Source organism: Biomphalaria glabrata, chromosome 1, assembly GCF_947242115.1.
Source record: "Biomphalaria glabrata chromosome 1, xgBioGlab47.1, whole genome shotgun sequence".
NCBI lineage: Eukaryota > Metazoa > Mollusca > Gastropoda > Planorbidae > Biomphalaria > Biomphalaria glabrata.
This window is the reverse complement of record NC_074711.1, coordinates 76,517,195-76,660,321: the sequence shown is the minus strand read 5'-3', so window position 1 is coordinate 76,660,321 and position 143,127 is coordinate 76,517,195. Positions and strand designations below refer to the sequence as shown.

Here is a 143,127-nt window from a genome sequence, read left to right as displayed (position 1 = left end):
ATTTTCAAATCTAATGTAAATATCAAACCTCAAAGTTTAGAATTTGTATGTTTTCTTTCATTAAGAAAAGAACAGAATGTATTTAGAAATCGTGCCAGAAAATATCGGTCTTCATTGTTGTTTATTTTTCTAGTTTATTTTTTTTCTTCTTCGGAATTATTCCAGCCATTTTTAGTGATCTTTTATTCCTTTGGGTCACACGTTAATATCGTGGGTAAATCTATTTATAGACAGCAAGGGAGAACATCCACGCTGTAGTCAGAGGCAGACTCAAAGTGTGATTGGCGCGAAACCTTATACCTGTCATCACTGTCTTGTATTTAAAAACCTCAAGAGCAGGCGGAATTTTAAATATTGATCGTGTGGTACATGTTTGTGGAAGGATTTGAAAAGAACAGGTTATCACAGGATCATTTTACTGCCAGGATGGATGCACACTGGCATTTATTAATCACAGATTCTTTGATGGCCGAGTGGTAAAGTGCTAGATACCACAATGAAGAGTTTGGGGCTCGAATCCCACCTCTATTGGGTACCTGACATCAATTATGGAAAATAAAAGCGGTTGTCGTTGAGATCCCTCGTTAACCATTGGTCAAAAGGACTGACAACCTTCGCCTTTAATTACCAAGCTCTGTAAACTGACTTCTTAAAAATACTTATATTTCTTAAACCAAATATCTAAAAAGTATCAAAGCCATATAAGAAATGACAAACAAATTGAGAATATGTTCATTAAAAAAAAATTGGACCGTTTCATTATTCTGTTGACCATCTTAAGTCATTGTCGCTTTCAAGGGCATTTTTCGTGCACAAACAAAACAATGTGAGCGTCTCTAGAATACATCTCCAAATCAAGTCAATAGTCTATGTCGGAGAAATTACGATGCGCAGGTCCACTAATCCGTTTTCGAAATACCCGTCCAGTGTCCAGTTTTCACCCAATTCTCATGAAGTGTTTGCAAGCTGTTAGGATGAACTGTAATAAAGACAATGAGTTTGCCTACCTGATATCAAAGCCACAAATCTCACGAATGAAGTGTCGAAGAAGTCCAGCGTTGAGCACCAGGATGTCCGCCACCGACAGAGCAATGAGGTAGACTGTGGCCTGGGATGACCGCATGTCCCGTCTGCTCCAGACGACGATGGTCATGATGTTGCCGACAGTGCCAAGTGTGAGCAGTATGGGAGACAGGACCTGATGAGAGAATGGACACATGTGAGCATAGAACAAACCCTTGAATTTGTGCATTCAATGTTTCAAGGCTGGCGAATTAAATGATGTCACATTAAGAATCAATATCATAGTATACATAAGGTTACCATGACTTTTTCTTTGTATATTAAAAAACATTTGATATTATATATAATCTATAAATATAATTAACTAACGTCCACACTTACTAAAATAAAACATCTTTCTAATGTCTCTTATATCTTCTTAGTTTGTAGGTCTAAAATTCTTATGAAAAAAACAACTTATCATTGAGATGTTTTGTATTTATTGATATATTGGAAGATATTCAGAAATGAAAGTAACGAAAGTCTTAGAAAGTATTTGTCATTAAGTTATTATTAATTGAGTACAATGTAAAGAGTATGTATGTTCCTTTTTAGAAATGTACACCGTGTTGACCAATCTGGATGAAACTTGTCGTCAATGTCCCATAAATCTCTGCGGAGGCTGTAGTAACCCTCCCCTTCCGCCACCATGGACCAAGCCATGATGTATCTCTACTAAAATAATATATATACATTTTTTTTCTACAGGTTAACAATTGGTTGCCTCATAACACTGGCTCCTTATCTAAATATCTAACTTTTAACATCGGAAATAAGATCGATTATTACCTCTGATATGATTTTTATATTGTTTACTGAACAATGTCTTATTCCTTAATTGATAACGTAATATGAGTTATGTGAATCAGAGGCAACTAACTTACCGCCCACATATAGAATCCGATATAAAACTCCACCGAGTTGCCCATGATATTCACGCTGTTGCCCATCTCTTGTCGCACATAGAGGCAATCCGCAGGGAAACTGTATTTACAGTTAACACTTGTAGGATCATCCTGTTCTGTGTTGCCCCTTGTTACCTCCCTCACTCGGAGATAAAAGATTTGCGGTACTGTCACTTGACTGACTTGTGCAATCTCACTCAATGCTTCTTACAAAGAGTGGATGCCGCGGCTGCTGGTGCCACACTTGGTGCCTATTGATTCCGTTGTTGTAAAAACTGCACTGGTTTGACTAGCACGTGCTATCGTTGGCCGATATATCAGATTCTCTGTGTGTGTGTGTGTGTGTGACGTGAGCAAACGTGCAAGTTACTCTTCAAAATAAAAATACAAATTTAATGATAAACATTAATTGGGTGCACGAGCGTTATCTCTGTCAGTGTTAATTGTAGGAAATCAAATGCATCTGCATAGGAAATGGTATGAGTGTGTGTGTGTATGTGTGTGTGTAAATTACATTTAAAATAGAAAATAGTTTTTCAGGAGTAAGGAAACGGAACAATTATAATCGTTTCTATTTCATTGACACTATAACAAAATGTTGACAATGCAGTCAGGATGAGTTGTACATGGCCAGGTATTTGGGGAGTTTGTTAAACAAATAAAAAGAAGGAAATACATTTATAGTGACAATGTGTTGAAAGAAAAATATTTTTTTGTTCGGAGGAAACTCTCCCCCCCCCCCCCCCCCCACGTACTCTAAGACGTCACCACTTCTGCTCAAATGAGCGCGCGCTAGCATTTTTTTTTTAAGTTTGTTTTTTTTGTTTGGCCGGGCGGCTGGCACGCCACTGACTCAGCACATAAACTTAGAGTGACTGACAGAGGTAAATGTTTTGACACTTGACATTAATGTGGCAGGTAGTGAGTGTGTCAATGACACAATGAAGTATCCTGTCACTTGACCGTGGCTCACAGTGAGGCAAACAGACACAAACATTCGATAAAAAGATCTACATTCATCTTCGTCATTTGAAGTATAGATCTACATTCATCTTCGTCATTTGAAGTATAGATCCAGATTCATCTTCGTCATTTGAAGTATAGATCCAGATTCATCTTCGTCATTTGAAGTATAGATCCAGATTCATCTTAGTTATTTGAAGTATTCGAGATCCACATTCATCAGCTCAGTAATTTGAAGTATTCTAGATCCAGATTTAGCGCAGTAATTTGAAGTATTCTAGATCCAGATTTAGCGCAGTAATTTGAAGTATTCTAGATCCAGATTTAGCGCAGTAATTTGAAGTATTCTAGATCCAGATTCAGGTAAGTAATTTGAAGTATTCTAGATCCAGATTCAGAAAAGTAATTTCAAGTGTTCTAGATCTAGATTTAGCTCTGTAATTTGAAGTATTCTAGATCCAGATTCAGGTAAGTAATTTGAAGTATTCTAGATCCAGATTTAGCTCAGTAATTTGAAGTATTCTAGATCCAGATTTAGCTCAGTAATTTGAAGTAGCCTATTCTAGATCCAGATTTAGCTCAGTAATTTGAAGTATTCTAGATCCATATTTTTCTCAGTAATTTGAAGTATTCTAGATCCAGATTTAGCTCAGTAATTTTGAAGTATTCAAGATCCAGATTCAGGTAAGTAATTTGAAGTATTCTAGATCCAGATTCAGGTAAGTAATTTGAAGTATTCTAGATCCAGATTTAGCTCAGTAATTTGAAGTATTCTAGATCCAGATTTAGCTCAGTAATTTGAAGTATTCTAGATCCAGATTTAGCTCAATATTTGAAGTATTCTAGATCCAGATTTAGCGCAGTAATTTGAAGTATTCTAGATCCAGATTTAGCGCAGTAATTTGAAGTATTCTAGATCCAGATTTAGCTCAGTAATTTGAAGTATTCTAGCTCCAGATTTTGCTCAGTAATTTGAAGTAGGCCTATTCTAGATCCAGATTTAGCTCAGCAATTTAAAGTATTCTAGATCCAGATTTATCCTAAGCATTTGAAGTATTCTAGATCCAGATTCATCTTAGTCATTTGAAGATGTAGGCCTATAGAGGAGGTAGTGTCTTTGTTAAAATAATTATTTTATCTCGTGTATTAGCTATTGATCGTTGATCATCTGCCATGTATGTTGTATAAAATCTAATAGAACATATTTGTCTGCAGAATTGTCTGATGAATAAAGTTTATGTTGAACAAGATTTATTTATTAGATTTATTCAGCAACAGATAAAACTGAAGAGAAATTATGGAGATGAGTTTAAGAAAACATAGACCATGTGGAATGAAAGAAAACATAGACCATGTGGAATGAAAGAAAACATAGACAGTACATTGCAACAGACCAGATTAAAAAACAACAACAGTACTACTTTCAGATTCTAGTGACAAAGGAATCTTTAGGACTAAATGTGGGAAGGCAACAATGGGAGAATACTGGGAACCGAAAAATACTAAAAAAAAATAAAATACTCTTGTTTGACAATCAAATTTCAGGCACTCCTTCAGATTCTACCAATTATATAGTTGACTCTGTACAGTGAACCTTTGTTGCCCTATAAGTAATCTCCTAGCAGAATCAGTGTAATATTATCGATTCAATATTTACATTAAAAATAAACTAGAGACTAGCAAATATTTATTTAAATCACTATTTTATCCGTTGCTACTTTTTCATTTACTCATAAATTTAACATTACACACTATTCATAATAAAACAAAAAAGGTGAAGGTTGGACATGGTTTCACTGTGTCGTCTGGCTTGCTATTAATGAACTACGAAACTATTTAGTTAATCAAATGTTATGTGACGACGCATATAATTTACTTCGGTAGTAATCAGTAAAAAAAAAAGTCTTAGAGATAGCCTATTTCTTTGTTTGGCTGAAAAAAAAAATCAAAGGGAGGTAAGAAGAAATACACCGTAAGTTATTTTTTTCTAACTCAGTTATCTCCTTTCCATGTACAACACCGATCATTAGATTGGTTGGAATGATACAATTTTACATCAATGAAAAACGTGAACACAAAAAGTGTGAATTATTTATATTATATTCAAATATCAGGTGACCGAGCCTCGCTCGGATGAATAATTTGTTATGGAAGGATATATACCCGAAATCATTTTGAGAATATTTTTGTACCAGGTGGCCGAACCTCGCTCGGTTAAATAATTTCGGAAGGTTATATACCCGATGTCATTTTGGGAATATTCTTGTATTTACGAAAATGAACGATCGGATAAAGACTACTTATCTGAAGAGTTGTTTTAGTGTTCTGTTAGTTCTAATTGTAGGCCTAATTGAACATGTCGATTAAATTTAAAGTCTTTTAAGTCCTCCTACAGTCTAGACAAACTACAGCTCAAGTCCGTCTTAAAGTTTTGCAATCCATCTTTTGCGTAAAACTATTGTAGGCTTACTATTATTGGCTTGGAAGAAGTCTTTGCAGTGTAACTTCTCTACGTTATAGGGTAAAACATGCACTTAGTGACAAAGTAAAATGGCTCATTTTTTCTTATTAGACTTAAATCATTGCATTAGTTTTTTAAAGAAACGTTTCCGTAGGGCATCTCTGTTACGCCGAATAATATGCTCGTTACCCATACGGGATACCTGCCCTGCACAGCCTGACTGTCGGACTATAAGAAGTTCATACCGGCTTTTGCCATCCATCCATCCCAGTGGTGCTATGACCTGCTTTTACACATCCCTCCATTCAGATCTCTCCTGGGCTTTCCGTCAACACGCACTAACTCCAAGCTTTTTACCGAGGTTTATAGTTAAATCAAAAGAGGCTGCAGCGTAAGCAAACTCGTTGACCGCTCGCTAGATATCATGTTTAGTGTGAGCTAGTAAGGCGTAGAGAAGCTGTGTTATGACCATTTCCTTTGTTTTGGTACAGGACAGTAGACACCGAAGCATGAACACATGGTAATAATTCACCAGCAAAATAATAATAATAATAAGGCTTGTCTTAGAGTCCGAAAATTAATGAGGATTGCAGCTGTGACCTACATATCTTGCCACATCCAAGGCAAGCATAACCATTGTCCGCGGTGCTCGATTAAGATTTTCTTTTAGCGTCTGCGTCTGTCCACGGCAGCAAATTTTCTTTTGGTCTCAAATGTGTATCCGCGGCCTTTGTATAGAGGGAATTCTTTAAGTCCGAAAGTTACGCTGGACAGAGCAGTATCCTGTATGGGAGACGAATCTCAGACGAACACATGCCAAAGGCAGTCTTTTTTGGTGAGCTAAAAAGTGGGCGACGTAACACCGAGACGCTTAAAACACCAGCTTATGGCGCAAACTTGACTTAGCTGACATAGAAGAGAGCATATGGTTGCATGCAACCTCAGAACGAGACAGCTGGAGGTCAGCAGCAAAATAAACAACAAAGTAAAAGGTATCTACACCGCTCTACACAATTAAAGTGTAAACAACTTATTAAGCACTTAAAACACAATAACTAATCATACATCGGCACATTTATTTCATTACTTTTCTTTCATAGTTCTATAATAAATCAATCTACAGTAACATGGTGCGCAAATGTTTAATAAGGTCTATTGATTCTTTAAAACTTGTTCTTGTTTGCAAAGAAATATTTTAGCGTACTGCGGTAAGCCTAGTGACGTAAGCAGCGTTTTTCCCGTTTACGTCATGGAAAATTTTCATTCATAAAACATTCTAGCCAAACTTAATTTTTCGATAATGAGGCATTTTCAAACCGATATAACGGTCGACCTCGAGTTTTCCCGGTGTGGCCAATGAGTTGAGAATTTTTTTCTCCTTATTATGCATGTAACAACACTTGTGCCAGATGTAACAACATGCACGATGTTACGATGTGTTGTTATGCCGGGGATTTTACTTGAATTCAATAGTTGCAAAAAATGACGATCTAGAATTACAATTAACAATTCTTTGATAAAACAAAACTCTGGAACTTTATTAAATACAACGTAAGTACAGTTTATGTACAAATTACAAATCAATGAGCATATTACAAAGGCTTTTCAAACAGAGCTCTTAGAAACGTGACTGACTACAAAGGCATCATTTTATCGACTGACCTTTCCTTCTTACTACCGCCAATTCTCTGGCGCTAACTCTTTTCAAAAATGTCTTTGTTTAAATTCAAATCAACCAATAGATTTCAAACATACTAATTACGTCCCTTGGGTAAATCCTGACTTGAATTTCAAGTGTCTAAATTTGAGGATTAAATCCCGAGACTCATGTCGAGGGCTTATATTACTTTCAAAAGTGAAATGTACAAACAATTCTATAATGTAATCTGTGACATATTACCCCCCTCTCCATTTAGCATTTGTATGGTAATAGAAATGCGTATAATACACAAAAAATTGTTATGATACTACAACTCATTTGGTTAGTACTAATGTGGAAATGTGTACATGAAAAAATATATTGCATATGAACAATTGACATAGAAAAAATAATTGTGATAGTACATGACAATCTTCTGAATAATAATACTCAATGTGATATAAATCTCAACATGTGTGAAGCAATGAAAAATTCCAATTGTCTGTCATGTATCTGTACTACTATAATAGGATATATGCAATAATATTCGACCTGAAATAAAATACCTGAAATAAAATGCTCATGATTTAAAATTAAAATGACTAATGCATGTCACATGCAAAGATGCTGAAACATAATAAACAAAGTATCTTGAATGAGTGACTTTCGTCAGTGGGTTGCTTGGTGCTGAAATAAATACAACATCTGATATAGAACTCCTGTGGAAAAAATTAAGTACAACTGAATACTGTTCTTCCTTGACGAGTATGAATGATAATGGATCAAGTGACACTAAATATGGTATAGTACATATATAAAATGTAAGTGTGAAGTTCAGAACCCTTCTGAGTTGCCGACATGGATGTGCATGTGCGTTTTCTAAACTTGAAGAAAAGGTCTTTCAGTTCATGAAGCTGTTGTCTCCATGTCATAATGATCTCACAGATAATGTCTGATTGAACCGCGTTTGAGTTTGGTGAAAATAAGAACTGTCCGAAACCAAAACTCAATTTTCTGGTTGATGAACTTTGACGCTGTAGAACAATGGTAGCAGAATGCTTTGCATTAGAATGTTCAATAGAGCAATGACTGAACATGTCTGAGTTCAATCGGTCAATACAGCAATGTTGAAGAAGTTCATTTGTTCCATTCTGAAGAAAAGTTGCCCCTTGAGTAGAAGGAGGATGAAACTTGGTGTTGTCAATGTTGTTGCTTTCTGGGTTTCTATCAAATTGCAGTACTGGAAATGTCTCAGAAACACTGGTAAGGAAATCTGCACGGTCTGTAAACACTTTAATGTTCTTCACTGTTTGTAGTGCTATGTCATTCAGAGTGATGACCTTGGGAATGTCAATTTGATTTGCTGCTGCTATGTCATCCAGAGTGATGACCTTGGGAATGTCAAATTGATTTGATGCTGCTAATGAAACATCTATCTCAGGAATGGGTGTTGATGATGTTTCTTCTTCTTCCTCAGGAATAGTTGCTAAGCTTGTAAAATGTTCAACTTCTGCTTTGATGTCTTCATTATCTGTTTCATGGTAATGTTCAAACATATGAACATGAAATACTTTGGTAACCTTGTTGACATTGATTTCATAAAGCAGGTTGGAAATCTTTCTGGTGATGGTAAATGGACCTTGCCATTTGTAGAATAGCTTGTTACTCCAATCTGGTAACAGTAAATTGACTTGATCTCCTTGAGCAAAATATCTTGATTTCATGTGTTCATGTAATATCCTTTGACTTTCAATGTTCTTGGTTGTAATGGCTTCTTGAGTTGACTCACATTCTTTCAAATGAGGAATACTTGTATGAGTGTTAGAGTCAAGTTGAAAAGTTTTTCTTTTGTCTGGTATAGCCAAAGTTGATTGAATATAAGTATCTGCTTCTGGTTCATGAGACTTGTCTTGATTGTAGCAGAAATGTTCAATGCATATCATAGTATTTGATGCAGATGCAGTCTTATTCAAGTCTTGATGTATGAAGTCATCATCAGTGGTTAGGGATGGGAAAGTACTTGGTAGGGACGGGCTTGTAGTGGGTAGGGATGGACATGTAGTAGGCAGTGATGTCCCTGTAGATTTACTTGAGTCATGATGCATAGATTCATTGTTGTCAATTCTGGCTTTGTAGTCGTCTTTGTTCTTTGTTTTAGTTATGTTGCTTTTCTTTTGAGTTTGTTTCTTCTCACAATAATCATATTGACAATGTGAACAATTATTAATGTATTTCTTGACATCTTTGGTCAAGCTAGGCCAATAATATTCTTTGGCAATTCTCTTCTTAGTACTTGTTACACTCATATGTATGGTGTCATAAAACTCATGCTTGGCTTTGATTATTTGTTTTCTGTACTTCTGTGGTACATATATTTGTTCAATTACATTGTACTTGCGGAAAATAATCTTCTTGAGAAATCCATCTTCGAGATATGCTGTACGCTTTCTTAATTGAGCTTTCTGGTATATTCTTGTTAATGTTGCATCATTCTTTTGTTCAGCTTTGAATTCGGTATTTTTCAATTCTAATAATTCTCGTTTTAGTTCTTCTTGCCGTCTTCTGTCGTTTTCTCTGTCGAACTCAGCTAATTTATTATCAAACCATCTTTCTCGTTCATGTGAAGGAATGTTGAGTTTTTCTGCTAAAGCTATGGCTTCACCTATTATGTCTGTTGTTGAAGTCATGTTACAATGTACTTTTGCTTGATATTCTTTTTCTTCCTGTCGATGAACCCATTCTTCTGGTTTAGGTACTTGTTTTTCTTTAGCTATGTCAAATAATTCTAACCATCTTTGTGTTCTTGTCTTTGGAGACATGTTGAAAAATATACCAACTTGGAGTGTAGAATTATAGTAATGTTTTGAATATAACAAATCAATGTTAGTTATGCCGTAACTGGCTATGAAGTATAACTTTGTTTTACAGTAGAAGTACTACTGCAGTCGTTGTGTTCTAGAGCTGGAAGCCATATTTAATTTTTTTTGTTAGTTTCTTGTATTGGAGCAAAATGTTCAATATCTGGATTTTGGCTTTATCTCAGATATAATAATAATATAGATCTAGTGACAAAGTTCTTGAAGCCTCAATTTGCTAATAAATTCTTGACAGTAGACTTGTAGTTACTGGAGTCGTATGATTGATATATAGATCTAGATCTATTGAGCCGATGTACTTTTTACTGGTTTAACAGTTGGTTAAATCTGGTCTTCTGTTTACTTTGTGCTAGACAAATGATTATTTACTGGTCTTCTTTATAATGCCAGTTATTTGATTTACTGGTCTTTTATATTGCCAGTTATTTGCTTTACTGGTCTTTTATATTGCCAGTTATTTGCTTTACTGGTCTTTTATATTGCCAGTTATTTGCTTTACTGGTCTTTTTCCTTTTGCCAATTACATATAATAATAGATTTCGTGAGTTAGATGTAACTCTAACGAAAATCTTTATAAAAGAATTATCGATAACCAACTGACCTGTTAAACACAGAAATTCTGTCCTCCGTTAAATAAGAATGAAGTTCCTTTGAAGAGTTTTAGAAATTGGTCCTAGATCTTGAATAAATTTCGTTAAAAGTTGTCCATGAACTTTTGTTAGTCGGAGAGTGCCATATGTGACAACACTTGTGCCAGATGTAACAACATGCACGATGTTACGATGTGTTGTTATGCCGGGGATTTTACTTGAATTCAATAGTTGCAAAAAATGACGATCTAGAATTACAATTAACAATTCTTTGATAAAACAAAACTCTGGAACTTTATTAAATACAACGTAAGTACAGTTTATGTACAAATTACAAATCAATGAGCATATTACAAAGGCTTTTCAAACAGAGCTCTTAGAAACGTGACTGACTACAAAGGCATCATTTTATCGACTGACCTTTCCTTCTTACTACCGCCAATTCTCTGGCGCTAACTCTTTTCAAAAATGTCTTTGTTTAAATTCAAATCAACCAATAGATTTCAAACATACTAATTACGTCCCTTGGGTAAATCCTGACTTGAATTTCAAGTGTCTAAATTTGAGGATTAAATCCCGAGACTCATGTCGAGGGCTTATATTACTTTCAAAAGTGAAATGTACAAACAATTCTATAATGTAATCTGTGACAATGCACATACCGTGAAATTTTAAAGAAAATCGTTAGAGCCATTTTCGAAATAAAATTTATATATATATATATATATATATATATATATATATATATAAATACTAGACATATGTTACCCGCGACCCGCGGGTCTTTATTTGCGCATTACTGTCGATATAGTCACTGAGAGTGTTTTGTAAACAATTAAACGAAATAATAATGTAATAAGTAAAGCGAATGTGTCAATGTTAAAATAGCTAATAGGCTTAAATCCATTTTTTTTTAAATTAAAACATTTGCTTTTGAATAATCTAGTGGATTGGATTTAGATGTATGTTAAACGTAGCTAATGATCCTTTCACGTTATTTCTCTTTCGCTACGAAAATAAAATTAGTTTTGCGAAAATGGTTTACCCGAAGTCGATACATTCTTATCTATTAAAAACGAAAAGAGCGATAGCTTTGTTAAATAAATGGGATTATAAAGTGAACAATTAAACGAAATAATTTTTAGTACGCGATTCATGAATGAATATAGATCTAGGCCTATCTCAACTCGGCTTCGCAGCTTTCCTAAACGAATGTAACTTTAGAAAACCAATTTTGAATGTTTATTTGATCAAAATATGAAATGAATGGACTTTAATTAATATATTTATGTGTTAAAGTATTAAACTATCTGTGCGAAGAGAAGTTTTATCATCTTAGAGTTGGATTAGAGTTTTAGATCTAGGGATGGGATTATAAAGTAAACAATTAAACGAAATAATTTTTAGTACGCGATTCATGAATGAATATAGATCTAGGCCTATCTCAACTCGGCTTCGCAGCTTTCGTAAACGAATGTAGCTTTACTTAGAAAACCAAATTTGAATGTTTATTTGATCAAAATATGAAATGAATGGACTTTAATTAATATGTTTATGTGTTAAAGTATAAAACTATCTGTGCGAAGAGAAGTTTTATCATCTTAGAGTTGAATTAGAGTTTTAGATCTAGGGATGGGATTATAAAGTAAACAATTAAACGAATTAATTTTTAGTACGCGATTCATTACGGTATTGTCTAATGAAAGAATGTTCGTCAGGAAATCTGTAATCACAGATATAAGGAGCTAATTAATGTAAAAAATGCTTTTGAAACACAAAATTGAAGATTAATTTTATTATATAATGAAATCAATGGATCTTCTTTTGTATTTTTATGTGTCAAAGTAAAAAACTATCTGCGCAAAGTGTATTTCTTAAAATTAGATCTAGGTCTAAATCCTTTCTATCTTTTCTTATGTCAACATTGTAGACATGGCCTAGATCCATAAAATACTATAGCTGTAATAGAGTCGGACAACTTTATTTTTTTTGAGGGTCTTACATTTGTTTTAGGGCTACAATACATTCACTAAGGTCTAAGTTGGTACCCAAGGAACATTCCTGCCTAGTTTTATCAAGATTGGTCAAGCGGTTTTGATGTCTATAAGTAACATACATACATACATACCCCTCACATTCTACTTTATAATATAGATATACTAGACATATGTTACCCGCGACCCGCGGGTCTTTATTTGCGCATTACTGTTGATATAGTCACTGAGAGTGTTTGTAAACAATTAAACGAAATAATAATGTAATAATTAAAGCGAATGTGTCAATGTAAAAATAGTGTGAATGAAGCTATCAAATCAAAATAGCTAATAGGCTTAATTAAATCCATTTTTTTTTTCAAATTAAAACATTTGCTTGAAGGCCTACATATATTTGATTAAAATTTGAGATGAATGAAACTGTAAAGCGCCGAAAAAAAGTTCACGCATGCGCAGCACAGAACTCTAAATTAGTATAAAGTAGATCTTGAGGTAGACGTAGATCTAAATCTACAACACTAATTTAGAGTTCTGTGCTGCGCATGCTTGAACTTTTTTTCATGAATGAATATAGGCCTATCTCAACACGGCTACGCAGCTTTAGCGAACAGCGAACGAATGTATTAGAAATGCTTTAGAAAAACAAATTTGAATGTTAATTTGATTAAAATATCAAATGAATGGACAATAATTAGTATGTTTATGTGTTAAAGCATAAAACTATCTTTGCGAAAAGAAGTTTTATCATCTTAGAGTTCAGTAAGAGTTTTAGACCTAGGCCTAGGAATAGACTCAGACCTCAGAAGAGAGATGTGTTAATGTGTAACCATTTGGTAATGTCTAATGAAAGAATGTTCGCCAGGAAATCTGTAGATATCAGGAACTAATTTATGTAAAAAATGCTTTTGGATAATCTAGTGGATTGGATTTAGATGTATGTTAAACGTAGCTAATGATCCTTTCACGTTATTTCTCTTTCGCTAAGAAAATAAAATTAGGTTTGCGAAAATGGTTTACCCGAAGTCTATACATTCTTATCTATTAAAAACGAAAAGAGCGATAGCTTTGTTCAATAAATGGGATTATAAAGTGAACAATTAAACGAAATAATTTTTAGTACGCGATTCATGAATGAATATAGATCTAGGCCTTTAACTCGGCTTCGCAGCTTTCGTAAACGAATGTAGCTTTAGAAAACCAAATTTGAATGTTTATTTGATCAAAATATGAAATGAATGGACTTTAATTAATATGTTTATGTGTTAAAGTATAAAACTATCTGTGCGAAGAGAAGTTTTATCATCTTAGAGTTGAATCAGAGTTTTAGATCTAGGGATGGGATTATAAAGTAAACAATTAAACGAATTAATTTTTAGTACGCGATTCATTACGGTATTGTCTAATGAAAGAATGTTCGTCAGGAAATCTGTAATCACAGATATAAGGAACTAATTAATGTAAAAAATGCTTTTGAAACACAAAATTGAAGATTAATTTTATTATATAATGAAATCAATGGATCTTCTTTTGTATTTTCATGTGTCAAAGTAAAAAACTATCTGCGCAAAGTGTATTTCTTAAAATTAGATCTAGGTCTAAATCCTTTCTATCTTTTCTTATGTCAACATTGTAGACATGGCCTAGATCCATAAAATACTATAGCTGTAATAGAGTCGGACAACTTTATTTTTTTTGAGGGTCTTACATTTGTTTTAGGGCTACAATACATTCACTAAGGTCTAAGTTGGTACCCAAGGAACATTCCTGCCTAGTTTTATCAAGATTGGTCAAGCGGTTTTGATGTCTATAAGTAACATACATACATACATACCCCTCACATTCTACTTTATAATATAGATACATACATACAAGGATTGCTCGCTTAAGAGTATAGGAATATCAGGTGACCGAGCCTCGCTCGGATGAATAATTTGTTAAGGAAGGATATATACCCGAAGTCATTTTGAGAATATTTTTGTACCAGGTGGCCGAACCTCGCTCTGTTAAATAATTTCGGAAGGTTATATACCCGAAGTCAGTTTGGGAATATTCTTGTAATTACGAAAATGAACGATCGGATAAAGACTACTAATCTGAAGAGTTGTTTTAGTGTTCTGTTAGTTCTAATTGTAGGCCTAATTGTACATGTCGATTAAATTTAAAGTCTTTTAAGTCCTCCTACAGTCTAGACAAACTACAGTTCACGTCCGTCTTATAGTTTTACAATCCATCTTTTGGGTAAAACTATTGTAGGCTTACTATTATTGGCTTGGAAGAAAGCCTTTGCAGTGTAACTTCTCTACGTTATAGGGTAAAACATGCATTTAGTGACCAAGTAAAATGGCGCATTTTTTCTTATTAGACTTAAATCATGGCATTAGTTTTCTAAAGAAACGTTTCCGTGGGGCACCTCTGTTACGCCAAACAATATGCTCGTTACCCATACGGGATACGTGCCCTGCCCAGCCTGACTGTCGGACTATAAGAAGTTCATACTGGCTTTTGCCATCCATCCATCCTAGTGGTGCTATGGCCTGCTTTTACACATCCATCCATTCAGATTTCTCCTGGCCCTAACTCCAAGCTTTTTACCGAGGTTTATAGTTAAATCAAAAGAGGCTGCAGTGTACGCAAACTCGTTGACCGCTAGATGGATATCATGTTTAGTGTGAGCAAGTAAGGCGTAGAGAAGCTGTGTTATGACCATTTCCTTTGTTTTGGTACAGGAGAGGTAGACACTGAAGCATGAACACATGGTAATAATTCACCAGCAAAATAATAATAATAATAAGGCTTGTCTTAGAGTCCGAAAATTAATGAGGATTGCAGCTGTGACATACATATCTTGCCACATCCAGGGCAAGCATAACCATTGTCCGCGATGCTCGATTAAGATTTTCTTTTAGCGTCTGCGTCTGTCATCGGCAGCAAATTTTCTTTTGGTCTCAAATGTGTATCCGCGGCCTTTGTATAGAGGGAATTCTTTAAGTCCGACAGTTACGCTGGACAGAGCAGTATCCTGTAAGGGAGACGAATCTCAGACGAACGCATGCCAAAGGCAGTCTTTTTTTGGTGAGCTAAAAAGTGGTCGACGTAACACCGAAACCCTTAAAAGACCAGCTTATAGCGCAAACTTGACTTAGCTGACATAGAAGAGAGCACATGGTTGCATGCAACCTCAGAACGAGACAGCTGGAGGTCAACAGCAAAATAAACAACAAAGTAAAAGGTATCTACACCGCTCTACACAATTAAAGTGTAAACAATTTATTAAGCACTTAAAACACAATAACTAATCATAAATCGGCACATTTAATTTCATTACTTTTCTTTCATTGTTCTATAATAAATCAATCTACAGTAAGATGGTGCGCAAATATTTAATTAGGTCTATTGATCCTTTAGAACTCGTTATTGTTTGCAAAGAAATATTTTAGTATACTGCGGTAAGCCTAGTGACGTAAGCAGCGTTTTTCCCGTTTACGTCATGGAAAATTTTCATTCATAAAACATTCTAGCCAAAATTAATTTTTCGATAATGAGGCATTTTCAAACCGATATAACGGTCGACCTCGAGTTTTCCCGATATGGCCAATGAGTTGAGAATTTTTTTCTCACTATTATGCACATACCATGAACTTTTAAAGAAAATCGTTAGAGCCGTTTTAGAAATAAAATTTATATATATATATATATAAATATAAATATATATACATACATACATACATACAAGAATTGCTCGCTTAAGAGTATAGGATATGATATCAGGTGACCGAGCCTCGCTCGGATGAATAATTTGTGAAGGAAGGATATATACCCGAAGTCATTTTGGGAATATTGTTGTAATTACGAAAATGAACGATCGGGTAAAGACTCAATCCGAAGAGTAGCTTTTTCGTTCTGTCAGTTCTCAATGTAATAGTACATGGCGATTTGAATAGAAAGTCCCCCCAACAGTAGGCCTATAGAAAACCACAGCTCACGTCTTAACGTTTTACATTGCTTCTTTCGCGTAAAACTATTGGGCTACGAAAATGAACGATCGGATAAAGACTACTAATCTGAAGAGTTGCTTTAGTGTTCTGTTAGTTCTAAATGTAATTGCACATGGCGATTAAATATAAAGTCTCTTAAGTCCTCCTATAGTCTAGACCAACCACAGCTCACATCCGTCTTATAGTTTTACAATCCATCTTTTGCGTATAACTATTGTAGGCCTACTATTATTGGCTTGGAAGAAAGTCTTTGCAGTGTTACTTCTCAGATGGTTACGTTCAGACATTTAATTATGGAATTACTATACATTCATTATGGCTTTAGTACGAAACATCAAGTGACGCAAATCTCTACGTTATAGGGTAAAATAGGCACTTTGTGACAAAGTAAAATGGCAAATTTTTTCTTAATAGACTTAAATCATTGCATTAGTTTTCTAAAGAAACGTTTCCTCGGGGCACCTCTGTTACGCCGAAAAATATGTTCGTCCCCCATACGGGATACGTGCCCTGCCCAGCCTGACTGTGGGACTATAAGAAGTTCGCAAGTAAGGCGCAGAGAAGCTGTGTTATAACCATTTCCTTTGTTTTGGTACAGGACAGTAGACACCGAAGCATGAACACATGGTAATAATTCACCAGCAAAATAATAATAATAATAAGGCTTGTCTTCGAGGCCGAAAATTAATGAGGATTGCAGCTGTGACCTACATATTTTGCCACATGGCAAGCATAACCATTGTCCGCGGTGATCGATTAAGATTTTCTTTTAGCGTCTGCGTCTGTCCTCGGCAGCAGATTTTATTTTGGTCTCAAATGTGTATACGCGTCCTTTGTATAGATGGAATTCTTTAAGTCCGACAGTTACGCTGGACAGAGCAGTATCCTGTATGGGAGACGAATCTCAGACGAACGTATGCCAAAGGCAGTCTTTTTTGGTGAGCTAAAAAGTGGTCGACGTAACACCGAAACCCTTAAAAGACCAGTTTAGGCGCCAACTTGCCTTAGCTGACATAGAAGATAGCACAGAACGAGACAGCTGGAGGTCACCAGCAAAATAAACAACAATGTAAAAGGTATCTACACCACTCTACGCAATTAAAGAGTAAACAATTTATTAAGCTCTTAAAACACAATAACTAATCATACATAGGCACATTTAATTTCATTACTTTTCTTTCATAGTTCTATAATAAATCAATCTACAGTAAGATGGTGCGCAAATGTTTAATTAGGTCTAATGGTTCTTTAAAACTTGTTCTTGTTTGCAAAGAAATATTTTAGTGTACTGCGGTAAGCCTAGTGACGTAAGCAGCGTTTTTCCCGTTTACGTCATGGAAAATTTTCATTCATAAAACATTCTAGCCAAAATTAATTTTTCGATAATGAGGCATTTTCAAACCGATATAACGGTCGACCTCGAGTTTTCCCGATATGGCCAATGAGTTGAGAATTTTTTTCTCACTATTATGCACATACCTTGAAATTTTAAAGAAAATCGTTAGAGCCGTTTTTGAAATAAAATATATATATATATATATATATATATCCTATACTCTTAAGCGAGCAATTCTTGTATGTATGTATGTATGTATGTATATATATGTCACAGATTACATTATAGAATTGTTTGTACATTTCACTTTTGAAAGTAATATAAGCCCTCGACATGAGTCTCGGGATTTAATCCTCAAATTTAGACACTTGACGTTCAAGTCAGGATTTACCCAAGGGACGTAATTAGTATGTTTGAAATCTATTGGTTGATTTGAATTTAAACAAAGACATTTTTGAAAAGAGTTAGCGCCAGAGAATTGGCGGTAGTAAGAAAGAAAAGTGAGTCGATAAAATAATGTTCTTGTAGCTAGTCACGTTTCTAAGAGCTCTGATCTAAAGCCTTTGTAATATGCTCATTGATTTGTAATTTGTACATAAACTGTACTTACGTTGTAGTTCAAATAAAGTTCCAGAGTTTTGTTTTATCAAAGAATCGTCAATTGTGATTCTAGATCGTCATTTTTGTTAACTATTGAATTCAAGTAAAATCCCCGGCATAACAACACATCGTAACATCGTGCATGTTGTTACATCTGGCACAAGTGTTGTGACATATGGCACTCTCCGACGAATAAAAGTTCACGGACAACTTTTAACGAAATTTATTCAAGATCTAGGACCAATTTCTAAAACTCTTCAAAGGAACTTCATTCTTATTTAACGGAGGACAGAATTTCTGTGTTTAACAGGTCAGTTGGTTATCGATAATTCTTTTATAAAGATTTTCGTTAGAGTTACGTCTAACTCACGAAATCCATTATTATATGTAATTGGCAAAAGGAATAAGACCAATATACATAATAACTGGCAATATAAAAGACCAGTAAAGCAAATAACTGGCATTATAAAAAAGACCAGTAAATCAAATAACTGGCATTGTATAAAAGACCAGTAAAGCAAATAACTGGCATTATAAAAAAGACCAGTAAAGCAAATAACTGGCAATAAAAAAGACCAGTAAAGTAAATAACTTTCATTATAAAGAAGACCAGATTTAACCAACTGTTAAACCAGTAAAAAGTACATCGGCTCAATAGATCTATATATCAATCATACGACTCCAGTAACTACAAGTTTACTGTCAAGAATTTATTAGCAAATTGAGGCTTCAAGAACTTTGTCACTAGATCTAGTCTATATTATTATTATATCTGAGATAAAGCCAAAATCCAGATATCGAACATTTTCCTCCAATACAAGAAACTAACAAAAAAATTAAATACGGCTTCCAGCTCTAGAACACAACGACTCCAGTAGTACTTCTACTGTAAAACAAAGTTATACTTCATAGCCAGTTACGGCATAACTAACATTGATTAGTTATATTCAAAACGTTACTATATTTCTACATTCCAAGTTGGTATATTTTTCAACATGTCTCCAAAGACAAGAACACAAAGATGGTTAGAATTATTTGACATAGCTTTAGCAGAAAAACTCAACATTCCTTCACATGAACGAGAAAGATGGTTTGATAATAAATTAGCTGAGTTCGACAGAGAAGATGACAAAAGACGGCAAGAAGAATTAAAACGAGAATTATTAGAATTGAAAAATACCGAATTCAAAGCTGAACAAAAGAATGATGCAACATTAACAAGAATATACCAGAAAGTTCAATTAGGAAAGCGTACAGCATATCTCGAAGATGGATTTCTCAAGAAGTATACTTTCCACAAGTACAATGTCATTGAACAAATATATGTACCAAAGAAGTACAGAAAACAAGTTATTAAAGCAAAGCATGAATTTTATGACACCATACATATGAGTGTAACAAGTACCAAGAAGAGAATTGCCAAAGAATATTATTGGCCTAGCTTGACCAAAGATGTCAAGAAATACATTAATAATTGTTCACATTGTCAACATGATTATTGTGAAAAGAAACAAACTCAAAAGAAAAGCAACATAACTAAAACAAAGAACAAAGAAGACTACAAAGCCAGAATTGACAACAATGAATCTATGCATAATGACTCAAGTAAATCTACAGGGACATCACTGCCTACTACATGTCCATCCCTACCCACTACATGTCCATCCCTACCTGACAATATAAGCCCATCCCTGCCAAGTACTTTCCCATCCCTAACCATTGAAGATGACTTCATACATCAAGACTTGAATAAGACTACATCTGCATCAAATACTATGATATGCATTGAACATTTTTGCTACAATCAAGACAAGTCTCATGAACCAGAAGCAGATACTTATATTCAATCAACTTTGGCTATACCAGACAAAAGAAAAACTATGCAACTTGACTCTAACACTCATACAAGTATTCCTCATCTGAAAGAATGTGAGTCAACTCAAGAAGCCATTACAACCAAGAACATTGAAAGTCAAAGAATATTACATGAACACATGAAATCAAGATATTTTGCTCAAGAAGATCAAATCGTTTTACTGTTACCAGATTGGAGTAACAAGCTATTCTACAAATGGCAAGGTCCATTTACCATCACCAGAAAGATTTCCAACCTGCTTTATGAAATCAATGTCAACAAGGTTACCAGAGTATTTCATGTTCATATGTTTCAACATTACCATGAAACAGATAACGAAGACATCAAAGCAGAAGTTGATAATTTTACAAGCTTATCAACTATTCCTGAGGAAGAAGAAACATCATCAACACCCATTCCTGAGATAGATGTTTCATTACCAGCATCAAATCAAATTGACATTCCCAAGGTCATCACTCTGAATGACATAACACTACAAACAGTGAAGAGCATTAAAGTGTTTCCAGACCATGCAGATTTCTTTACCAGTGTTTCTGAAACATTTCCAGTACTGCACTTTGAAAGAAACTCAGAAAGCATCAACATTGACAACACCAAGTTTCATCCTCCGTCCACTCAAAGGGCAACTTTTCTTCAGAAAGGAACAAATGAACTTCTTCAACATTGCTGTATTGACCGATTGAACTCAGACATGTTCAGTCATTGCTCTATTGAACATTCTAATGCAAAGCATTCTGCTACCATTGTTCTACAGCGTCAAAGCTCATCAACCAGAAAATTGAGTTTTGGTTTCGGACAGTTCTTATTTTCACCAAACTCAAACGCGGTTCAATCAGACATTATCTGTGGGATCATTATGACGTGGAGTCAACAGCTTCATAAACTGAAAGACCTTTTCTTCAAGTTTAGAAAACGCACATGCACATCCATGTCGGCAATTCAGAAGGGTTCCGAACTTTACATTTCTACTCTACATATGTACTATAGCATATTTAGTGCCACTTGTTCCATTATCATTCATACTCGTCAAGGAAGAACAGTATTCAGTTGTACTTAATCAATTAATTTGTCTACTCATTTTTTTCCACAGGAGTTCTATATCAGATGTTGTATTTATTTCAGCACCAAGCAACCCACTGAGGAAGGTCACTCATTCAAGATACTTTTTTAATTATGTTTCAGCATCTTTGCATATGACATGCATTAGTCATTTTAATTTTAAATCAGGTATTTTATTTCAGGTCGAATATTATTGCATATATCCTATTATAATAGTACAGATACATGACAGACAATTGGAATTTTTCATTGCTTCACACATGTCAAGATTTATTTCACATTGAGTATTATTATTCATACAGATACATGACAGACAATTGGAATTTTTCATTGCTTCACACATGTTAAGATTTATTTCACATTGAGTATTATTATTCAGAAGATTGATCACATTGAGTATTATTTTCTCAGAAGATTGTCATGTACTATCACAATTATTTTTCTATGTCAATTTTTCATATGCAATATATTTTTTCCCATGTACACATTTTCACAAATGAGTTATAATGTCATATTTTAATTTCATCATGAAGCTTCATAACCTATTCAATTCAAGATTTAATTTATCCAAGTATTATGCTTTGTACAATTTTTGATATTGTTCATGACAAGCATTGTCTCATTTTCATAACCACTTGAATAGCGGAACAGGTGTTCAAAGTCATCAATAATTTTATTCACTGCATTTACATATTTTTTTATCTCCAAGTTGACTTTATTTTGTCATATGTTACCTCAACCATTTTTCTTTAATTTCATGTATGGTATTTTGTGTATATTTAAATATTTTAATACATATGAGCATTTCTATTACCATACAAATGCTAAATGGAGAGGGGGGTAATATGTCACAGATTACATTATAGAATTGTTTGTACATTTCACTTTTGAAAGTAATATAAGCCCTCGACATGAGTCTCGGGATTTAATCCTCAAATTTAGACACTTGACGTTCAAGTCAGGATTTACCCAAGGGACGTAATTAGTATGTTTGAAATCTATTGGTTGATTTGAATTTAAACAAAGACATTTTTGAAAAGAGTTAGCGCCAGAGAATTGGCGGTAGTAAGAAAGAAAAGTGAGTCGATAAAATAATGTTCTTGTAGCTAGTCACGTTTCTAAGAGCTCTGATCTAAAGCCTTTGTAATATGCTCATTGATTTGTAATTTGTACATAAACTGTACTTACGTTGTAGTTCAAATAAAGTTCCAGAGTTTTGTTTTATCAAAGAATCGTCAATTGTGATTCTAGATCGTCATTTTTGTTAACTATTGAATTCAAGTAAAATCCCCGGCATAACAACACATCGTAACATCGTGCATGTTGTTACATCTGGCACAAGTGTTGTTACAATATATTTATATTTATATATATATATAAATTTTATTTCGAAAACGGCTCTAACGATTTTCTTTAAAATTTCAAGGTATGTGCATATTAGTGAGAAAAAAATTCTCAACTCATTGGCCGCATCGGGAAAACTCGAGGTCGACCGTTATATCAGTTTGAAAATGCCTCATTATCGAAAAATTAATTTTGGCTAGAATGTTTTATGAATGAAAATTTTCCATGACGTAAACGGGAAAAACGCTGTTTACGTCACTAGGCTTACCGCAGTATACTAAAATATGTCTTTGCAAACAATAACGAGTTTTAAAGGATCAATAGACCTAATTAAACATTTGCGCACCATCTTACTGTAGATTGATTTATTATAGAACTATGAAGGAAAAGTAATGAAATTAAATGTGCCGATATATGATTAGTTATTGTGTTTTAAGTGCTTAATAAGTTGTTTACACTTTAATTGTGTAGAGCGGTGTAGATACCTTTTACTTTGTTGTTTATTTTGCTGGTGACCTCCAGCTGTCTCGTTCTGAGGTTGCATGCAACCATGTGCTCTCTTCTATGTCAGCTAAGTCAAGTTTGCGCCATAAGCTGGTCTTTTAAGGGTTTCGGTGTTACGTCGACCACTTTTTAGCTCACCAAAAAAAGACTGCCTTTGGCATGCGTTCGTCTGAGATTCGTCTCCCATACAGGATACTGCTCTGTCCAGCGTAACTGTCGGACTTTAAGAATTTCCTCTATACAAAGGCCGCGGATACACATTTGAGACCAAAAGAAAATTTGCTGCCGATGACAGACGCAGACGCTAAAAGAAAATCTTAATCGAGCATCGCGGACAATGGTTATGCTTGCCCTGGATGTGGCAAGATATGTAGGTCACAGCTGCAATCCTCATTAATTTTCGGACTCTAAGACAAGCCTTATTATTAATTTTCGGACTCTAAGACAAGCCTTATTATTATTATTATTTTGCTGGTGAATTATTACCATGTGTTCATGCTTCAGTGTCTACCTCTCCTGTACCAAAACAAAGGAAATGGTCATAACACAGCTTCTCTACGGCTTACTTGCTCACACTAAACATGATATCCATCTAGCGGTCAACGAGTTTGCGTACACTGCAGCCTCTTTTGATTTAACTATAAACCTCGGTAAAAAGCTTGGAGTTAGGGCCAGGAGAGATCTGAATGGATGGATGCAGGCCATAGCACCACTAGGATGGATGGATGGCAAAAGCCGGTATGAACTTCCTATAGTCCGACAGTCAGGCTGGGCAGGGCACGTAACCCGTATGGGTAACGAGCATATTGTTTGGCGTAACAGAGGTGCCCCACGGAAACGTTTCTTTAGAAAACTAATGCCATGATTTAAGTCTAATAAGAACAAATGCGCCATTTTACTTTGTCACTAAGTGCATGTTTTACCCTATAACGTAGAGAAGTTACACTGCAAAGACTTTCTTCCAAGCCAATAATAGTAAGCCTACAATAGTTTTACACAAAAGATGGATTGTAAAACTATAAGACGGACGTGAGCTGTAGTTTGTCTAGACTATAGGAGGACTTAAAAGACTTTAAATTTAATCGACATGTACAATTAGGCCTACAATTAGAACTAACAGAACACTAAAACAACTCTTCAGATTAGTAGTCTTTATCCGATCGTTCATTTTCGTAATTACAAGAATATTCCCAAACTGACTTCGGGTATATAACCTTCCGAAATTATTTAACAGAGCGAGGTTCGGCCACCTGGTACAAAAATATTCTCAAAATGACTTCGGGTATATATCCTTCCTTAACAAATTATTCATCCGAGCGAGGCTCGGTCACCTGATATTAAATATATATACATACATACAAGAATTGCTCGTTTAAGAGTATAGGATAGACATAAATAAATATAGACTGGCCGAAGGAAGTAACTTCATGTAACTTGAAAACATGTATATCTATTGTATTCGGATTACCGAATTATGAAGAATTGCATGATCTTCATTCTTAGAGATTAAACAAAACTACACTGCCTCCTTATTTACAATATATATAGGTGTGTAGCTGAAATAGATATGAATACTTAACTTTTATACTGCTCATAGATGCTGTATAGTAAAGTACACACATTTGCAAGTCACAAATTTTCGTTTCATAAAACTCTTTAATCGGCCAGTCTATATTTATTTATGTCTATGATTATATTATATAGCCCATACACTTATTATATTATGGCAAGCAGGAGAATTTATTAATTGTAATGGATCTGTAGTAGGGCTATGACAAGCAAATAAATTGTACAAAAGAGTAATGCAAATATCGAATCACAATAAACGAACCATTAACCTATTGTTTTCCAAGAAGTAATATACTCTTGCTTATGTCTATCTATACCAATTTCAAATATTTGATAAGGCATGATGATAAGTCTATACCTCAGTTGACGCATCAGCTTCTGGGAGAGATAGGAACTGCTGTGATTGTTTCACCATTCCTACCAAAGCCAATGTCCAGGTTACCTTATCCATTTATGAGAAGGAGATGGTAAACCATAGTCGCTCAGCGACTGTAGGAAGCCACTGTACAACTGAGGTATCTAAGTTAAGTTATAATTTTAGCAAACAAAAAGATCATTTACTACAGGCACTTGCTAATTGTTCACAGGACAATGTATTAGAGACAATATAAGCTCATTCTACACACTCGTCACTTTCAAAGTTTAACTTCAAGTGATAGAATTCTACTGAACTTTTATAGGTGTAAGTATGAAAACGTTGTTTTATAAATATCACAATGTTAGCCTCAATCTAGGTTGAATACTGAAGATTATACGTATTAAAATGTATAGAGACAATAGTGCGATGATATTTCTTGACAGTTCCTACAACTAGCCTGCACTTTCTTTCAACTCTTTGGGAATTGGCGGAAGGAAAAATTTAAAAAAAAAAAATAAATTTGAAAAATGGATGGAAATTTCAAAACGGCACTAACGATTTTCCTAGAAATTTTAAAGTTTATGTATATTTTTGGGGAAAAAAACTAGCTGAAAACTCTAGTATGGCCATTATAATTTTTCAGAAATAGTTTCTCATTTTGTCTGGTCGTTTCAGGCATTCTTATCTTATCTTATATAATACAGACGTTACTTCAAAAAAGAAGATGATTACGTCCTACGCGTCATGCATTTAGTCATGCATATTAACCAATGACTTAAATTCTGCCAAGTCACTGGTTTTCCTGGCTAGCTCAGGCAACCCATTCCATGCTCTAATAGCACTAGGGAAAAAGAAGCATTTGTACAAATTTGTCCTAGCATATGGCAATAAGAATGTGTCTTTATCTTTGTGTCTTTATGAGTATTCTATTAAATTTTGTTTTTGTATTTGAAGATCTGGTTCAGTGTTATGTATAATTGCTACTTTACTTTTAAGTCTTCTATCCTGAAGGCTTTCTAAATTTAGTGATTTTACTAAAGGTGTTACTCTAGTCAAATGTGAATATTCGTTTGTTATGAATCTCACTGCTCTATTTTGTGTCTGTTCCAGTTTTTTAATGTTTTCTTGAGTTGAAGGGTCCCAAACAGAGGATGCATATTCTATCATTGGCCTAACCAAGGTTAAATAACATTTTGTTTTATGTTCTTATTTGATTTATAGAAATGTCTTTTAATAAACCCTAATGCTTTGTTTGATTTTTTGATAGTTTCATCAATATAGCGATTCCATGACAGTTTTTCATTTATTATAACACCTAGGTATTTTGCTTTTTTAGTCTGTGTTGCTGATTTACAATGAATAAGAAAAGTGGAATTAATTAATTAATTTTTTTTGTCACTCTTAATAACTGACAGTTTTCTGGGTGGAAAGACATGCTCCAATTTGATTCCCATTTCTGTAATTCATCTAATTCTCTTTGTAAAATTTCTGTATCTTGTGTTGTTTTTATTGTTCTATATATTATGCAATCGTCTGCAAATAATCAGACTTTTGTTCCTGAAGTAATGCAATTTGGTAAATCATTTATGTAAATTAAAAATAGTAGTGGACCTAAGACTGTTGAGGTACACCTGAGTTTACTGTTATTGGTGTTGATTAAAAGCCATTTATTATTACAGTTTGTTCTCTCCTTATCAGAAAATCTTTAATCCACTGATGCAGTGGACCATCAATGCCAAAATATTTTAATTTTTTAAGCAAACTATGGTGGTGAAGTTTGATTTCGCACTTTCCCAGTAACATATATAAATATAATACTACCTTTGAAATACACATTTACATTTTTTTTAATAACCCAAAGTACGCTCCGATCGAGTGAGGAAACCCAGATGATCTTGTTTGACCTCTGAATCACTTTCCCTGTTACCCCAGTACGCCACTCTATCACGCCCCTCCCCACACCCCACCTATTTTCTTTCACCTACAATTGCCAGAATATGTAGATTAGTAAATATCACGTGGCCTTATACAGGGCTTACTACCTGTTTAGTCCAAATCACGGTGTTATTTAGGTATCGACTGCACTGTGTTCTGTAGCTGGAAATATTACACTTTCCAATAGACCAATGCTTATGTTGTTGTTGCTGATGCTGCTGTGTTCTTCTGTACTTGACATTCACTATTTATCCTTCATTGCTGATGTTGATGTTGTTGTTGCTGATGTTGTTGCAGATGTTGTTGTTGCTGATGTTGCTGTGTTCTTCTGTATTTGACATTCACTATTTGTCCTTCATTGCTGATGTTGATGTTGCTGATGTTGATGTTGCAGATGTTGCTGTTGCAGATGTTGTTGTTGCTGATGCTGCTGTGTTCTTCTGTATTTGACATTCACTGTTTGTCCTTCACTTGTTCTGGTCATCTCTACGACTCTAGAGCGCTGAGTAAGAAGTGAAGTAGAAGAGAGTTGGGCAAACAAAAACACAATTGAACACGTTTAAGAATCTGTTTAATCAAGTTCTATGAGTAGAATGGTATTTGTTAAATACAACCTAACATTCTTCTTGAGCTCTATTGTAACAACTGTAACTCTTTACTTCTTTTAAAACAATTTACGATCAGTTTTGTTTCCATGCAAACTCTCTCTTTTCTCTTTTCCGCTCTTTCTCTTTCTTTCTGTAGATAAATTTGTTTTCCTCCCCCAGACAGTAGGAGATCAAGCTACTCCTAATGTCATGTAATAGTAACATTGACTTGAGAGTGAAAGCAAAACTAGTAAAACAGTTTCTGAAATATAATCTGTACTTAGGTGTAGAGTCCAAACCTTAAGGTTTATATTGCCTGAAGTGGTAATGGGTATACGCTATCCACTACCTATATAATGCTTCCAGTTAGTCCCTGACAACCTGTCCAACTCCTGGCTTTCACATATGGCTCAGATACGGGACGGGCGGAACTGTAATCGATGAAAACGGGACCAAGGTGAGCAACATGAGCCTAAGCCCTAATGCTTCAGGCAGGAAGGGCTCGTTAGCCTGGCTACCCACCAAGGAGAAGAAAACGTTTGAATCCAAATCACAGCTCTACCCAAAAATCACCATCTTTAATAAAGACTGCTGATGTTGTTGCTGTTGTTGTAGTTGTTGGTGATGTTGTACTGTTGCTGATGTTGTTGCTGACGTTCTTGTTGTTGCTAATGTTGTTGTTGTAGCTGCTGATGCTGTTGTTGTTGCTAATGTTGCTGATTCTGTTGTTGCTGATGCTGTTGTTGTTGTTGCTAATTTTGTTGTTGCTGATGCTGTTGCTGCTGATGTTGTTGTTGCTGATGCTGTTGTTGCTAGTGTTGTTGTTGCTGCTGATGATGTTGTTGTTGCTAATTTTGTTGCTGATGTTTTTGTTACTGATGTTTTTGTTGTTGCTAATGTTGTTGTTGTTGATGTTGATGTTGTTGCTAATGTTGTTGCTGTTGCTATTGTTGTTGTTGTTGCTGATGCTGTTGTTGCTGCTGATGTTGTTGTTGATGTTGTTATTGCTGATATTTGTTGTTGTTGCTAATGTTGTTGTTGCTGATGTTGTTGCAGATACTGCTGTCTTTGCAGATGCTGCTGTTGTTGCAGATGCTGTTGTTTCTGCTGCTGCTGTGTTCTTCTGTATTTGACATTCACTGTTTGTCCTTCTCTTGTTCTGGTCATCTCTACGACTTTAGAGCGTTGAGTAAGAGTGAAGTAGAAGAGAGTTGGGCAAGCTGATCTGTTGAAATAACAAAGAAGAAAATGGAGGGCTAAAACAACGCTTATAAAGGGGAAGTAACAATTTCAATGCTAACATGTACAAGTTATTGAGGTTAATATACATTGGATTATTTCCCTTAAAAAGCTGGTCGTAAACTTGTAAGGTATGCTGATGTATGCAAACGCGACATGAAGCTCTTCAAAACACAAACAGGTGGGTAAAAGTGTCACTGGACAGATCTACATGGAGAGCGAGCATAAAGGAAGGGTCCTGGATTGCAGATGCCATACACAACAGGAGTAGAAAGAAGGGTGAAAGTACAACGGCGCCTGGTGATAACATATGCCCAACATGTGACTGCAGCTGTGAATGAAGGATAGACCTCTTTAGTCCCACAAGAAGTTGCAAAGGGAAAAGATTGTTCCAAGAGAGTAAAATGCCACAGAATATCCTTAAATGACAGGCCCGTCTTTCCATCGCTTTCTCTGACCGTTCTTTTTTCTTTTTCCTGGTACTGTTCCATGCAGAAGGGTCTTTGCTAGTCCTAAGTATCTCGTGATATGGTGATACAGGAGTGTAAGATGATTTTCTTGGACAGTGAACAGAAGGTCATTGTAAGGCATAATAACCATTGTGATACTGTTTTGATATTCCTCATTTGTGACTTTGTAGCTGACCAACTCTCTCTCTCTCTCTCTCTCTATATATATATATATATATAAATATATATATTTATATGTAGGTGTCTTTGTAGCTGACTAGCTGTATATATAGATGTAGGTGTCTTTGTAGCGGACTAGTATATATGTAGATGTGGATATAATAGAATAGATGTATGGCCAACATGGGTATTAAACTATAGTAATAATTTAATGTCTTGACAATCGCTTTATGGACGGTCCATATTTAGACAAAGCTAGTATTTTAAACATATTTGTTGAAACCTTAAGAAGCTATGTTTTATACTTTAACTCTGGACTTCAAAACAAGGCTTATGGTAGAAATATGTTGCTATGTCGATGTATGGTTCCTTTTAATGATGCGGTCATGCGGTGTATTAACTTAACTGCGTGGTATCAGAAATGAATGTTCCCATTGTAAAGAGCTTATAATCTTGAGGTCAATAGACTTGAACCTTGAGACCAATGTAAACACACTAATACAATGAGTAACACACTTAGAGTGTAGCCATGCACATCGGCCCAAATAAAGCATTACATTGTAGGCAAAAAAATTGTGGGAAGGGGAGATGTGAGTGTTTCAGGCTGGAGAAGGTTGATGACATTTCGCTACAAACAAAATTATTTCACACGATTTTTCATAATATAATGGAAGTTGTCAGTTACATACACAATTATATTCTTCACAAAGAAATGAAATAAAATAGATTTCAACCCAAAAAAATATGTTTCATTGAATAATTGTCTGCGAGGCAACCAATGCCGAAGAGCAGCGAAGAGAAACACGCTAACAGAAACACGCTAACAGAAACAAGCTAATAGAAACACGCTAATAGAAACACGCTAATAGAAACACGCTAATAGAAACACGCTAACAGAAACACGCTAACAGAAACACGCTAACAGAAACACGCTAATAGAAACAAGCTAATAGAAACACGCAGAAATTTGTTGAACAATTATTCAATAAAAATTGGAAACTGTGTCTTATTGTGAACTATGTGCCCTACTGAAATTGTGTGTTCTACTGAAATTGTGTATCCTGCTGAAATTGTGTGTTCTACTGAAATTGTGTATCCTGCTGAAATTGTGTGTCCTGCTGAAATTTGTGTCCTACTGAAATTGTGGATCATACTGAAATTTGAATCTTAATGAAATTGTATGTCCTACTGAAATTGTATGTCCTACTGAAAGTGCGTGTCCAACTGAAATTGTGTATCCTGCTGAAATGGTGTGTCCTACTGAAATTGTGTATCCTGCTGAAATGGTGTGTCCTGCTGAAATGGTGTATCCTACTGAAATTTCTGTTCTACTGAAATTGTAAGTGCTACTGAAATTGTGTATACTTTTGAAATTGTCGGCCCACTGAAAATGGATGTCCTACTGAAACTGTATAAAACTGATATGTCCTACTGAGAGTGTGTTTCCTTCTGAAGTTTATTTCCTTTTGTAATTATATGTCCTACTGAAATTATGAGTCCGGCTGACATTGCGTACTTTACTGGAATTGAAAATGCTACTAAAACTGAAAGTTATGCTGGAAATTGTTCTGTTCGAAAGATAGTGATATAATTGAAAAGATTCCCGCTCAATTCTCCAGAAAGATGTCTACAAGCCATGGGTTGGTAAACTGATATTTAAATTGTGCGTGAAATTATAGATTTTGACATTGTCTCCATTGAGTCCTACGCAAACTATGGTCGACATACTTTGGGTAGGAGTAGATTTGTCTACAATAGTCTACATGCTTTGTCTTCCAAGCAAACAGGGGATCAACCAAGACCTGGCCCGTCAGGTATTTTCTCATTTCATGATCAAGCCAACTTACCCTTGTCATTGCATCAGCAGAAGATAGCTTAAATATTGGCTCTAACTCAGGGATTCTCAACCTGTGGGTCGCGACCCCTTTGGGGGTCGATTGACGATTTGCCAGGGGTCGCCTAAGACCATCGAAAAAAATGAATTGTTATTGTCCATTCTTTTATTGCTGTGTGTGTGTGTGTGTGTGTGCGGGGGGGGGGGTCGCGGCAGAGTGGGGGATTGTAAAAAGGGGTCGCCGAGCCTAAAAGGTTGAGAACCGCTTCTCTAACTAGAAGCTGCTGATTACGATAGAGATGCTCCGACGGACTAGATAAGCAATGACAAAAAAATGTAAGTTATATTTTGAGTAAAGAAAATATGAATAGTGATAGATAACTAAAATGTGAAATACTGCACTCATCACTAAGCTTTGGATTGGAGACAATTTCTTAGTATTAAATGTATGACTCATTTTATATATGCTGCCTTCTACTGCTCAATGAATAAAGAGTTCAAGGTAGATAATGCAGACATGCAAGGGGGAGATTACACTAGATTTTGTTGCACTTTAATTAAATTGGCGATCAATAACTCCCAACGCAAGGAAAGATCCTGTCTTATCTTTGACCTGATCTAACAGCCTTAGCTTCGAATCACAGAGCTCAACACTGTGACTAGATAAAGCACATTGGCGTGTTGCGCAAACATTCTTAGACTGATAGGAAAACCACACACAAACACACACACACACACAATATACACAAACACACTTACGTAGAAGTCGAAACCAACACGTTTGGTAGAGACTTACTATCTACTATTTAAAAACAATTTCAAAGTATCAGTCGTTAGTTACAGACATGAACAGGGCCGGCCCTAAGAATTGCGAAGCCCTATGCGAAACGGATTGCGCGGGCCCAGTCTGTGTAGGGATAAGGATATTAAGTGAAAATTAAGTTATTGTGCTTGAAAATAAATTTGTCTTTGCATTTTATTCATTCATTACTACGTACAAAGTCACGATCAAATTAAAAATATATCGCTTTTGATTTTGATCTATACTTATATACCAGTGACTCCTATAGTAAATAAAGTAAAGGATTAAAATATTCGCTCTATTATTACATTTCTATTAAATGAAAGCTGATAATGCTTTTTTTTTATATCGCGTGTAGAATTGGCGTTTTCTATATTGAATGACACCCCCAAACGACAATTTGGTCTATTTTTCTGGAGATTTTCAGGAGTATTCAAGAGATATCAAGAAAACAGGGAAAATCAGGAGGCCGCGGGAACGCTGTTATAAATTATAATGGTTAATTTAATAATTTACACCTAGAATTAGCACGGGACCTATGAAAGTGAGGGGATACGTTAGAAACCTCCCCCCCCCCCCCATTTCTCTCAAACCGCCAACAATTCGGGGAGGTCATTAAAACAAATTAAGCTCATTGTTTTCGCTTTGTTTTACATTAACACGGACCCTAGCAAGCTTTGGCTAGTAGAGACTGCATTCATTGTACACAATGTACACGTACACCAGAGTGTGGCTAGTAGAGACTGCATTCATTGTACACAATGTACACGGACGCCATGGTGTGGCTAGTAGAGACTGCATTCATTGTACACAATGTACACGGACGCCATGGTGTGGCTAGTAGAGACTGCATTCATTGTACACAATGTACACGGACGCCATGGTGTGGCTAGTAGAGACCAGCCAGTAACGTAGCGACCATGGCGCAATGAACCCACGACTATAGTGCCCCATAGCCTGTGAAGTAGACACCAAAGGCGCAAAGAGATTTATTGCACTTGGGCCGATGACTAACGAACAATTAGGGCCCACATCAGTTCTAAGGGATGACATCAGAAGTAGGAAAAAAATTAATAAATTTGACTTTTGTAAAAGCTGATTTGTAAAAAAAAGCTCCTTCTGATATCTTGAATGTTATACCAAACCTTATATATTAACTTTAAATTTAACCCGTGTTTTTTAGCTCGAGTCTATGTGCCAGCGGTTTGAATTGCTTTGATGTGAGGAACTGCTTTCTTCAGGTTTTACTAACATATCGGGAGAAATACAACACCACCAACTCACAGTGTGATTAGGTCCAGCCAGCTGGCTAGATACCATAACAATAAACCAGATGGATCCCCCATGTTTCTAGTCTCATCTGGTCTAGATGGTAGTGCCAAACACTATTGTCCAGAGATGCAATACTTCAAAGAAGCCTACCTAAAAGATATATTAAGTCTGTGTTCAATACCAGAGTTGTCTTTTTTTTTTTAAAATTTATAGACAACTACATTTTATCATCACGTTTTCCAAACACTGTCCCAGCATGCATCTGATTTCTCACTCTGACTGTGACAGTTTGTTCAGAAGAGCGGTCATTCTCGAAGTTTTGGTAAAAACAACTATTTTAGAAGTCATATGACACTGCGCAAGATAGCTTCACTTGATGTTCTTTCTATTGAGCGAGACGTCACTTCAATCAAAGAGATTTGTCCCATTACAAATTAAAAGTAATTTATTTATATCTGTTATACCAGAATCTTGTCTATGTGCCATACGTACTCGGTAGAACTTGATGATATCGGAAAATGTAACCAAATGACTACTCAAAATTGGTTGAAAACGTTTTGCATAAATTGATAGAGACAAGAGCTAGGTTTCACAGAGGGTCACTCTCTCTCTCTCGCTCTGTCTCTAGAAATAAAGAATGGCGACAGAAAAAAAGAGAGAAAGGGAGACAGAATAGAATAGAGACAGACAGAACGAGAGATAGAGAGTGAACAAATAAAATGTAATGTTTAGGACTAAGTTCAAGCCAAATACAAATAGTCTACTGCGAGACACCAACACGTGCATTATCGATCTGCATTGATCTGCTGAGTGACTAGGACGTAGCCAGATCATTGGTACTCACCTTCCCCTCGAACACATCATACATACTCTGCAGATGGAGGCAATACTTATGTCTAATTTGAGGGGGGAGGGTAATAGAGGACGGGCGCCTATGGTAAATGCTTGGTAAATAGTTTGGGTAAGGGTTCAAATACGTCTCCCCCTCCCCCTTTCAATCTCTGCTTTTATTCCGATCCTCCTTGGTATAGAAAATCTCTCTCTAGCACGCTACATGTTCTCTCCCCACGCCACGCCATGTCTTCGATTAGCCCGCAACGTCTAGGCGCATGGATTGGAGACGAACACGAACATCTCTTTCCTCAGTTTCCACTTTTTTTTTTTCGGCAGGAGCGGAGGGAAGTGCCGGACTCTCGAGTCCAGAACGTTAAGTTAGTCAGCTGATGTCGTCTGCTTTAAAAAAAAATGAATGATCTATCCCATTCCGCGATGTCAGGTTATGTGCGGACGTCTTTCTTCAGTTCTTGCACGGCACCTCCTGTTATTAACGGCACTTCAGTCTGCGTTCACACGAGGCGCCTCCACATCTAGATGACTAGATGATTTGTGCTTCAAGGACAACATCGATACTGTCTTGCACGTATCGGCATTAGAAGATAATTGCAAGTATTTTCTTCGGATGCGTTTATTTTGAGAAACATTTATTCTTTTTTTTTCTTTTCTGGAGATCACCCGAAGGTCGACGTGACACTAGTGCTGGGTGTTTTTTTCCACCCCCCTTCACTGTGCTATAGACACAAAGTGGGCTGGGATTCGACAGTGAATAGCTATCAGGTCAACGTCCGTGTCACATACGAAATGAATTTCTAAGGCACAAGGTGGTGTTTCAATTCAGCTCAAATGGATTTCGTGAACTTTGGTTTTTATTCAATAGGGAACAGACCGTTTTAGTTATTGATAAGTAGACGTATAAGGTGAATCTCTCACTCTCTCTCACATGTGCATCATTGCAGTACACAACATAAACTTTTATCTTGTGTTCCCTCTTTATTTGTCTTTTTTTTTTCTTTCCGTACTCCTCGTTCTCTTCACCTATCCTCCTCTCTCTTTTATCTCACTATCATTAAATACATAGCACTATGATCATGACCATCCATTTTGACAACTAGATATCTACCTAGTGACTCAATACTTTCATGCCAACCAATGAACCGACATTACTGTAAAGCTTTGATCTACATACTTTCTTGCCTATATGTAAGTTTGTATGGCTCTTTCTGTCTCGAGAGACAATAGATGCGATCAGACGCACTGCTGGCCTAGCAGGACCAAAGCTTTCTCTTAAGAACGTGCACTCACTCACTCACACACGCACACACATATATATACACACACACACAGTGAGTGCATTTCTCTTCTTCCTTTCTTTTTTTTTTACATCTACTTTCTATTTCTCTATCTCTGACATGAACTATATAAAAAGTGTCTGATTCTACTTAATGTGCTGTCATCAATTCACCATCACCGTGGACAGACTCACTGTCTTGAGCTGAGCTCCACTCTCGGCAGCATCTTCCCTGGAGGAAACATATATATATATATATATATTTTTTTTTTTTTACAAGTCTTCAGTTCTGGGACTGACGATGCTCTTGACAGGAGGAGTTCTCTAGGACATGGCTAACAGCAGGGACAGGCACGGGGCCAAGGAGAACCTCCTGGAGATGGGAGGCAACAACGGGGTCCACAGAGAGAACGAGAACATGCGGCTGGAAAGGAAAAAGATGGAGACTGTGATTCTGAATGATGACCGTAGCCCCAGTGACCACGGGGAGGGTCTTGAGGAGCCCCTAGAAGAGAACAGCGATGATTCGGATAGTGTAGCGGAGTCACATGTTTCTCACAACATCGACCCGAACTCGTAAGTAGTGGCTAGTTTAGTTGATGTTGTAGTGGCTATTTTTTAATTGATGTGGATATGTTGTTGTTAATATGTTGTAGTGGCTATGTTGTAGTTGATATGTTGTAGTTGACATGTTGTAGTTGATATGCTTACAGAATACTGCCTATTAAGTTAACAATTGAGATGCTCAGGGTTTTAAGTCTTTAAAAGGAATGCTCGTGTGTGTGTGTGTGATTTCATTGTGATACACTAACCTCAGCATTGAATATATAATTACATAAGCAACAAATATACACACAGGGGTGCTGAATCTAGATTTATATGCAGTGTATGCACTGTAAGGATAACTGACAATCTTTGTTTTGCTTCAGACATTTTTTTGTTTACTAATACTATAGACGTTTTTTTTTTTTTTCTATCAGCTATTCTGACCCAGCTAAGTGTTTTGTTTTCTAACTGGCTTTTCAGACCCGAGCTGAGTTCATTGTACAAGAAATTATTAAATCCCACGGACACACAAATCTCCCTCTAAAAACCACACACACACACACACAAGCAAACACATCTTATGACTAACCCTTTTAATGAGACAAACATCTCTCTAACACTAACCCTTACTCTAACCCTAGTCCTAACTGTAACCCAAAAGTTCAACCCGATGCTGAATCAAATGACGAGAAATAAAGCTTGTCAAGACTTTTAATTATACCCGACAGTGGCGACCGAGAGTGTTGTGTGGCCAACTCAGTGACCTTTAAAATGTTTTCCACTGATGACATTGTTTTGGGCTTTACGTCACACTCACATCCTTAAGTAAACAACAACAACAAAATAATTTGAACATAATAATACGTAAAAAAGATAACTACTTGAACTGCTTGGCAATGAGCTTATGGCCCTATATTGCTCGGCAATGGTTTTATCGGTCTGATATTTGCTAGGCAATGAGTTTAGGGACTCAATATTGCTAGGAAATGAGTTTAGGGGCTCAATATTGCTAGGAAATGAGTTTAGGGGCTCAATATTGCTAGGAAATGAGTTTAGGGACTCAATATTGCTAGGCAATGAGTTTAGGGACTCAATATTGCTAGCCAATGAGTTTAGGGACTCAATATTGCTAGGCAATGAGTTTATGAACCCTAACTTTCTTTTTCTTAAGTCTTTCAAGAAAAAAAAAAGTGCCTTATTTATTGACGTAGTCAATTTATCTCATGTTATGATCACTCCCCCCCCCCCCCCCTTTCTCCCGAGCCCTCTCACCAAACTGATAGTGACTGACTCTTATCTGCGCTTCCACCCCCCCCCCCCCAATAGTAAATAGATGTATATCAGTTGAGTCTAACTTGTACGATGATATCAGATTAAAACAGCAACAACAGAAGGCTAACAGTCTTCTCAATTATTTGGCCTAGAGAACTGTAGCTATTGGGCTGGGTTATCATATCGACACGATTTATATTTTATATATATTTCCCGGCATGCAACACAGCCCCCCCCCCCACTACATACACTTTCTACACTGGCTGAATCACTGAGTGTTTTAATTTCCGCTTGATTCCATTACCGCTAATGTCTGTAGTGCTTAAATCTGGGGCTTGAGTGTCATCTTTTCCTGTGTTCTGGAGTAACGAGGCTATCTTTCTGTTCAATCTAACAATCAACGCAACAACAATAAACGGAACGCCAGTTTTCAATTGCAGAGTTTTACCCAACAAGCCAAATAGTTCTCATCAATTGAAACTTTTAAAAGTGTTTCTAAGTCAATGCCCGCATTATCTGTGGTTCACTGTAATCAGATGCAGGAGCCCCAGGGACAGGCCCTAAGACACGATGATTAGCGGAACAACTTGATACCATAAGTACATAAGAAAACATAGTGACTTGGCTGGATACAACGGGGAGAGATCTAAAGGGCAAGGAGGAACACTAATATCGGAGAGGGACCGTGGGGATTGAATTTTTTTTTAATGGAGGCCCTATATTGTCATAAGTAACACAAAGAATATACATTAACTCTTTTTCTCCGTAATTATTTACCACATTCTGGTGGAATCAACTCTGGTACCGTCAGTTAGGAGAGAAAGAGTTAATAGTTATTAATTTCGAAATTTGAAAGTAATTGACCCTATCATAGCAACAGCCCAGATGCCTATCCGCATTTGCACGCACGCACGTAACAGCAAAACTCGAAAGCTTATCATAGTCCAAGGAACATTTTACTGTTTGACTCATCACGTGACTCATGCATCTGATAAGCTCCTTGTCCATCCCTTTCTCTCGCATGCACGCCACTGTCTACTGACCATCACAACTCCAATAGTGACTCATCACAATTACAGATCATCTTTCTTGACATTTGTTTAGAAGCAGTAATGTTTGTTTATACATGACTCTAAGTGTCAATGATTTTTTTTTTTTACAAAGCTTATATCAACTCTGTCTGTCTGTCTGGTAAAAAGTTTGTACTCGTTATTTCTCCCACACCCAATTTCAGATCAAGTTGAAATTTCGCACAATTATTTCTTTTACTTGACAATACAAGAATCAATTTAAAAAAATAACCAATTACTTAATTAACTATTACTAATTAATTATTTTGCTTGGTATCTCAAACAAGGGAAAGAAATTGTACTTGACTAAAATGATGGTATAAGCTGAATTATACAATTATACACAACAATTACTTACACAGAACAAAATTTCTTTTGGTGATTTGTACAGATAACTTTATATATAAGACTCAAAAGTAAAGTAGCAATTATACATAAAACACTGAACCATAATCTTCAAATACAAAAACAAAATTTAATAAAATACTCGTAAAAACACAATGATAAAGACACATTCCTCGTTCCATATGCTAGAACAAATTTGTACAAATACTCCTTCTTCCCTAGTGCTATTAGAGCATGGAATGGGTTGCCTGAGCTAGCTAGGAAAACCAGTGACTTGGCAGAATTTCGGTTAATATGCATGACTGAATGCATGACGCGTAGGACGTAGTTATCTTCTTTTTTGAAGTAACGTCTGTATTATATAAGATAAGATAAGATTTACTTCCCTTTATAGGTCTAGAGTATTAGTTAACAAATCACGAAAAATAGGACGAGGCTATAGAAGCAATACATAGGTGTTCATAGGTTCTCCTCTAGCAGAGTGGTTAACGTGTTGGCATGAGAATGCTTGAGTCATGAGTTTAAATTCAGGTTGTTCTCATTTTTTTAAATTTTTATATATATTTTTTTTATTGTTAGTCTAGATCTATTACAAATGTAATGACATGACTGATCCAAACTAATTGATACAACTCACTTAACATGAGCTTTTTTTGTGTTTTTTTTAAAGTATTTTTTTTTATAGCTGTTCCTGTTTACGTGTTGATATCAAACCGTGTGCTTTATAGTCGAAAAAAAAACATAACAAATAAAACTTCTTTGAAATTTCAAACTTATAACGTTTAGTTGTTATCAACTCATTCCATCTGTCTGTCTGTCTGGTACAACTTTTGGACACGTTATTTCTCACCTTCCCAATCTTGGCTCAAGTTAAAATTGTGCACAATTATTCATTGTCATAACAAAACACGAATCACTCCAAAAGTTAATAAATCAATTGATTAATAAAAGGTAATTAATTAATTTTGTTTTGACACAGAAAAGGGAGATACATTTTACAGTATTGATATATATATATGTATATTTGTGTGTGTGTGTGTGTGTGTGTGTAAAACTGCAGTTCTTTCCCTTGTTTAAACTTTGTTTTTTTAAAGTATTTTTTTGTAAATATTTTGCTAGTTATACTTTTATATACCAGTGGTGCTCAACATTTCAATGAGTCTTGAAGAGCCGCTTCACGGACTGAATATGACCCGCAGGCGGTAGTTCGTTACCGTCTTGATTGTTAAAGCCGCGTTTTGAAGTCCGAAAGTTCTGACCTTTGACAGTGAATATTATGGGAGATAACATGGAAACAGAAGGAACTCTTTTATTCAGTGAAATAATAAAAGATAGGTAGAAAAGATCTTTAGCAAAGATTCTAACAAATAAAAATGTTTTGTCAATATGCCCCCCCCCCCCCCCACACCTACCTTCAAAATGGATGGAACTAGACTTAGTATTTCTGAACGTCGTCTGAATTAGGCCTGCAAAATCATGTCTCTGACCATGTCACATTTGCTGCCCTACTGATGACCATCGACCTAAGAGATTCCAGTGGCTCCTTCATTTTATAAAGCTTCTGGTCGAACAGTTGTTCTCGAGGGGTCACCTGAGTCCACAGTGTAGGCAACAGTGGACCCGAGCCTTGGTTAATTAGTTGAAACAAAACGCTATTCCAGAAAGTTTGCCTTCTACTTCCAGTAAGATTTCTATTTCTACTTTTCCGAATCTACAATTTCAAGTGACTTTGGAGCCTATTGTTGCTAGGCAACAACATTTTCTGAGCGTCTAGCTCCCCCCCCCCCTACTTTTTCCTTTACCGAAAGAGTGTGTGTATGTGTGTGCGTGTGCGTGTGTGTTCTGTCTACTGCCAATTCCCACTTGACACCCTTCGTTGAGCAGTTTCATTGACGCCTTGATTAGGGTATCAGAGTGGCTCAAACGCAACATTGCCGGGGAGCCGTTTGGGAATTTGCACCGACTGGGACACAGTATGACCAGCACAAGTGGCGGTCATTTAAAGGTGACTCGCCATCGTGTAGGTTTTGATTGCATTGGGGCAAAAAATGTGGGGCCAATTTTGGTGCAAACTAATTAACGTCAGTCTTACACAGAAGTTGACTCCCTGCCTAGAAATGACAAAGTGATCGAATGTACAGATATTCTATTAACTATCGGTAACAATCATGCTTATTGCTTATAGATTTTTTTTAAACAGCTGAGGTCCTATTGTTGAAGTATTGCCAGAACCTCTCCACACAATGGGCCCAACGATTATACCCTGCATTGATTTTTTGAATGATACGCACCATAAATCATTAATAACATTAAAACCTAACTGTGTAAGAATGCTAAATTGGTATTGACCTTCATATACTGTTACAGATTTCTTTCATAAAACCTTTTTTTTCCCTCCAAAATTAATAGCATTAAATCTCCATAGGTGTGGCCAATTAATAACAATTATGTTAACATACACGTTTCTTATTAGCATTTTAAGCACATATATTGTAGTATTGTATATCGTTATGTCAGTAACGTGCAATGTCCTCTTCACAAAAAAAAAATAATTTAGGTCTGGGGTGGGGGGAGATGAAGTAAAACACACCTGTTTCAAATTCCTACATGTGGCTAGCACAACGATTTACTGCCCTTGCTTTTCCAACTAAGTTAGTTACTATGTGAGTTGCTGAACTTCGAGGAGTCTTAAAAATCAGGAAAATAAAAATGTTCAAAAAACTTTTCTGGGTTTCGAGTTCGAGACTCTTGGTTACAGAAGCCAAGCGCTTTACCACTCAGCCACCATGCTCCATTTTTGTTTACTGTTCACAAAATACTTACAATTATTTTTTTTTTTTAAATTTAGATCATTATACTTTCTCTTTAAAGATCCGCGGCGAGTAGATGTGCAGCTGTGTCTAAAAAAAAAAGAGTAAACTTCCCCTTTCAGACCTTACAATCTATAAGGCAGATAATGTTCAGGTCGTCTGTTTCTTGGGGCAAAGGTTAACGAGTAGGGTGTCACGAGGCCAGCACAACTAAAGTCTGGTACTAGTTAAAGTTAAGTGAACTCTGGGATGCCCTAAAAATCCGAAAAATCAAAATCTCAGTATTTACCGAGATTCGAACCCAGGACCCCAGGTTCGGAAGCCAATAGCTTAACCACTCAGCACAACGACCTATTGTCTTTTCCTTTACGAAACAAATGTCTGGTACCAAGAAAGATACGAGCAAGGCCAGCCTTAGATAACAGGAGGCCCTAGGCAAAATGGCCCTAAGTGAAATAGAAAAATAAAAAATATACAGCAAAAAAAAAAATGTAATTTATTAAAAACCTAGCCACTCCAACAACAACACTGAGAACAAATTTTGCTATTTCTTCTCTAAAAAAAAAAAAAAATGATCAAAAGTGATGTGCGAAGCCCCCACCAATCGGAGGCCATAGGCGGCTGCCCTGGAGAAGGTTGAATTCAAGGATGTCCTAAATCTCTCTTTCAAAATCAAAATCCTAGCCATCACATGTGTTGAACCAAAATACTTCCTGAATCAAAAGCCATTTGCATTGATGCTCAAAAAAAAAAAAATACACCACCTTGATGGTAACAGTGTAACTCTGTTGCATCATTAAGAGCTAGCTCCCTGAATCTGAATCATACATTCTAATTAAAGCAAACGTCTTAACTAGTTAAAACATCCGATAAAATCATCACATGGTCCATAAAAAAAGGTTTAAGGAGAGAAAAAAACAACAATACGTTTAGTAGTTATAATAATAATAATCTTTATTGTCCGTATGGAAATTTGTCTTACAATTTGTGCATTACACCAAACAAAAAACATTATAACTATAAGAAACCAAAATGTATATTCACACCAGACTCACTCATAATTTACATGTGACAAAGTTTATTTCAGATTGTTCCTATTTATTTCTTTATTTCTAGGATCTTGTTAGCTTTTTTATAGATGTTTGTCTCAAACAGCTGCCCAAATGGGGTTTGTTTTTTTGCCAATGATTTTACCAGCAGCATTTAGGATTCTATAAAGTTTATTTTTATTTTTAATGCTCAGATTGCCATACCAGGCAGTGATATTGAAACATAAAATATTGCAGATGTGAGCGTGATAAAACATAGCCAAGGCCTTTTCGCTAACATTAAACAAGGACAGTTTTTTTAGTAATCGTAATCTTTGCTGCCCTTTTTTGCTGATATAATCAGTATTTGCCGTAAAATTTAATTTTATTGTCTAGGATAGTACCAAGGTATTTAAAGGTTTGCTCAATTTCAATAGTCTCTCCAGCTACAGAAACAATATCATTTTCCTTCTTGTCCCTACGAAAATCGATTATCATTTCTTTGTTTTTTTTTACATTTAATAATAAAAAATTATCTTTACAGTATTTTTCAATGTGTTCTATTTCTCTGAAATACTCATTTACGTCTGAGCTCTCTGAGAGCAGGGCAAGAAGGAGTTAGACACTCCTTTTGGAAGACAACATTTTAAAAGAATCTATAATGAATTGAAATGAAAACACAGACATGTGTCAAGAAAAACATTTTAGACAATTAATTAAAAGGTGATAAATGATTCGTTGGCATGCAAAGACTCGCAGGCCAATGGAGGAAAGACGCTTTATTCTAATTAACATGTTTAGTGGCGCTGTTAAGTATGGCTTTAAGTAAAATAACTTCATTCTCATTAACTCTCTTTTCCCTGGAATGAATTAATGAATGTATTACCTGGAGCTAACACATTGAATGAATTAATGAACATATTACCTGGAGTTAAAACATTGAGCGTGAGATGGTAACATTAGTTCTGGTAAAATAAACGGTCAGTTTTCAAAGTCTGGATTTATTTTAAAGTTTTATTTCTTACTGAAGATTCCACATTTGCTCGTTTGTACAGATCTTTGAACACTTGCAATATATTTGATTGGTTAGGTAAAGCTTAACACCGGACATTAATGTCATCGACTTATTTCAAACATATTAGTTGAATTGAAAATAGGTGGTCAAATCAAACATACATTTTTTAAAATAATGTAGTGAAAAAGTGACCGAGTGGTTAAGGCTTTTTACGCATTTTGACGAGTTTCAAATGGGTAGTTCAACCATATTGGTCATTGTGCTGGCCACATGATACCCTCGTTAGCCATCAGCCATGGAAACAGTTGACCTTGACATCCTCTGCAAAGTCTGAAAAGGATACTTCTTTTTACTAGTTCAACAACTTAGATTGATAGAAAAGGATGATAATGTATACACATTAAATTTCAACGACTGATCTTTGCATTCTGGATTTTAATGTCATTTTGTATGAGTCTTCTTCATCGGATTCTTTTCTCATCTAATCAAATGTTTAGTTTTCAAATTCCATGTACAAACGTCAAGTCGTATGGTTAGTAAAATATAATTTTAAAGAATGAACGATTTCTTTAGTGTCAGCGTTTAGCAGTTTAAAAACTTGGTCATGTTTTATTTTTTTTTAGAAACTTAGCATGGACTGTACTGCATGAGACATGCATTGAAACCATGTGCATTTAATTATTTATAAATGAGAGGAAAGTGAAACGTTTCTATCTTTTTTTTTGAATGATCTAATAAAGGGTTTCGAAGATTCTTATTAGGAACCAAGAAAAGGTTCTAGGCTTCATTGAATGTATCATCATAATATTTGAATGGACTTTCAGGTCTACAATTTTGTCAGTTTTATTTTAGAATTGGCGAAGTGGTATAGCGCTTGGCTTCCTACCGATATGCCTTAAGCTCGAATCCATTAGAAGACTGGGATTTTGAGTTTTGGAATATTTTGGGGAATAACACAGAATGTACCTATTCAGCAGGTACTTAATATCTGTTGGGGAAAAAAGGCTATTGGTGGCTGTCCTGTCCCCCATAGATTGTAAGTTCTAGATTACTATCACTTTACTTTACCTTTTTAAAAATAATTGAGTTCTGAAATTGAAAAGAGATTATTTATTAAATTTGAATGAAGTGTTAAGCTTGAGAGAAAAAAAAAAAGAAAGAAAGAAATTACATTTCTTCTCTAGTATACAGTCTGAAGTCCTTCACTGATAAGTAATGTCCCTTGTTCTGTTGACTCTCCATTTACTGTTGAATAAGAAGTTACGAACGTATAAGTTGAGCTTATGATAAGATACATGGGTCATAACCCCCCCCCCCCCCCCCCATACACACACTTCTTGAATGAGTTTCACACAGCAAAGTCTAGGTACGAACGTTTGAGCGCTGGCATTTGTAACATGGTCAAATAATATTGTATGATTTAAAGTGGAGATGTTATTATAAAACATTTATTACGAGATAGAATTATAGTTTTCTTTTTTATGTATGTATGTATGTATGTATGTATGTATTGTATGTATGTATGTATGTATGTATGTATGTATGTATTTATGTAAATATGTATGTAACTATCTGTCTGTCTGTCTGTCTGTCTGTCTATCTATCTATCTATCTATCTATCTATCTATCTATCTATCTATCTATCTATCTATCTATCTATCTATCTATCTATCTATTTATCTATCTATCTATCTATCTATCTATCTATCTATCTATCTATCTATCTATCTGTCTATCTATCTATCTAACCTTTCTTTCTTTCTTTCTCTCTCTCTCACTTTTTGTATCTTAAAAAATATAACAGAAACTAAAGATTCAATACTTAGAAAGTGTTGGCAATGTCGTAAATATTGTTTTGACTCCAGCGCGGCCATCCTAACCATAGCAACAGACATCCGATTTCACTTAATAATATTGCTCGTTTATATGTGTGTGTCTGTGTGTGTGTGTGTGTGTGAATGTTTATTAATTTATTTTTTTAAAACTTCTCTTCAAAATCACTGGACACTGATACACAAGATTATATTACCTGGTCACAACAATGGGCTGCAGTTTTAGTGTCGTCCACAGCGATACCCAATACCACTGAATAGAACTTTAATTTGTAGATGGAACTTTCTTAAATCTAAAGCACTATTCCACTCTCAGCCTAGGACGCACTTACAAGCCGCTAGCCGTGAGTGTTGACTGGACCACCATTCATCACGTAATTGGATTTTGTTGTCAGATAGCTGAATATTCGAACGCTATGTCTAGCATGATCGTATCAATTATTAATGAAATGAAGCTTAATCAGTACACTGTTTTGCATGGAGCTCATAAAGAATAAAATTGAAGCTATTCTTTGCAGAAGTGTGATAAATATGAACCTTGTACGTTGATATGATAAGATTCTTATAAGCCAACATTCTATTTTTTCGTGCAATAAAAACATACGTTTATGGATAAAAACACGTTTATGGATAAAAAAGGGCAAACTTAAGGAAGTTCAGAAGTTGAAAACGATGTAGGCCATTAGGAAGTCGGATGTCTGAGATAAGAACGCAACCCAGGGCCGTATTTATCTAAAAGCTTGGGGCCCTGAATAAATATATATTTATATTTACATATCTGAACTTATAAAGGATCCCAAAAGTGCCTCATATCCCAAGTAGCTTAGGGCTTTGAAAAGTCAAAATAAGGCACTGACGTGGCGGTTAGACTAACAGACATACATTCAGCACAAACACAACAGCAGCGTTTTTTTCTCTACGAAGGCCTAAAAAACAACAAGCACGTCTTCTTTTCTAAACGTAAATGTGATTTTAAAAACTTATACTGAATTAACAAGTTTAACACAAACATTCGTCATCGAATACTTCTGCTTATTCGTCCTCGTTCTCTTATTTTCTGATCTGATCTCGTTCATTAGTTCAATTAGCCATATCGATTGCTGCATGCTGAACATTATCTGCAGTTATTCATAGTTTTTCTGCTTCTTCAGAGGCTGGAAGAGGCGACCGGGGAACTTTTTTTTTTCACAGGTTTTAGAACCGCCGTTGTTAGGCAATAACTTGGGTTTGGGGGCTGTGTTACATATTCTGTCAGATGTCACCTCGCGTAGAGATATTTGTGGCGTCTTTCTGTTGCACTTTATGGTTGCTTTCTCCTCGCAATAGCTCTTCCGCTGATGTTTCTCGCCCCTTGGTTTGATGTATTCTTCCGCGTAAACATATCGAGATTTTTCATTTAAAATCAACCGAAGAAAAAAAAAATCAATACAAATTAAGACAAAACGAAGAGATAGACGGGAAAACTGAATTTTCACCTGAAAATCAAAATATCTACAAAGTAAAATTGAGTAATTATTTAATTTGAGTATCTCTTCGAGAGGAGTGCAGTATTTCACGTTGCTACGCACCCCCCCCCCCACCCCATCTGCGACCTCCATTTCTAGCCTATATTTTTAAAATCTTAATTATGTAGATGAGTTAAATATGCAGAAGAGATTGACGCCAAGTGACAAGTTCATTAATTATCTAACGTCATTTCCCACGAAGATCTCTTGTCATATCTCGTGTCAAACAGTGTGTTTCTCATTCTTTCTATCTTTCTATCTTCTCTCTCTCTCTTTTCGATCGCTCCTCCTGGGCCGAATGGAACCATTGCGTGGCTCTTAGGATGTTGTATTGGGGTCAGCCTCGATAGGAGATCGATATTGGCCAGGGACGAGTCGTGTTGGCTGAGAATGTAATAGAGAGCTTGCCTGTTGGCCGGTTTTTTCAGTTTTTCCAATAGCTGCCGCTGATGCGCACAGAGAAACTGGGAGAGAGAGAGAGAGAGAGAGAGGATCGATGCACTGAAATCAAGGCAGCGGTGTGTATGGACTATTTTAATGTCTACTTACGACAACAAGATGTGTCAGCAGACGTTAAGGTTTCACCGACACTAGGCGGTCCAAACAGTGGCGTAGCTAGGGGTTGGCGGATGGGAAACTCTTCCACCAGACCTTTCTCTGGGAAAGTGGCATACTAGCAACTGTTTGTCTTTGTCTGTAGGATATTATAAAAGAAATGTTTGGGACAGACGGCTTGGTAAGCTCACTAAGTTTCTACTCAATAAAAAAGAAAAAATGAAAAAGAAAAGAAAAAAGAAGAAATGAAGAAATAATAATGAAAATTTGACTAGTAGTAATTGGAGTGACTGGGGATTTTCAGGATTAACTAAACATGCCAAGGACGCCTTTCCCAACTAAGTTCTAAAAAATGACATAGAAACGAAGCACTTAGAAATTTTGATTCCACAGTGCTTAAAAAGTGCATAAAAATTATCATTTAACTTAAAAAAAACAACAAAGCTAGCTATATCTAGTTTTATTCCGCCATAGATATCTAATTGCAAGAAAAGTTAAATGTAAAGTGAATCAATTCGTAGATGAAGATTTAAGGTCTCGGATAATATACTTGAGGGAAGGCAAACAATGACGCTATTTCAAGGCATCCATTTTGAAACGAATATCGATTCGCTCTAAGTTTAATTCCTAGATTTCTTCAAGAAAATAAAATTTAAAAAAATCACATTAGATAAAAAAGAAAATTGGCTTTAGTGGTTATCTTTCCAATCGATAAGTCGGGCTAACTCCATTAGTTTGTACTTTTTAATGGTAAGCTTTTTTTATTTTTTTAATCGGCACCTCAATGTCTAATGTATACCTTCTTTACGCTTGGCATCACTCTCCTTCGTTTGGCCGCCCTACTGGAGAGTATAAGAAAATCACGATGCCACATAGATCTATAAAGGCTACGAAGTCCTGTGAACTTTTTTTCAAACAAATTCATCAACAGAAATCAGCTATTACAAGGATGAACTAGAAAATGATGTCTTGCTGTGGTAGAGATACATTGACCTACATACAAACATGCATCTGGGTTAATGGAACTAATTTATCACCAACACGTGCAAAGCAAATGTTGCACGTGCCAGCCTCGTTTGAATCAATATATAATATATCTTCCTTTTTTTTACTCTAATGTTACACCTGGTTGTACGTATGATGAAAATGAAAGATTATTTTTGATAAAGTTTCGCCAATTGTCACAAAAGAGGTGATAACTATTTTGACATTTTTGGGAGGTATGAGTTTCTATCTGAGGGATATTTAACTCAGTACTTAAGTTTTATAGTCTGCATCAACAATGCCCAACCTTTTTTTGTGGCTCAGCTAATTAGTATACTTTTAAGTATTTGTTTTTTACCAGTTGTCCCAGTGTCTTATGTTTCAAAAGCACAACAAAAACATTTTCTGGTAGTAAACATTTTCATCCATGAGGCCAATCCATATATAGCAAGTCTTTTGGGTGTCTCCAGCATGGGCGTAGCCAGGGGGGGGTTCTTGGGGTTCAAACCCCCCCCGAAATGAAATCCCCCCCTTGGGGGGGGGGGAGTCGGAATTTAGTGACTATTTTTTGCTTTGATTTTGTTTATTTTAGGTGAGATTTTAATACTAAACCATCACTTGCCCTAGCACAACCAAAAGGGTTTTGAGTTTAAAACCCCCTACCAGGGGGGGTTCAAGTTTAAAAACCCCTACCAGGGGGGTTCGAGTTTAAAAACCCCTACCAGGGGGGTTCGAGTTTAAAACCCCTACCAGAGCGGTTCGAGTTAAAACCCCTACTAGGGGTTTTGAGTTTAAAACCCCCTACCAGGGGTTTTGAGTTTTAAACCCCCTACCTGGGGTTTTTGCAGTTAACTCCCCCTCTTCTATAAAACAAAACAAAAAAAAATGCAAACGAAAATCCCCTAATTCCAAGAGCACAGTTAAGGAAGATTTTGATTTTAAAACCCCGTCTAAAATTTACGATCAACCCCCTCTTTAATATAAAAAAAAGCTAATTACGCACTCAAAATGTTATGAGCTTAGCTAAATGGGTTTTGACTCAGTTTTGAGTTTAAACCCCACTTCAGTGGGGTTTGAAGGTAAAAAATACCTCTTTTTAATAATAAAAAAAAAGCAAATTATACACTAAAAATGTGAAGAGTGTAGTCTATGGGGTTTTGAGTTTAAACTCCCCTCCAGTGGAGTTTGAAGCTAAAAAGTACCTCTTCAATATAAATAAAAGAAAATTACTCACTCTATAATCTATGAGCGTAGTCAAAGGGGTTTAGAGTTTAAACCCCCCCCCCCCCCCGTCATCTTCAGTGTAAGAAAAAAAGCAAATTACGCACTCAAAATGCTATGAGCGTTGTCGAAAGGGGTTTTGAGTTTAAACCCCTATTCAGAGGGGTTTGATGCTAAAAATACATCTTCAATATAAAAAAAAAAGCAAATTACACACTAAAATTATTTGAGCGTAGCCAAGCCAATCGGGGGTTTTGAGTTTCTTCTACAGATGGCTTTTTTTTTAAAGTTTAAAACCCCTCCAGATGGCTTTGAGTCTAAAACCCCCTACAGAGCATTTTGAGGTGGAAAACCCCCAACAGAAGATTTTGACGATAAAACTTCTCTTTTCAATATAAAATCTAAATGCAAACTACAGTCACTTAATTCCAAGAGCGTATTCAAGAGAGGTTACACATTTTTACCAGTGGCAGGGCTCCATTAATAAACTGCAGTGAATAGTCATCTACCGAAATCGAAAAACACTAAATATAGCTCAACAAAGATGGCTAAGACAGATTTCAGGAGTCAGTTATAGAGATCGGATCTAAATCAAGGAAATCCTATGCCGAACTGGGAGTCGACCCCTTAGTAAGATTGTGAGAGAACGACGCATGAAGTTTGCGGGACATGTTCTCCGACAAAATGAATTACGCATAAGAAGAGTTGCAATGATATCCTAGTACAACTTGTCGCCACTCATTCATGGGGGTCCTCATGGTAGATGGGAAGAGGCTTCAGACATTACCAGTGAAAGATTTTTATGGAAACTGCTTGACGTCAAATGCTCCGAACGGCGTGGGAGGGTCTAAGTCAGTAAGAATAGCACATTAGGTTTTTAAAATAAAACTTTTTAATAGCATTAAAATGGACTGTAGATACCTCAGAATATGCATTTTGTTGGCTTTCAATACCAGAAATAGTGCTTGTCGGCGGGGTTTCGCCCCGCGCTGGGGAGCTCCTGGCGCTCCCCCAGACCCTCTTGCTAGTAATGGCGAGGAGTCCACAATTTTATGGAAACAGCTTGATGGCAAATGCGCCGAACGACGAGGGAGGGTCTAAGTCAGTAAGAATAGCACATTAGGTTTTTGAAATAAAACTTTTTAATAGCAGGAAAATGCACTGTAGATACCTCAGAATATGCATTTTGTTGGTTTTCAATATCAGAAATAGTGCTTGGCGGCGGGGCTTTGCCCCGCGCTGGGGGAGCTCCTAGCGTTCCCCAAGACCCCTTTGCTAATAATGTCGGGGAATCTACAATTTTTTCACTAACTCATGAAAGAACCTATTCTAGGGCACAATAAACGTCTTCCGAAAGAAAGAAGGATCAGAATGTTATAAAGATTATGTACACACACACACACATAAATACATATAATTTTTTTTTCGCGGAAGGGGGGGAGGGGGTTCGGGGGGGGGAGAGAAAAAAAATCCCCCCCCAAAACCCCCCCCGAAAAAAAATCCTGGCTACGCCCATGGTCTCCAGTGTACAGAGTACAAAAGTATTGATAAGCGAAGTAGTTTATAAACCATAGTGTCCTTTTTGTTCATTTTATCAGCACTGTAGAAACGAGTTTGTAAGCCTTTTCCCTTGTAGATTGTTGTTGCTATGGTAATTGATTGACCAATTTATACTACCCTGACCTTTGACTTATATCGAGCAACTGATCATTAGACTAATCGATAAGAAATCAACTTCAGAGCTCAATTAACGACCGGATTAATTATTTAAAAGCAGCTGAGAAATGCTGCTGCCTCGGCCACATTAACAACTCAAGCAAGACAATCGTGTTTAGTCTATTACCTTCAGTTCAATCTAGCAGAAGGCAGGAGATCCGTTTCTAAAAAGAGGCACTGGATAGGTCCTCATGGAGAGCAAGCATGAAGGAAGGGTCCTGTGTTGCAGATGGCACACTCACCAGAAGTAGAAAGATGCCCAAACTGTGACCTCAGCTGTGTATCAAGAATATGTTTCTTTAGTCACACGAGAAGTTGGAGGAGAACGAGAAGTCTCTCGAGATGTTAAATGCCACAGACAGAGATCTCAGTGTGTTCTGCAACTCCGTGATCTCGTTGTGTCTATATTATGTCTACATTGTGTCTCAAATGTGTCTACTTTTGATCTCATTGTGACTACATTGTGTCTATATTGCGTCTCATAGTGTCTTCATTGTGTCTATAAGTGTCAACTTTGTGTTGACATTGTGTAGACATCGTGTCTAATATGTGTCTCATTGTCCTGTATTGTGTCTTTTTGTGTCTACATTGTGCCTCGTGTATCTGTACTGTGCCATCCTAATCATGTGAGAGCAGGTCGGGTTAAAGACCTCCGTGTAGCTCGTTACACAGATGTAGGGCTAGTTTTTCTAAACTTTTTTCAGCTGGAGATTGAAACAAAAACAGTTCGCTCCCATAGAAACGCGTCTCATTTGTAAAAGTCATAGATATTGTGTGTGTGAGTGTGTGTAAAATGTGAGGTTGGCAACATAGTGACCACTGTGCTTATTGATTTGATAACAGCAGACGAGATGTTCAAATGGATGTAAAGTCAGTTACGAATCCAATGTTTAGATTAGGTTTAACCAAATGGCTTGTTTTCATTTGGAGCTTGAATAAAAAAATTAAAATCATGAAACTCTACGAAAAGGTCAGAGCAAGGTCGCAATGTAAAAATAAAGTCAGAGCAAGGTCATATCAAGGTCAGAAAAAGACCCTGAAGCAAGCGTGGTAAGACATGATTAACAAGCTCATAATCACTGACCTAAATAGCCTTCTTCCGTATGGTGGTCATATAATTGGTACTAGCATGACAACGTCCATCCGACATCTAGTTAAACATTCGGGTTCTAGATCTATGTGTCAGAATGTAGGCCTACATTCGGGTTCTAGATCTATGTGTCAGTATGTAGGCCTACATTCGGGTTCTAGATCTATGTGTCAGAATGTAGGCCTACATTCGGGTTCTAGATCTATGTGTCAGAATGTAGGCCTACATTCGGGTTCTAGATCTATGTGTCAGAATGTAGGCCTACATTCGGGTTCTAGATCTATGTGTCAGAATGTAGGCCTACATTCGGGTTCTAGATCTATGTGTCAGAATGTAGGCCTACATTCGGGTTCTAGATCTATGTGTCAGTATGTAGGCCTACATTCGGGTTCTAGATCTATGTGTCAGAATGTAGGCCTACATTCGGGTTCTAGATCTATGTGTCAGAATGTAGGCCTACATTCGGGTTCTAGATCTATGTGTCAGTATGTAGGCCTACATTCGGGTTCTAGATCTATGTGTCAGAATGTAGGCCTACATTCGGGTTCTAGATCTATGTGTCAGAATGTAGGCCTACATTTATGCTCAGTACTGACACTTTTTAAAAAATGTTCCTTATAAATAATAGTTTACTGAAGCTAGTAATCTTCACTCTTTCAATGGAACACACATCGGAACGTACATATGAACATGAAAAGGAACTTACATAGGAACTAGCATAATATCCAAGTATGCAAGAACATACACAAGAACATTCAAAGAAACTTGAACATAATCAATTTCTTTTTACAAAGCTTATATCAACTCTGTCTGTCTGGGTAGAATCTTGCACACGTAATTTCTCCCACTTCCCGTTCTTGCATCAAGTTGAAACTTTGCACAAATATTCATTGTCGATGACAACTCACGGATCAATGGAAATAACCAATTAGTTAATAAATTAGTGGTAATTTATTGGGTTTTGTAAAAAGAGGAGATAACTCTTGCAGTAGTGAGACAAATGTTAGTAATTGTGCTTTTCTTTCCCTTTGGTAGCCGTTTGTTCAACCATAGTACTCCAGATTCCGCCTTCTTCACATAAAAAATACATTGATCCTAACAACTTAATAGAAAGAATAGATTACTTTACATTCATAATTTATTTAGATATATTTAGAATTTATTTAGAATTTAGGAAAGATGTATTTTTACTTGTAAGAACCACGTATAAAATACTATGTACTGTTGTTATTATTGCAATGTCAAAAAAACGCAAACTTAAACTATATGGCCATATCACGAAGTCCTCAGGGCTTTGAAGGGGTAGGCGACGTTTTGTCTTAGTCCGTTTTGGTGCGTGACGTTCTGAAGATCAGTTCTGAAACAGAATACTTTTTATACTAAACATTTTGTTTCCACTCTGCTATACTTGAATCTACATTCTCTTCATCCACCCCCACCCCCATTTGAAAAGTCTTTAACAATTTCAGGAATGCATATTGTGAACATTAGATGTTTGCCTGGTCGTGTGATATGTGCTCGGGACTGTCGTCTCGATGGTCATGGGTTCGAATCCTGCCGACCGCAATCCGCCGCCGTTTTGTGGACGGATTAGGCTAGGAACCAGGGAAAATAATAAGAGACAGACAGAGAAAGAGTTTGGAAGACAACATCAAAGAATGGACGAGCCTTTAATGGCGAGAGACTTTGGTCAAGGCTAAAGACAGAGAGGAATGGAAAAAGACGGTCGACAGATCATGTGTGGTCCCCCAACTGTACAGCAGACTAAGAGATAGGGGAAGGTGAAGAAAATAGTTGTTCATTTGAACCAAGTTTAAAATGAGCATTTCGAGATTTATTCAGTTTTCTGTATCGAGCTATTTAATACGAGTACACAGGTTGGTTGGATTAGCTGTTTAGAGTGACAGTATAACACGGGCCCTATTGGCCCTCTTTAGAGTCTGCTTGATACACATCAACATTTTAGTTTCACATTTTTTTTCGGACACAGAATACGGATTTAAGATGACTCATACTCGCTTTATTCATTTTTAAAATCAATCATACAAATCATATTAATGAGACTCTTTTCAAGAACTAGATAAAAATGTATTGAACAGCCACAGGGTGCGCTTTTTTCCCCTCTGTCTCTCGCACCATCTCCATCAATGACATTAGAGCCCCCTGCAGATGATTCCTTTTCAATTATTTAATTAAGGACTCGGCCATATTGTTTACCTTTTTTTTTTCAACTCATAAAATACTGTAGAACAAAACAATCGATAACTTCTATCTTGGCCGGCTTTACAACAATGCTGGCTGTGCAGTCTCCCAGGGCTTCCCCCTTATAGTAGGGGGAGGGGCTCTTCACAAACTTAAACATATAAAGTTGAAAAAATATGCATATTATTTATAGAAGAAATATTTGATTAAATTTACATGTCATCTATTTTTTTTCTTCACGACCTTTTAGATATTTGTATACTAGAGATTGTATTTTTATTGGCGTTTTCGAAAGGAGGTAGGGGCCTACACAAAACCCATAACTCATGCACCGGCTCCACTTATTAAATCCGGCCATGCTTCTATAGTTTATAAATGTCATTTACATTCTGAGAAGAAATGAAACGATTGTGGGAATTTTTTGGTGGGAGTCAGCATTGAGTTGAAATAGTGACCAAGATATTGATAATGTTCATGAGAGAATGGGATGGGTTGCCTGAATCAGCCAGGAAAACAAATGACTTAGCAGAGTTTAAGTCATTGATTAACATGCATGATTGACACATGAAATGCGTAGGAAGCAATTATCATCTTTTTTTGAAGTAACGTCCAGGGGCGGACTGGGTATCAAAATCGGCCCGGGCATTACCATATAAACCGGCCCACAAATGGCATGTCATATATTTTCGGGGAGGGGGGTTACCCCACTCCGCAATTTATATATATTTATATTTTTAGTGTGTGTATATGTAATTAGTGTGAATATATGTAATTAACCTTCATTACGTTCTGATCTTTCATTCTTTCAAAGTTTTTTTTCTACCCTAGAATACTCTCTTCCTATAATTAGTGGAAAGACAGTACACACCGCCAAAGGACAGCTAGGAAGTCCGGGGGAGCGCTGAAAGACCCCCAGTAGGGTCCAGGGCGAAGCATTATTTCCGTTATTTTAAGTTTTAAAAATGCATATTCTGAGGTATCTACAGTGCAACTAGCCTGCTACTCTTCCGCTAAAAAAATTCAAAAACCAAATCTGCTATTCACTGGAGTCTGCGACTGGTAGAAAATGGTAAAATGCTTCAGTTTTCGTATTGGAGGGAAACCACAAAACCCCCTTTGGCTACGCTCTTGAAATTTGGTGACTGTAGTTTGCTTAAGTTGGCTGCACTGGGGCAGTAAGTAAAGTTTCCCTTTCAGACAAAGAGGTCTGAGGCAAGTGATGGGTTGAACACATTCCTTCCTGGCTACGCCCATTTGTTATATTATAGGTGTAAGCCTAATTCTCTACAAAATATATAAAGTTTGATAACGCATCGAAAACTGGATGTAAGCATTTGTAGGATTACAGAATGTACTCTATTTATACATGTATGTAGTCCTCATAGACGATGACAAGCTGCATGCCGTAAACGAATTCTGCTATCTGGAATCCACAATTCAAGATGACCTGTCTCTAGAAGAGGAGATAAAAAAAAACATATGGACAGCGAAAGAACATCGGCTTCAGCTCTGAAAGTAAAACGTACAATACGAAAAATGGCCAGCTCCTCTACCACCGAAGCAAAAGCCACCTTAACCTGCGATATTTGTGGACGGGAGTGTCTCTCCAACATAGGGCTCCACTGGAAAAGAGTGAGATGAACCATAGTCGTTCTTCGACTGAAGGAGGCCAATGAGTCTAAAAACTATAAACAATAAAATAGCAGCCTAATGAGTTTGAAGCTTTTTGGTATTACTTATATATTACAGACATTTTTCAAAAATAAGATAATTACCTCCCATGGATTTCACATGTCAATCCAGTCATGCATGTTGATCTGTGACTTAGAAGGTCCATGCTGACCAGCAAAATGATTAGGCCTAGGCCAAACACAACTTCGAAGACATCAAAGCAGTCCATGCCACTCGCGCATAGCAGAAAGTACGATCCAACGTTTTGCAAATGATAATACAAACAGTGTATAGTGTATTTTTTTGTGTTCATATTCTTGTTCAATTTCAAACAAAATTAATTGTAATAATAATAAAAAAAGAACAAGAAAACGTGTTTGGGCCTTTGTGTCCGCTGCTGTCACTTTTTTAAAAGTTGTCTGCATTTGGTACCGGCCCACCGGGCATTTGCCCGTTTGCCCATATAGCCAGTCCGCCCCTGGTAACGTCTGTAAGATAAGATAAGATAATAATAGAAACAACTAGGGATAGCATTCAATAACAATAAGCCATGTCTCTGAGCTCTCTAGAGCTTGTAGGCAGAAAAGTGAGTCTGAAATGAGGATCACATTGGCCGGTACCGCAGTTCCATATGCTAGGATAGATTTGTACAAATGCTCCTTTTCCCTAATGCTATTGGAGCCCGACAGGAAAACCAATGACTTGGCAGAATTTAAGTTATTGGTTAACATGCATGATTAGATGCATGACGCGCACAACGTAATCATCTTCTTTTTTTGAAGTAACGTCTGTATTTTATAAGATAAGATAAGATTTGTTGCTCTCTGTTCTCTAAAGCGCTTCTGATTCTTTCCATTTCTGCAACATAGTTGCTTCCGCCATGCGCATGGCCCTACCAGTTCGTCGTTTTCAGTTGCACTTGGGAAGCTGACTACCGCTCCATAGCACGAAGTTATTCTGCATTGGTCTTCTCACTGCCAATAACAGCAGTGAACATGGGTCTCTAAACAGACATCTAATAAACACATTTATACGATTAATACGAGCTATCAACATTGACCAAATCATCATTCACTTCTTAGAATGCAGCTGCTGATATGAGTCATACGGCATTAGCTCTCATCTGCTGTTAGGGTTATACAACGGCGTCACGTGAAAACTGATTAATTAGGCTCGTTGGTCAGGCATCTCACCATAAAATCGATTCATTGATCGCCCTTAAGGCTAAGATCAAAGTGTAGTCTTAATAGTCTTGCGTCAGTTAGTGACAACTAGCATTTCTTAAAGAACTATTTCATGAGATATAACTCTTCAACGTACAAGAAAAATATACCCCCCCCCCCAAAAAAAAAGGCAAAGCTTATATAAAGGAAAGAACTGCACATTTACAGCTACATATCTCAATAATGTACGAATTATTTCTCCTTTTCTATACCAAACAAAGGTAATAAGGTGGTTCATTTCTATATATTCATATACATTTTATTAGGGACAATAAATAATTGTGCAAAGTTTCAACTTGATCCGACAAAGGGACGTGTACGGAATTAGTATCAGACAGACAGACAGAAAGACAGACAGACAGAGTGAGTGTATATAAGCTTTGTAATAAATCAATAAGAGTTATTCTCGCGAGGTCAGCAGTGACATCAGACATGGACGAAGTGGACTCTACTCATGGTTAGAACAGAGAGGCTAAACAAAATCTACTTTATTTCAATGACATTTCTCGTAGTCCAGCAGTCCCCAGGGCCACAATTATCACATTTATTCTGCATTGAGGTAGAAAATAAAAAGTGTAACTCTAACCGTTTTGAGTCGTCGTTTTGTTTTGTACTCGTTCACCTCTAATGTTAGTTCAGCTCTAATGTTACATTCACCTCTAATGTTACGTTCACCTCTAATGTTACATTCACCTCTAATGTTACGTTCACCTCTAATGTTACATTCACCTCTAATGTTAGTTCAGCTCTAATGTTACGTTCACCTCTAATGTTACGTTCACCTCTAATGTTACATTCACGTCTAATGTTACATTCACCTCTAATGTTACATTCACCTCTAATGTTACTGTACAGAGAACAAACTATTTTCTCGCCATCATGAGATAACGCATGTCGATTGAAACAAATTGCTTTAGGATGATTTACACATAGATCTAAATGTATTTACAAAGGGAAACTCTACGCCATATCACAAAAATACGTTATTAAGATAAACTAATTGCCTCTAACCTTGAATTCATCAATTATCAACAGTGCTAGATTTAACTCTTTTTATCTCCGTCATTATTTTTCCACGTTGTGACAGAATTGTTCATTTTGGAACATGTGAACATTCTACCCAGTTAATATTAAACTTCAATAACATTTTTGTTTGTCATCAGGAAATATTACTTTGGTATAGAATTTTAGGAAAATGCATTTTTTTTTGTATACCACAAATTAGAGTTTATAAAACCAAAAATTAATTTAATTTAATGGGATCAAATCAACGATGGTATCGTTAGTTAGGAGAGAAACAGTACAGATCTGTATGACGTGGCAATGAGCTATTGGTTTAAATGCCCACGGGTTGTGACGTTGCAGGTCAGTGTTAAGGCCCTCTATAACGAATGGTCTCGGTCTTCACTTGGATCTTTATGGGAATAAACTTAGCAAAAAGTCGATTTAACTGAAAAATATGATATTAATAAAGATCTTGTGGTTTTACTGCCAAAGATATTTCACCAAAATACATTTTAATACTAGTTTTTAAAGTTAATATCTCTTGATGTTTTTTTTACTTCGTAAAACTGTGTCTCTGTCACATGGGGCCACAGAAATGTAAACAGGAAGTTTTTTTGTGTTTTTTTAAATACACTTTTGCTTCTAGTAGCTTCGAGTTTCTATACAGAATATTAATAATGTAAGGAGAGATAATTAGAAGTATAATCTAATCTAATCTACAGCACCAACACTCTCGCCTTGTACACTTGGCATACACTGCTTATTATGACTACTTCGTGTTCAGAATTGTATTTCAAATTTAAATTTCTCCAGGAGAATGCCAGCAGTGTAAGAACCAGATATGTCTATCTTGACTTGCCAGACAGGCCTTGTGTTCTTTGCAACATTGGACACAGCAAACACTGGCTTGCCAGATTGTGACATATTTAAGGCCAAATAAATAAATGAAACACTACAGAGAGGCCAAGTAAGTTCTGAAGATTATAGGGTGGAACTCGCCGTATTGATCTCTTTTCTACACCCACTTCTCATAAGTCCATACTTTGTCTCGCAGAGACGTGGACATTCTTATTTTAATCTCGGTGGCTAAGCATAGCCTAGCCAAATGTTTTGGAGTTAAATTCCAAGCGAGTTTTGTAAAGATTCAGTTCCTGACCATTAGTTTGAGCCCCTGTGAGCTACTGAGACGAATGGAATAACGCAAAGATTCTCTTTGAACAAGAACCCTCATTGTATCAGTTTTGAGTGACCGTGTTATTTTTTTATCCGTGTAATTCCAGCATTAAAGGAAGAAATGAGAATGGTTAATATCTTTAAATGTAACCGTGGATTAAGCAACATTAAGTTTAGATCTACATAGGCCCTGAAGCAACATTAAGTATAAACCTACATAGGCCCTGAAGCAACATTAAGTCTAGACCTACATAGGCCCTGAAGCAACATTAAGTATAAACCTACATAGGCCCTGAAGCAACATTAAGTCTAGATCTACGAAGGCAGTAAAGTTTTTCAGATCCAGATTTCATGAAAACAAAATGGTCATTCCATTGCTAGTAGCGAAAACAAGAGACTGACATGCTTCTTCAACTGGTCGATTTTTGCCTTATGTTGCGTAACTTTCCAATTTAGACCTATTTGCCATAGGTGTATTCGTAATGTGGTTGATTATAGCCGAACATTGCTCGTTTCAGTTACTTACATAATATTAACAATAAGGACCAACGTTTAAGCTGAGAAATACTCTAATATTTTTGTTCTTCCGATGCTTACAATAGTTTTCTAACTTAAAACGAATGCACATGTAGTTCAACTTGTTCATTGCCTTATATCACACACACACACAAGTATATAGTTCAACTTGTTCATTGCCTTATATCACACACACACACACACACATATGTAGTTCAACTTGTTCATTACATTAAAACTTATGTATATAGAACATGTCAGTTGTTTTTCTAACCATTCAAGAACATTTGGTGGTGTGTGATATGTTCCATACTTGAAAAATAGAAAGCCTACATACAAGCGAAGAAAACGTGTTGGCTAGTTAGGCGAATGAAACACTTCTAAACAAATCAAAATGTCAGACCTATGGCATTGGGGTTAGAAGTGTCATCATTTCTGTTCACTACTACCCCAGCTCACACAAACACTGCATTTTGTCAAACAGAGCTGCCGTTCCGACCACCTGACCTAATGTATCCACAAGTTAATGTCTCCAGATAACGGAAGTCACGAGTAGAGCCAGCACATCACCATGGCAATCAGAGATAACAATTTACTGCTGCAAGATGGGAATGGGGTGAATGGAAAAGCACTGCCAACTACAAGCTCAATTGTGTTTTCTTTTTCTCCCCTTAGTCTTAAGATACTACATCTAAAGTATTCTAAAGAGTGTTTTTTGTTTAAATTTGTGTGTGAAGTTATCACTGAAACAGCTCGGGCAGACGACATTTTTTCAGTAGCAGACGACCAAATTCTTTTACAGTTTTCTTTTATTCTTTTTGATGAATAAAGTGTTTATAATTAATAATTTATACTAATAGAGACTTTTTAGTATTTTATATTAGCAATGATATTACGAACTTCACTTTATCGTTACAAGAAATACATAGTTTAGCATTTAATAATGATTTAATATCAAAAGTAAAATGTTATTTGCATTTTTTTTAGAAGTTTAACATAAACTGGATATATTTTTAAAATACTTTTATTGAATCGATACATCCATTTTTGGTTAGAATAGGCAATTTATTAAAAAAAGGAAAAAGAAGTGCCATAATTGGTTTCTTGAATATCTTACAACAGCATCACACACCGGCTTCTCCCCTTGATTTGTTTATTCAGACTACAGATCTATTCGCTGCTGTTAGTTGACTACAGATCTATTCTCTGCTGCTAGTTGACTACAAGTCTATTCTCTGCTGTTAGTTGACTACAAGTCTATTCTCTGCTGCTAGTTGACTACAGATCTATTCGCTGCTGTTAGTTGACTACAGATCTATTCTCTGCTGCTAGTTGACTACAAGTCTATTCTCTGCTGTTAGTTGACTACAAGTCTATTCTCTGCAGTTAGTTGACTACAGATCTATTCTCTGCTGTTAGTTGACTACAAGTCTATTCTCTGCTGCTAGTTCACTACAGATCTATTTTCTGCTGCTAGTTGACTACAGATCTATTTTCTGCAGTTAGTTGACTACAGATCTATTCTCTGCAGTTAGTTGACTACAGATCTATTCTCTGCAGTTAGTTGACTACAAGTCTATTCTCTGCTGCTAGTTGACTACAGATCTATTCTCTGCAGTTAGTTGACTACAAGTCTATTCTCTGCTGTTAGTTGACTACAGATCTATTCTCTGCAGTTAGTTGACTACAAGTCTATTCTCTGCTGCTAGTTGACTACAAGTCTATCCTCTGCTGCTAGTTCACTACAGATCTATTTTCTTCAGTTAGTTGACTACAGATCTATTCTCTGCAGTTAGTTGACTACAGATCTATTCTCTGCAGTTAGTTGACTACAAGTCTATTCTCTGCTGCTAGTTGACTACAGATCTATTCTCTGCAGTTAGTTGACTACAAGTCTATTCTCTGCTGCTAGTTGACTACAGATCTATTTTCTGCAGTTAGTTGACTACAAGTCTATTCTCTGCTGCTAGTTGACTACAGATCTATTTTCTGCAGTTAGTTGACTACAAGTCTATTCTCTGCTGCTAGTTGACTACAGATCTATTCTCTGCAGTTAGTTGACTACAAGTCTATTCTCTGCTGCTAGTTGACTACAGATCTATTTTCTGCAGTTAGTTGACTACAAGTCTATTCTCTGCTGCTAGTTGACTACAGATCTATTCTCTGCAGTTAGTTGACTACAAGTCTATTCTCTGCTGCTAGTTGACTACAGATCTATTTTCTGCAGTTAGTTGACTACAAGTCTATTCTCTGCTGCTAGTTGACTACAGATCTATTCTCTGCAGTTAGTTGACTACAAGTCTATTCTCTGCTGCTAGTTGACTACAGATCTATTTTCTGCAGTTAGTTGACTACAAGTCTATTCTCTGCTGCTAGTTGACTACAGATCTATTCTCTGCAGTTAGTTGACTACAAGTCTATTCTCTGCTGCTAGTTGACTACAGATCTATTTTCTGCAGTTAGTTGACTACAAGTCTATTCTCTGCTGCTAGTTCACTACAGATCTATTTTCTGCAGTTAGTTGACTACAGATCTATTCTCTGCAGTTAGTTGACTACAAGTCTATTCTCTGCTGCTAGTTGACTACAGATCTATTCTCTGCAGTTAGTTGACTACAAGTCTATTCTCTGCTGCTAGTTGACTACAAGTCTATTCTCTGCTGCTAGTTGACTACAAGTCTATTCTCTGCTGCTAGTTCACTACAGATCTATTTTCTGCAGTTAGTTGACTACAGATCTATTCTCTGCAGTTAGTTGACTACAAGTCTATTCTCTGCTGCTAGTTGACTACAAGTCTATTCTCTGCTGCTAGTTCACTACAGATCTATTTTCTTCAGTTAGTTGACTACAAGTCTATTCTCTGCAGTTAGTTGACTACAGATCTATTCTCTGCAGTTAGTTGACTACAAGTCTATTCTCTGCTGTTAGTTGACTACAAGTCTATTCTCTGCTGCTAGTTGACTACAAGTCTATTCTCTGCTGCTAGTTCACTACAGATCTATTTTCTTCAGTTAGTTGACTACAAGTCTATTCTCTGCAGTTAGTTGACTACAAGTCTATTCTCTGCTGCTAGTTGACTACAAGTCTATTCTCTGCTGCTAGTTCACTACAGATCTATTTTCTTCAGTTAGTTGACTACAAGTCTATTCTCTGCTGCTAGTTCACTACAGATCTATTTTCTGCAGTTAGTTGACTACAGATCTATTCTCTGCAGTTAGTTGACTACAAGTCTATTCTCTGCTGCTAGTTGACTACAAGTCTATTCTCTGCAGTTAGTTGACTACAAGTCTATTCTCTGCTGCTAGTTGACTACAGATCTATTTTCTGCAGTTAGTTGACTACAGATCTATTCTCTGCAGTTAGTTGACTACAAGTCTATTCTCTGCTGCTAGTTGACTACAGATCTATTCTCTGCAGTTAGTTGACTACAAGTCTATTCTCTGCTGCTAGTTGACTACAGATCTATTCTCTGCTGCTAGTTGACTACAGATCTATTCTCTGCTGCTAGTTGACTACAGATCTATTCTCTGCTGCTAGTTGACTACAGATCTATTCTCTGCTGCTAGTTGACTACAGATCTATTCTCTGCAGTTAGTTGACTACAAGTCTATTCTCTGCTGTTAGTTGACTACAAGTCTATTCTCTGCTGCTAGTTGACTACAGATCTATTCTCTGCTGCTAGTTCACTACAGATCTATTTTCTGCAGTTAGTTGACTACAGATCTATTCTCTGCAGTTAGTTGACTACAAGTCTATTCTCTGCTGCTAGTTGACTACAGATCTATTCTCTGCAGTTAGTTGACTACAAGTCTATTCTCTGCTGCTAGTTGACTACAGATCTATTCTCTGCAGTTAGTTGACTACAAGTCTATTCTCTGCTGCTAGTTGACTACAGATCTATTCTCTGCAGTTAGTTGACTACAAGTCTATTCTCTGCAGTTAGTTGACTACAGATCTATTCTCTGCAGTTAGTTGACTAAAAGTCTATTCTCTGCAGTTAGTTGACTACAGATCTATTCTCTGCAGTTAGTTGACTAAAAGTCTATTCTCTGCAGTTAGTTGACTACAGATCTATTCTCTGCAATTAGTTGACTAAAAGTCTATTCTCTGCAGTTAGTTGACTACAGATCTATTCTCTGCAGTTAGTTGACTAAAAGTCTATTCTCTGCAGTTAGTTGACTACAGATCTATTCTCTGCAGTTAGTTGACTACAGATCTATTCTCTGCAGTTAGTTGACTACAAGTCTATTTACAACTCTGTCTGTGCTAGAGAGTGGTCATAAAACTGTCTGGGATCCAATTGCTGGACGGGCCACACTTTTGGCTGACGGTTTCCAATTTCTGCCGTGAATGAAACTTAGGAGTTCTCTCCAGTCCGTCCAGATGGCGGGAATGCCAAAACACGCGCCGGTCATCGTCTGCGGACATATTTTCTCAATTAGACTATCAACTTGTTGGCTAAACTTGAGGTCAAGTCAGTAGAAACATGAACCTTTTAGGAAAGGGGACAATTCGGTAGCCTTCTATAGTCGAAGTAATTTACAGCGAAATGCTTTAGCCAAAACAGATTTCTACATTCGGCCAAGAAGATTTTCGTTTCACTTGCTTTATATCGATACAAAAACAAATTCTCAAAGAGATCAAAGTAATGTTTCGGAAAATGATTGCAAGTGGATCTAACAACTGTAGCAGGAGAAGTCTAGTCAACAGTAATACTGTAGGAGCCAGCATAGCTCAGTTAAGATACATTGAAACTCGCTTTGAAGCAATCCATTTTTTTTAATATTTATATTAACTCACTCCGTCTGTCTGTCGGAATTATTTTTTCACGTATTTTCTTCAACTTTCCATTCCCGGATCAAGTCTCGTATCTTTGCCCAATTATTCAGTGTAAATGACAACACATGAATCATTAATAAAAACATTGGCCGAGACCATTCGTTATAGAAGGCCCTAACACTGACCTGTAACGTCACAACCTGTGGGCTGTTTAGACCAAAAGCTCGTTGCCACGCCGTACAAGACTTGTTGTGTCATTGCAGGTGATCTGGTAGACAAAATAAAGCACCTCATTACTAGAAATACTTAGTAGAGGAGTCTACTGAATATCTAGTCCATCGGAAATAAAATGATATTAACCGACAAGACAGGAAAGTGGATCTCAAGTGGATCTCAAGTGGATCTTAAGTGGATCTCAAGTGGATCTCAAGTGGATCTCAATCGACCAGATCGACTTTTATTGACAAACATGGAGATTTTAAATAATCGGTGACATGACTCTATCACTATCTCACGTTGACATGACAGTACCACTATCTCACGCTGACATGACAGTACCACTATCTCACGTTGACATGACAGTACCACTATCTCACGTTGACATGACAGTATCACTATCTTACGTTGACATGACAGTACCACTATCTCACGTTGACATGACAGTACCACTATCTCACGTTGACATGACAGTACCACTATCTCACGTTGACATGACAGTATCACTATCTCACGTTGACATGACAGTATCACTATCTTACGTTGACATGACAGTACCACTATCTCACGTTGACATGACAGTACCACTATCTCACGTTGACATGACAGTACCACTATCTCACGTTGAAATGACAGTACCACTATCTCACGTTGACATGAGAGTATCACTATCTCACGTTTACATGACAGTACCACTATCTCACGTTTACATGACCGCATCACTATATTACGTTGACATGACCGCATCACTATCTCACGTTGACATGACAGTACCACTATCTCACGTTTACATGACCGCATCACTATATTACGTTGACATGACCGCATCACTATCTCACGTTGACATGACAGTACCACTATCTCATGATGACACAACAGTACCACTATCTCACGTTGACATGACAGTACCACTATCTCACTTTGACATGACAGTATCACTATCTTACGTTGACATGACAGTACCACTATCTCACGTTGAAATGACAGTACCACTATCTCACGTTGACATGACAGTATCACTATCTCACGTTGACATGACAGTACCACTATCTCACGCTGACATGACAGTACCACTATCTCACGTTGACATGACAGTACCACTATCTCACGTTGACATGACAGTATCACTATCTTACGTTGACATGACAGTACCACTATCTCACGTTGACATGACAGTACCACTATCTCACGTTGACATGACAGTACCACTATCTCACGTTGAAATGACAGTACCACTATCTCACGTTGACATGAGAGTATCACTATCTCACGTTTACATGACAGTACCACTATCTCACGTTTACATGACCGCATCACTATATTACGTTGACATGACCGCATCACTATCTCACGTTGACATGACAGTACCACTATCTCACGTTTACATGACCGCATCACTATATTACGTTGACATGACCGCATCACTATCTCACGTTGACATGACAGTACCACTATCTCATGATGACACAACAGTACCACTATCTCACGTTGACATGACAGTACCACTATCTCACTTTGACATGAAAGTATCACTATCTTACGTTGACATGACAGTACCACTATCTCACGTTGAAATGACAGTACCACTATCTCACGTTGACATGACAGTACCACTATCTCACGTTGACATGACAGTACCACTATCTCACGTTGACACGACAGTATCACTATATCACTTTGAAATGACAGTACCACTATCTCACGTTGACATGAGAGTATCACTATCTCACGTTGACATGACAGTACCACTATCTCACGTTTACATGACCGCATCACTATATTACGTTGACATGACAGTATCACTATCTCACGTTGACATGACAATATCACTATATCACTTTGACATGACAGTATCACTATCTCACGTTGACATGACAGTATCACTATCTCACCTTGACATGACAGTATCACTATCTCACGTTGACATGACCGCATCACTATATTACGTTGACATGACAGTATCACTCTCACAAAATCGACTGGAGAGGAATAAGAACAAGAGATGAAAACTTAGAAATGAATTTAATATGGACGTTAATGGAAAGGACATCATACTTGGTCGTGAGATCAGTCGAAACAGCTGTGACAACTGACCTGGCAGGTATGCCTGGCCCTGAACATTCCTTAGAAAGCTTCTTATTACCTGTCAGTGGACGGTGTAAGTAAACAGAGTTAAGGGGGGGAGGCACTACAGCGAATGTTTTGGTCCCTTTAACTCATTTCGATCATGGCAGTTCAAGAGAATGACAATAAATTTATGTTTCTAATAATAAAAATAATGGTAATAAATAATAATAATAATAAAGCGACCATGGAAACTGTCTAAAATTACATAACACCTGTTGTTATTTAAAAGGAGGAGATAATGACAACTGACCACATACACGCATTCGAAGCCACAAGCATTCCTAACAGGACCCTTATTACCTGTCGGAGGGCAGAAGCCTACTGCTGTATACCTGCCACGTCATCAGAAAATTTCTCAGTGGACACACTGTTAAGGGGGGGGGGGGGGGACTGCAATGAATGTTGTTTCCCTTCCACGAGCTCGACCCTGGCAGTACCAGAGTATGAATATTAGTTTGTTTTTCACATAATAATAATAATCACTTATTGTACTGGGATAGGTCTATTTTGACTGACAAAACGGTAGATTTTAATCGCCCTGATCTACTGTCTATTGATGAAAAGAAAAAAAACGCTATCATTATTGACATCGCCGTACCACTGTGTCATAATTGGAGAAAAACTTAAATGGAAAAAACAAAGTAAAAATGTTTGTAAAATGTTTTACATGTTTCGGATGTTCCTTCAGAGTTGAAGATCGTTTACTTCCTAGTCCAAACCTCCCGCAGGACGACGGGGGATGGGAGCGGGCAGGGTTTGAACCCTCGACCGTCGATAAATCCGAACGACAGTCCAGCGCGCAAACCGCACGGCCAGGCAGCCATCCGTAAATATAGGAACCTTTGGCTTGGAGACTAAGAATTTATGGAAGTTATCTAAAATAACTATATACCCCATTTTTATATCAACCGAGGGGATAATGACAACTGACCTCACAAATACCTTCAAGGCCCTTAACATTCCTAGGAAGATTCTCGTTGCCTGTCAGAGTCCGGTACTGCTACAGACCTGCCACCAGAAAATTCCTCAGTGGAAACTGATAAAGAGACTACAATAAATTTTGTTTCTCTTTAACGAAACTCCACCCTGGCAGTGCAAGAGAATAATAAATAATAATAAGGTATCGCGTTCCAATCCGTACATTTGTGAAGATTTGTGCAGCATTCACTGGTACCCCCCCCCCCCCCCCAAACCAACGAGTACATCACATCACACTGCTCACAAATTACACTTTGAACTGTAGATCTAGTCCAAGTAACAAAAACAAAACTACTGAAATGTAGGTCTGAGTTTTGTCTTCAGAATGAGTCCAACCAGAAATGAGTTTCTCTTTACACGATCGAGTTTTTTTTCTGTCCATCTTTTTTTTTCTTCAGTACTTTAAAGTTTGCTTGAGCGTCGTTCATATTTGTTTTGGCTTACCCAGAATCCCATTGCCTTCCGATAGGATGTGTCTAGCAGAAGTCTATTATCCCAGGATGTAGAGTATGTGTATGTGTCCAGAACTAATTCAAGAGTATTGATTTTAATATTGTATTATAGTAAGGGGCTGAGCAGGTACAGATATTTATTGATATTTGCTTTAAAACTGCAGATTGAGGATGGGGCGTCTGTGGAAAAGTTTGCGATTAAACTGTGAATATTATGTGGACACTATGTCTAGTGGATATCTCCGACAACAGTGACGCTACATCTGCCTTTATCTATTAGTTTCATGGCAGATTCCTCTCAATGACGTCAACATAAAAACAAGTAATATAAAACAAAGTTTAGCTTTTTTTTTTTAAAGTCAATTTCTCCTTTATAAATATAATGGTGGTCTATTAATTTTCTTATCTTATCTTATAAAATTACAGACGTTACTTCCAAAGAGAAGATAATTACGTTCTTCGTGTATCCATGTGTCAATCTAGTCATGCATGTTAATCAGTGATTTAAAATCTGCTAAGTCGTGGGTCGAAGGAGCACATTTGTCAATGTGTCCTAGAATATGGAATAAGATATCTTTGTGTGCTCTCTGAGTAGTTTATTAGGTTTTGCTTTTGTGTTTGTAAATTATTATGGCTCATTGTTTTATGTATAATTACTACATTACTTTTTAGTCTTTTGTCCTGAAGGGTCTCTAAATTTTTTTTTTTAATGGTGTTACTCTAATCACTCTAATCAAATGTAAATATTTGTTTCCATTAAAATCTCACGGCTCTATTTTGCGTCACTTTTAGTTTCTCAATTTTTTCGTGAGTTACCGGGTCCCAAACAGTGGACGCATATTTTCATTCTACATGTATTTATTTCTTGCCCTGCTTGTGTTACTACAAAGAGTATTACCAGTGAGCGCGACATAATCAAAGTCTTCTATGAACTGTCCAGCGAATCATTTTGAAATAGGAAGGGGTACTAACTGTTCCTGTACGTCTGTCTAGTTATTCAACTCTGGACTGAATACAAAGTAAAAAATTTAACTCTTTCTCTCTGTAATTATTTACCACATTCTAGTGGAATCAACGCTGGTATCGTCGGTTAGGAGAGAAAGAGTTAAGTCAAGTGCGGGAGTTGCCGCTGATCCGTCTTAAGACGTAAGCCAAATTTAATTTTAAGATGATAATATTTTGAGAAATTATAACGAGCCAACCAGAGTCTCCATTGTGTGGTCAATTTGGTGGTTATTTTTTTTTTACCACATATATACATAAGCTATCAAATGTCTAGGAAAATCGTTTGAGTCGTCCAGTGTGCAATGTCCGGTGTCCAATGTCCAGAGTCCAATGTCCAGTGTCCAGTGTCCAATGTCCGATGTCCAGTGTCCAGTGTCCAATGTCCAATGTCCAGTGTCCAATGTCCAGTTTTCATGATGAGTTTGTACTCAAGGAGGAGAAATAAAGAGATCAAAGCAAAAGAAGAAAGATTACTTTATCAAAAACAAAGCTTACCTAAGGGAAAGAACCACTAATTATTGCCATTTATCTGAAAATGACAGGATTTAGCTCCATTTTTGCCATACAAAACAAAATCAATTAATTAGTACAAATCGATAAAGTAATTGTTTTTTTTTTTATTGATTCGTGTATTGTCATTGACTATGAATAATCAGGCAACGTCACAACTTTCAAATGGATCCAAGAATGGGAAGTGGGAGACAAACGTAACAAAACGTAATAAGGGGATTAAATCCATATTTACATCCACATCTCTCATTGAGTAATAGTTATTCCCCTTATTTCTATACCAAACAAAATAATTAATCACCAATTAACAATTAACTAATTGGTAAACGAGTTTTTCTCTATTGATTCATGTCTTGATAGCAATTGTGGATGCTACACTAATCAATGTCTGGTTTCTTATATAAAGTCTGTTGTTGTTTCTATAGCGTCCTCATCATTGTCTAACAATGTCGTTCAAAAGCGCATTTATTTATTTCCAAAAAAACAATTATGCCTTATGCATGCAAATAATTTCAGCGGCCTCGGGAAAAGTCGCCGTTAGTTTTTAGCAGTCCGTCTTCGCCTTCACCTTCACTTATCTGATGGACCAATGGGGCACCATACAAGAACTGTCAACCGTCTTTCTTCATTCATCTCTGTCCTTTGCCTTGGATAGAATCTCATTCACTGACTGGCCAGTCGATTCTTTATTGTTGTCTTCCCACCGCTTTCTCTGTCTTCTCTTCTTCATCCTGGTACTGTTCCCCGAAGGAAGGTCTTTGCGATCCCTGAGGACCTTGTGATGTGATTACGTTTTTGACAGTGGTTAGCAGGTCATCATGGGGTCCAGTGACACCTAAGATCTTTCTGTAGCATCTTAGTTCCGTCTATATTGTTCAAAAACTAAAAATATAATTTATATTGAGTCAAGTGAGATCACAGTCCAAGAAATACAATATCTCTTAATATTGCAAGATTTTTTGAATAATTATGCGAAATTTCAACTTGCTCCGAGAGTGGGAAATGAGTGAGTTAAATATAAGCTTTGTAAAAAAAAAACACTAATCCGAAAAGAGGTGCTATGTCAACTTTTGGTCTTCTGAAAAGCTTACTCTTTTGTTTTAGAAATTTAAAAAAAGACTTTTTTTTTCATAAATATACACCATACCTAATTCTAGATGGAGAAATAAAATAATTTAATGTGCATTATTAAGAAGCAATCTCATATTTCTATTGTATGTATGTTAGCAAATCAACATTTTTATGTCAGATCAGCTATTCGCATTGCTCACATCGAGAAACAAATTGTTCTAAGTAAAATAATTATATAAATAAATAAACAATGGTTTAAAATAGGTAAATAAAAATTATATATATACGTATGTCACTTTCTGTCATTGACATTTTCATTCCCTATTTCCCTCACTCCTCACGAGCTCTCATTAAATAATTGTATTTGCCACCAGCATGACTACTTTCATTCCTTTGTATCTATTTATCTCACGGTCACTCACTGCATGTAGGCCTATACCAACACACATGTACTCATCATTTATGTTGTATGTTAGTTAGTTGGCCTCCTTCAGTCGTAGAACGATTGTGGTTCATCTCGAACACTTTTTCATGTGACTGTGGAGAGACACTCCCGTCCGCATGTATCGCAGGTTAATGTGACTTTCGCTTTGGTGGTAGAGGAGCCGGCCATTTTTTTCGTATGGCACGCTTTTCTTCCAGAGCTGAAGTTGTTCTATGATACATGTACTAATAACACACGAATAACTAGCCTCACATGCACTAACATACTAACACACATGTACTAACATACTAACACACATGTACTAACATACTAACACACATGTACTAACACGCACAAGAAACTGCGAGAAATGTGAACATAGATGTAACATAGATCTAGCAGAAGTGAACTGGTATGTACGTGCATATGTGCGGAGTGGCTTTTGGTAAGTCACGTGACTAGGAAGATCCTGGATGACAGGTTGGTGTCTAGGTAGATTTAGCAATCTGATTCACGTGTGTGTGAGTGCTTGTGTGTGAGGTTTCTTCTTCACCTGGCACTTGTTCACTTCTGGGTGATGTTTGACTTTGGAAGAGGTCGTAGATTTATTTCTAGTATTATTCTCTCAAATAATTCACAAACGACAAAAACTCGAACATGTTATGCCACTTACAGTAAATAACTTTATTAATAAACTACGAGCATTTAAAAAGCCTTGGTCTGCATGTTTGTAACACACTAGGCATGTAAGTAGAAACAAGAAAAACATACAAAAATACTTTAAAAACAAACAAACAAACAAAGTTTTTATTAAGTGTAGTTGTATCAATTAGTTTGGATCAGTCATGTATTTTAATTTTAATAGATCTAGGCTAACAACAATAAATCTGCGCGATTACAAATATTTTTACTAATTGTTTTTGTTTAGCGCAATTTCATGCGTTTAGCTTTCTCAATACGCTATGATCCTATCACTTGTCTCACTACGCTATGATCCTATCACTTGTCTCACTACGCTATGATCCTATCACTTGTCTCAATACGCTATGATCCTATCACTTGTCTCAATACGCTATGATCCTATCACTTGTCTCAATACGCTATAATCCTATCACTTGTCTCAGTACGCTATGATCCTATCACTTGTCTCACAACGCTATGATCCTATCACTTGTCTCAGTACGCTATGATCCTATCACTTGTCTCAATACGCTATGATCCTATCACTTGTCTCAATACGCTATGATCCTATCACTTGTCTCAATACGCTATAATCCTATCACTTGTCTCAGTACGCTATGATCCTATCACTTGTCTCACTACGCTATGATCCTATCACTTGTCTCAGTACGCTATGATCCTATCACTTGTCTCAGTACGCTATGATCCTATCACTTGTCTCAATACGCTATGATCCTATCACTTGTCTCAGTACGCTATAATCCTATCACTTGTCTCAATACGCTATGATCCTATCACTTGTCTCAATACGCTATGATCCTATCACTTGTCTGGACCAGTTGGAAAGGAATCGGGGGAGAAATAAGGGGATATCTGGTTGATTGCTTTTTAAATGTATTTATACAAAAAAAAGGGTGAACGACCTGAATTTAAACTCGAGAGCTAAAGCCTTCTCCAGCCAATACTCTAGCCACTCCGCCAGCGAATCGCTTATGAAAATAGAATCTTTCATAGTTATCTATTGTTAGCTTCAAACTTTATAGTTGCGACCTAAAAATATAAAGGGGATTAATTGCGTGTCGGAGAAATAACGAGTACAAACTTTTTAGCAGACAGACAGACAGACAGACAGACAGAGCGAGTTAATATAAGCTTTGTAAAAAACAAATCAACCAATTAATTAATTAATAAGTGAAAATTAATTTATTTAGGTTGATATAGAAAAAGGGAAATACATCTTACAGTATTGAGATGGATGGCTTTAATTGTGCAGTTGTTTCATTTATATAAAACTTTTTTTTTTATATTATTATTTTTTTTAGCTTAGGGTGCTCAGTGCTACAGACTGCACACTTACACCGGTGATCTGAAAAGTTTTCACCCTAACTATGAAGAGTATTTTTTTTTTTCAAAATAATTATTTTTATTTTCTTTGCCTAAATATTCTTTAATTCTATGCACTTCTGACACCAATGTTTCCACCTCTCCCAACTACCTCTTGCTGGTCCAAATAGTAGTATGGCGTCTTTTCTAAATTTTGCGTTCGGAGGAGAGAGATTTTCACCTACTGATGAAGCCGCCATCTTTGTCAACAACTATTTTAATGCGAAGGACGCTATATACTATTTAGTCAATTGGATCCGGTTCACAGTGTAGAGTCCACAACGTTGTCAGAGACTGAAGTGCAATTTGGTCGTGGCACAAAGCCATTAAGTGTTGGACTTTGAAGGTTTAAAAATCCTGGATTGGAATATTTGTATTGAATTTTGTGTCGTTCTGGGAGAAAAACTCAGTACTAAAGCAATGATTACTCAAAGCCTACAACAATACTCCTGAAATAGTTCATAACCTACAATAATACATAGCCCATATACGTCAAGTATGGGTATGGGTCTAAAATGATTTCAATCGAATCTTGGCTCTCCATGCGTATCGATCAACATCATCAATCAATTCGTGGGCACTATTCGAATGAGTTTCGTTTCGTTACTGACGATTGACTCGGAATGCGGTGGTTATTTTTAGAAATTAGAAGCTTCTGCAAATAAAGACCAGGTCTCCACTTCCTGGACTTGTAGATCTAGACCTAATGTTGCATACGGAACAAACTTCAGCATTGTTTGTTTCGCTAACGATAATCTCTTCCTCATTTTATAACACGACATAAGCGTCCTTAGCAACGATTTTAACGGTTTATACATACAAGACTGTGTGGATGCCATGTTTCTGTGGTGTGCGCTTTGGACTGTAGTACAATGGTCAAGATGGTCCCGGGTTCAAACATTGCCTGCCACCATCCACAGCCGTACTGCATGAGCCAAGAAAACCAGTGACTTGGCAGAATTTAAGTCATTGGTTAACAGGCATGTCTAAATGCATGACGCGTAGGACGTAATCATCTTCTTTTTTGAAGTATCGTCTGTATTATATAAGATAAGATGATAATAATGTTAAAATATGGAGAAACATCCGAAATGTGTAAACCGAAAGAGATGCAGGATTAACAATGTAAACAATGTTAAACATAACATGTACAGAAAAAAATTATTTCCTTTATGAGACTCCTGTTTGTCCAGATTTTTGTCCTATACTATACCACCACTGCGAGTCAATAAATATGTGTGTGCTTTAATGTGTTATAATATAGTCTATAGAATGTATGTAGTATAAATCTAAATGAAATTATGGGTGTCTTTGTTAGTCTACTGTAGACATCAGTTGTATATTTATCAAAGAAACCAAAGATATTAATTCTGTTTATCTGGGTTCAAAGCTATTGTAGATCTTTCTTCTGTCTTCGGTGTTGGCTAGAGACAGTATCTTGCCTCAGCTGAGATTTATTGATTTGCCCAATTTCAGATAAATAAATTTGGTACTCTTTTCTTTTGCATCTATCATTCTATCTATCTATCTATCTATCTATCTATCTATTTATCTATCTATCTATCTATCTATCTATCTATCTATCTATCTATCTATCTATTTATCTATCTATCTATCTATCTATCTATCTATCTATCTATCTATCTATTTATCTATCTATCTATCTATCTATCTATCTATCTATCTATCTATCTATTTATCTATCTATCTATCTATCTATCTATCTATCTATTTATCTATCTATCTATCTATCTATCTATCTATCTATCTATTTATCTATCTATCTATCTATCTATTTATCTATTTATCTATCTATCTATCTATCTATCTATCTATCTATCTATCTATCTGTCTGTCTGTCTATCTATCTATCTATCTATCTATCTATCTATCTATCTATCTATCTATCTATCTATCTATCTATCTATCTGTCTGTCTGTCTGTCTATCTATCTATCTATCTATCTATCTATCTATCTATCTATCTATCTATCTATCTATCTATCTATCTATCTGTCTGTCTGTCTGTCTATCTATCTATCTATCTATCTATCTATCTATCTATCTATTTGTCTCTCTGTCTATTCCTTATTTCTTGTATAATCATTATGGTCCTTACGACAATTAGTATAGGATTGTTAATAACTACATTTAAATAAGTTTTTTTTTCATGAGCATACCTTATGTGTATGTGTGTACATGGCATGTGCTACGTGTAGATGTACTTTGAGGGTGTGTATTTTTCCAATAGTTGTGTGAGTACTGTATGTTGTATGTTGTCTGTACATAGCTTAGTTCTGTGATACCCAATCTGTGGGCCATATTCTGACACATGTGTTACGACCACATCCACGCGAAAAAAAAAATCCCTTGAGGCTTCATTCTAAATTGTGGGCAGTAGTTTTAAGATAGCACGGTCAAGATATGGCCGCAGGCCGTAGTTTGGAAATTAGTCACGTAGTTCCTTCCCTTGCTGTTCCTCCAAATATGTAATTTAATAAATATTTTCACTTACATAATGTACTTAAGTAAGTACTTAATCTTTGCTAATACAAAATTGTCGTTATAGCTCCTTTCAACTACATACATGTAAGCATGGGCGTAGCCAGGATTTTTTTTCGGGGGGGGGGGGGGTTTTGAGGGGGTGGATTTTTTTTCTTCCCCCCCCCCCCCCCCGCGAAAACAAAAATTATATGTATTTATGTGTGTGTGTACATAATTTTTATTACATTCTGACCCTTCATTCTTTCGGAAGACGTTTATTGTGACCTAGAATAGGTTCTTCCATGAGTTAGTGGAAAAATTGTAGATTCCCCGCCATTACTAGCGCTAGGAGCTCTCCCAGCGCGGGGCGAAGCCCCGCCGCCAAGCACTATTTCTGGTATTGAAAGCCAACAAAATGCATATTCTGAGGTATCTACACTGCATTTTCCTGCTATTAAAAAGTTTTATTTCAAAAACCTAATGTGCTATTCTTACTGCGCTGTTCAGAGCATTTGACGTCAAGCTGTTTCCATAAAAATCTGTCAGTGGTAATGTTTGAAACCTCTTCCCACCAGGCATGAGGACCTCCATGAATGAGTGGCGTCAAGTTGTACTAGGATATCATTGCAACTCTTCTTATGCGTAATTTATTTTGTCGAAGAACATGTCCAGCAAACCTCATGCATCGCTCTCTCACAATCTTACTAATGGGTCGACTCCCAGTTCGGCATAGGATTTCCTTGATTTAGACCCGATCTCTATAACTGACTCCTAAAATCTGTCTTAGCCATCTTTGTTGAGCCACATTTTGTGTTTTTCAATTTCGTCAGATGACTATTCACTGCAGTTTATTAATGGAGCCCTGCCACTGGTAAAAATGTGTAACCTCTCTTGAATACGCTCTTGGAATTAAGTGACTGTAGTTTGTTTTAGATTTTATATCGAAAAGAGAAGTTGGGGGTTTTCCACCTCAAAATGCTCTGTAGGAGGATCTTAAACTCAAAACCATCTGGAGGGGTTTTAAACTTTAAAAAGCCATCTGTGGAAGAGGGGTTTTAACTCAAAACCCCCGATTGGATTGGCTACGCTCAAATAATTTTAGTGTGTAATTTGCTTTTTTTTTATATTGAAGAGGTATTTTTAGCATCAATCCCCTCTGAATGGGGGTTTAAACTCAAAACCCCTTTTGGCAACGCTCATAGCATTTTGAGTCCGTAATTTGCTTTTTTTCTTACACTGAAGATGTATTTTTTATCCTCAAACCCCCCTGGCGGGGGGTTTAAACTCAAAACCCCTTTGGCTACGCTCATAGATTTTAGAGTGAGTAATTTGCTTTTATTTATATTCAAGAGGTATTTTTTAGCTTAAAACTCCACTGGAGGGGAGTTTAAACTCAAAACCCCTTGGACTACACTCATAACATTTTGAGTGTTTAATTTGCTTTGTTTTTATTATTAAAGAGGTATTTTTTTACCTTCAAACCCCGCTGAAGTGGGGTTTAATTTCAAATCTAAGTCAAAATCCATTTAGCTACGCTCATAACATTTTGAGTGCGTAATTAGCTTTCTTTTTATATTGAAGAGGGGGTTTATCGTAAATTTTAGAGGGGGTTTTAAAATCAAAATCTTCATTAACTGTGCTCTTGGAATTAGTGGATTTTTGTTTGCATTTTTTTTGTTTTGTTTTATAGAAGAGGGGGCGTTAACTGCAAAAACCCCAGGTAGAGGGTTTAAAACTCAAAACCCCTGGTAGGGGGTTTTAAACTCAAAACCTCTGGTAGGGGTTTTTAAACTCGAACCCCTCTGGTAGGGGTTTTTAAACTTGAACCCCCCTGGTAAGGGGTTTTAAACTCAAAACCCCTGTTAGGGGGGTTTAAACTCAAAAACCCTTTGGTTGTGCTGGGGCAAGTGATGGTTTAGTATTAAAAACTCACCTAAAATAAACAAAATCAAAGCAAAAAATCAGTCATTAAATTTCGACTCCCCCCCTTCGGGGGGGGGGATTTCATTTCGGGGGGGGTTTGAACCCCAAAACCCCCCCCCTGGCTACGCCCATGCATGTAAGTACTAGTGTCTAGAAGTTACTTCTTTGTGTGTCGTCTGCGACCTTCAGTTACCATTTCTTTGAGGCCATTATCGTAGTCACTAACGAGCAATCTACTTACTATCAGAACTGGGGCTACAAGGGACGCAACTCAATTTAGGCAGAGACAAAGACGGTCAAGTTCCATGCTACAGCTTTGATTTTAACACTTTCCCTTTTTACAAAGCTTTTATCAACTCCGTCTGTCAGCCCTGCAAGGTAAAAAGCTTGTACACGTTATTTCTCCCACACCCAATCTCGGATTAAGCTGAAATTTTACATACTAGTTTTTTTTTACCTGTCAACACAAGAATCAATAAAATAAAATAAAAACAAACAAACAAATGAACTAGTTAATTAACTATTGTTAATTAATTACTTTGGTTGGTATCACGAACAAGTGAAAGTAATCGTACTTAACGGATGTGGTGGTGTAAGTTGAATTAGTCCCCTTGAGGACTTTAGAGCCCGAGTAAACATTTTTTTTATGCATTTCTAAAACCCATTAAGAAAACATTCATAAAGATAACTCCTTTCTTCCCTCCCCCTTTCACAACTGGTCAAGACAAATGATAGGAACATAGCGCATTGAGAAAGTTAAAAGCTAAACAAAAACAATTGGTAAAAAAAATTCTAATCGCACAAATTTATTATTTCTAGGTCTGTCGTAAGGATAATTATATTACTGATTCAAACTAATTGATACACAAAATATAAGCTTTATATTTCAAAACGTACTTTTTAAAAATATTTTTCTTGTTAGTTTTGTATCCAACTGCCGATTCTATAAGTAAACAATTCTCGTCCATTTTAAGTGAACCTCTCTTACAGCCTAAACCTCCAGGAGACATTTAGATTTCTATTTAAAACACTAGAACAAGATGTACTTTTGAAATCAAGTTCAATACCAGCCGAAGAGATGTCGTTGATACAACCGATGCTCCGAGAGAGGCTGTGATATTGTGTATCAATAACTTCCTTTGTTCCAGTTTCTAATATAGAGTGTGTCTGACTTGATTATTGTTATGGTCAGTGTGAGAGTGTCAGCAATTATCTTGTAAATTACAGACGTTCCTTCAAACAAGAAGGTGATCACGATTATAGATAACGACGTGAGTTTCTAGCTTATAACCCTTTACACAGACACTCAACTTTGACGTTTATAATAAGCCTTGTTTTTGAGTCCAAAGGCTAGTGAAGAGTGGAAGATTTATTTCCCTTTTTCTATAAGAAACAAAAATTATTTAATTATCACACAATAATGAACTAGTTGGTTAATTAGTGGCCCAGTAGGTCCCTGAGGTGTCATGTCGTCAGTCGGACTAAGAATACATTAGTATTGTCAACACTTGAGATACATAGCATGGACGTCTTCCATTTTGTACTGGCAGAGATAGGGTTGTGGTTGTTGATGGTTTGTGGTTCAGATCTTCTGGGAGTTAGGGTTGTGGTTGTTGATGGCTTGTGGTTCAGATCTTCTGGGAGTTAGGGTTGTGGTTGTTGATGGCTTGTGGTTCAGATCTTCTGGGAGATAGGGTTGTGGTTGTTGATGGTTTGTGGTTCAGAGCTTCTGGAGATAGGGTTGTGGTTGTTGATGGTTTGTGGTTCAGAGCTTCTGGGAGATAGGGTTATGGTTGTTGATGGTTTGTGGTTCAGAGATTCTGGGAGATAAAGTTGTGGTTGTTGATGGTTTGTGGTTAGAGCTTCTGGAGATAGGGTTGTAGTTGTTGATGGTTTGTAGTTTATAGCTTCTGGGAGATAGGGTTGTGGTTGTTGATGGTTTGTGGTTCAGAGCTTCTGGGAGATAGGGTTGTGGTTGATGGTTTGTGGTTCAGAGCTTCTGGGAGATAGGGTTGTAGTTGTTGATGGTTTGTAGTTTATAGCTTCTGGGAGATAGGGTTGTGGTTGATGGTTTGTGGTTCAGAGCTTCTGGGAGATAGGGTTGTGGTTGTTGATGGTTTGTAGTTTATAGCTTCTGGGAGATAGGGTTGTGGTTGATGGTTTGTGGTTCAGAGCTTCTGGGAGATAGGGTTGTAGTTGTTGATGGTTTGTAGTTTATAGCTTCTGGGAGATAGGGTTGTGGTTGTTGATGGTTTGTGGTTCTGAGCTTCTGGGAGATATGGTTGTGGTTGTTGATGGTTTGTAGTTTATAGCTTCTGGGAGATAGGCTTCTGGTTGTTGATGGTTTGTAGTTCAGAGTTTCTGGGAGATAGGGTTATGGTTGTTGATGGTTTGTGGTTCAAGGCTTCTGGGAGATAGGGTTGTGGTTGTTGATGGCTTGTAGTTTATAGCTTCTGGGAGATAGGCTTCTGGTTGTTGATGGTTTGTAGTTCAGAGCTTCTGGGAGATAGGGTTATAGTTGTTGATGGTTTGTAGTTCAGAGCTTCTGGGAGATAGGGTTATAGTTGTTGATGGTTTGTAGTTCAGAGCTTCTGGGAGATAGGGTTATAGTTGTTGATGGTTTGTAGTTCAGAGCTTCTGGGAGATAGGGTTGTGGTTGTTGATGGCTTGTAGTTCAGAGTTTCTGGGAGATAGGGTTATGGTTGTTGATGGTTTGTGGTTCAAGGCTTCTGGGAGATAGGGTTGTGGTTGTTGATGGCTTGTAGTTTATAGCTTCTGGGAGATAGGCTTCTGGTTGTTGATGGTTTGTAGTTCAGAGCTTCTGGGAGATAGGGTTATAGTTGTTGATGGTTTGTAGTTCAGAGCTTCTGGGAGATAGGGTTATAGTTGTTGATGGTTTGTAGTTCAGAGCTTCTGGGAGATAGGGTTATAGTTGTTGATGGTTTGTAGTTCAGAGCTTCTGGGAGATAGGGTTGTGGTTGTTGATGGTTTGTAGTTCAGAGCTTCTGGGAGATAGGGTTGTGGTTGTTGATGGTTTGTGGTTCAGAGCTTCTGGGAGATAGGGTTATAGTTGTTGATGGTTTGTAGTTCAGAGCTTCTGGGAGATAGGGTTATAGTTGTTGATGGTTTGTAGTTCAGAGCTTCTGGGAGATAGGGTTATAGTTGTTGATGGTTTGTAGTTCAGAGCTTCTGGGAGATAGGGTTGTGGTTGTTGATGGTTTGTAGTTCAGAGCTTCTGGGAGATAGGGTTGTGGTTGTTGATGGTTTGTGGTTCAGAGCTTCTGGGAGATAGGGTTGTGGTTGTTGATGGTTTGTAGTTCAGAGCTTCTGGGAGATAGGGTTGTGGTTGTTGATGGTTTGTAGTTCAGAGCTTCTGGGAGATAGGGTTGTGGTTGTTGATGGTTTGTAGTTCAGAGCTTCTGGGAGATAGGGTTGTGGTTGTTGATGGTTTGTGGTTTAGAGCTTCTGATATTCATGCTGAAAATATTGAAACCTGCCTTTTCAACTGCCTGAATGAACCACTGCTAGGGTTGATTTTGAGTTTGTGTTAAAACACAATCTATCTTTGTAATCTTTTTGTTGTAATTGATTCATATTTTGTAATCGACCAAGTATAGTTGTGAAAAGTTTGAACATGATCCGAGACTGGGAAGTGGGAGATATCACGTGCATGCCAGACAGACAGACGGAGTTAGTTAGTTTAAACTTTGTAAAAATAAATGTTATTATAAAATCTAAATACAATCTTTTTTGAAGTAACGTCTATATTATATAAGATAAGATAAATATGTTATTTTGTGCCGAATCACTTGCAGACAAATTAAAACGCACTTACATAGACAAGCGTTCACACGACAACATTGTACCTAAGTTTTTGAATTTGCATCAAAGCGAGATTTAAGTTACTTTATGAGAGATTCAAGGTTAAATTTTATTTTACAATCTACTTTTTACAGGACGCCCAATAGAAGGTGGTGGGTTGAACTACATATTAAATTGAACTAGTTGTTACATCGAACTAAGTATGTTACATTGAACTTTGTGTTACATTGAACGAGATGTTACCTTGAACTAAATGTTACCTTGAACTAAATGTTACATTGAACTAAATGTTACATTGAACTAAATGTTACATTGAACTAAATGTTACATTGAACTAAACGTTACCTTGAACTAAAAGTTGCATTGAACGAGATGTTACATTGAACTAGATGTTACCTTGAACTAAATGTTACCTTGAACTAAATGTTACATTGAACTAAATGTTACATTGAACTAAATGTTACATTGAACTAAATGTTACATTGAACTAAACGTTACCTTGAACTAAATGTTGCATTGAACTAAATGTTACATTGAACTAAATGTTACCTTGAACTAAATGTTGCATTGAACTAAGTGTTACCTTGAACTAAATGTTACCTTGAACTAAATGTTGCATTGAACTAAATGTTACATTGAACTAAATGTTACATTGGAACTAAATGTTACCTTGAACTAAATGTTGCATTGAACTAAATGTTACATTGAACTAAATGTTACATTGAACTAAATGTTACATTGAACTAAATGTTACATTGAATTGTGTGTTACTCCAGCTGCAACTCACTAATGTACTTTTTATTTTGTCTTGACAGATTCAAAGGAAAACTAGCGGCCTTCCTGAAGACAAATGTCATCCAGTATTCGGTCGTGGCGCTGGTCATTGCTGACCTCGTTGTCATTGTCCTCGAACTTCTCATTGAGATGGAGATCATCGTATGTAAGGCTTCATTATCAGCTTTCTCTTTTAGCACAGACGTGTAATCACACCTCATTATCAGCTTTTTCTTTAGCACAAGTGTGTTATCACACTTCATTATCAGCTTTTTCTTTAGCACAAGTGTGTTATCACACTTCAATATCAGCTTTTTCTTTAGCACAAGTGTGTTATTACACTTCATTATCAGCTTTCTCATTTCGAAACCAGTTGTCCCTTTACTTCATACGAAACTTTGTTTTTTCTAAGCGCACAAAGCACAACGCACTTTTGCTTCACCTATTAATTTCAAAAATGTGATTCAGATCTTTGTTGGACATCTTTGTTTCATAACTATATTTGACATATTTATTTGATGTCGTTGCTTCACACCTTTGTTTCACATCTTTGTTTCTGTTTCATGTCTTTGTTTCACATATTTGTTTTTGTTTCATGTATTTGTTTCACATCTTTGTTTCTGTTTCATGTCTTTGTTTTACATATTTCTTTCAAATCTTTTTCTTTCCATGTCTATATTCCACATATTTGTCTTGTATCTGATGTATCAAAGGATCGTTGTGATATTTCCTAAGACCAAGTGAATGTTTGTTTTGTGGCCGAAATATATTTCATTTTCTTGTACACTTCCAACTGTGTAGTCATTTGGCCACAACTTAATCAATATTTTGGTCCGTAAATGGAAGCAAATTCACAAATAACAAAGCTTTTGGTGGATGAGCGGTAAAGCGCTTGGTTTTCGAACTGGGGATCTTGGGTTCGAATCCTGGTGAAGACTGGGATTTTAAATTTCGGCATCTTTGGTCGGCTCCAAGTCTACTCAGCTCTAATGGGTACCTGACATTTGTTTGGGAAAAGTAAAGACGGTTGGTTGTTGTGCTGTGCACACGACACCCTCGTTAAGCGTAGGCCACAGAAACAGATGCCCTTTACATCATCTGCCCTATAGACCACAAGGTCTGAAAGATAAACTTTACTTTGGTGTTTACGGCGTACTCAATACGAAATATTGATACGCGAAGCTTTTTTTAAAAGCCATATAATAAGTTTGGTGCACAGTTGCAGCACTGTAGAATCAAAAGTTGATGCTCTTTCCGGTACGCACTTTTTAAGAAATTCAGAAGAACATTTCCAAGCTTCTACATTTGTAACACAAAATCATTGTTATTCTGTAGTTGGCAACATTGATCTTTCATTATGGTGTCCTTGACATTGTTTATTTTGGAGATTTATTTGGACGTCCCTCCCAATCATTGCGTCTTGTATGCTATAACATTCTCAACGCGCTCTGGACCAATCAGTTTTGTGGAAATAATGGATTAGGCCCGGTGATTAGGGGATATCTAGATGAAGGCTTTCCGTGCTGCCTTCATTCGCTCTGTAAAAAACTAATCAGGTTGAGTCAGGATTTGAACTCAAGCACCCTTGATGTGTAGCCAAGCGGGTTACACCACACATCCGCATTTTTATTCGTAGCTCTATCTTTTTGTTTTTCATCAAGAGTTTGACATCTTCTTAAAAATATTAAACACGACCAAAGGTCAAAGTGCATGAAGAGACGAAGGTACATCTGACCTGGTTTAGACTCGGAATTTTACATTGCAGAATTGACAAAAACATGGTTTCTTTAACGACGCGACATACGTTGGCAATTGTCTTAACAATGTTCGCTCGCCTGGTCAATTATCTGCTTGCCTGCCCCTGTTACACTATTAGTATGTGGGAATATGGTAATTAATGCGTTCTGGTAATAATAGTATTAGGTTCTAGTGGCGTAGCTATTAATTTGGGGCCCGGGGGATTTTTTAATTTTGGCCATCCACCTCCCCCACCCTAGCTACGCCACTGCTAGGTTCTGTCGTACTGAATTCTAGGAGTTTCTATTGTCATTGTAATGATACAAGTTGTCTGGTTCTAATGTATTGAATCCAAATATGTACTTGCAGTAGCCACTGCCAGTGCAACCATTAAAGTCAATCCATACTAGAAATGAAATTTCCTCTCAATATGGGTATGCACGGGACCTCGGGGAGGCAGGGGCCTCTCGATTTTACCTACATATATGCTCTGCGCTGTTTGTCGGAATAATGAACATATGATGCCTAGAATGCAGAAAATTGATTTTCCCAAAAAAGGTTGCCCCTAATCCCGTTCCTGTAAAGGTGTGATCCTGACGGGGACCCTTGTAATGTGTAATAATAGAGCCTCCGCCGCTGATTTGCACAGGGCCTCGACATTCTAAAGTTCACCTTTCAGTAGTAGTTGTATTTTTAAAAAATATACGTTTTTTAAAACGTGATTTTTAAATAGACCAATTGATTTTCGTATTTAATTGAAAGGCACTTTTTAAAAAAAAAATATTTGAGTTTTCGACAGACATTGGACAGTTGATATTGTAAATACAAAACTAATGTTATTTAAAAAAAAATACACACAATCAGAAGTTTGTTGATTTATTTTTTGATGCTATGCAGAGGCGTAGTGAGCAAAACGTGCGCCCGGTGCAAGGTACTTTACTGCCCCCCCCCCATTTTCCATGAACATCACATAGAAATATATGCTGCCTGTGGCGCCCTCCTGAGGGTGGCGCCCGGGGCATCGTGCTCCCTTGCCCCCCCCCCTCACTACGCCTCTGGTGCTATGTCTCCTTAGTTACTTAAAAGGTTCAGATTGTTTTATTCTAAAAAACTAATAAAACCATAAACTCCCAAAACTGAATTTAGTGTCTTCTGGGTTTTAAATAGAATAAAATTGTTAATAAGAAATCTTGCTTGGGGAAGACATTTTTGGGTTTAAATCCAGGAAATGTTTCAGATCCATAAACAATTCATCTAAATGTTGAGTCACATTTCAGAAACAAACTTACAACTGTGTACATAATGTCATTTTGGTCTGTAGTTCCAGAGAATGCCCCAGATTCTAAGCACAACTCTTCCTCATTTCAAGTGAATTTCCTCAACCACACTGGAGGACACACACACATCACCCCCCACGGGGAGGCCGCCCAGGAGGAGCACGAGGACCAGCCCAATCTATGGAATAGTTCTTTAGATGGCTATAACAGGTCAGTCAAGCTTGGCACGGAAGGAACATAGTCAGCTATAGTTTTTTTTTTTTTCTTTATAATTGGTTCTTTTCTTTTTTTTCTTTTCTTTCTTTTTCTTCTATCTTTCTTTTTTTCTTTTTCTTTCTTTTTTTCTTTTCTTTCTTTTCTTTCTTTTCTATCTTTCTTTTTTTTCTTTCTTTCTTTTTTTCTGTCTTTCTTTCTTTCTTTTTTTCTTTCTTTTCTTTCTTTTTTTTTTCTTTCTTTTCTTTCTTTTTTTCTTTCTTTCTCTTTGACACATTTTATGTTTAAAAAACTCTTCATAAAATGTAATAATTGTAGATCCTTTAAATTAGTTTTAGTTTTAGATTAGGAAGAAAACATTTTAGTTTGAGACATTACACAATCAAATTGATCTCACAAATGATTGAACGTTTTTCTTGAAACTCTTGATAAATACCTCCACGCCAATATATAAACAAATACACGCGTATAAGCGTTCCGGTTTCACTTTCAACTCAACCTAGAAACGAACTTTCTACAAATTAGCCCAGTTGCAAAACTAATTTACACTGTAAGAACAACATTATTTATAAATAACTCAAAACATAAACAAAACAGAAACAAGAAAGTAGATACTAAACTACACTATCTTATATAATACAGACGTTACTTCAAAAAAGAAGATGAACCACAAGCAACTGTTGTAGCGTCAAGATATTTAATGCAACTCGATTCTTTGTCCTTCTTTCTGCACTACTTTCTTCTGTAACCAAATGCCCCCTTCCCTCACCCAACCCCCTGCTCCCCAGTTGGCAACCTTTCTGCACTCCACACATCTTGTGAATGTAAAGTAGTAAGGGGCACTTGGAATTTGGGGAAAAATGTACAATTGTGCCTGGCGTAATTATACAGTGAGTGAAACGGTTGCGCGTAAAGTTACTTAGTACAACGAGTGATGTGTGTCTGTCAGGAGTCACAAACAAATATAAAAGAATGTAGAGCTGGTACAAAGATTGTCATGTCGACCATTAATTGGTGGAACATAGACTTTGTTTCTTATGGTTTTTTTTTTCGACTATGTTCACTCCTTCAAGTTGCACTCTTCACCTTTCACCTCTGACACTGACTTAATAAAATCTGTCATGTCTCGCGAATATCACGTGTTGAAGCAAAGTAACTAATTAGTTGTCTATGCGAAGTTCAACAACTCTCCTAATTATTTGTAAGAAGTAATTAATATTTATAAAGACATACACACATACACGCTTGTATTGACCCCCACAAGCAATAGTTAGATGTATCACATAATGAATTATATACATTTGTAATGTATATCTAACTAAGTCTAATGGTGAATATTTATGGAGATGAGATAGACTATCTCATTGAAATTAATGTTCCGAAATAGGAAAATTTTAGTGTGTGATCTTTTTATAGTGTTTTTCAAAGCTATACACAGACTACTTTATCTAGAGACAGAAACAGGTCTATGGTGCCAGAGCACACATTACAATGCCTTTATTCGATTCACAACTTCATGGATGGTGAAGGCTGGAACCTGGATACGAACCTCAAAAACGGCTTTAACGATTTTCCTAGAAATTTTATACTTGATGTAGATATCGCTGAGAAAAGAATTACTAGCTTGTTGGCCACATGGGGAAAACTCTAGTTTGATCGTTATAATTTTTTAAATTAATAAAAAATAAAAAAAAGAAACAAATTTAAATTTGGCTGGGGAAAAAATTCCATTGTCTTTTAATCAAACATTCATTAGCTATCAAGAGAAAACCAATCGCTCTATAAGTTGTATAAACGAAGTTGTGTCTCTTTTGTACAAAATGTTTTAAATGTTCTTCTTGTATTAGAATAAATGTGTGGAGAACTGTGCATTTTAGATTTAGGACTGGCTTTCTGAACCTTCTTAATTTCATATATTTCGAATGATGAAAAAAAAAAAGGCATTTATGACAAATACATAAGTTCTATTAATGTAACCAGCAGTTTGTCTTCGGTTTCTTGTCGATCTACTGGCTTGAGTTTGTTAACATTGAGAGTCTTACCCACTTTTGTTCTTAGCTCTCATTAGTGACCATTTGTTTTCATCTTTTGTTCTTAGCTCTCATTAGTGACCATTTGTTTTCATCTTTTGTTCTTAGCTCTCAGTAGTGACCATTTGTTCATCTTTTGTGGTGGAGATATACGTCGTAAGTGGGAGACTTTTTAAAAAATATAATTCCTCTTATCAGTTTGTAAATTCTAAACGGGATTAAGAAAAAAGGTAAGAAGCCAAAACAAAAAGGTCATAACGATTTTCCTAGAAATTGAATATTTTATGTATAAGTTTGGGAAAAAGCTAATTGGCCACACAGGGAAAACTCGGGTTTGACCGTAAAAATTGTTAAAATCATAAATAATTTTCTTAAAATTAAATTTGATATTGAAGTCTAGACAATCTTCACTTTAACGTCAGCGGGTATTCCCGCATGTGTTGATTAAAGATTTAAATAAATAAATAAACGCTTAGGCACATTTTGCGCACGGTCGTGTAAGTCCTGGATCTCTAGGCCTAGCACCGAACTAGAATCTTTGATACCATATATCTAATCCAGTATTCGTCTCTAGAATACCGTCGTTTAATGTATCCATGTCTGGATCTGTATCAATAAACAAGAATTTTATATACTCTGAGAAGATATACGATTAAGAGGATTTTTTTTTCTCGAGGGGGGGGGGGGGACTAGGCGGGTTAAAAATGTTTCTTTTTTTTTTGGGTTAAATCTAACATTCATTTGTTATTTAGAGTCAAATAATCGCCTCTACAAAAACGTCAATAGCTTCATAAAGGAAAAACTCTCATTAAAAAAAAACTCTGTTATTTGTTATTTTCCTCTTTTACTTTTTAAAATGTAGATTTGAAATATTTGACGCCGCTACATTTCAAATTACAACATTCAAATGTTAACAGTTCAGTCATTTAGTTTAATTAGTCTATCAGCTCCATAGCTAGGTACGAAACGAAAACACATTCTTAGAGAAATCTCAATGCAGATCTAGATCTATATATAATCATATACATCATGTATTTTATCTCCTTCTAAATCTGCTGACATAAGCCCACATTTTAAAGAAACTCTCTAGAAATACTTTGTGAATGTCTGTGTGATCTGATTTAAAATGAAAAGTAAGGACAGAAAGTCTGAGTCTAAAAGGAATTAAATGAATTACTTTTCAACGTGGAAATTAAAGTAGCCTACCTTTGGAAAGCAAGAGTTAACTCGCTTTCTCCCCCTCCCCCTCCCCCCATTTTCTGGAAAAAAAAAGGACAAAGATTAAACACCGGAAGTAAGAGCAGGGGGGAGTTATTGGACCACGTACTGTTGACAAGGGTGGACAGCGGGCATCTGGGGAATCAATAATCACAGACCAGCACTTGGGATAGAGAAAGAATGGAATAAGATGACCACCGCATGACGTCATCGGAACTGGCAATACAGAACTACTTGACCTTAATTACGCAAGGCATGGCCGGGGGCCATTAGCTAGTAGAGCACAATGACAACAGTCTAGAGGTCAAATTGTTGTTCCTCGTTAAGCCGCCAAGATCATCTCATCATTGGACAATGGAAAAAGGAAATTCTTGTTTAGTATTATCACGTACGCTGTGGACAATCGCTTAGCGTTCAGGTCCTTGAAGGCTCGGCTTGCCATTTTGTATCCACTTAATTTTCTTCGATTCCTCTAAAACAGATGGATCGATATGTGCTTTTCATTGCGCCTTTTCCAGCCCTTTGAAAGGAACAGTAGTGGGACCCCTCAACTCAAGAAAACATTTAGAAACTGGAACAGACACAAAATAGAGCAGTGAGATTCATAACAAACGCATATTCATTCACATTTGATTAGAGTAACACATTTAGTAAAATCACTAAATTTAGAAAGCCTTTAGGACAGAAGACTCAAAAGTAAAGTAGCAATTATACATAAAACACTGATCCATAATCTTCAACTACAAATCGAAATCTAATAAGATACTCGAAAGACACAAAGATAAAGGCACATTGCTCGTTCCATATGCTAGAACAAATTTGTACAAATACTCCTTCTTCCCTAGTGCTATTAGAGCATGGAATGGGTTGCCTGAGCCAGCCAGGAAAACAAGTGACAGCAGAAATTAGGTCATTGCTTGACAAGATGCATGACGCGTAGGACGTAATCATCTTCTTTTTTGAAGTAACGTCTGTATTATATAAGATAAGATAAGATAAGATAAGATGAAGTGACACACCGAGGCACACCGAGATTACTCCCCGAAAATGATGCAGTGCGCACATGAGGTGGCGATGGAGAGAGTCGAACCCGTCGTGCTGAGAATTGATGGCACAATCTCAGCGATAGCCTTTTAACTCTTTGGCTCCGGAATTAATTCGGAATTATTTGCCACTTTTGGACGGAATTAATTTTTCCGCCATTTCAGAGTGCGCTACTTTGCTTCGATATAACTTGTATAACTTTTTTATTTATTATTGGAAAATAAAAAACTTGATATAGAATTAAAGAGAAATGGATGCTCTTTCCATTTCTTATGTTTTCTAGTTTGCAATTTATGTTGTTTTTGTAATTTTGGGTTTTGAATATAAAAATTAAAAATGAAAAACTCACCAACTGACATTGAAAATATCCATCCAAGTGCATGTTTAAAGAAATTTATTGTTCAAATTGAATTGAAATAGCTTTTTTTCTCATTTTTATCCATTTGTTTACAGAACACCACAGAAGAAACAGCAATAGATGCAAAAAATAATAAACTGGAACTAATAATCCAATGTCACTACTTTAACGAAAAAGCCCATAAAAAAAGCAACAGGCTTGGAACAAAACACTTTTACCCTAAAACTAGTCCAACTGTACAGCATATATATATTTATAGTATTTTCTTCTAAAGTTCTTCATGTACTTAGTATATAAATATTCCTTCTAGTTGTGATATTCATGGAAGCAGTCAATATGAATGTGTGGGTTCGACTCCCATCCAGCGCAAACATAAACCGTTCTCCCTGACCCAAAGTGTTTACATACTCTGTCTTTCTTTATAGTTATAGGTCTCCATTCTCTGAAAATGGATCTTATTCTAGCAGGGGTGTTCCATTTAATCCTATGGTCAGCATAGCTATTTATTTTGCTAACAAGACTATCAACAATGTGATTGTCAATGAAAAAAACATTCCATCTCAATAGATGCAGTGCTGACTAAGTCTAGGTTGACAACCCAATTTCTTGGTGGAATAAATCTGAAATTGTTCTGTTTCAGTGCCTAGATGATAGATCTAGAGATCTACATCTATCTGATTAGATTTAGATCTAGATAATGTAGAGACAGCTAAACTAGTTCTAGATCTACATTGAACATTAGCTGGGGGTGGAGCTGCTTCATCAGCTAATAAACTTCATCATTACTAGGCCTAGGCCTAGGTCTAGACCTATAAATTAATTTACTAGATCTAGATAATTAGATTTATCAATATCACCATCAGATGAAACAAAACCACTGTCATCTGAATTCTTATACTTCTTTATCAAAGAAATATTTAGATCTACAAAGTTTATATGGCCTTGGTTGAAGCTCCATATTAAAAAAAACACGCACACAGAAAAAATAAATGTCATCTCTTTACAAACTTCGTACAAAATAAAAACACGTTAAATGAAGGAAATTCCGGATGTTTAGCAAAGGGAAACTATTCTAGATAAACATTAAGCAATAAAAAACAAGAATTGGAGAAATGGAAACGAAAAAAAAAAATTTGAAATAGCCGATGCCCCCAGCGTTGGTCCGACTTTTTTCCCCTTTTTTAAAATCAACGCCCTGTGCGTTGGTGCGGAGCCAAAGAGTTAATCTGCTACTACCATCTGTAAAGGACATACTTCCTCTTTAAGTTCTTTAAAGTTGGAAAGTAGATCTCAGTAAAGACATTTATGAACAGATTGCTGCAGTGCTCTGAAGACATCACTATGTGAAGTGAGAACGGTGGAGGTTTATGTGTGAAAGTGTGAGAAGTCTTTGGAATTTACAGATACCTTACACCATGTTAGTTCCAATTGAAGCGTGTCATCACTTACATCATTTTGAATACACTTCATCTATGAGGTTATTACTTGGTTGATGGATTATACTACTAACAATGTTAGAATAATGTGACAACATTTACATATACCCCTCTAGTACTCACATACATGTCAGCGTTACATCGTTTGTTTTTATCTTCCTCTTTAAATGTGCTTATGTTTTTGTTTCATTTATTTATTGCTTCTTACTTTCTCTTTCTCTTTTCTTTTACTCTCTCTCTCTCTTTATTGACCTCTCTCCCCATCTCTCTCTCTCTTATAGAATCTTGTATGCCTCTGTCCAGTCTTCATCCGACCATGATTTCAAAGTATGAAGAAGAAATTTGATTGGTCAATTATTTCCATTGTGTAGTTTAAGAATGAATCTGTAAGCATGAATGAAAAAAAAAAAGATGGGGCGGGGGTATGATCGAGTTAACAAGTGAAGAGATTACAATGTAATGTCACAGGGAGTCTCAGGAAGATGTGTCGTTCAAAGCTGTTAAAAGTGTTGATGTAACAGTGAGTCTCAGGAAGATGTTTCCTTCAAAGCAGTTGAAAGTCCTAGGTTATAGTTGAAGTTGAAAGATCATAGATAACCCTCATAACGTTAATGTGATAATAATTATAATAATAATAATAATAATAATCTTTATTATCCGTCATGAAATGTGTCTTACGATTTGTGCCTTACACCAAACAAAATCTGATCAGTTATTCAACTCTAGTGCTAGTCCATCCATTTCCTTAGGTCAAACACTAACCTCTTATTTAAGTCAAAGTCTCTCACTAACGATCTACCACTTTCTCTAGACCACTATCTAACGTGACAGTAATGCTAATGTGATGAATAGATCACAAAGTACATCAAAGTGTGGGGTAGACGTACGTTTGAGGTTAATCAACAAAACCACGACAAGGGAGATCATAACAGAGTTACCCTTAAATGGCCATGTAATTGTCATCATGATAAACTGTCCATAGCATGACTAGTGGGTGGATGCCTCGGGAAATAAAATCAATAACTGACCATAAGAATAATGAGGCAACCATAGATTTTCAGCCATCTTTGTTTTGGGCTAGTTAATGAAAGAAAGAAGAGAGAGAGAGAGAGAAAGAGAGAGAGAAAGAGAGAGAGAGAAAGAGTTGGAGAAAGAGAGAGAGAGAGAGAAAAAGAGGTACAGACACAGAGACAGATAATAATTGATGGATATAGATTGCTTTATTCACCAATATGTGTAAACCAGTGCTTGAGTGAGTCCCTACTTAAAGTATTTCATATTTTAGTCTGTAGAAGTATTCCTCCAACAAAAGCATTATTGAAAGTACATTCTGGACCTCTAACCACTTCCATTACAATCTGGACCTCTAACCACTTCCATTACATTCTGGACCTCTAACCACTTCCAGTACTATCTCGACCTCTAACCACTTCCACAATCTGGACCTCTAACCACTTCCACAATCTGGACCTCTAACCACTTCCACAATCTGGACCTCTAACCACTTCCACAATCTGGACCTCTAGCCACTTCCACAATCAGGACCTCTAACCACTTTCACATTCTGGACCTCTAACCACTTCCACATTCTATTGATCTCTTGCAAAGCGTGCAGTCAGTAACGAAATTAAAAAACTACCCGTGTTGTCATTTTAAAAAAAAATTGTTCAAAAACTTTCAGCTTGGTCCAAGATGGGGTGTCGGAGAAATAACGTGTGCAAACTTTTGACCAGACAGACAGATTGAGTTGATATAAGCTTTGTAAAGAAAAAAGTCTTTCTAACAGATTCGAAAAATTTGTGAAGACGTCATTCCGCAACGTTAAGAAACATTGCACGCATTAGTTCTTTTTTCTCTTGGATTAATGTCCCTTCAACGCCTACCATTTCGTCAACATTACCCCACCCACCTCCTCCTTTTTTTTCTCTTACACTTCCTTGTCATCTACGTCATAAGGTCGCAATGATCTACAAGTAGGAATTCTCTCAAGAAAAGAACGCGCCATTAATATACATATGAGTAACAGGCATATAAAATCAATATTATTACTAACTTCCATTGTGTCTCTGTTAATGTCTAGGGAGATATTAAATCATAGAGTTTCAGAGACATTATGTACACGCTTTCTATCATGAAGATGGTCATTTTGGACATTGATATTCATGTATTAATTTTTTTTTGGGGGGGGGGGGGGAGGACTAAGGGATAAGTGAAAGTGATGGAAAAAATACTTTAAAAATAAAAGTCGTGAGTTATAAAGAGGTGATTAAATGGAATTGAAAATTATCTCTATTGTCTACTACAGCAGTGGGTTATTAGTTACCAGGAAGCTAGAGTATTTTCCCCCCAAAAATAAGATCTACAGTTTCTACACTACACTAAGTCAAAATTGACATGTTGAAATGAAGAAATACTGCTTTAGACAGTGTACGAAATCAACACTAAATGTCATATAGAGCAAGATACTAAAGCGAATTGGAGTGTAAAGCTTGTCTTCGGTGGTCCCTGGGGGAGTGCGAGTCCATTGTAAGCACATATTACAAAGCATAAAACTTCACAGTAAAATTGCTTTTATAATTTCCTATTAGGAGTGTTTTATGAAATACTATGCTATTTTGCAGGGCCGGCCTTAGGCCACTGCAACCTATGCGACCGCAGTGGGACCCGCATTTTCATAGGACCCGAACTTTCATAGGATCCTCGCTAATTCTAGGTGTATAAATTATTAAATTAAACCATTGTATAACTTATAACAGATTTCCAGAGGCCTTCTGTCAATTTACCAGGAGCTCCTGGAAACTTCCTAAAATTGCAAAATATACGAAAAAGTCCTGGAAATATCCGGAAATTATTAAAATCTTTTGAAAACTCATACAAATTTCCTGAAATATACAGACAAAAATTGTCATTTGCGGTGTCATTCAATATGGAAAACGACAATCCTACGCGCGATAAAAAAAATGGCATTATGCTATACCCGTAATTGTGGAATCAGTGAAAGAAGCTTCTCGCGCCTCAAACTAATGAAGAATTACTTGCGGTCAACAATTCTCGTATAGATACATTGAAACATTTGGTAATTCTGATATTGAGCGTGATCTATGTAGGAAACAGAATTATTATGAGATACTGTATGACTTCGCTACACGCAAGGCTCGTAAAGTAATTCAGTACGTAGAAAAAAAAGAATAAAATGCAAAGACCAATTTATATTCTAATACAAACTCTTTAATTTTCACTTATTATCCGTATCCCTACCCAAACTGGGCCCGCAAAATCTGTTTCGCATAGGACACCACAATGGCTAAGTTCGGCCCTGCTATTTAGTGACGGGTGAATACAATGTAGATTACTTGCTCTCTTTCCATGACTTCTTGGTCACAACGGTTAAGTCCGGCCTTGCTATTTAGTGACGGGTAAATACTACTTGTTTCCCCCCCCCCCACCACACACACACTCTTTTTTTTTTGTTTCGCCTCTAAAAATACGTGGAGTAACTCTAGTCCGTCCGATTTGCAGAAATAAAGGAGTGATCTTTCCATTACGTGGTGTCCAAACTCTTTCATATTCTAGAGGTTATATATATAGATTGGTAAGCACGTACTTACATCATAAATGTTTATTAAAAATGGTTTATACACATGTGCATAAAATAAACCAATTCTTAGTTTTCCAAACAAATGCACGTTTTTGTGTGATCATAAGAAGCTGTTGCACTTTATGAGTATAGTTCAAATGTTTATCTTACAGTATTTAGTGATTACATTAGTGAAACGATAAAACATAAGTAAAAAAAAACAGCGTGAAGATTAGCTAAACGTTGCTGAAGATGTTGAGGTACATGTAGTTCATGTCATGCGATTGTGGTCTTAGAAGAGACTCCTCATCCGTTATACACCGAGATTGTAGTGTTAGTATAGATGTTATGATCTGACTCAAGTAACACACATAAGAATTTGTAAGTGTTGCACTTAAGTGGTGGATACGTCTAGACTTACTCAGGAGGGAAATCTGATTCCTCAATTGTAAACCGGAGATTATTGTTTAGATGGAGAAACAGAATGTTTTAATCCTCCAAGCACAAATCATTTTTAGACTGAATAACCACAATATATCAAGCAATAATAAACTTTGTAATTAAAAATAACAATCTATTTACCAAATTAGTGTAAGATTAAAACTGAAAAGACACAGTCTTGACCCTGACACAAGCCCTTCTTCTCTCTATATATAGTTTTTTTAAACCGAAGCTTCTAGTATCGGAAATGGAATACAAGTTTTTCATTTTTTATTAGTTTCCCAACATATTTACTTTTCTATAAAGAAGACTAGAAGCTACGATAAGCCAATTTATAAAAACCGTACTGTTTACACTTCTCTTGGGACCTTGACACGTAATACTTGTTTACAGTAAGATATTTCACTCTTTGTCTTTATTATCTCTCACTTTTACCCAGAGTTCTGTGCAATGACGTATGTAATCATGTGCGCTCTTCTTAAACTGCGTAGATTGTCGTTTTTTTTAAAGAGTATCACGTGACTTGTACCAAGAATATCTCATTTGTCAGACTTTATAAATCATGTTATATTAAAAATCTCTCCCCCCCCACCTTCCCTTCCTGCCTGATGACACTGCCTGATGACACTGCTGATGCTCTGTTGTGTTGACAGTACGGGCAACTCGTCCCACCACGGCGTCCACCACCATCACACCAACAAGGAGAAGGCGGAGCACGTGCTGCACGCCCTGAGTCTGGCCATCCTGTCCATCTTCATGGTCGAGGTGAGTCCCTGTTTCATGTAATCACAAGTCTGGCTGACCAGACATGCGTGCGTGCGTGTGTGTATACTTGGAACGGTCAAGAAGGGTCACTTGGCCTATATTAGCAATCTGTTTCTGAAATAAATCAGTCAGTCCGCCTCCATCTCCGCTACTCTTTAGTTCATTACATGTTTAGTTCCGCATAAAATGTTGAGAGTAGCAAGAAGTTTTATACTCCACCAAAACACTGTCATTTCGTTCATAGTATCTCACTGGCACTCTCTTTAGCAAACACATCATGGCACTGAAAGGTCATGTTAGAAATATTATTGATATCAGCGGTTCTATTCTTTTCAATATGTCACAGACCGCCTATATATAGGGATTGCCCTTTAGTGATGATTTCACTCAACAATTATCCATAAGGCTAGCAGTCATAACTAAATAAATCTAGTCCTATCAGGAAAATGCAAAAAAATCAGTTTTTGAGACAATGACAGACGCACAAACCTACAAGCTCCTCCGTCGTGGTTGAAGATGAGTGTAATCTTATTTTAATGAACACCCAGAGGGCTGTGAACTTGTGAAGTCCGATCTTTGTCTATTGCTGTAGTGTTACTTTTGTTCTTTGTTGTTTTTGTTGGTGTTTTTTTACCATTTTTTTTCTTTCCATTTGGCTGATCTCTTTGCCTCGAAGTCTGAAACAAAGAGCAGGAAAGTTCCGCGTCATAAATATATTTATATGTGTGCATGTACTGTTTTTATGTGAACATTTATAGCTAGTGAAAAATTATCCACTCAAAACTCTTCATCGGTGAATTATACAGAGTTGACCTTACGAATTGCGGGGCCCAAATTTAATGGACGCTTGCAATGCCCCCTTCTTCTCCTTACTTTTACAATAACAACTATTACTAGTAATTATATCATTATACCAACATTCGTTATACAACATGCATAGGAAGCAACTCAAACGCAATAGGTGCCTGTGGGTTTTATAAAGTACAATAGACATATACTAAATATGTTAACCCTTTAAATCCCACTTCTTTTAAAGCCTGTGACAAGAGCCATGACTGGTGGTGATATGTTTAATGTAAATTGCGGGGCCCAGTTGGAGCAATTGGTCTAATCGGCATAAGGCCGGCCCTGGAGTTACAGTTAGCATTATAATTAGACTTCAGTTTAAAAATGTTTTGCGTACAACACGCTTTTAAAAAAATGAGATGCACAAGTGCACAATATTATCAAAGAAAATACTTTCAGCCAAGATTTAATAGAATTTTGAAAATAGCCCGCAATTCTTAAATTTGGCTTATTTTTTTCTTTAAAAATAACTTCTGTAGCTTAAAACGTGTAAATATGAAATATAAATATACGAATATATATAGATATAGATAGATAATTTAGATATAGTTATAGATATATATTATTGTATGTTTTCTATCTTTACAGGTGAGCTTGAAAATATTTATTGAGGGCAAACACCTCTTGAAGCAACCTGCTGAGGTAAGCTAACAAGTGGAGCATTGTGTAGTGTCTCCTTGTGTGTAGGTGTGTGTGTGTGTGTGTGTGTGTGTCTCCTTGTGTGTGTGTGTGTGTGTGTGTGTGTGTGTGTGTGTGTGTAAGGATTAAGGTATCACTGAATGTAGAGGGTATTTGTTTGTTTTGGAATTTCCAGTTTGACTGTAGAATAGATCCGTTTGTCTATGTTCTGTAAACCATTCAACCTCGCTATAAATATAGATCTGTTCAGTTCATAAAAGTAAACTGGCTTACCATGGGATTACGTCTCTAACATTACAGCCTATTCATGTTGGTCTGTGAATGACCTAAAGTATAACGCGTACATAGCTTCTAAGATAGTCTTTCTATTCCAACTTAAACCTGTCACAGCGATCGACTTGACACTAAAGAGACTCTCATAAAAAAATCCATTATTATAATTTGTGATAAAAGGCTATTTAATAATTCTTTGGTTTTGCAAACTATGGATAGTCAGATTATTAGTTAACTAAATAACTGGTCCGTTGACTATTCAGTTCTCCCAAGAGCTCATAAACGTATTCAATTACGTAACCCTCCAGAGAATTCACAATGCCGTGAAGATATTTGACCGTACATTTATGACATTCGTCAACATGAAGATAAGCAAAAGGAAATATATTCTCATCTTATTTTTATTTTTTTATTTTTTTAAAACAACAACCTCTATTCAAATCACAACTTCATGGAGGAACCCGGAACCTGGACACGGTTCTCAAAAAACGGCTCTAACGATTTTCAAAGAAATGTAACAGTTGATGTATATCGCTGAGAAAAGAATGACTAGCTCGTTGACCACAAGGGGGAAAACTCTAGTCCTATCATTGGAATATTATAAAGTGATAAAGTGTCGTAGATCTATATATTCGCTTAACCAGGGAGGGGCGGGGGGCGGGGGGCGGGGGAAAAATGTTAACTGTTTTTTTAAATCTTACATTCATTAGTTATTAATAGAAACACAATCGCTCTACAACTTTTATAAATGGGGTATTTTCTTTCAAGACATAGAGTTGAAATGTTTTTCTAGCTTTGTTTGTAAGTTTAGCCTTCCACTAAGTTTAGACTCATTTAGAGGATATGTTAATTGTGTCTTCCAGTGAAAGCTAGGGGGAAAATTCCTTAATATTGTTTTAAAATAACTCTCCGATGTAAAGTAAAGTTTTCCTTGTGATGTTTAGCTAACGAGGGTGCCATGTGGCCAGCACTACGGCTAACTAACGTAACCATTATCGCTGGGTCGACTCAGAGCCAGCTAGGGGAACTGAGGATGCAATTCTATTGCATTTGGGCCAGCTTTATTAGCATTTTGATACACCCAAAACATATGCACGAGTCCTCTTTGTAGATTTCTCCTCGGCTTTCAATACCATACAGCCACATCTAATGATAAACAAACTGAATAACTTAAATGTCAGCCCTTACGTACAAGCATGGGTTCTAAACTTTTAAACCACTCGTCCCCAGTATGTTAAAGTCAACAACACCAAATCGTCAACTCGAGTACTATGTACGGGTGCTCCACAAGGTTTTGCACTTTCTCCTGTACTGTACACTCTTTACACTAATGACATAAGAAGCATCTATGACTCAGTTAAACTCATTAAATTCGCTGATGATACTGCCATAGTCGGTCTTATTTCAGGAGACGAAACTCACTATCGAAGTTTGATAGAAGAGTTTACAAACTGGTGCACCGACAACTTTCTAGAACTGAATGTCACAAAAACTAAATAACTTATAACAGATTTCAGAAAGAAAAAACAAACTATACGTGAACTGCAAATAAACACAACATCTATAGAACAAGTAAAGGAATATAAATATCTAGGCGTTTAAAAAATCATTAATAGCAAACTTTCATGGGTAGACCACCTTGGAACTCTGACAAAGAAAACAGCCCAGCGACTATTTTTTCTATACAAACTCAATAGCTTTAAGCTAAACAAGAAGATCCTAGATACTTTTTACGGCGCGACTATACAAAATCTGCTAACATACGGAATAACTTGTTGGCAAGGCAACGCTTCATCTAACCTGTTGCGACGTCTAGAAAACATCATAAAAAGGGCATCAAAAATTACACTCACAACATTACCATGAAAATACCATATTTAAAGGAACTTTTTGAACAAAAGTGTCTAAGGAAAATCGAAAAAATCTTGGAAAACAACGGCCACCCGCTCTATCAGAACTACATCAGGTCGTCGCGAAGTGGGCGACTGCAAAAACTAGTTCGTACTTTTTTTTTTTTCACCGCCTCTCGTTGATCAGGAACATGAAAAGCACCAAGATGCCTGTGTGTAGTCGCTGAATGAACTCTTTATGTTGTGTCTGTTGTATTTATGTGTATTTTTCTGTTGTGTTGTCTTATATGAGAAACGAGTCCTTGTAATCACAACAAATTTCCGTAAGGATCAATAAAGCAGTCTTAGTCTTAGTCTTAGTCTAAAGATCCCGAAATAAAAAAATAAATGGCCAGTCTTCACCAGGATTCGAGCCCGGGACCACACGGTGCGGAACCTCGTTGCTTTACCGAAGTGCCGAAGTGGTTAGTGGAAATAGTTTGTTAAGATATCATTAATAGAATCTTAATGCCATTGTTTTATTTTGTCTTTCCCTAAGCCGAACTTTGTAAAGGTCTGAAATCCAAGCTATTAACATAATCGTTATAACTTTATACAAACCCCATCATTAGTTTGTTTCTTTTCAATGTATATCGCCATTATGACTAAAAGTAGTCAGACTACTAAGTTATTTTCAATAGACATTTTCTCTACTTGAAAAAAAAAAAAAGACATATATTTTGCTAATAAATGGATTAGTATTATGTTGAAAAAAAAAAGACATATATTTTGCTAAAAATGGATTAGTATTATGTTGAAAAAAAAAAAAGACATATATTTTGCTAAAAATGGATTAGTATTATGTTGAAAAAAAAAAAAAAGACATATATTTTGCTAAAAATGGATTAGTATTATGTTGAAAAGAAAAAAGACATATATTTTGCTAAAAATGGATTAGTATTATGTTAAAAAAAAAAAGACATATATTTTGCTAAAAATGGATTAGTATTATGTTGAAGAAAAAAAAAAGACATATATTTTGCTAAAAATGGATTAGTATTATGTTGAAAAGAAAAAAGACATATATTTTGCTAAAAATGGATTAGTATTATGTTAAAAAAAAAAAGACATATATTTTGCTAAAAATGGATTAGTATTATGTTGAAGAAAAAAAAAAGACATATATTTTGCTAAAAATGGATTAGTATTATGTTGAAAAAAAAAAAGACATATATTTTGCTAAAAATAGATTAGTATTATGTTGAAAAAAAAAAGACATATATTTTGCTAAAAATGGATTAGTATTATGTTGAAAAAAAAAAAAAGACATATTTTGCTAATAAATGGATTAGTATTATGTTGAAAAAAAAAAAAAGACATATATTTTGCTAAAAATGGATTAGTATTATGTTGAAAAGAAAAAAGACATATATTTTGCTAAAAATGGATTAGTATTATGTTAAAAAAAAAAAGACATATATTTTGCTAAAAATGGATTAGTATTATGTTGAAGAAAAAAAAAAGACATATATTTTGCTAAAAATGGATTAGTATTATGTTGAAAAGAAAAAAGACATATATTTTGCTAAAAATGGATTAGTATTATGTTAAAAAAAAAAAGACATATATTTTGCTAAAAATGGATTAGTATTATGTTGAAGAAAAAAAAAAGACATATATTTTGCTAAAAATGGATTAGTATTATGTTGAAAAGAAAAAAGACATATATTTTGCTAAAAATGGATTAGTATTATGTTAAAAAAAAAAAGACATATATTTTGCTAAAAATGGATTAGTATTATGTTGAAGAAAAAAAAAAGACATATATTTTGCTAAAAATGGATTAGTATTATGTTGAAAAAAAAAAAGACATATATTTTGCTAAAAATAGATTAGTATTATGTTGAAAAAAAAAAGACATATATTTTGCTAAAAATGGATTAGTATTATGTTGAAAAAAAAAAAAAGACATATTTTGCTAATAAATGGATTAGTATTATGTTGAAAAAAAAAAAAAGACATATATTTTGCTAAAAATGGATTAGTATTATGTTGAAAAGAAAAAAGACATATATTTTGCTAAAAATGGATTAGTATTATGTTAAAAAAAAAAAGACATATATTTTGCTAAAAATGGATTAGTATTATGTTGAAGAAAAAAAAAAGACATATATTTTGCTAAAAATGGATTAGTATTATGTTGAAAAGAAAAAAGACATATATTTTGCTAAAAATGGATTAGTATTATGTTAAAAAAAAAAAGACATATATTTTGCTAAAAATGGATTAGTATTATGTTGAAGAAAAAAAAAAGACATATATTTTGCTAAAAATGGATTAGTATTATGTTGAAAAAAAAAAAAGACATATATTTTGCTAAAAATAGATTAGTATTATGTTGAAAAAAAAAAGACATATATTTTGCTAAAAATGGATTAGTATTATGTTGAAAAAAAAAAAAAAGACATATTTTGCTAATAAATGGATTAGTATTATGTTGAAAAAAAAAAAAAGACATATATTTTGCTAAAAATGGATTAGTATTATGTTGAAAAAAAAAAAGACATATATTTTGCTAAAAATGGATTAGTATTATGTTGAAAAAAAAAGACATATATTATGCTAAAAATGGATTAGTATTATGTTGAAAAAAAAAAGACATATATTATGCTAAAAATGGATTAGTATTATGTTGAAAAAAAAAAAGACATATATTATGCTAAAAATGGATTAGTATTATGTTGAAAAAAAAAAGACATATATTATGCTAAAAATGGATTAGTATTATGTTGAAAAAAAAAAAAGACATATATTTTGCTAAAAATGGATTAGTATTATGTTGAAAAAAAAAAAGACATATATTTTTCCTAAAAATGGATTAGTATTATGTTGAAAAAAAAAAGACATATATTATGCTAAAAATGGATTAGTATTATGTTGAAAAAAAAAAGACATATATTATGCTAAAAATGGATTAGTATTATGTTGAAAAAAAAAAGACATATATTTTGCTAAAAATGGATTAGTATTATGTTGAAAAAAAAAAAAAGACATATATTTTGCTAAAAATGGATTAGTATTATGTTGAAAAAAAAAAAGACATATATTTTGCTAAAAATGGATTAGTATTATGTTGAAAAAAAAAAGACATATATTATGCTAAAAATGGATTAGTATTATGTTGAAAAAAAAAAGACATATATTTTGCTAAAAATGGATTAGTATTATGTTGAAAAGAAAAAAGACATATATTTTGCTAAAAATGGATTAGTATTATGTTGAAAAGAAAAAAGACATATATTTTGCTAAAAATGGATTAGTATTATGTTGAAAAAAAAAAGACATATATTTTGCTAAAAATGGATTAGTATTATGTTGAAAAAAAAAAAGACATATATTTTGCTAAAAATGGATTAGTATTATGTTGAAAAAAAAAAAGACATATATTTTGCTAAAAATAGATTAGTATTATGTTGAAAAAAAAAAAGACATATATTTTGCTAAAAATGGATTAGTATTATGTTGAAAAAAAAAAAAAAGACATATTTTGCTAATAAATGGATTAGTATTATGTTGAAAAAAAAAAAAGACATATATTTTGCTAAAAATGGATTAGTATTATGTTGAAAAAAAAAAAGACATATATTTTGCTAAAAATGGATTAGTATTATGTTGAAAAAAAAAAGACATATATTTTGCTAAAAATGGATTAGTATTATGTTGAAAAAAAAAAAGACATATATTTTGCTAAAAATGGATTAGTATTATGTTGAAAAAAAAAAAGACAGATATTTTGCTAAAAATGGATTAGTATTATGTTGAAAAAAAAAAAAGACATATATTTTGCTAAAAATGGATTAGTATTATGTGGAAAAAAAAAAAAGACATATTTTGCTAATAAATGGATTAGTATTATGTTGAAAAAAAAAAAGACATATATTTTGCTAAAAATGGATTAGTATTATGTTGAAAAAAAAAAAAGACATATATTTTGCTAAAAATGGATTAGTATTATGTTGAAAAAAAAAAGACATATATTTTGCTAAAAATGGATTAGTATTATGTAAAAAAAAAAAAAGACATATATTTTGCTAAAAATAGATTAGTATTATGTTGAAAAAAAAAAGACATATATTTTGCTAAAAATGGATTAGTATTCTGTTGAAAAAAAAAAAAGACATATTTTGCTAATAAATGGATTAGTATTATGTTGAAAAAAAAAAAAGACATATATTTTGCTAAAAATGGATTAGTATTATGTTGAAAAAAAAAAAAGACATATATTTTGCTAAAAATGGATTAGTATTATGTTGAAAAAAAAAAAAGACATATATTTTGCTAAAAATGGATTAGTATTATGTTGAAAAAAAAAAAGACATATATTTTGCTAAAAATGGATTAGTATTATGTTGAAAAAAAAAAAAGACATATATTTTGCTAAAAATAGATTAGTATTATGTTGAAAAAAAAAAAAGACATATATTTTGCTAAAAATGGATTAGTATTATGTTGAAAAAAAAAAAAGACATATTTTGCTAATAAATGGATTAGTATTATGTTGAAAAAAAAAACACAATGTTCTCGGCTAGTTTGTGCTGTATATTCATTTGTTACTCGCATATCAGCCCCATTCTTGGACTAAACATGACTTTGGCTGATTAAAGACGAACTATTGTCAGATAATCCTCGCGTTGTCTATTGTTCCCGCGGACGTTCTTGGACATGGGTAAAGTAAAATCAATGCTGTAACATTTTCGTAGACCCTCAAGGGAAGTAACACAGTTTATTATTGCCATCACGTAGATGATGTTTGAGGCATCATACAAAAAAAAAAGTTGTTGGTCTTAGTAATAATTCTTTGGTATTTCTCTAAAATTGGAGATGACGTCTTCCTGTCGCTCTGAAACCCCCTGGAGTTTAATCTATTTGTCAGCCGGGGGCGCCCCAGTGGTAACCTTCCCCCTGTCAAATTTGTCTTCAGCCGTTGTCCTCCTGGGGTGTGCGCTGTGTAGAAGTAGAAAGAGGAGTTGACTCAATATGTCCAGACAGGACGCACGTTCATCGAATGACCTGATTTCATCCCCTTAGGTGGCCGACTTGGCCGCATTTAGCCCCAGGAAAAAAAAAAGATACTTGTGATGAAAGCCTTCAACACAGGGCCGATACGACACACATCTTCTTCCATCATCGAGATGCAGACCGAATATCGATCTTCTCAGTTCTATTTGGACTCAATCGATACCTTAAAACAACCTTTAACAAAAAAATTTCCGATAACGAATCTAGGTCATTCAAGGAAACTTAACTCCCTTGGGCTAACGGGACAAAGTAGTGGTTCTTTGATCAACAAATAAAGAAGAAAGCCATCGACATTAGCAACGAATAGCAAATATATAAATAGCCCAAAGTAGACCATTTAGTTAATTATTTCTTTTTAAGACTCTGAAATCAATGTGGTTGCAATTATATGGCATAGAAGAAGAGAATGAAGCAGAAACTGTTGCAATTGATTAGGTCCTCTTTGAGGTAAACTACATGGAGGAGACCCGAAGAAAGAAAAATTAGAACACGGAAGGTTTAATGATTGAATAAAAGGTCTATTTCTGGTGGGCCAGAGTAATCGATGCTTTTCCGTTAGAGCATATTACCCATACTCCTCTCATTGTTTTAATGGCGATACTCGCCGGTCCGCTATCCCATAATTCAGTGTCAAACACTGAAAGATAAGACAAAAAGATCGATTTTGGACACTTGGCATCGCCTGCTCAAGAAAGGAACTCATTTAACGTCTGAAGGAAACAGAAACAGACATTCTTCACGGCACTCCCCTTGCCGCCTTGCTGGCCCGGTCGTCTGCTGAACAAACAACCTTCGGTCATTCATTTCTTCCCCCCCCCCCCCCAAACCTTTTTTTTTCTCACTTTCGTTACTTGTAAGATATTTTTACAGGGCAAGCTCACGCATGCGCACTCCCCGACTAACTCTCGCGAGCAGCACGCTTGGGCACACACGCATGCGCGCACAACGCGTTTGTGACACTGGATTTAATGACGATGTCATTGACACGTGACCTAAGCAGACGAAGTGTGACACGCTCGTTATACCCAGGTGTCAGCTGACATTAGACATTCAACTTGAAGAACATTTAATTAGAGACGAGGGGTGTGCAAGCAGAGGAAGAACGCAGTGCCATAACTATGTCACAGATTTTCTTTGAATACTTATCACATGTTGGCAATCTTAAAATTTAGTGTGTTGGTCTATATGTAGACTTGAGACAAATTCACAAAAGTTTATCATCAGGTTAAAGCTCCCTCGTTCTTCGACTACTACAAGCTCTAGCCGAAGTTTTATTAATGTTTTAACTATTATTAATTATATGATTAATATTGATATTGAACCTGCAGCTATTGGCACTATTTATAACGAATCCTATAACAAGCCGTGTAATTAATGGCATAATTAGCAAGAAGGCCACAAACCTTGGCAGATGAAAAAAAAAACAACAGAATCACAAGAGTGCCTTTGCTGATGGCGAAGTATCGGCCTGGCCCATTAAGCGCCGACACAATTGGCTGCAAGTAGCCATTCAATCTATAACTCAGGCAGCGGTGTCGGGAGAAACATACACAGTCTTCAATAGTGTCTGTCGCTCACAGAGCTAGCATGCAATGTAGAAAGAATCTATAGATCTATAGACGTCAATGTGTATGTATGTATGTTTGTATGTATGTATGTATGTATGTATGTATGTATGTATGTATGTATGTATGTTGTATGCATGTATGTATGTATGTATGTATGTATGTATGTATGTATGTATGTATGTATGTATGTTATGTATGTTGTATGTATGTATGTATGTATGTAGGTACGCACGTACGTATGTATGTATGTATGTATGTATGTATGTATGTATGTATGTATGTATGTATGTATGTATGTAATGTATGTATGTATGTGTCACAGATGCCATTATAGATTTATTTGTATATTTCACATTTAAAAGCTTATGTGTAAATAGAAATATAAACCCTTGACTGAGCCTCAGGAATTACCCCACAAATCTAGACCCTTGACAGCACCTCAGGTTTTACCCGAGACGTAATTATGATGTTGCAAATCTATTGGTTGATTTGAAAATAAATAAAGACATTTTTTTAAAAGAGTTAGCGCCAGAGAATTGACGAGGGAAAAAGAACGCCAGTCGATGAAAGAATTCCATAGTAGATAGTCACGTTTCTAAAAGCTCTGATTTAAAGCCTTTGTAATGTTATTTATACTTGTTGATCTGTAACTTGTACATAAGCTGTACTTACGTTTTATATTTAAATAAAATTCCAGAGTTGTGTTTTTACAAAGAATCTTTTATTGTGATTCCTAGATCGTCATTTATTCAACTATTTTAATTCAAGTAAAATCCCCGGCACCACAGCACACATTGTGACATCATCTTGTGTTGTGACATCTGGCACTCTCCGACTAACAAATGTTTATGGACAACTTCTAACGAAATTTATTCAAGATCTAGGACCAATTTCTAAACTCTTCAAAGGAACTTCATTCTTATTTAACGGAGGACAGAATTTCTGTGTTTAACAGGTCAGTTGGTTATCGATAATTCTTTTATAAAGATTTTCGTTAGAGTTACGTCTAACTCACGAAATCTATTATTATATGTAATTGGCAAAAGGAATAAGACCAATATACATAATAACTGGCATTATTAAAAGAACAGTAAATCAAATAACTGGCAATATAAAAGACCAGTAAAGCAAATAACTGGCATTATAGTCATTATAAAGAAGACCAGTAAATAATAATTTGTCTGGCACAAAGTAAACAGAAGACCAGATTTAACCAACTGTTAAACCAGTAAAAAGTACTCGGCTCAATAGATCTATATATCAATCATACGACTCCAGTAGTACTTCTACTGTAAAACAAAGTTATACTTCATAGCCAGTTACGGCATAACTAACATTGATTTGTTATATTCAAAACGTTACTATATTTCTACATTCCAAGTTGGTATATTTTTCAACATGTCTCCAAAGACAAGAACACAAAGATGGTTAGAATTATTTGACATAGCTAAAGAAAAACAAGTACCTAAACCAGATGAATGGGTTCATCGACAGGAAGAAAAAGAATATCAAACAAAGATACGTCAATAAGATAAAGAAGCAGAAAAACAAAGAGAATATCAAACAAAGGAACATTGTAACATGACTTTAACAACAGACATAATAGGTGAAGCCATAGCTTTAGCAGAAAAACTCAATATTCCTTCACATGAACGAGAAAGATGGTTTGATAATAAATTAGCTGAGATAGACAGAGAAGATGACAAAAGACGGCAAGAAGAACTAAAACGAGAATTATTAAAATTGAAAAATACCGAATTCAAAGCTGAACAAAAGAATGATGCAACATTAACAAGAATATACCAGAAAGCTCAATTAAGAGAGCGTACAGCATATCTCGAAGATGGATTTCTCAAGAAGTATATTTTCCGCAAGTACAATGTAATTGAACAAATATATGTACCACAGAAGTACAGACAACAAATAATCAAAGCAAAGCATGAATTTTATGACACCAAACATATGAGTGTAACAAGTACTAAGAAGAGAATTGCCAAAGAATATTATTGGCCTAGCTTGACCAAAGATGTCAAGAAATACATTAATAATTGTTCACATTGTCAACATGATTATTGTGAGAAGAAACAAACTCAAAAGAAAAGCAACATAACTAAAACAAAGAACAAAGAAGACTACAAAACCAGAATTGACAACAATGAATCTATGCATCATGACTCAAGTAAATCTACAGGGACATCACTGCCTACTACATGTCCATCCCTACCCACTACATGTCCATCCCTACCTGACAATACAAGCCCGTCCCTACCAAGTACTTTCCCATCCCTAACCACTGATGATGACTTTATACATCAAGAATTGAATAAGACTGCATCTGCATCAAATACTATGATATGCATTGAACATTTTTGCTACAATCAAGACAAGTCTCAAGAACCAGAAGCAGAAACTAAAGAAACTTATACTCAATCAACTTTGGCTATACCAGACAAAAGAAAAACTATGCAACTTGACTCTAACACTCAAACAAGTATTCCTCATTTGAAAGAATGTGAGTCAACTAACGAAGCCATTACAACAAAGAATATTGAAAGTCAAATAATAGTACATGAACACATGATTTTGATCAAGGAGATAAAGTCAAATTACTGTTACCAGATTTCAGTAACAAACTGTTTTACAAATGGCAAGGTCCTTTCCACATCATCAGAAAGATTTCCAACCTGCTTTATGAAATCAATATCAACAAGGTTACCAGAGTATTTCATGTTCATATGTTTGAACATTACCATGAAACAGATAATGAAGACATCAAAGCAGAAGTTGAACATTTTACAAGCTTAGCAACTATTCCTGAGGAAGAAGAAGAAGAAACGTCATCGACAACCATTCCTGAGATAGATGTTTCATTACCAACATCAAATCATATTGACATTCCCAAGGTCATCACTCTGGATGACATAGCACTACAAACAGTGAAGAACATTAAAGTGTTTACAGACCATGCAGATTTCTTTACCAGTGTTTCTGAGACATTTCCAGTACTGCAGTTTGAAAGAAACTCAGAAAGCAATAACATTGACAACACCAAGTTTCATCCTCCGTCCACTCAAAGGGCAACTTTTCTTCAGAAAGGAACAAATGAACTTCTTCAACATTGCTGTATTGACCGATTGAACTCAGACATGTTCAGTCATTGCTCTATTGAACATTCTAATGCAAAGCATTCTGCTACCATTGTTCTACAGCGTCAAAGTTCATCAACCAGAAAATTGAGTTTTGGTTTCGGACAGTTCTTATTTTCACCAAACTCAAACGCGGTTCAATCAGACATTATCGGTGAGATCATTATGACATGGAGACAACAGCTTCATAAACTGAAAGACCTTTTCTTCAAGTTTAGAAAACGCGTACACACATCCATGACGGCAACTCAGAAGGGTTCTGAACTTCACACTTACATTTTATATATGTACTATACCATATTTAGTGTCACTTGATCCATTATCATTCATACTCGTCAAGGAAGAACATTATCCAGTTATATTTAATTAATTAATTAATTTGTCTATTCATTTTTCACAGGAATTCTATATCAGATTATGTTACATTTTTTTCAGCACCAAGCAACCCACTGAGGAAGGTCACTCATTCAAGATACTTTGTTTATTATGTTTCAGCATCTTTGCATATGACATGCATCAGACATTTTAATTTTTAAATCATGAGCATTTTATTTCTGGTATTTTATTTCAGGTTTATTATTATTGCATATATCCTATTACAATAGTACAGATACATGACTTATAATTGAAATTCTTCATTGCTTCACACATATTAAGATTTGTATTACATTTAGTATCATTATTCAGAAGATTGTCATGTATACATCATTTTTTCTATGTCAATTTTTCATATGCAATATATTTTTCCTTGTACACATTTTCACATTAGTACTAACCAAATGAGTTATAATGTCATATTTTAATTTTATCATGAAGCACCATGAAGAGAAGTAACTCATTCAATTCAAGATTTAATTTATTCAAGTATTATGCTTTGTACAACTTTTGATATTGTCTCATTTTCATAACCACTTGAATAATGAAACAGGTGTTCTAAGTCATCAATAATTTTATTCTCATATACCTGACACTGCATTTACATTTTTTTTTTAATGTTATCTTCAAGTTGACTTTATTTTTCAGAGCATTGTCATATGTTACCTCAACCATTTTATTTAAATATTTTTAATACATATGAGCATTTCTATAACAATACAAATGCTAAATGGAGGGGGGGGGGTAATATGTCACAGATGCCATTATAGATTTATTTGTATATTTCACATTTAAAAGCTTATGTGTAAATAGAAATATAAACCCTTGACTGAGCCTCAGGAATTACCCCACAAATCTAGACCCTTGACAGCACCTCAGGTTTTACCCGAGACGTAATTATGATGTTGCAAATCTATTGGTTGATTTGAAAATAAATAAAGACATTTTTTTAAAAGAGTTAGCGCCAGAGAATTGACGAGGGAAAAAGAACGCCAGTCGATGAAAGAATTCCATAGTAGATAGTCACGTTTCTAAAAGCTCTGATTTAAAGCCTTTGTAATGTTATTTATACTTGTTGATCTGTAACTTGTACATAAGCTGTACTTACGTTTTATATTTAAATAAAGTTCCAGAGTTGTGTTTTTACAAAGAATCTTTTATTGTGATTCCTAGATCGTCATTTATTCAACTATTTTAATTCAAGTAAAATCCCCGGCACCACAGCACACATTGTGACATCATCTTGTGTGTTGTGACAGTATGTATGTGTGTATGTATGTATGTATGTATGTATGCATGTATGTATGTATGTATGTATGCATGTATGGTTGCATGCAGGGCCGGATTTCTGGGAGGGCGGGGGTCCACAAAATAAAAGAAATTGAATTTCGATGGGTCAGAAATATGTAAGTTGTTTTTTCCTTTAGAGTATATATAATGTTATAGCCTTGCCCTGCACACCGCCATCCAAGAGAGTGCAGAAGGTGCGCACTATTAGACACTAGACTAGCAGGGATGTTGACATTAGGGAAAGAGGGGAACGATTGCCTCCCAAGTCTAGAGCCGAGATGAAGATGCTGTGCTCAAGGCAGATGTCCTATGTGTTTGTCATGTCCTCTCGTAAATACACACATATATCTCGTTGAGTTGCCTCCCTTCGGTTATTGCTGTATATACACATATATATTTCATTTTAGCGACTAGTTAATAATCTTGTGGTTGGCAACACTGTCGTGGTTAAGTTGTGTCCACTTCTAGCGTGCTCGTCATGTTTGAATGCACCTCCTGATGTACTGCAGTATGTCCATCTAGGTCCTTCTAAACTAAAATCTAAACTTAAAAAAACAACAACACTAAAATATGCATATTCATCTCATTTTATTTTTTAAAAAAGGAAAATGAGATGAAATTGACAAATTTTCTATTTTCTTTCTTCTAACATAGGGCATGCTTTTAGGCTTTAACGTTTTCATCCATATGTGGATTTTTTATTAAAGAATTCGAAAAGTGAAAGGGGGCTCCACAAAAATCCTTCACCGGGGCCTACACTTGCTTAAATTCGGCCCTGACTGCATCTATGTATGTTTGTATGTATGTATGAAGAGTCTATGAATGCATGTATTTGTGTATGTGTATGTGAGTGTGTGTGATGTTAACATCTGATCTAGTTTCTGGGTTTGAAAAAACATTTACATTCAAGGCAACGCCAAGAACTGTTGGTGTGAGTGTATATGTGCAAGAATATTGATGTCTATATAGTCGCATGTGTGTGTGCGTGCTTTAGTGGAGTCGTGAACTAATCTAGGGGGAGACAACAGTCATAAATCAAAGTCTTAGCATCAGGAGCTTTTCTATAGGAGTTGTCTATCTGTTCCATAGCATTGGACCAATGGATCTCAAAATATAAGGAAGGAGATCACTGTCAATAATAATTACATTATAGCCTCGTATTTGATTTAGAGTAAAACTATAGTTTGAGAAGTAGATACACAATACTTAAAACAAAAACAAAAAAAAAACTATATTAAGTATCATTGTATCAATTAGTTGGGATCAGTAGTGTAATTATTTATATGACTGTAGGCTTATAAATCTGTGCTTAGGATATATTTTTTACCAATTATTTTTCTTTAGCTTTTAGCTTTCTTAATGCGCTATGATCGTATCACTTGTCTGGACCAGTTGGGAAAAGGGGGAGGGAAGAAGGGGGTATCTTTGTAAATGTGTACATGATCTTTTTTTTAAAATGCATACAAAAATGTTCACTCAGGGCTATAGATTCTTCAAGGGAACTAATTCAACTTATACCACCACATCTGTCAAGTACGATTTTATTCCCTAATTCAAGATATCAAACGAAATAATTAATTATCAAAAGTTAATTAACTAGATGATTATATTTTTTTAAAAATTGATTCTTGTGTTGTCAGGTAAAAGAAATTATTGTGCAAAATGTTAGCTTCATCCGAGATTGGGTGTGTGGACAAACTTTTTTACCATACAGACAGACTTTTTGTTTTGGTCCATAGAAGATATAAATACCATGGAGATTTGAGCCTGATCTGCTGGTAGAAATTAATTATTTGCACTGAACATGCAGTAGTTGACAAATGATCACAATTTGGTTGTTAAAATAAACATTTTACTTTAAACAGGAATTCTTAAACACTTCTTGAACATTTCTTGAACACTTTCACACATCTTTGTACAAAAGTAAACATTGTTTTTTTTTTGATTACCCAGATACCCCAACACATTTTCAATAAACAAACATAGAGACATGGGTACCCAGAGACCCTTAAACATTATTAAAAAACATACTTACAGAGATGGGTACCCAGATACCCTCACATATTCTAAATAAACAAACTTTCAGAGGTGGGTACCCATATGTCCACATGTCAAAGTGGACAAGCACCAAGTCAGGTTTTCTCCTAAATTTGTCAATATATTTGTTTAGCCTCGTTTTAAACTGCTAAGACTTCACAATCAGTCTTCACTTTTTGTAAAAAGAAATTCCATGTAAAACTTCGGAATTGAAGACATTGAAATTATTATCATTAAGCCTTGCTTTCATATTGTGTACTGTTTTTCGTCATATGTACTCTAGTTTTCGTATTATGTACTCTATTTTTCGTATTTTGTACTTCCTCCCGAAGATTGTAGTACACATTCATGAACATCGATTAAAAGGCATTGACGCCACCGGAAACTGGATAATAGAAGTATGGTGTAAAAAAAAAAATACTGGAAATCGATGAAGCCTTAGCAAAGGGAAAGAACTTGATAAAAAAATAGTGAGAAATAGTTATGGGCGGTTCAGTGACGACAGGACGAAGTGAAATACTATTTGTTTGTATATATAGAACAGAAGGAAAGAAAGAAATATATTAGAAAACCAGAAGGAACCAAGGGGAGCTAATAACATGAGCCTTTGTCGTTTCATTTATGTCAAAAGAAAAGGGAGATAAAATAAAGTTTTGTTTTCCTAATGCACAAATAAAACTTTCAATTTAATAAATTTTCGTAAAGTAAAAAAAAGAGAGAATGCCGGTGTACATCGTGTGAAAGGTGGGCGTGGCATAAGGGCGCGCTGGTTAAAATTAAATAGAGCTTATGATTTTGAAAACGTAGTCTGAAAGATGACACACGTACCAAGTCAGTAGAAAAGACATGTCACATGCCAAAAAAGCATGAGATACAAAGCAGACGATACTATTAAATGTGAGTAGTGGTGACAAGAGGTCTACATCATTGACTCATTTGCCCTTGAATCATTAAATGAACCGGTGTTACCCAATGTGGGAAACGTGGTCGAGAGGCCAAGTGCGCTTGAACTTGGCTTGGCTTGGCTACCTAGAAGGGGGCTCGCGGCTCGGGCAGAGTTGTGTTTACTGAGCGCCTAAAGGCAGCACGGAAAACCAACTCCTAGATACCCCCTCCCCCCCACTGGTCCACAAATGAGATTGGACCAAAAACGCTCTGAGCATGCTATAAGCATGAAAGTAGCGCTATATAAAAGCTATAATAATAATATTCTTTGTGGCTTATATTTGACACTTCTCCAAATTCAATTTCTCCACATATTTTTAGTTCCTGCAAGTTCTACGATAAGAACCAAATAGTAATAGAATGTACCGAGACAAAGAAACTGACACAACATGTAATAGAATTTACCGAGACAGACAAAGAAACTGACACAAACATGTAATAGAATGTACCGAGACAAAGAAACTGACACAACATGTAATAGAATGTACCGAGACAGACAAAGAAACTGACACAACATGTAATAGAATGTACCGAGACAGACAAAGAAACTGACACAACATGTAATAGAATGTACCGAGACAAAGAAACTGACACAACATGTAATAGAATGTACCGAGACAAAGAAACTGACACAACATGTAATAGAATGTACCGAGACAAAGAAACTGACACAACATGTAATAGAATGTACCGAGACAAACAAAGAAACTGACACAACATGTAATAGAATGTACCGAGACAAAGAAACTGACAGAACATGTAATAGAATGTATCGAGACAAAGAAACTGACAGAACATGTAATAGAATGTACCTAGACAGACAAAGAAACTGACACAACATGTAATAGAATGTACCGAGACAAAGAAACTGACACAACATGTAATAGAATGTACCGAGACAAAGAAACTGACACAACATGTAATAGAATGTACCGAGACAAAGAAACTGACACAACATGTAATAGAATGTACCGAGACAAAGAAACTGACACAACATGTAATAGAATGTACCGAGACAAAGAAACTGACACAACATGTAATAAAAAGTACCGAGACAAACAAAGAAACTGACACAACATGTAATAGAATGTACCGAGACAAACAAAGAAACTGACACAACATGTAATAGAATGTACCGAGACAAAGAAACTGACAGAACATGTAATAGAATGTACCGAGACAAAGAAACTGACACAACATGTAATAAAAAGTACCGAGACAAACAAAGAAACTGACACAACATGTAATAGAATGTACCGAGACAAACAAAGAAACTGACACAACATGTAATAGAATGTACCGAGACAAACAAAGAAACTGACACAACATGTAATAGAATGTACCGAGACAAACAAAGAAACTGACACAACATGTAATAGAATGTACCTAGACAAACAAAGAAACTGACACAACATGTAATAGAATGTCACGGAGACTTCCAGGAGGACATTCTAAAAGAACTAAAAAAAATATAATGAAAGGAAAAAAATAGACGGAAAAAAAAGTGATAATGAGTACACAATGGTGTACAGATAAAACGTGTGGGGAGAGAGAGAGGGGAACAGAGAGAGAGGAGGGAGAACAGAGAGAGAGAGAGAGAGAGAGACAGTGAGTGTGAGAGAGAGAGAGAGAGAGAGAGAAAGGCAAGAACAGAGAGAGACAGTGAGAGAGAGATAGAGAGAGATTCTTATGCTTAATAAAAATCTATTCATATTATAAACAGTGCTAGAGGGTGAGAGGAGAAAAAGTGATTTTCAAACTCATAAGGAAGCGGGGGGCAGACGGTGGCATGCGTTTGATGAAGTGACATTGAGAACTACAGACAACTCTCGGATGAAACGGTTTCCATGGATGTGAACGCCTGTCTGGTGGCGATACTTCAGTCTTCCTTTTGTCTAATCCATCACTCAGACAATTACGGAAAGGAAAAGGAAAAATCATAACGCCTATATGAGCACTACACACTGACAATAAATCGTATATATATATATATATAAACAATGTGACAAAAACATTATGGGCGAAAACGTCCCGCTCCAAAACGTCTTACGTTTCCTGGGAGCGTCTCGCCACGTCCTTCTGACGCATGTGCTCGTCCCTCAAGCGCAACTATCGAAAACAAAGTAGTGCCTCACACTGGCATTTAACAGAACATCGTTATTAATTCAACCACCACTGAATCGGACCATCCGTTTATTCGGACCGAAGCCTACTAAAGTATCGAAATAATTCTTATTATACAGTCGAATTCGGTTTATTAAATCAGCCGACTATTAGGACCTAAACGATCGCGTTTCGATGTGGCCCGAGTAACAGGATTCGACTGATATGTGTAAAGTATAATGTATACATATAAACATTTAAACACACATGTACACACATTTATAGGAAAGTCTGCAATTCCAACTTACCAAGTCACGAGGTCTTGATTTCGTAATTTGACTGTTTGTGGGAATAAAGGTTACTTAATTATTTATGTACTTTTTTTTTTAGAGTACTGAAATGATGAAGATCGTGATATAATCATTGGAAACCAACTCCTTTAATAAGCATTCAAAACAACAACTCACTAAAACTAACAAGAAATAAAAAAGACATTAAAGAAAAAAAAAAACAAAAGTTCACAGACGAATATCCAATTACAAATCCAGCATGGGGGTCAGCATGACATGACTAGAGATGTATCGACTTACGCGTTACAAAAAATTCTGAAAACAAAAATCAAATTTATTTACTAGATACTGTGAAATTTTTTTTTTTTTTTGGTTCACTAAAATGTGTAAATATATAGATCTGTTCATTATTTATGTAAGCCGAAGGCGTAGTTATGGGGGGTGGGGGGTTCAGGGGGCACACAGCCTATATTTCCATGTGATGTTCATGGAAAATGGGGGGGGGGGGGGGAACGCCAATAAGGTACCTTGTTCGAGCGAACGATTTGCTCCATTACGCCCCTGGCTGCATTATGATAATAATGTTCGGGAATTGTAGTTCATCTGAAACATACGATCTGCAGTAGCGTTGTTCAGTAATGGGACACCTCTCAAGTGAGAATATAGGCAGCTATCCTTCCTTTGTATATGAATTCTTCCTTGATATATATTTATATAGAACATAGGTTTCGGAAGAAAATGTGATACACACGGGTAGGCTTATTTATTGTATTGCAAGAGCAGATGCTTAAACATGTCTTGATCAACACTATAAGAGTAGTCTAATGATTGAGAAAAACTACATAATACGTATAGTGAATGTGAACAATGGTTTGTTAGAACATTGTTAGAAGCCGTTTATTACTGATCATACTTGGTGTGTCTTTTCAGGTGTTTGACGCCATTGTAGTTATTGTGTCTTTCACATTGGATGTGGTGTTCAGCTTCGTCTCAGTGACTAGTGTAGCCCAGGACGCTGCTGGATTTATGGTGATCCTTCGACTGTGGAGAGTTACTCGAATTATTAATGGTAGGTCAAATAACTTTCTGCTCTCTGAAAAGTACGCAACTTTTAACTGGTAATTGAAAGATTTTTTCTTTCCTCTGGCGAAGCACTCAACTTTTAAATGGTAATTGAAAGATTTTTTCTTTCCTCTGGCGAAGCACTCAACATTTAAATGGTAATTGAAAGATTTTTTCTTTCCTCTGACGAAGCACTCAATTTTTAAATGGTAATTGAAAGATTTTTTCTTTCCTCTGGCGAAACACTCAACTTTTAAATGGTAATTGAAAGATTTTTTCTTTCCTCTGACGAAGCACTCAACTTTTAAATGGTAATTGAAAGATTTTTTCTTTCCTATGATGGCGAAGCACTCAACTTTTAAATGGTAATTGAAAGATTTTTTCTTTCCTCTGACGAAGCACTCAACTTTTAAATGGTAAGTCAAAGATCTTTCTGTCTGCACTGAATGTTGGTGAATCCATCAACTTTTTCACTTAGCATTGGAAGATCTTCTCTGTGTTTTTGCTTCCTCAACTGTATCATCTGTAAGATCTTTCTGTGCTGTTCTCTAGCGAACTTCAACTATCAATGAATAGCGTAGAAAAGAAATTTCGGAATATGTTTATTTTAATAACCCGTGGACTTAGCTTTCGTGGGCAAAGTTGTCACTAGAGGAGAATGTAGTATGCGGACCGCACCCGTTGACAGCCATCAGGGAGGTGACAACAAGGTGGAGAAATACACAGAAATAACCAACGAAATATTTTATTAGAAAGTTTTGAAAACGGGGAGAATAGACGTGGAGGAAGGGGGAGGTTTGACATAAGCTAACCGCACCAAATAACATCAACTCTATCGACGCCGCCTCTGGTGGGTCTCTGTTAGTGGTGGTCTCAAGTCAGTCGAACGTTTGCTTCTCAATATTACTGTGGTCACTGGTCAGTCACTGAAGAAAAGTTTGTTTCTACTTTTCTGGTCGGCGGTTGTCAGTATTTTAAACAGCCCTGTTTTAGTATTGATCAATACTTGGATTTATTGAGCACATTCGCCGCTAACAATTTTTAGCTCAATTCTGTCATCTTACATTGACGGATATTTTTATTTACTTAAGTAAATTTCATCTTCAACAAATCTATTTTCTGTCTCGCTTCAATAGCTTTAAAAAACAATAAGGTATATGTGCACCAGAAAGTTTGAAATAAGCCGATAGTCCTTTCACTTTCAAGCCTTCTCTCTCTCTCGTTCTCTCTCTGTCTCTCTCTCTCAATATGCAACATATGTAAATAAGCTTTGTTTCTGGACCACGTACACTCTTCCCAGGGGTCATCCTGTCCGTGAAGCTGGACGCCAAGAAAAAGATTGATGCCATGAAGCGAACATTGCGACACTCGGAGCATGAGAACAAAAAGTTGAGGTCCAAAGTAGAAAAGTTAGAGGTGAGAGTTTGTTTGTGGAGAGAAGTGCTCACCTTCATGTTTGTAATATTTATCTCTTGCTATCTATATATCTATCTATCTATCTATCTATCTATCTATCTATCTATCTATCTATCTATCTATCTATCTATCTATCTATCTATCTATCTATTTATCTATCTGTCTATCTATCTATCTATCTATCTATCTATCTGTTTTTCTGTCTGTCTGTCTGTCTATCTATCTATCTGTCTGTCTCTCTGCCTGTTTCTTTATACTTTTCTCTAAGACTATTGTTTAGTTTATTGAAGTAATTATCTCAAGAAAACTCTCATTTTTTGCTGTCTAGATGATGAATGTTTCATTATATTTCATAAACATTTCAAACAGTGTACATGTATGTAATATCCTGACAGCTAATCCACAGAACCTTATCGTCCATGGCTCAAACGAAGAACACCTTCAAAAGAGCCTGTCCCTCTTCGCCAAAAGCCTGCAAAAATTTTGGCCTCACCATAATTGTAAAAAAGACAGAAGTGCTGCACCAACCTGCTCCAAACAAATAGCTCACAGAACCAGACATTCTTATAGATGGCCAGAAATTAGCAAACTTCAAAAAGCTTGTCTATCTGGGAAGCACCATATCAGCAAACGCCAATCTAGATGACGAGGTTGACTTCCGTATTGCTCGTGCCAGTGCTGCTTTTGGCAGACTTCAAGGACAAGTGTGCCAACGGAAAGTCTACAGTGCTGTAGTTCTCCCGTCAGAGTCCTGGACCTTATATTCCCGCCACATCAAAAAGTTAAACTCCTTCCACCTACGCTGTCTAAGGAGTATCCATAAGGACAAGGTGCGTTGGTCGGACCACATATCAGATACAGAAATCTTAAATCTGTCCAACATGAACAGTATCAATGCGATAGTAAAAAAGTCACAACTTCGATGGGCGAGACATGTAGTCCGCATGCCAGACAAACGCCTTCCCAAACGACTTCTGTTGTGTGCAGGAAAGCGCTCCCAGTGAGGTCAATACAAGCGCTATTAAGACACTCTCAAGAGCTCCTTCAAGGAGTGCGATATCGACATTCACAGCTGGTAAGCACTAGCTCTCGATCGCTCTTCGTGGCGTGAAGCTGTGAGCCTCGGAGTCATGAGATTTGAAGCAAGCAGAGTGGCCAAGGTGAAAGAGCACCGAACCAACATAAAGCTGAGAGAAGAAGCAGGCCTATCTGCAACTGACCAAACCTACCCATGCCACGTAAGCGGCCGGCTTTTAAAAGCGGGGACTGTTCATTACAGTCATGTTCGAGTCCATAGGAAATGAGAAATGTGCTCATCTTGGAGCACGACAGAGGAGTAGCTCTATATCCTCCATTCATCCACAGAACTTAATCCTCACCATCTAATGCCTAAGAAATGAATTCAATCCGCGAATAAAGTGTCGTAGGAATTATTGACTATGCTTTGAAAGCATTGATGAAGTGTCTGAGGATTATTTTTCTCAGTAATCATGGGTCTGTGGATTAAACATTATGTATCTCAGTGACTAGGTGTCCCGGGTGGGGGGGTATTAAATTTAACTATAGAAATGCTTTTTTTTTTCTTTTCTAACGTATACGAATGACTTTGTTTTGTTTCCGATAATGTGAAGTTCTGAATTCTCTAGACCTACTATTTCTGTGATCAAGCCAGTTAGACGAGCTAGAAACTCAGACTCAAGATAATTAATGTCAAACACAGATATTCAACCCTCCAGGGTACATTTAACAGACAGAAGAAATCAATAATACTTTGAAACCTTCAATAAAAAAACAATCAAAAACTTATTTGGATATTTTTTCCTAAACTGTCTCTAGCAAAAAAATGCTAAAGGTCAAAATAGAAAGACTTGACGTCAAATGTCGATGTTTGTTTTATCTTCTATTGTCGTCATGTCACGTGCTCCAAGGGTAACTTCTTCTTTATTGTTGTGTTTGTACAACACAACGCTTGCCAGAGAAAACTCGCAGGTCAGATGTGGGAACCCATTTAGATTCCATTTCTTTCAGTGGCATAGCCAGCTTAGTCAGAGGATAAATGGGATATAATGTACACTACTTTTTTTTCAGACGTTGCATAAAATGTAAAGGTTATCAGTTTCTGTGGCCAACAATTAACGAGGGTGTCATGTGGCCAGCACATTACCAACTATTGTCATGTACCCATTAGAGTTGGGGGGACTCGGGGGCGTTCTAGAAAATCCCGAGGCCCATAATCTGTTTTCACCGAGATTTGAGCCTAAACTCCCCCGTTCGGAAGCAAAGCGCTTTACCACTAAGACACCAAACATGAATATATACTATCAATGAAATTCTCAAAGTTGCTTTCAGAGTGACTCAAAGTCAGCGAGTGTTAATGACTAGTTCAAAGTTTAAACCTTTTTTTTTATACTGTGGACATTTTTGCTGTGAAAAGTAAAAAGCTCCTGTTCCTCATCTAGAATGAAATGATCATGACAAAGATATTTGCTAATACTGTAGACTCGTAGACGCAAAGAACAGACTCACAATGAAGTTTGGACTTTCCTTGGATGACGTAATGGAGTTCATTCATCTTACCTCTTGGTTCATGTGTGAACTAAAAGGACATAATGCCATCTCATACCAAGGCCTACATTAATTCAAACGGCTTAATCGATTTTTGTTCAAAGTTTTTCTTTCTCATTTTGTTTTTGTTTTTTAAACAGAGAAAATTGAAAGTTCTTAGGGAGAAATCAAGAGTGAACGATCCAGTAAGCCCCGAGTTATCTTCCTTCAATAATCTAATGACTTGGGACAAGGGAATTAATCCTCACTAATTAAAATCTTCTTCTGTAGCTGACTTATAACTAACAAACGGCTGTGGGTTTGTCATCTTTACACGTTACAAGCTCTAATAGTTACCACACAATACTCTTTACTAACTAGTATGGGTCATTAGGCCAGCATTCTTCTTCACGCTCGTGCACTTCTGTATTTATAGTGTAGACCAGTGGTTCCCAAACTTTTTCCTTAACGGAACACTTCGCACATTCTGAGTATTCAGTTCAACACTTTGCTTATTTACTTTAGAGAGATGAATTTACGTGGTGGCCTACTAGTTAATTATTCCAGTAGTTGGTGGAGCACATATTCAGGCCTCGCGGAACACAGTTTGGGGAACACTGGTTTAGAGTAAACGCATACACCTATCTGTTGAATCTTGTTTGTTATCTAGGCGTCGGAAGGGGTATGCGTAAAGTGCGGGCCGCACCTGCTTACACCTTTCTAATCAACGCCGCTACATCATATTTAATATACTAATTTAATATTTCAAACTTAATATAACAATTTCGATAAACCTTTTAGGCTAGAAGCTAGTAGAACTCACATGGCAACGGGTTTTCAATTTTTTAATTAAGAGATGAGAAATTGAATTTAATTTTCATGAAGATTCAAGGCCAGACAATGAAAGACTGTTCAAACGCACAGGGTCTCAACATTTCAACAATTTTACAATTTTAACATAATATACATTTTAAATATTCAAAATAAGGGAAATGAGATTCAATTTAGAAGTACAATATTTCTGTTATGACTATCAAGATAGGTTTTAAGATTTATTAATATTCTAAAGAGCATTTACATTGAAAATTGAATAGGATGTTGCCCTCCGCAATAATACTTCCCAGGCCTCCAGTTACTAAAATCCGGCCTTGTGTGGATTATGATTGCTGATTAAATAATGCATCTAATTACAATCCTGCTAAGACAGTTTGGTGTGATGCTACTTGCACTTAGTTGTGTTTTTTTTATATAAATCATTTTCAACTTTTTAAATCGATATTTTATCTATTATCTATATTATATCAGCTATTTAACTAATTTGATATTTCAAACTTAATATAACATATAAAATATTCTGTTTTTATCTATGTATATAATGAATTGAAGCATGTGGTAGGTGAAATTTAGTCTGCGATTTATTTATACAAGAGAGAAGTCCTAGTCTTTAAGGTTTTCTGGGTGGTAGACCAGGTACAATGTTGGTTTAGGAGACCTCTTACAATGTTAGCTATTGCAGACTCTTACTTAATCCTGTGTACTCTGAGGAGTATTGCAGAAAGAAGACCTTATATCATGTTTTTTCAGGGCAAAAGACCTTGTATTATGTTTGTCACCTATCTAAAAAATCAATGTCTTATTTTAAGGATGTTAAGTTTCAGGGAGATAAATGCCTTAAGAGGAATGAACGGTTTGCATGACAAGCAATGCTGTGATATAACAATTCGTCTAATCTGAAATTGTCTACTGGTGTTGTGCGTTGTAAAACACCAAGGCCAGCAAAAGCGAAGAAGGGCTCCCTTTCACCAGCCTGAATTGGGTGATTGCGAGTTTCTCCTTCCCGTCACCCTGTCCGACTGGGGTGTGAGACTCGGGGTTAAGCATAGAGTTTGTTTATGCGTTCACTTCCAATGGACACGGGCACTTCGGACTCGCGGGCTAGAGACGCGGCCGAAGGCCTTATCACTGGATTTCCCCGTCGTATTCGTATACTGTACCAGGTTAACCGTGCGGGACACGCCATTTATGTAACGGTCCTTTGAGGGACGGCGCCTGGACGTTGACAGATCGCTGCGGGAGCTTTTTCACATTCCCCGCACAGTGCAATGGCGATGCACTCGCACCCCCTTAGGCACTCCCGCGGGATCCTTGTTTCGCTGCCCATTTGGCCTTGTCGTCCCCTCATACGACCATTTCCACCCGGGCGCCACGATGAGGCAGGGCAGCAAACCCGGGAATTCGTCTAATAGACTTCTTTCTGGAGAGGCTCAGACTTGAGATTTTTTAAATTTCCCGTAGACCATGATCTCCATTGAAAATTATGAAATGATTTTGTTGGCATAAACAAAAGAAATTTATAAGTCATTGTGTAACATATAAAAAGTTATTGCAGTATCCACAACCACGTTATTGTAAGAGCTTTGCAATTTAAGTAATAGATCTAAGCTGTCTTAATTACAGACTTTTTAATGCAGGTCACATATATAATAACAAAGATTGCTTCTTTAGCATACATTAACACTAAAGCTCTATGCTTATTACATTGATACATCATTATTGAATAACATTCATTGAGGGTAAAGTTGTACCGCGATATACCACTACCGTATAGTACATAAGTTTGTGGAATTATAAAAACATAATTTTTGAGTTTTAATTATAGCTTGAGTACACTTGCATATAATTTCGGTTCCTATTTACATTGAGTTTATGTACATGTATTTCCATTGAAATTTTAAAGATTTTCCAATTAAACTAAACGTATTACTGTTTCTTCAAAGCTGTTTATCATTCACAAAAAGCAAGTAAGCAAATATGATAAAACCTGTACAAAAAATTTAATTAGAAATAATTTTTTCTCATTTTTTTTTTCAGAGGGAGCTAAAGAGTCTGAAGAAAGAAAGAAGTGTAGATAATCAAGTGCACGAAATCAATTCTCCAGTATGAGTTGCATGCTCTTGTTAATTTTAATCACATTTTATTTATATTAATATTTTTAAATGTGTAGAATAATAATTAGATTAACATGTTTACCTTTTCATTACTCGATGTTTCTTTCTTTTTTTATACACCTCCAAACAATTGGTAGAAACATAGCGAATGATATTCTTATATAGAATTTGTAATAAACTTCAACACACATTTACTCCAATAATGCCAAATAAAACTAAAATTAATAACTTTGAAAACACAGCTTTCATATTCATTGTATTTGTTTGTAAGAGTTCCCCTTTCAGATTTTGCGTCTTATAGGACAGATGATGTAAAGATCACCTGTTAACGAGGGTGTCATGTGGCTAGGACAACGACCGAAAACGTTTACTTTTCCCCAACTAATGTAAAGGTACCCATTAGAGCTGGGTGGACTTAGAGGCACCCTAAGGATCCCGATATTAAAACTCCCAGGATTCGAACCCCGGACCCTCGGTTTGGAAACCAAGTACTTTACCACTCAGCCACTATGCCCTCACGTGCTTGTAAAAACGTAAGTTAAAAATGATATTAAAAAATACGATAAAAAAATAATTGTGCAAAATTTCAGCTTGATCCGAGATTGGGTGTGGGAAAAATAGCGCAGTAGCGGCATTAGGGAGTGGCAAGTGGGGTAACCGCCCCATGCCCCGCGCCTGAGTTGGGAGGGGGGGGGTTTTCCCTGATAAAAAATTCCCGTATCTTCGTTAGGTTCGAAAACCAGACCAGTTCTCATAAACTAGGACATGTTGCTCGATATTTTCTGGCATCTATATGACACCAATTACCATGTCAGCTCTTTACATGACATTTTTGGTTTCGAAATACAGTTCAGTTTCGATAAAGACAGCATCTTATGACCTGTACATTCTAAGCGGCTATCACTGTTTAACGGTTCACCTTGGCATAAAAAAAGCACGCAGCCGGAAGCAACCAATTGTTTATTTTGTAATGTCATACAGTACTGTTATGTCGCATTACAGTATAAAGAGAATCGGTACGTGTACAGTAAATATACTGTTATTTTAGTCCGCCACAGAAAAAAAAGGGACACGAGGATTCCTTGTTTTGTGCTGTGGTCTAGCTCGTATAGTTCTTTCGGCCAATCAGCATCCAGAAGGTTTGATGATGGCGTATTCATTTTTTATCCAACAGGCTACTGTGCCTATACATCGGGTGGCTGTTTAAAACCCGTGCTTCAGTAAAAAAACAACTCGTATGTATTTTTTCCATTAGAAAGTCAGATCTGCTGAAGTCAATGGACCACTGTAGCTCCTATCGTACCCTTTGTTCTTATACCAAAGACTAAAGACAGTATTTTCTTTTCCTAGTAAGTTGTTTGGCACGAGAGCTACTGGAGGCCAGTTGACAAGCTAAAGCTGCTGAGCCTGGAAACTTCTTGATACTAAAATTCAGCAGCACGAGATCTCTGTAAATCACGTTAAAATGTTTTAAAATGTTTTAAATGTTTCGGATGTTCCTTCAGAGGTGAAGATACTCAACTTCCTAGTCCAAATCTCCCGCAGGACGACGAGGGATGGCAGCGGGCGCGGTATGAGTCCTGGACCATCGATACGACCGAACAACAGTCTAGCTTGCATACCGCATACCATCCAAACTTAATAGTATGTGTCAGCGTGGTTGGATGAAGCTCTGAGAAAGTCCAAATGGTAGCGCAATAAATGACTTGATGCTAGAACAAAGTAGAAAAGACAAACTAGATTGGCGCGCAGTCCTAACAACATTTCGATAGCCATCGTTCAGTACTTTGCCAAAACAAAACATAAAAAGAAACAAACAAACAAACAAAAACTGCGCATTTCGTGGGGGAAAAGAGAAACTTTATGCTCCAAACAACGGTCAGTTTTTAGGCTTGGTCATGCTGCGAGTCGTACAACTTGATGCAAGAACATCTTCGGCGAATTCAGAACGCCTAGGTTCACGACCAGTACCTCTGATATTGGATTCAAAATGACCTTAAAGACCTGATGGCATATTTTCCCGTCATCCTTGACTGCACGATTGAAATTAGTCACAAAGAGCAGATGTCTTTTACATAGCGTTTTGTGGACATATCGAATCCAGAAGTTAAGGTGGAGAATACTCTCAGTTTATGTAGTTAAAAGGTACACCACTTACTGTCGTATGTTTTGTAACAAAAGTAAGGCCCCCAGCGTTAAAAGCGGACGATCCCGTTAGCGTGACCTGGTACGATATATATATATATAGTCTTCCCTTAAGGCTCTGGGCTCCGCATGCGACATTCGCTCAGGGCCCCGCATGCGACATTCGCTCAGGGCCCCACATGCGACATTCGCTCAGGGCCCCTCGCACTGCTAAGGCCGCCTCTCAATAATGTGTACTAACTTTTTTTTACCACACAGACTGACAGCTTTGTAAATAAAATATTTGAGTTGCTCTATAACATTGTATTTCTTTTTTTTTTTTTCTTTTCCCAGGGTAGTTTTATATTTGAGAATAACTTGCACGAAATAGAGTTGAGGGACTTGAGCGATAAAATATAGCTGAACAGCTCAATGGAGGCTACATATCGAATTCCACGGAGCAGAGTGACCCAACACAACGTCCAGATGTGTCCCTGTCCAGTTCCTCTCGCTTGCTGAGTCTGAGAGTATCATCTTGTTAACATACAGTCTTAGAGACTATACAACAAAGACAATAATTGTCTTAGAGAGTTATTACTCCAGGGGGGTATCACTCTTACTAACTACTAAACGGATTTGTGGCGGTTTAAAAAGAGATCCCTACCTAAGGGAGACAGACTGATTAGTGTTTCTATTTTTAGAAGTGTTCAAATGGACAGAACGGCCACAAGCTGGATTTCTTTTTTTTTCGCTTTGTCAACTATTTGAACTTGTTATAGTTTAGTTGTGATATTAGGGTTAGTGTTAGTGTTATTAACACTAAATTACATTGTGTTTACATTTATGGTATGATATGATGGTCTTGCTGTACACTACTTACTGTAAGGTCGTATGTTTTGTAACAAAAGTAAAGTCTCTAGTGTTACAAGCAGTTGCAGTTTACAAGTTGAGGGAAAGCAATGTTAGGTAGTTTGGTCACAGGTTTCTAGGAAAATGTATTTATACCTACTCTAGATAGTTCTATTTTAAAAAGTTAATTGGGTCGTGTCTAAAGATTGAAATGAGCTCTCGAATTATTTCTCGTTTTAAATTGAAAAAAGTAAACATTTCCATCACTCTCTAATTTCCCTCTTCACATCACAATACATTCCATCTCACTACATTTCATCCCACTACATTCCATCCCACTACATTTCATCCCACTACATTTCAACCCTTTACATTTCATCCCTTTACATTTCATCCCTTTACATTTCATCGAACTACATTTCATCCCACTACATTTCAACCCTTTACATTTCATCCCTTTACATTTCATCCCTTTACATTTCATCCCTTTACATTTCATCGAACTATATTTCATCCCACTACATTTCATCCCACTACATTTCATTCCACTACATTTCATCCCACTACATTTCATCCCACTACATTTCATCCATCTACATTTCATCCAACTACATTTCATCCATCTACATTTCATCCATCTACATTTCATCCCACTACATTTCATCCCACTACATTTCATCCATTTACATTTCATCCCACTACAATTCATCCATTTACATTTCATCCCACTACATTTCATCCCACTACAATTCATCCATTTACATTTCATCCCACTACAATTCATCCATTTACATTTCATCCCACTACATTTCATCCCACTACAATTCATCCATTTACATTTCATCCCACTACAATTCATCCATTTACATTTCATCCATCTACATTTCATCCCACTACATTTCATCCCTCTACATTTCATCCCACAACATTTTATCCCACTACATTTCATCCCTTTACATTTCATCCAACTACATTTCATCCCTTTACATTTCATCCTTTACATTTCATCCAACTACATTTCATCCATCTACATTTCATCCATCTACATTTCATCCCTTTACATTTCATCCATCTACATTTCATCCCACTACATTTCATCCCTCTACATTTCATCCCACAACATTTTATCCCACTACATTTCATCCCTTTACATTTCATCCCTTTACATTTCACCCAACTACATTTCATCCCTTTACATTTCATCTCTTTACATTTCACCCAACTACATTTCATCCCTTTACATTTCATCCCTTTACATTTCATCCCTTTACATTTCATCCAGCTACATTTTATTCCTATTCTTTTCATTCCACTACACTTATCCTACTACATTATATCCAAGTACCTTCATCTCACTACACTTCATTTCACTACATTTCATCTCACTACACTTCATTTCACTACACTTCACTTCACCACAATTCAATTCACTACACTTCATTTCACTACACTTCACTTCACCACAATTCAATTCACTACACTTCATTTCACTACACTTCATCTCACTACACTTCATTTCACTACACTTCATCTCACTACACTTCACTTCACTACACTTCATCTCACTACACTTCACTTCACCAGAATTCATTTCACTACACTTTATTTCACTACAATTCACTTCACCAGAATTCATTTCACTACACTTCATTTCACTACACTTCATGTCACTACAATTCAATTCACTACACTTCATTTCACTACACTTCATCTCACTACACTTCATTTCACTACACTTCATCTCACTACACTTCACTTCACTACACTTCATCTCACTACACTTCACTTCACCAGAATTCAATTCACTACACTTCATTTCACTACACTTCACTTCACCACAATTCAATTCACTACACTTCATTTCACTACACTTCATCTCACTACACTTCATTTCACTACACTTCATCTCACTACACTTCACTTCACTACACTTCATCTCACTACACTTCACTTCACCACAATTCAATTCACTACACTTCATTTCACTACACTTCACTTCACCACAATTCAATTCACTACACTTCATTTCACTACACTTCATCTCACTACACTTCATTTCACTACACTTCATCTCACTACACTTCACTTCACTACACTTCATCTCACTACACTTCACTTCACCAGAATTCATTTCACTACACTTTATTTCACTACAATTCACTTCACCAGAATTCATTTCACTACACTTCATTTCACTACAATTCATCTCACTACGCTTCATTTCACTACACTTTACTTCACCAGAAATCATTTCACTACACTTCATTTCACTACACTTCATGTCACTACACTTCATTTCCCTACACTTCATTTCACTACACATCATTTCACTACAATTCATCGCAATTCAATTCCTTCATCTTCACTCCTTGTCTACACCCCTCACCATTGCAAGCCTCTCCAGTCTATCTCTACTCATTCTATCCTCTACACCCCTCACCATTGTAAGCCTCTCCAGTCTATCTCTACTCATTCCATCCTCTACATCCCTCTTCTCTCTACTCCCTTTATTTCGATATAAAAATTAATATGATCAAACTCTATTTGTTTTTTTAATGAAAAATATACAAGATGTGACAACGTTGCTTAAATTTTTCGTAGGATTTTAAAAATTCAATGTATTTTTTTGTACGATTTACTTACATTGAAATAAGTCTATCTGTGTTTAGTAAGTAGACTGTAGACTTGAGATATTTTAAACAATATTGCTGTATAGCTAGCTTGTTTCTTTTCAAAATGAATTCATTAAGACATTATACAAAACTAAAATGTTCCGGTTACTCCAATCAGTGTCTTCATGATTAAAAATGGAAACACAATAGCAAAAAAATAAAATAAATCGAAAATGGAAATCTGATTTTTTAAATGTCTTCAACCATCAACTAAAAAGAGTTTTGGCTGTAAATAAGTTTAGAACTTATCGATTTCATTAATGAATCTTAATTTCACTAATTAAATGAGAATCAAGTGCGCGTCATTATAATGTAGGCTTGTTTTTAAAGGTCTTACAGTAATGGTGCCACGACGTAAACAGTTTTGTTGTAACTTAATGAAACCAATTGTAAACTTGATCTATTTTGTACATTTGCTAGCCTGTGGACTGGTGAAGATGTTACCCAGCCTGTTCTTAGCCTGTGGGTTATTGATGAGCAGCAATCGCTGTAGTACTAAATTCCGATCCTGTGTACACTTAATTCTAAAGTGACAATATCACAATTTTCAATTCTGACCCATTATGATTGATGAATCTTATTTTACAACAGTTGAGTCAGAACGTGTGATATAAAGAAGTCAGGTTCTGTTTAACAAATATGGAGTATTATTGACAATATATTTCATTAATGCATACATTTGTATAGTTCCTTATTATTAAAATTATAAATGATATACACTCACCATTGGTATTAAAATGACTTTTAGTTATAAATATTTTTAGATTTAGTTTTCATAGAACATAAAGTTTGTACCAATTGCAGCCCGTTGTTAGCAGCGCAATACAAGCACCAGAAGAGACCACTTCGAGGGACGGTTGAAGTCGGAACAACTTGAGCGAAGTGCTAAAAGTCTCCAATGTTAGGAAACATTAAATAACATCTTAAAAAACATAAATGTTCTTTTAATACAAAAAGGGAGAAATTCAGCCATCAAATCTGAAGTACACTCGAACGGCTAAAATGTTTTATATGCACACATGTCTATAGTTTTATATACATTGGCTACAGATGTTAGGGTTTACAAAAATCTTTCTTTATAATAATTATTAATTTAAAATAACGAAAATTAGTGGAAATTGTATTATCCATCTTTAGGAATGCTTGAGTTTGTTGACTGGAACTTGAAAGATACTTGTATTAGTTCTATGGTCTAGTCTTACAATGTTGTGCATTTTGTTTATTTAATTATAGAAACATATTCATCATGCTCATTGTTTATTCCCAAAATTGTTTTGCATTTTCTAAAATTTTGTTCCATTTCTATGTAACTCGTCTTAAACCTAAAAAAATACTATAAGTTCCGAATACAAAATAATTTAGCTCTGTACACGCACATACACACACAGATGGGGTATCATAAATTATTTTAGAAAACTGTTTATAAATCAAAAAGATCTGATGGTGTTGAAGTCTAGTTATCTTATCTTATAAAATACAGATGTTACTTCAGAAAAAGATGATTACGTCCTTTACGCGTGCCATATAAATAACATAACCATTATCTGTTTTTAACTCTATCAGACTGCAATCTTTCACATTTTCCATTACATCATCTCTTCTCGCACATTCCCACTCAAACACATACAGTAGGTTTCAAGCCTCCCCTGTCATATTTAAAGAATATCTATTTGGGTGTTCTCGGATTTAATTTAGGAAAGTGCATTAGCCAAGATTAGTTTGAGACTGTGAGACTGTGTCACTTTATAATTCTAGTATAAAGATAATTACATTCAACTCTAAAGTAACTCAGTGACGTAGCTAGGAATTTTGTGGCCCGGGAGCTTGACCGCATTGGGGGGCCCCTGCCTTTTGCGTAATATTTAAAATTTAATGTAAAAAACATTAATTTGGGGGCCCCCTTCAAGTGGTGGCCTGGGGAGATTTTCAAATTATCCCCCTCGATCCCCCCCCCACCCTTGCTACGCCTCTGAAGTAGCTCTTGATAAGTCTAGTATAGAGATCATTACATTCAGTCTCTGAAGTACCATTTCTTTCAAATATCGATTCTAAATGCTCTCTTATTTTAATTTCGCAAATATTTTCAAAGTAACATCATAACACACTTTTACAATACCTCTATTCAAGTCACAACTCTATTTAGGGTGGGTGGAGGTAGGAAGCTGGACACATCTCAAAAAACGGCTCAAACGAATTTCATAGAAATGTAACAATTGGTGTATGTCGCTGAGAAAATAATTACTAGCTCGTTAGTTACAGATTCGACACAGATGTGACACGATCTCTCTGAGTTAAATAACTTCTATAAGCGTGGCAATGTATTTTTTTTTTAGCTTACAGAACGTTTTTCAGAAGTATTTTTTGTCTTCGGCCCATAAAATATGCTTTTGAGCTCATGTGTTTCTCGTACCTTTATATCACAAAGAGTTCCACAATGGTAAGGGGACACAGTAGCAGCTTCATTCTCTGCTTAGTTCACTTCACATTTATTTCCCTTTCTGATTATCTCATTTCAACATTAAATAAAAAATCAGTTTAAAAGCTAAATTAGAAAATATTGCAGACCAGTGACATTATTACAATAAGAAAAAAAAAACAGACCGACCCTAGAGTAAGCTGTTATTTGAATTTTCAAAAGCTAGAGCCTTGAAATTGATACTATTGTTTTTATTGCTTATGAAGCTATGACACTGCTCATAGTTATATATGTTATTGTTTTGCTGTAAGTGATCTTTCAGTTGTTTATTTTTAATGAATGTCGTGATATTTTATATAGTACTTATACTGATACCATATTCTGTGTTACATTAAATATATAGAGATACTTGGATATATGTAAGAATGTGATAGAGATGTGTGCAACTGTTGGACTTGTGTATGTGTGTGATGTAGACTTACTAAATGCTTGGTTTGAATCCACTTTCTCATTATCATTCTGAAGACTGTGTTAGACAGAGTTGTATATAATGTAAAAATATGTCATAATCTAGCCTTGATGTTACTAAAGTCACGTGTTACCTTAGAAGGAACCATGGGATAGATACAACAATTGATACCTTGCGACATTTTATCATCTTCATCTTCTATACACATACACTGTTCATCGAACCATTCATAGTTTTGTTCATGAATTTATTAATTCTTTGTTCAGGAAAGAGGAAAGACCAATCGCCTTTTAACAGCTATTTGGATTTACGATTCCGGCTGTTTGAAGACTCTTGAAGCCAAATATTGTAAGGCATGACTCACTGTCTAAAGTCATCCTTCAAGTTACAGTAGAGGGAGCACAAAGAAAGGGTCGACAAAGAACAGCTGTCTGGACAACGTAAAAGAATGGACATGCCTCTCTCTTGATATCCTGCTAAGAACAGCTGCTGACTGTAAAGAGTGGAAAGTATTAGTTACAAGAACTGTCACATCACCCCTACGACGAACTATCACAGCGCCCCTACAACGTACTGTCACAGCACCCCTACGACGAACTGTCACAGCGTCCCTACGACGAACTGTCACAGCGTCCCTACGACGAACTGTCATAGCACCCCTACGACGTACTGTCACAGCACCTCTACGACGAACTGTCACAGCACCACTACGACGAACTGTCACAACGTCCCTACGACGAACTGTCACAACGTCCCTACGACGAACTGTCACAACGTCCCTACGACGAACTGTCATAGCATCCCTACGACGAACTATCACAGCGCCCCTACAATGTACTGTCATAGCACCCCTACGACGTACTGTCACAGCACCTCTACGACGAACTGTCACAGCACCCCTACGACGAACTATCACAGCGTCCCTACAACGTACTGTCACAGCGTCCCTACGACGTACTGTCATAGCACCCCTACAACGTACTGTCACAGCACCTCACGACGGAAGCAATGAGCAATGAGAGAAGCCCAAAACAAAGTTCTGTGACAAGAATTCGCTTTACGCTTTTATACAGAACCTGCTTACAGATAAATGAATCAAATTTAATATATGTAGCCTTGACAACAAGAAGAGATAGCAATGCGCCGAGTCAACAAGACTGAACAATGCGCCGAGTCAACAAGACTGAACAATGCGCCGAGTCAACTATCTATGGCTCCTTTTTGTCTCGGAAGGCAATGGATGCGCCCAGATGAGTCACTGGTTTTGGTTTCGTCTTGAGACGGGACAGAATCTGGTGTGGCTAATCAAGCCAACTCTAGAGCGGCAGACTTTTCCACAATTCGTGAATGTAGATGCATCTGTTTCAGGCTAGCTGTAAGGGCAGCTTTCTTTTTTTTTTTCCCTTTTGATTAAGGCCGCTTCGTTTCTTTTGTTCTCAGCAAGGGTCGTCCCAGCACGCACAGTCTGTCTCCATGCACTTCGGTCTTTGGCTATTTCTTCCCACATACTTTCGTTGATGTCTGTGGCTCTCATGTCTCGCTTACAGACATCTCTATAGGCTCCTTCAGCATAAAAGATATCTTTCGGGATTTATCATCCAGCATGTGGGTGACATTTCCGAGCCAGCGTAGTCTTCTTTGTGTCAGGAGAGCATACATGCTGTTCATATTGGCCAATCTCATAACTTCCTGATTGGAGACGTTCCTCCTAGAGAGATGTGCAGTATGCGTCTCAGGCAGCGCAAGTGGAAACGCAGCGCAAGTGGAAACTATCCAATCTGTGCTCTTGGCACATATATGTTGACCTGCTTTCACAGCCATAAAGAAGAGTGCTCACAACACAGGCATTGTAGACTAATATTTTGGTTGCTGTGGTCAATTTGGCCGAGTCAACAAGACTGAACAATGCGCTGTGATAGCAAGAAGATGTGTGGACCGAAGCAGTAGCGTGCAACTGTGAGCACTTCGACGATATACAAACCCATTAGCTCACAATAAATTATCAAGATGGCTGCGTGTTAGTGTTGGGTATGAGTTGCAGTCTGCCATCATGATGGTCCCAAGTTCCAAACTTTCCTGACTTCAGCCTCTGTCGCCCTGAAGGACATTAGGGCTATTGCTTGATAATCGACATTTGTGAAGGAAATTCATTATTATATATTAACACTGAAAACATATATCTAAATATATTATACAATAACACTGAATAGATATATTAAATATATATCACCTTATTATGTCCGTGTGTCGGAGCCCCACCAACTCATTCTTATTGTGTACATTTGAAACAACTTAGCAATAACTCGTGGGCATGACCAAGCCCGTTGACCTGTTTATCACTATTCATTTAAGACTTCTTGTTGTTGGGCCAGGTATTGTGGCATGTTTGTTATCGTCTTTGCTAGTGCTTAATGCCATGTCACGGTACTGCATGGCAACCAATGTCAAAATACTAAGTACTTAGTGACATAGCTAGTAATATTGTCTCCTAGACCTGTATATAGTAGAACTTTTAAAGCCATATTGCAAAAAAACAACAAAAAACACAATATTTACCCATTATGTGTCTTCTCACATTATGATTTAGTGATTTTTTTTTTCTGTAGCGATCTTTGTATTACGGAAACAAAAGGGGCAAAACCCCTTTATTTCTTTTTTTATATCTTTGTTTACTAGAGTAACGTTTCCCTAATAGTTTTTTTTTTCTTTCTTTCCAATTGAAATAATTGTTTAAAATTTACCATTTAACCACTTGATTTGACTTGTGTCATTCCAAAAAAAAAAAAACAACCCAACTTTGATCGATAAAATTGTGATGTATCTATTTATTGAAGTTTTTTTTTGTCCAGCTCATGTTACGGCTTCCATAAAAAAAAAAAGAAATAAAAACCAAACTTAAGCCAGCAAGAGTTGTCTTCTCTAGGAAACATGTTTCACGGATGCTGGGTGATAGACGTATCTTTTTAGGCGTGTCGTATTTGTATTCATTGAGCTGGGACGTAGCTGTTGGCGTCACTCTTGAAAATAAGGATGGTAGTAGGGGGAGAGAGAGGGAGGAAGCGAGAGAGGGTTAAATGAGGGAGGGAGAGAGAGGAAAGTGTAAGAGAGATAGAGAGGTAGAGACATTGGGAGAAAGGGATGGAGAGACGGAGTGAGTAGGAGAGATAAATAAACAAAGAGGGTGGGGGAGAGAGAGAGGAAGGGTTCGAACCGTGCCCGCCGCCATTTTTTCTGAACAATTACCTCTGGCTCATCAACGAAACGAAGGGAGAGAGGGGGATGGAGGGAGAAAGAGAAAGAGATAGGAGGAGAGAGGGTGTGCGAGAGACAGAAGGGGGGTAAAATATCGTTAATGATACTTTGGTGTTATGTGACGATAGGGAATGCTGATCACGAGTAGGAGCGGACTGGCTATATGGGCATTCGGACAAATGCCCGAAGCGCCGGGACCCCATTGGGCCGGTAGGACCACCGAAAGGGCCGCATGAATGCCAGTAAATTGTAAAAAGATTTTATAATATTCTCTTTAAATGCAACACTTTGAGCGTCGTGATTAAAAAAAAATCTTTCACACTTTAAACTTTAATACTAATCTAAAGCATTGTCGTAAATACCCTACATCCGTATATAGTGCTACTAGTATACATCAATTCTTTATACACAACAAGCGATAAACAAGAAACTTAAGGTCATTATTTCTTACAGAGATAGACTTTTGGTGTGAATAAATTTGGATGAAATATAAAGAAATCAACAACGTTCCACGTCCTAGAGATGGCACGTCCAGTCACATACGAATTCTTTTTGGTTTAATGTTGTCGCAGGATCTCAAGTAGCCGCTACGAAGCCACAAGTCATATTTTATTATCTTCAACAGTGCAGAAATGTGTTAATTGGAATCAAAATGCAAAAGAATAAAAAAGGAGGGAGCAGAAAATAAGTAAGATAAAAAGCAACTATTGCTAGAATCCTGTCCATAAAATCTAGTAAAATTCTGAATGTTTTCTCGCAAGTACGGAACATTCGTGTAGCTTTTGGATCAAAGTATTGTGTGGGAATTAAAGCACTGCAATGTGTAACTAAGTTGAAGTAATTATGAAATCCTATGTGGTAAAAGAATAATACAGGTTTATTTTGTACGTAATTATACAAATGGGAACGCTTACAATAGAATGTTAAGTGGTGTATGCATAATCATCTTCTTTTTTGAAGTAACGTCTGTATTATATAAGATAAGATATGCCTTAGGCCTCTGGTGAACAGAGTAATAAATTCTACATGAAAAACAAAAAAAAAAAAAAAAAAAAACAATAACAAAAAACAATGGTCTAACTTTAAAACCTTATTGACAAATATACATCTAAAAATCTTTATCTGTACCAATTAAATGGGGAGAGCATTATGGGACGATGATAATGAATAACTGTTTTGTCATTGTTACTGCCCTTGCAATTTTGGTAGACAGTCTTCTGTGTGCCTATATTCCATCATGAAGGATTAAATGGAGCAGCCTTAAGTTATATTCCCTACAGAACAATGTAAATATGCTAAGCAGCAAGTATAAATAGAACAGTCTCGAAAGAGGAACAATAAAAACAATTATGAAAAGCAAGCATGTATAGACCAAAAGTATTGAAACCACACAAACAACGCCACACACTAACTTACGCCACACATCCACCCATACAATTACCCACACACATCTATCCCCCACCTCTACCAAGTCTTGTGGTATGTCCTCTGGATTGTCTTTCGATAGTCTCGATGGTCGCGAGTTTGGAACCTTCACGCCGCCATTTGTTTCCAGTCTCACAGACTGAAAATTGCGTATTGCTCATCATTGAAAACGACGGCTCGAAGCAGGGCTGGATTTTAGAGAGGGAAGGCGAGGCTACAGTCTCGGGGTCTTTATAAGAAAAAGGCCTCCACCAAAGAGATACAAATATATCCGAATTTCGACGAGTCAGAAACTTTTATTTTTTTTTCCCGCATTTTTCAGGCTGTCAAAAATTGCGTAAGAAGTGTACGCTTATAGCATGTTCGGAATAAGTAACTTCAGCTTCGACTTCAAACACTGCCCGCTCCTATCCCCCACCCTGTCGTCCTGCGGGAGGTTTGGAATACGAAGTAAATTATCTTCAACTCTGAAGGAACATCCGAGACATTTAAAACGTTTATGACAATTCGTGTACCAACGGCCTTACCCTCTACAAATATACACTTTTTAAAAACCAAAATATGCATATTAAACATTTTTTTCAAAGGAAAGTGAGATTACATTTACAAGGGTACACTTTCTCCATCATAAAATATAGCATGTTCTTAGATAAAAGTATTTTTATTCATAAGCGGATATTTATTAAAGTAGGGGCACCTACAAAAATCCTGCTCCGGGGCCTCAGCATACTTAAATACGGCCCTGGCTAGAAGAAAATAACTTAAAATACAATGATTGTGTGTGTAGGACAATGCAGAGAAAACCTAAGCTCCCAAGACAACCTTGTTAATACTATACACACCATTGCTTAATTAAAATTAATCTTGATGACTAATCAAACACTGGACGCGTTTGCGTTAAATTATAGTGTATTCAATATTTTAATAAAATGGCGTCTTTATTTCACCCATCAATAAATCAAGACATCTCGCTCGACGTTCTGGTTTTCTTGATGACAGTACACTGCAGTTAGGACCCAGTCAGTCTACTACTGGCTGCCTGGTCGTGCGGTTTGCACGCTGGACTGTCGTTCGGACTTATCGATGGTCCCGGGTTCAAACCCTGCCCGCTCCCATCCCCCGCCGTCCTGCGGGAGGTTTGGACTAGGAAGTAATTATCTTCAACTCTGAAGGAACATCCGAAATAAGTAAAACATTTTACAAACATTTTTACTACTGAACTTTTTTAGCGATCACTCCAAGAAACGAGCTGGCGTCTCTCTGCTAGTAAGTCATTTGAGTGGGACAAAAAAAAGGGAGACACCGAATTAAGGAGTAGATGAAACATTGTTGAGATCTATATGTTGTAGGCTCATTTTGACATCCCATAGCAGGACAATGTGACCTAGATCAAATTTAAAAGCTCATTTATTTCTCCTGCTATTGTCAAAGAACTCGCTCTTTCCTCTCTCCCTCTCCACACTCTCCTCGCATTCTCTCTCTCCCCCTCTCCATACACTTTCCTCTCTCTGTCTCTCTCCCTCTCTCTCTCTCCCTCTTCACATACTTTCCTCTCTCCCTCTCCACACTCTCCTCTCTATCTCTATCTCTCTCCATCTCCATACTCTTTCCTCTCTCTGTCTCTCTCCCTCTTCACATTCTTTCCCCCACTCTCTCTCTCTGTCTCTCTCTCTCTGTCTCTCTTTTATCCTGTATCACAAAGCATTCCTGAACCTTTTTCACTCTCTTCTTTTCTCTCAAAAAAAAAATGTGGGTATAACACAAAGTTGAACACACACATACACTTTGAGGTTAAATGCGTTAGTACAGCAGGTCAGACCTTACGTCAAACTGAGACGAAATATGTTGACCTTTTCTTTAGTTAAGCCAGGAGTTTTAAACCACAGTGGATGTTTACCAAACACTCCGGTATTTCTATAGACCTAACTATTTTACGTGTACTGTAGTACTATAGAAATGACTCAAGTAAGTCATTCTACGACTCGACATAATAAGTGCCCTTCATTCTGCAGTCTTTTCGGCTTAAATGTACATTATAGTCTTAAATTAGCACTCACTGATTCATGTATGTATGTATAAAGAGATCTCATAAGATATCAAACGTATTCGTATGAAATTTCATACACACATTCCATGAAAATGATTCTTAAATATTTTTGCTCTGTCTAAGCAAGCAGACAGATTAAAGATCAGAGCAACCTTCTGTACACATTTTACAGGGCAGAGCAATACTATTTCTTCATATACAATTAGTATATACTTACAAAATTTCAATCAAATACTAAAACAACATAGATCTACATCGCAATAATAGCTATAAAAAAAAAAAGATTTTTAGCGGCACCCGAAAGGGGAAAAGACGCTATTAGTTTTGTGTGACCTGTCTGTCCGTCTGTTCGTCCGTCCCGTGTAGATCTCAGAAACTAGAAGAAAAAATGAAAATTGGATATCACGATATTTTAGATCATTCAAAGTTCTGATGCAACGGCTACTTTTTTCTTTTCCGAAAGCGAAAAATCTAATTTTTCAAATCAATTATGCAAGCAGTTTTTTCATAAAAATACACCATTTTTACAACTATTCACTATTACTAGTAACAAACATTGGAGGTTTTTAGTAAGGGGGAGGACCATTTAGCATTTTTTATACACATTTATGCAAATAGTTCTAGATTTTTGATAAAAAAAAATCTTTTTTACAACTGTATTGCTAAGTTATGTGAGTTCTGTCATACTAAATACTACATTTACAATAAAAAATGTTTACTTTTTTTTAAAGAGAAAAATCTATTTAATATGCAAATAAGTTGGACATAATTTAAAACAACAATTAATAAGTAGTTTTTATATATTATCGCGTGAACTACACTGCCCCTGTCGAGAGACAAGGAACATTTAATTAAAGGCTAAAGAAATATTTTTTTGTAAACGAATTAAAATTCTTGAGGCTTTGAATAAAAAATGGCCCTTTACAAAACAATTAGATAAATTAGATAATCATTATAAGACATCAGTTAGGCCAGGTTTACATCTTACTTCCAATTCACTTTCACCTATGCCTTGGTCTGCTGAACCTTTGGGGCACCACACAGGATCTGTCAACGTTTTTCTCCATTCTTCTCTATCATTTGCTTTTGATAGAAATTCATTATGATATTCTTTCTGAAAATATTGAAACCTGCCTTTTTTCTGCCTGGGTGGACCACTTCAGGGGCCGATTTTGAGTTTGTGTTATCACACAAACTGTCTTTGTAACCTTGTTTTTTGGTAAAATAAGAGAAATATCACTAATACTTCAACTGTAAATTTAATTCATTTTTTTCTTTCTTTTCGTACTTTATAAATGTTATTGCAATCTAAATTACTACTGTAATTAATTTACTATGCTAAAGACATTTCACTATGAAATTTCCGGCACCTTTTGTGGGCGGTTTATTCATTGCCAATCTTCTATTGTCTGGAATTTTTTTTTCTGTGACATTAAGTTAATTAACGGAGTGAATGAATGTATGCAGTGGCAAAACTTAATATGATTTAAGATCTGATTGTGGCGGTTATTATGTTGTTTTTCTTACTATCTTCTGTTCAATTCTCAATCTGTTGAGGATACATCCCTCGACCACCTGTGAATGCTACATAGCATCCCAAGTTCAAAACTATGTCACAACAACACAGGTGACGTCAAGCGTACACCGGAAGCTCTTCCATTTTGTAAACTGTGGCATGGTTGGTTTCCTGACAGCCCCGGAAACTGTCGGTGCCAGCGTTGAATAGCAATCAGACGACAATGAATTGACCACACAGTTGACTTAAACTTTTTCTTGTTTAGTTACATAGAAAGTCTGCCTGCTAATTTGTTACATTTATGAACTACAGGAATTATTTTTTTTTTTACAATAACAAATATTTCATAGCTATTGACAGATAATGGCTTGAGATTTAAAAAAAAACTCGTTACAATCTTAGGCTCCCCTTTGCTGTCTAAACCATTACACGAGACCGCGTTAAGGCTTACAATAAAAAGGTGAGTTTGGAAAGATTGTGTATATGTGTGTAATATGTAATGAAAAATTCCGTCTCCTATTGTGCGTCGCTATTTCTAACACTTAACACATTTTTTTATGATGCCTTTAAGATTTAGTTATAAAAAAGCAATTAACATTTTTAAGGACGTAGGCCTAATTATGTTCTTCTTTAAAGGAACGTCTGTAATTTATAAGATAAGAGTTTAGAGTGCAAGCTACTGTTAAAAGTACGTTGACATTTGGTGTCACACTTTGGATTATTCTATAAATTTCGCATGTTTCTTCAAAAGGGAAAATTATTACTTTTTCCAGGACTCGGGACCGTCGTAACGACAGCTCGAAACGCATACCACTACACCAGGTAGTCATCCTCATCTCTTGTATATTTGGTGTCAGACGTGGTTTTGATTTTTTTTTTTAATTGAAATAAAACAAAACAAAAGAAATAAA

The 143,127-nt window shown here is 36.1% G+C and overlaps 4 protein-coding genes across 9 annotated transcripts in view; 1 reads left to right on the top strand and 3 right to left on the bottom strand.

Moving 5' to 3' along the window:
- Positions 1 to 2,097, bottom strand: part of LOC106078651 (thyrotropin-releasing hormone receptor-like) — a 7,484-nt gene extending 5,387 nt beyond the window's left edge. Inside the window, exons 1-2 of the mRNA XM_056015498.1 lie at positions 1,947 to 2,097; positions 1,008 to 1,198 (exon numbers count right to left, since the gene is read on the bottom strand). Of these exons, the coding sequence (XP_055871473.1) occupies positions 1,008 to 1,198; positions 1,947 to 2,012 (257 nt within the window). The 5' untranslated portion in view covers positions 2,013 to 2,097. The remainder of the gene's footprint in view (positions 1 to 1,007; positions 1,199 to 1,946) is intronic.
- Positions 2,098 to 28,203: 26,106 nt separating this feature from the next.
- LOC129926267 (GATA zinc finger domain-containing protein 15-like) lies at positions 28,204 to 29,492 on the bottom strand. Its single transcript, XM_056029203.1, has 3 exons — positions 29,431 to 29,492; positions 28,714 to 28,878; positions 28,204 to 28,546 (listed from the first exon to the last, which is right to left on the bottom strand). Exons 1-3 carry the CDS (start codon positions 29,490 to 29,492, stop codon positions 28,204 to 28,206), a joined length of 570 nt encoding a protein of 189 aa, XP_055885178.1.
- Positions 29,493 to 34,574: 5,082 nt separating this feature from the next.
- Positions 34,575 to 128,782, top strand: LOC106054113 (voltage-gated hydrogen channel 1-like). 6 transcript variants are annotated; one of them, XM_056015474.1, is made up of 11 exons: positions 34,575 to 35,087; positions 35,835 to 36,130; positions 83,002 to 83,126; positions 86,019 to 86,184; positions 96,945 to 97,056; positions 98,491 to 98,544; positions 118,407 to 118,545; positions 119,839 to 119,954; positions 122,660 to 122,704; positions 125,370 to 125,435; positions 127,925 to 128,782. In XM_056015474.1, the coding sequence occupies exons 2-11, from the start codon at positions 35,886 to 35,888 to the stop codon at positions 127,988 to 127,990; spliced, it is 1,134 nt and encodes a 377-aa protein (XP_055871449.1). In that variant the 5' UTR covers positions 34,575 to 35,087; positions 35,835 to 35,885; the 3' UTR covers positions 127,991 to 128,782. The 6 variants fall into 6 exon arrangements, with proteins under 6 accessions (XP_055871449.1, XP_055871441.1, XP_055871434.1 ...); XM_056015466.1 differs by having other exon boundaries at positions 34,575 to 35,183; positions 35,842 to 36,130; XM_056015459.1 differs by having other exon boundaries at positions 34,575 to 35,183; positions 35,744 to 36,130.
- Positions 128,783 to 129,737: 955 nt separating this feature from the next.
- On the bottom strand, positions 129,738 to 130,595 carry LOC129926260 (keratin-associated protein 10-9-like). The gene has a single exon (XM_056029100.1). It carries the CDS (start codon positions 130,593 to 130,595, stop codon positions 129,738 to 129,740), a length of 858 nt encoding a protein of 285 aa, XP_055885075.1.
- Positions 130,596 to 143,127: the final 12,532 nt, after the last annotated feature.

Excerpts from the sequence above, each read along its gene's own strand:
- LOC129926267 (XM_056029203.1), bottom strand. The coding sequence starts at position 29,492 with ATGGTTATTATGCCTTACAATGACCTTCTGTTCACTGTCCAAGAAAAT. Across the intron at positions 28,879-29,430 it reads GAAAATCATCTTACACTCCT|ATCAGCTTGCCCAACTCTCT; the intron begins GTATCACCATAT and ends TTATTTCAACAG. Across the intron at positions 28,547-28,713 it reads CAGCATCTGCAAAGACAGCA|CAACAACAAAAACATCAGTA; the intron begins GTATCTGCAACA and ends CAACAACATTAG.
- LOC106054113 (XM_056015474.1), top strand. The coding sequence starts at position 35,886 with ATGGCTAACAGCAGGGACAGGCACGGGGCCAAGGAGAACCTCCTGGAG. Across the intron at positions 97,057-98,490 it reads TGTCCATCTTCATGGTCGAG|GTGAGCTTGAAAATATTTAT; the intron begins GTGAGTCCCTGT and ends CTATCTTTACAG. Across the intron at positions 118,546-119,838 it reads AGTTACTCGAATTATTAATG|GGGTCATCCTGTCCGTGAAG; the intron begins GTAGGTCAAATA and ends CACTCTTCCCAG.
- LOC129926260 (XM_056029100.1), bottom strand. The coding sequence starts at position 130,595 with ATGAATTCTGGTGAAGTGAATTGTAGTGAAATAAAGTGTAGTGAAATG.